General features: G+C 45.8%; 3 protein-coding genes across 3 annotated transcripts; 1 reads left to right on the top strand and 2 right to left on the bottom strand.

Annotated features, from left to right (window-relative positions):
* Positions 1-57,524: 57,524 nt before the first annotated feature.
* Positions 57,525-67,065, bottom strand: KLHL42 (kelch like family member 42). The gene is made up of 3 exons (XM_060253811.1): positions 66,233-67,065; positions 59,295-59,488; positions 57,525-58,003 (listed from the first exon to the last, which is right to left on the bottom strand). The coding sequence occupies exons 1-3, from the start codon at positions 67,063-67,065 to the stop codon at positions 57,558-57,560; spliced, it is 1,473 nt and encodes a 490-aa protein (XP_060109794.1). The 3' UTR covers positions 57,525-57,557.
* A 16,294-nt stretch (positions 67,066-83,359) lies between these two features.
* On the top strand, positions 83,360-94,888 carry MANSC4 (MANSC domain containing 4). Its single transcript, XM_060253677.1, has 4 exons — positions 83,360-83,621; positions 86,336-86,689; positions 89,905-90,039; positions 93,496-94,888. The coding sequence occupies exons 2-4, from the start codon at positions 86,461-86,463 to the stop codon at positions 94,191-94,193; spliced, it is 1,062 nt and encodes a 353-aa protein (XP_060109660.1). The 5' UTR covers positions 83,360-83,621; positions 86,336-86,460; the 3' UTR covers positions 94,194-94,888.
* MRPS35 (mitochondrial ribosomal protein S35) lies at positions 94,486-118,042 on the bottom strand. Its single transcript, XM_060253679.1, has 8 exons — positions 117,899-118,042; positions 115,639-115,697; positions 114,148-114,315; positions 111,346-111,406; positions 108,348-108,487; positions 105,304-105,413; positions 104,860-104,929; positions 94,486-95,779 (listed from the first exon to the last, which is right to left on the bottom strand). Exons 1-8 carry the CDS (start codon positions 118,026-118,028, stop codon positions 95,504-95,506), a joined length of 1,014 nt encoding a protein of 337 aa, XP_060109662.1. The 5' UTR covers positions 118,029-118,042; the 3' UTR covers positions 94,486-95,503.
* Positions 118,043-121,896: the final 3,854 nt, after the last annotated feature.

Genomic DNA, 121,896 nt, shown 5'->3' on the forward strand with positions numbered 1-121,896 from the left:
TGTTCGTCCAGACATTGACATCTGGCAATCGAGCATCATCTGGGGTCATCCCGGCTTGCTCCAGATTAATGCCGCGTTAATTTGATAGCGCAGAAAGTCTGGCCCTTTTTCACAGAAGTGGCACATGATCAGTTTTTTTCCTGTTTGGACAGCTTACGCATGATACTGCCCTTTGGAATGTTTACTGCCCCTCCCACCTTTTTTTTTTTTAAAGCCCCAGCAGACATGTGCATTGCCAGATCATCCAGGAATCTGAGGTGACGCTTCTGCTTCTCCAATCAACACAGGATTTGGGGGGGGGGGTGGAATGTTATCCCACTATTCAGAACAATGTGGAGGATTTCCAGATATCATTGTCACTGCCAATTTCCAAGAAAGTAGTTCATGGCAGTTCCCTGGTTTGAATCGGCAACGTTAATTCCGGAAACTTCCCCCCCCCCCGCCTCTGAAGCAACGTTTGATCCCCCCCTCCCCCCAGGAATCACCATCTGATCACGCATGCTCCAAGAAAAGAGCGTGATAGTATTGGATGTCTGATCACTCAACAACAGGATGAGTCGCATTCTTGGATGCTCGTCTGATCGGCCCTGCATCGAATCAATATTCAGCGGTTCAAATTTGAGCGCTACACACCCGCTTTTAATGTGACATGTGACCGCACCCCCAGTGAATTTAACATCTCTCAAACCCAATGAACCATGAACCAGGTCAGAAATCAAATGAATCACAAAACAAATAAAGCCTGTGGAGGACAGGGATCTCAGTGGGGTACAATGCCATAGAGTCCACCCTCCAAAGCCCTGAGCCATTCGTGGGAAGGGCGGGATATAAATCTCAAATAAATAAATAAATAAATAAATAAAGCATTCATTTTTTTCCAATGGAAATTATTTCTGAAGATGAGCTGTAATTCCAGGGGATTTCCAGGTCTCACCCAGGGGAATTAGTGTGTTTTTCTTAGTGGGCACCTGAATATCATTATAAAGTTATAACCATCCTTATATCAGTTTTTTTCTGAATTCTCATTTTTTTCTGAAAAGTCTATGGGTGTTTTTACATTCAGTTTGATCCAGAGTTTTAGAATCTTCAAATCGCCTGCCACCATTCCGCTTTAATTATTTTCCTTTTACATTGCTGGATTTGCTCTGCTCATTTTGCGTAGCCAAACTTCTATATTTCCTGCTGAAAGCGTTTCAATTCGAAGAGGGGGGTCTCTGATCAGAGGGCAGATGGAATACCAGTGCTTAGTTAAATGTATACGATTACTTAGAAATCGTGTCAACATTGCAAAAACAATACAAATTTAAATTACAAGACGAGGCAAGCAATGATATGTAAAAATTTCAAGTGCTGTCAGTTCTCATGCAAATTACTGCACCTTGTGGGTTTTGGAGGAGTCTTTTAAAACGCATGAAAACTTCTACAATACAAGTTTGAAACGCCTGTAGAGAAATGACCAGATCAAAACTAGTTTTGAGAAAAACGTTGCAGCAGCAGCACCAGAACTCATCTCACCGAAACAAATATAGATGCTTCAGGCAGCAACAATACAAAACAGCTGTGAGAACGTTAGGTAATGTAAAAGGTGAGTTTCCAATGTGGTGATAGAAAGTCACAAACCGTCAGTGTAAAAACACCCTATATCCCCTTTCATTGTGGGGAAAGGCATACCACTGCAACAAAAGACCTGCTTTTGAAAAGTGAAATCTGGAATTTTACGGAACCTGTGGTGCCTGTTGTTATAAAATAGGGCTGCCAACTCCAAGTTGTGGAAATATGTAGAGATCTTGGGTAGAGCCTGGGAAGGATGGTGTTTGGGGAGGGGAGGAACCTCAGCAAATTAGAATGCCACAGAGCCCTCCAAAGCAGCCATTTCCTCCAGACGAACTGACCTGTTTTCTATAGTTAGATGGGATTTTGAGAGATGTCCAGGCCACCTGGAGGGTGGCAACCCTATAATACATTATATAACTCTCATAGTATTCAGTTGTTGCTTTTTTGTTTTGTTTTGTTTTTGCCACTGAACTGTATTGTGCCCACGTGGAAAACTCCCAAAACTCAGTCCACATTTGGATTTAGTCCATGAGAAAAGTGGGAAAGACACATTTTACATATTGGTCTTTCCATACCAAAAAAAAAAAAAAAAACATCAAGAGAAACTTGTACTTTTAAAGTAAACAGCAAGCCCTGTTTCTGTGTAATCACTGGTTTAGGCCTGGTTGGTGGAGGGGTGGGGAGAGAGAGAAAATATGTGTTCCTGATGACTTTTGACAGTTCTGTCTCTCCATTTTCTTTTTATCCTAGCCTTACTCCAGTGAGCATGCCCCCCTCTGCCCCATTTTATCCTCCCAGCAACCCTACAAATAAGGGCCAAACTAGATCTTGCAGCATCCATGGGTCTGAGTGTTGCCAGCTCTCTTGCTATAGTTTCCAGTGATTTTTAAAGCTACCCATTGTCACTTCCTGATTGTACCCAGAAATGAGGAGATTTGTTTTATACCCTGCCCTTTACTCAGAGTCTCAGGGCAGTTTATAATCTCCTTCCCTTCCTCTCTCCACAACAGACACCTTGTGAGGTAGGTGGGGTTGAGAGAGCTTTGAGAGAACTGCTCTTCAGAGGAACAGTTCTGAGAGAACTGTGACTGACCCAAGATCACCCAGCAGCTGCACGTGGAGAAGTGGGAAATCAAACCTGGGTCTCCATATCAGAGTCTGCCACTCTTAGCCACTGCATCAAATTGGCTCTCAACTCCCACACAACCCTCCCCTATGTCTCTACCCCAACCCTTCCACTGGTTGCCAGACTCAGCATGGATGCCAATGCCATTGTGGAAAAGAATTCAGCTACGTATTTATAAATGCCATGGGAACAGGTCTTGTTTCCCCTGTCTACCATTTTAAGTGCTGAAATTAAGCACTTGAAAAGGCTCGTGGGGAGTGGGGGAGGAGAGAGACAAGACCACATGGTCCTGTGGTGCCATGATCCTGACCAGGATTGGGTCCTCGCAGCATTTTTAAATGGCTAGTTTGGTGTAGCGGTTAAATGTGCAGACTCTTATCTTAGAGAACCGTGTTCCCTACTCCTCCACTTGCAGCTGCTGGAATGGCCTTGGGTGAACCATAGCTCTCGCAGAGCTGTCCTTGAAAGGGCATCTTCTGTGTTGAGAGCTCAATCACCTCACAGAGTGTCTGTTGTGGGAGAGGAAGATAAAGAAGATTGTGAGCTGCTCTGAGACTCTGAGATTCAGAGTGGAGGGCGGGATATAATCCTTGACCCCTGCCAGTCCGGCTTTCTCCCGGGTCATGGGACGGAGACAGTGCTGGTCGCCTTAGTAGATGGCCTCCAGCGGCATCTGGATCAAGGTGGCGTGGCAGTGCTGATGTTGCTAGATCTGTTGGCCGCTTTTGACACGGTCAACCATCAGTTACTGACCCGCCGCCTCGCCAACATAGGGGTTAGGGGGTCGGCCCTACAATGGCTTTCCTCCTTCCTCAAGGGACAGGGACAAAGGGTGGCAGTTGGGGGTGAGCTGTCCCAGCGGTGCACACTGGATTGTGGGGTGCTGCAGGGAGCAGTTCTCTCCCCGATGTTATTTAACATCTACATGCACCCCCTTGCCCAGATTGCCCGGAGGTATGGGTTTGGGTGCCATCAATATGCAGATGACACCCAGCTCTATCTGCTAATGGATGGCCAGCCTGACTGTGTCCCAGGGAATCTGGACCTGGCATTGCAGGCTGTGGCAGGTTGGCTTAGGCTGAGTGGGTTAAAGTTGAACCCGATGAAGACAGAGGTCCTTTGCGTGGGTCACGGTGCTCTGGGAGGAGAAATTCCTCTCCCGGTTTTTGACTGTATGCCACTGAAAGCGGCGCACCAAGTCAGGAGCTTGGGAGTTCTACTGGAGCCTTCATTATCAATGGAGGCCCAGATAGCAGCCACTGCCAAGTCGGCATTTTTTCATCTGAAGCGGGCAAGGCAGTTGGCCCCCTTCCTAGAGCGTCGGGACCTAGCAACAGTGTTCCATGCAATGGTCACCTCAAGATTAGATTACTGTAATGCCCTCTACATGGGGCTGCCTCTGTGCCGAACCCGGAAGCTGCAGCTGGTGCAGAACGCGGCGGCTAGGCTGTTATTGGGGCTCTCGAAGTGGGAGCACATACAGCCGGGGCTGCGTGGGCTGCACTGGCTGCCAGTTGTATACCGGGTTCGTTACAAAGTGCTGGTTATCACCTTTAAAGCCCTATATGGTCGAGGACCTGCCTACCTGAAGGACCGTCTCTCCCCATATGAACCCCAGAGAGCACTGAGGTCCGTGGGGAAGAACCAACTGCCGAAGGAGGCAAAATTAAAGAACACTCGCATACGGCCCTTCTCCATTGCAGCTCCACACCTATGGAACCAGCTCCCGGAAGAAGTGCGGGCCCTGCGGAGCCTTGAACAGTTCCGCAGGGCCTGCAAGACCATCCTTTTTAGGATGGCCTTTACCTAACCGAACGACTGATGGATTCGCCTCAAGTGACTCCGCCATAATATTTACATCTAACAAAATAGCACCAGAAATGTTAATTTTAAAATTGGAATGTTTTTAGGTGAATGTGTTTTTAAAATTCGTTGTATAATTTATTGTATGGATTAAGATGTTGTTAGCCGCCCTGAGCCTGCTCCGGCGGGGAGGGCGGGATATAAATAAAATGTTACTATATTATTATTATTATTATATCATCATCTTTTTCTTCTCTTCCTCCTCCTCCAAGCTGGTGTCAGCATCCACAGGTTGGACCTGGGGACATATCATATGTAGTTTGGCCCTTAATTAGGCTGAGAGAGAATTCTAGGGTCACTCCCCGAGCTTTATGGCTGATGGGATTATTATTATTATTATACTATTATTTACAAAATACATGATGTGCATTTCAGGGTCTGGGATTAGAGCTACGTACTTTCCAACTCAATCTCATGCTCAGATATAACATTCAATTTTATTGGGGGGGGGATTTTTTTTGAGGTGAACACCACTGTGCAATGAAAGCTCTATAGCAAAGAGAGGTCCTTACAAATACCTATCCTCCCTTAAAGTCACTAGAAAGAAGATGCAAGCCAGTATCATTGCGCTCAGAGTCAGGATACAGCATACGAATGCAAGCAAGCGCCTGTCCATTCCTCTACCATGGTGTTATTGACGGCACGGCAGAAGGGAGCAGCCCAAATGCTTTGTTTCAGCTCCAGGACAAATAAAAATGGCATGAAATACATCAAGGAAACCAACAGCTCCCTCCTTTCTGCATTCTTGGATTATTACATGATGTGTAAGGGACGGGGACGGAACGGGAGTGGGTGGGATTCTTTACCAAGCTTAGTTGGTAATTGGTTTATGTCTTGAAGGCAAAGTGCTGATAAAACCATTTCCAAAGCTAACAAGAGATGCTATCCCAACCCGAGGAATGGATCCTATACACAAGCCTTACTCAGTTGTCTCTGGTACCCCGCAGCACTGAATTCCAGAGGGTGATTACATGCTATTTGGAGACTAATACCTGAAATGCTTAATACCTTTCTGTTTGAGCACATCTTCTCCAACCCTCTCAGACATCAAGTTACGTGAACAAATGTCGCCTTTTCTTTCAGAGTTCCAAACTGTGCAGAAAAGGTGGTTTTATTCTCCCCACAACATAATTTGTTCCACTTCTGGCAATGTCTTTGACTAAACAAAACTCACTTGTCTGATTCCTTGGGTTTTGTTTCTGCTAACTTTTTAAATTTATTTATAACTTGGCATTTTTTACAAAAATCTGCTGCCAAATCACACTTTTTCACCTTTAAACCATTGTGTTTCAGTGTTGTTATTAGCCGTTTCTCTCTTTTTATAATCCAGGTTTTAATTGTTTAACATTGTTTTTTTAGTCTGTTTTTTAGCCTGAGAATTGTTTTTTTTATGAGACTCATTTGAAACTGCTTGGCATTTTAATGCTGTTTTTTAATGTTTCATGTAGAATTTTTAAATCTATATATCTATTTCTCAAGTGTGCCCCCTATTTGCAGATATCTAAATCCACAGATTGAGGCCACATTTGCACCAAACAGATTTTTTTCCCCCTGCAAACTTGGATGACCCCCTACATTTACAAAAAAATCTGAAATCGACAAAAAAGGGGGGGGTATTAAAATCCCACCCACCCCCCAATCAAATAGCACTCTCTGAGCATGTGCAATGAACACTATTTACTACCTACCTTCTGCAATGTGAAGAACCCCTGGGGCTGCCACTGGGTCAGTGGAAGCAGATGTGAAGCAGCTGGGGGTGGGGTACTGAGCCCACAGGTAGCTGGAGAAGAGGCCAGGGGCATTCAGGACTTTTACAAATCATACAAGAATGGGGAAAGCATTGCAGAAAACATAGAAAATTGGTGTCCTCCAAACATAAAAAAGTTTGGTTATTGATGACAGCCCTTAAAAATAATTATTGAATTATGACTTGTTTTCCAGTGAAGAAGTTATATGCAAAATGAGTTAAAAATTCAACCTGGAACCCATTGAGATGAAGTAAAAGATTTTGAAGTCCAATAAAGGTTTCTGAGGACTGTTCATTGTCCTGTGGACTACTGTCACAAGCTGAAGATGACTGTTATCCATCTTTGAAATTGTGTTCTGAATGACATTATAATGTATGAAACTGAAGGTCATCGGAACTGCTGTTTTATTTATTTATTTATTTATTTATTCCGGGATTTATATCCCGCCCTTCCCACGAGTGGCTCAGGGCGGCTTACAACAGACAACAAAACAATAAAATCGGAATAAATTAGTTACATTTAAAATCAAGCATTTAAAAACCTAAAACCTTAAAATTAATATTAACTATAGAATTATCACAGAAATCTAAAAGCTACATTTATCCAGTCAGGGGTAGGCTAACCGGAAGAGGGTCGTCTTACAGGCCCTGCAGAACTGTTATAAACTACTATGAATTCACTTTTGTAATTGGTTGCGAAAAACTATTTGTTGTATATAATTGTGGGGGGGGGGGGTTGTATGAATGTGATGAAAGACAGTATTGTAATTAATAAGCATCTAGGCGTTATGTGATTAATAGAGGATAGACAGATACTGTATTATTTTTTTTATTATTTTAAAAATAATTTCAGCAGCCCTGACCTCACTCAATGCACAGCAGCCAAGAAGGTCAGAGCGCCTGCTCCGGCTGCAACGCCACTGAGGATGTTCTCCGCAGCTGAGAACGAAACGTCTGGAAGGAAAACTTTCTCCAGTAGAACACGGCACTTGAGCCCGAAAGATTCTACAAACCCTAATATTCTTTATTTATTTATTTATTTTCTTAAATTTCTATCCCGCCCTCTCCCCAAGCGGAGTCAGGGCGGCTAACAGGCATTTATATTTACAATTTAAAATCAATAAAATACAGTTACAATTAAAACCATTCCGTGGTGCTGTGCCACTTCAATATAGGCGGGTTCTTATTTTCTTATTTAATAGAAATCCCTCAAAGAGGAGTCTACCTCACGGCATTTTATTCGTTTCATGTTTGTTATTCCATGCTATGACTCTTATTTGGATTAATCATAGAATTAATTTAAGGTTATTGTTATCGTCATCGTTGTCAGGCACAAACTGCATTTTTGTGGTCCAGTTTGTGGTTCATGGCTGAGCCATAAACTGAACCATGGACCAATAGGCTGGTTCGCAGACCGAACCAGTTTGTATTGGTTTGTGAGCCATTTAAAATTAAACCCCTGCTTTCTGCTCCCTGTGGAAAGCAGCAAGGAGCAGAAAGCAGAGGTTTAAATGTTTCTGAGTCATTTCACCTTCAGCTTTCTACTCACCACAGCTTTTGGCAGTAAGCAAAAAGCAGGGAATAAAATGCTTCCTAGCCAGGTGTGCAAAAACATCTGAAATGTTTGAAAAAATACACAGGGGGTTTTAAAAAATAGAGAATGTTATCTCTTTCCTTACCTGTTTGGTTGAGCCTGGGAGCCACAGTGGGCCATTCAGCAGCTGCTCTGAGCCCTGTGGCAGCGGATGCTAGGAACTGCTCTGGGTCCTGCTGTAGCCAAAGTGGATTCTGGGAGCCATTTGGGACACTGCTGCAATGGTGAAGGGTGCTGGGAACCGCTCCAGACCCTGCCACAGGAGATGTTGGGAGCCACTTCAGACCCTGTGGCAGCAGGCACTGGGAACAAGGCAGGTGGTTGAGCTGGACTCACAAAGGGAGATGAGATTCCCCACCATGAGTTTCACTGTATCTTCTAATTCTCTTATCACTCAGAGCCTTCATTGTTCTCATGCTCTTCAGCAGCAATCCACACTCATAATACTTCAGATTCCTGACTCCTATTGCTAGGCAGACAACCTTTTCTTTTGGGGGCATTGGACTTTACGTGCATGTTTTAAATAAATACCCTGTGTTTTAGCAACACTTAGTGCTAAGTGTATAAACTGCTCTGAGGTTTACCCCATTGGAACCAGAAGCAACTTAATTCATAATTCAGACATCGGCTCAGCTCTGCTCCGCAAACCTATAGCTGCCCACGAGACGCCCACTAATTCCAATAGCTGTAACTTAACCTCAGAGTGGTTTCTAGATTTACTATACAAACATCGGTTTTAAGGAGGAATGTGCCTGCCTTGTCGAGGCAGCCTATCATTTTCAGAAATGAATTTTTTGGAAGATGCTCTGCAGAGATTGTTCTAAATTCTGGCAACCATGTTTAATGTGCACGCCTAATCAACTCTTTAGAGCATTAGAAGAGTGATTCAACCAGCATGTATTCACTGGTGGGGTGTTTTCTTTTAAAGGAAAAAAGTTCATCCCAATACATCTCTGTTAGTAAAAGAATGGTCCCTTTTTAAAATAGTTATGGTGTCTAATACTGAGCGGGCACTTAAGAGATTTCACAATAAGCAGCTTCAGTAAGGTTCAGACACAATGTTAAACTATGGTTTGTTTATCTGAAGCGCATAGGGTTGCCAATCCCAGGTTAGGACATACCTGGAGATTTGAGGGTGGAGCCTGGGAGTGTAGAGTTTCAGGAGAGTATAATGCCACACAGCCCACCTTCTAAAGCAGCCATTTTCTGCAGGAGAAGTGGAACAAATGTTTTAAATGAATGAATAAGCAATTGGCATAGCGTGGAGATCAGTTGTACCGTAATTCCAGCAGGTGTCCAGGCCCCCACCCAGGACCTGGGAACCCTATGATTAGTCTGGGGATATTCAATATTTAGATGGTGGCTCACAGCCTGATTTGCCTAGACGGAATGCTTTTTCTTGTAGCCTTCATTCAGTAGACATGGAGAGCAGCGCCGGTGAATAGTCCAGGATTATGTCTGAGTTTACACACCAAGCTATAGTTAGGACTAACTGTGATTAATAAACCTTTATATCGAAGCCAGATTCTGTGTTCATACTAGCAACAGGCAAACTGAAATATTCCATCACATGCTTTGAACCGGAAAGATAGCTGTAAAAGTCTGTCTTTCTGCTCAGATCCCAGTGCTTGGGGTTTGATCTTCAATAATTCTTTTCCAGCCGCACTCAGCACCTCTTTATGCCACAAAAGAGCTGGCCAAATTTATGCCCTTCATTCCCTCAAACTATCTGGTCAGCTTGTCTGCTTCCTGTGTGTTGCCTGGCTTCAGGAGCACCATAAATCGCACCCCAACAGGATTTCCAGTTCTGAAGCCACAAGAATGTGCACACTCGCTCTCGCGTTCTCTCATGGTATGGCTTGGCATCGCGCAAACCGCTGGTGTCATCTGGAAAGTTACAGGCTTGGAACAAATGGTCCCATCCCGCTTTGCAGTGATTTAGAGTTCCCAAAATAGACAGGATGCCGCAAGATTTCTATGCACGCCAGTGGAACCCCTTGTGCACTCTGGCTACAGACAGAGAAATGCAAAAGAGAGACTGCATTTCGGTTATTTTTTGGAGACAGGTGACCTCTCCAAGTTAAAGAAGCCAGGGCAATGAAGAGAAGGAAAGGGAGGAGAAGGCAGAGGAAGAGGAGGAGGGCAGGCACTTTCCAGATGTTTCTTCCGGTTTTCCACTGCAGGATGCTAATAGGAGCCAGCAACATTAAGGCCTTATGTCTTCACAGGCTTCCTCTCTCATCATGGCTCAGCTCTTATATACTTTCAGGACTCCTCCCTTCTCCTCTGCCCTGTAGCAAATACAGGCTTTCTGAATGGGCAACATCCTTGGCCAGATCTGTTTATTTTTGTCCTCTTCTTCTTCTTCCCCCAAGGAGCACATGGTTCTTCCCTCCCCCATTTTATCCTCTCAACAATCTTGCAAGGTAGGTCACACTGAGAAAGGGTGTCAATTAGCGACAGCCATGGCCACACGAGGATTTGGACCCAGGTCTTCCCTGTCTTAGTCCAATATTCTAAACCAGTGGTACTTGTTCCACACATTATTCCACACATTTGCAATCTCTATCAGCCAAAACAAGCCACGTGACTATTATATGCTCCGTGTGCCATCCCAAACACACACGATAGTATATAACTATTAAGATAACTTTTTCCATTACCACTGAGCATATAAGACTGTTGAGCCACACACTATACAATGTGTACATGGAGTGAAGGGAAGGACTTGCATGCTTTCAACTTCTCTAGAACTTTTCACTGGGCTGGATGTTTTTTTTTAAAAAAAATGTTTATGTTAAGGGTTCCTTATAGTTTCACTCTAGCTGTGCAGGAAAAGGGGTGTTTAGAACCTCCCTCCCAGCTTGCAAGGAATTTGTTTTATGAGCTATGATTCAACAGAGGCCTGCTCCATTGCACTCTCTCTTTCAGCACATGTGTTGACCCATCCCAGCCTGATTAGGGATGGCCCTAGTGATTCTGAGACCCTGAGCAAAAGTCCAGGATAGGGACCCAGAACCACTGCCAACCCTCACTGGGGCTCCCTCCCTACTGCTCCCCCTCACCAGGGCCCACCAAGGGGTGGCCCTCTGCAAGGCTGATGGAAGCTGTTGCCAGAAGCTGGCTGCCCAAGCCTTGTATGGAGTGGAAACCAGCAGCCCAGGTCCTGGATGGAGCAGTCACAAGTGGCTGTTGCTGTGGGGCTGCCAACCTACAGGTGGTGGCTGAAGATCTCCTGGGATTACAACTGACCTCCAGGCAACAGAGATCAGTTCCCCAAGAGAAAATGGCTGCTTCAAAAGGAGGATTCTATGACATTATGCCCCATTCAAGCCCCTTCCTTCCAAAAAACCCTGCCCTCCTCAGGTTTCATCCCCTGCCTCCAAATTTCCAGCGTTGCTGTGAGCAGGTGGTCTGGACGCTGGACAGGACAAATGCTTGTGACAGAAGCAAGGACATGCTCTTTTTTCCCTTTGCCCCCAGCATTGGGGAGGGTGGAGCTGTGGGGAAATCCACCCCCCTCCCCAGCATGAGGCCCAAGGCAGCTTCTCTTGTTGCCTATTGACTAAGCCTGCCCCAGAGCCTTTACAATCTGGATACAGTCATTATGGACAAGCTATACCTCATTTCAAAAATATAACTTAGTTCAGTCTTCGGCTCATAGTAGCACTGGGATTATTCCAATCTAGAAAGTCATTGCCCGCTTTCCTGGAACATGAGGGAACAGGATTCAGCAGAGCCACAGGTGACATGTCAAAGAACCACAGGTGCTCGTGAGCCACTGAGTGAGGGTCACAGCTCTAAATAAAGTTTCAGCCCAGCGGATCCTTTAAGACCAGCAAAGTTTTATTCAAGGTATAAGTGTTCATGTGGATGCACACTTCCTCAGATATATTGAAATGGAACTTGTCAGTCTATACATATAAGCAGAGGGTGGGCAGTAAATTAACATACAGCATAACAAAGATATTCATCGGATTCAGGAATAATCACCAGTTTGGTGAAGTGGTTAAGTGTGCAAGTTCTTATATGGGAGAACCGAGTTTGATTCCCCACTCCTCCACTTGCACCTGCTGGAATGGCCTTGGGTTAACCATAGCTCTTGCAGGAGTTGTCCTTGAAAGGGCAGCTGCTGTGAGAGCCCTCTCAGCCCCACCCACCTCACAGGGTGTCTGCTGTGAGGGGAGAAGATATAGGAGATTGTAAGTCACTCTGAGTCTCTGATTCAGAGAGAAGGGCAGGGTATAAATCTGCAGTCTTCCTGTTCTTCTTAGTTTATGTGGTTACCATTTAACATGATGAAGATGCTTTAACAGACGCAAAGATCAGACAAGAATAACAAGCTACATCTATAGGGTCACCATTTTGAGTCCAGCGGCACCTTTAAGACCAACAAAAGTTTATTTTTTGAAACAAATATTGTTTTATTTCTGTTTCTTATTTAAACATGCCACTGGACTCAAAATCTGCCCTGCTGCTTCGGACCAGCCTGGCTGCCCACCTGGGGATCTACGGTCACCATTTGTTTGGATTGGGGAGGGGCAGGACACAGAGAAGCAAATAAAAATGTCAAATTGGAGACTGATGTATCCTTCTTAATTGTGAAGTGCTAAGAATAATTAACTGAAACCTTGTTGTTACTACTCTAAACGGTACACCGCATGAGCTTGCAGCCCTTGCTGAAGCATCTTTAGAAGTCCCAGATCTGTTATTTGAATTGGCTTTTTGGAAAGCATGTCTACGTCGCAGACATCAATTGATTTACCAGTCTTTCCCTTTCTCCAAGCAGTCAGCCACTTTCTCTGGGCCCAGCATGTGCCAGAACAGACAAACGTGACATGAGAAATGGATACATTAAACTATTAAAGAGAGCCCAGAATTACCACCCACAGAGGATGCTGTCCACTGCATCTCTGTGTGAGTTGCTTCTTTAGCTTTGCTCCCTTTCTTAAGAAAGGGTGTCCTTCTGTGTGCCTGTATCAGATGAACGGGATCATTCAGTCGCTCCTGTGGCACAGATGCTTCAGAGTTACCCTCCCTCAGAGGAGGCTGGTTACTGCATCTGTGAATCATTATTACTATGGGCTTTTAGGAGGTGAGCAGACCCAAAGGGGCAGATCTCCTTTGGCAGCACTTCTCATCTGGAAACAGAAAACATTTTCCAGGGGTCAAAGTGAAGTGCGCTCTCCGTTTTAATTCAGAAACCTTGGATGCCCGGCTGCTTTCACGTAGGGCAGCTGTGCAGTGAAATTGATTAGTCTAGATTGCAAATCTGAATCAATTTCACTCCTAAAACACCCTGAAAAGAAGAGTCAGCAGTTGCCATTGTAAGGAGCTATTGGTTTTTCTTATTTCTGCCTGAGCTGAGCTGCCCTCCACCATCCTTTCTGTTGCTGTGGAGAAAGGGGGAGAGGAGGAAAGGGACATACATATGGGAAAGCTACAGGTTGCTGAGAGATGTTGGATCCTGTATCTAAGGTAGCTGGACATTATGGAAACCACAGCAAGGGGGTATCAAGGTCACTGAAGAGTACCTATATGGGGAAACACATTGTGTGCCGCTTTACTAGAAGGCATCAAGATGTCAGGAAACAGAGTCATTTCAGGGATACCTGCTGAAATCATGCTAGTATGTCAAGGGGGAGGGGGAGTTCTTGGAGGAATCGTGGCATAAAGCAAACCTCTTTTTAAAATGCAATTTGCAGTGATCTGAACCACAGGCTCCCCCTAGTCTCCAAAGCCCACACGTGCAGCCAAAAAATGAACCACCCCCACCACTCCACCCTCACCCCCCACCCCCGCAGCAGAGAAGGTGAAGTTTGGCTCAGACATGAAGCCACCAGAAGTTTTTCCATTCAGTGCATGGCCACAAAGACAGCCTTGGGCACCAGCGAGTAACCTCGCTGCATACAAACATTTCCAAACAGCAAGAAGAAGAGCAGATAATCAGAATTGTGTGAAAAGCAATTGCTAAAAAAAGGAGCCAGAGGATACCCCGTGTGTGTTTGTGTGAGTGCACGCATGTATGTCCATTTTACAGATAGTCATACAGGCTGGCTGTAATTAATAGTCTGGGCCAAATCCTCACAAGCCCTGATCCTTAACCCCAAATTTCATTAAGGATCTTTAAAAGGAAGTTGAGTGGCTGCCAGCTGGGGTTGTCTTTTAAGCTGACAAGTTCTGGTTGGTGTAGAATTCAGCAAGTCACTATGGTTATCTGGTCACATTCTTGATCTTTCAGCCCAGAATTGCAAACAGAGCCACTGATGTCTACTGGTTCTATTGTAGTATTTCATCCTGGCAACTTTGGTTTTTGGAATGGGTGATGCAAATATTGTTTTGCAATATATTTTCACCAAGTAATTTACTGTTATCTTTTTTGCACATTTGGGGTGTTCTTTTTTTTTTAATTGCTTTAAGCATAGCTCTTATTGCTATTTGCCATATCACGATGTCATAGGGATGCCAGTCTCCAGGTGGGAGCTGAGGATCCTCCAAATTACAGCTCATCTCCAGACTTCAGATATCAGTTTCCCTGGAGAAAATGGATGCTTTGGAGGGTGAAATGTATAACAATCTACCCCACTGAGATCTGTGTCTTCCCCAGGCTGCACTCCACAAATCTCAAAAAATTTCCCAACTCCTAGATGGCAACCCGGAGCCCCCCACCTCCTACTAGGGTTGCCAAGTCCAATTGAAGAAATACCTGGGGATTTTGAGGGTGCAGCCAGGAGACTTTGAGGGTGGAGCCAAGAGCAAGGATGTGACAAGCATGATTGAACGCCAAAGGAAGTTCTGGCCATATCATTTAAAGGGACCACACACCTTTTAAATGGAGAGCCAGTTTGGTGTAGTGGTTAAGTGTGCGGACTCTTATCTGGGAGAACCGGGTTTGATTCCCCACTCCTCCACTTGCACCTGCTAGCATGGCCTTGGGTCAGCCATAGCTCTGGCAGAGGTTGTCCTTGAAAGGGCAGCTGCTGTGAGAGTCCTCTCAGCCCCACCCACCTCACAGGGTGTCTGTTGTGGGGGAGGAAGGTAAAGGAGATTGTGAGCCGCTCTGAGACTCTTCGGAGTGGAGGGTGGGATATAACTCCAATATCTTCTTCTTCTTCTTAAATGCCTTCCCTCCATTGGAAATAATGAAGGAGAGAGGCACCTCCTTTGGGGGCTCATAGAATTGAACGGCCTGGTCCAATCTTTTTGAAACTTGGAGGGTGTTTTGAGGAGAGGCACTGCAAATTTGATGCCTCTACCTAAAAAAAACAACAGCCCCCCCCAAGCCCAGATACCCACCAATCAATTGTCCATTATACTCTGTGGGAATCGGTCTCTATGGGGAATAATGGAGCGCCCAGCAGACATTTCTCTCCCCCCGCTTTCTGGTGGCCCTGAAGGGGGGGGGCTTTCAAACCAGGAGATCCCCTGCCTCTACCTGGGGATTGGCCACCCTACCCCCTACTGGTGGCCAGGAGGAAGCTGGCAGCCCTACAACACAATCTCAAACCAGCATATTAGAGAAGAAGAAGACATTGGATTTATATCCCGCCCTCCACTCAAGAGTCTCAGAGCAGCTCACAATCTCCTTTATCTTCCTCCCCCACAACAGACACCCTGTGAGGTGGGTGGGGCTGAGAGGGTTCTCACAGCAGCTGCCCTTTCAAGGGCAACCTCTGCCAGAGCTATGGCTGACCCAAGGCTATTCCAGCAGCTGCAAGTGGAGGAGTGGGGAATCAAACCCGGTTCTCCCAGATAAGAGTCTGCACACTTAACCACTACACCAAACTGGCTCTCTAGATTAGGAGGACTTCATGCAAGAAATTTTTTTTGACTAGGTGGCCGAGAACACCGGCTAGACTCCTTCTAACCAAAAGTTGCTGTTCTTTGGTCAGGCCAGACAGTGAGGCAAGGGACTTGAATGACTTTCCCTTCACCCACCCACCTCCCACCAGTCGCTCTCCTCTGTAGCACCAAGGCCATGGGGGAAAAGTATCTGAAAGGATTTGGAAAGATTCTCATAAACATTGGCTGTTGAAGTTACGATTAAGTCATGTTTACCATTTAATTGTGCAGTAAATAAAGCTGCGGCTTTCACCTTCCAGTCATAGCACAGCCGAGTGTTAATTAGGCTTTAGGGCCGGGCAGCTTGCCAGCGGCTCTGCTGCATGGGAGGTGGAAAGGTACGATCTGGTTATCAGTTCTGTTGACATGTGCTGAGCGTAGCGGTTAGACAGCATAACCCAAATGCCGAGACCAAGCTCTAGTATTCCCTGTTATGAAAGGCCTGCTGTTTAAATTACTTGGCTTGCCCTCAGACTCACAGAGTCAGAAGATCAAGAGCAATTTCTTTTTTCTTTTTGCTCTTTCCATCAGGTTTTATAGGAACTTTCCCCCATTGGGAGAGCATAAAAGAGAGATAGCACAGCAAAGCTGCTAACTCTTTTACTACAAATATAACGCCGTGTGACCATCTTTTAACACGCACATGAGATTGCACCCTTGCTGTATTCTCCTTCAGTCTGTCTTCTTGGAATCATGTTAGTGTAAAAAATTTAATTTTAAGAAAGAATAACTACAGGGGGAAAGTTCACTATATAAGAAGCTTTCAAGATGTGAAAGTAAACAGTTTAAAAAAACAAAACACAATTCTTTGAAACCCTCATTGGATTGGGAAATGCACATTGTTGGTTTTTAGCATGGCAATAAACAGAGTGAAACACTAACCACACTTTGCACACAGGTGGACTGAATTCACATCAGATTAAAAGAGTAGCCTGTAGATCCATTAACAGTAGAAAAGACTGATGATTAAAAGAATGAAACAATTAAGGACCAAAGCAATCACCAGGAAGTTCATGGATCTCCCTTCATCTTTAAAACGTAAATTTCAGGCAAGTCTGGCCCTGATTTGGATCAAGGTCAGGCAGGAAGGAGGAAAGGGGGTTTAAAATTTTCAGGAACATTTCTGGTGACCGTTTTTTGCTAACCTAACCAAATGAAGTCAGCAACGAATAGTTCTATAACTATTTTTAGAATCAGTCAAGTTGCACCTTTAAGTCCAGCCAAGTTTTATTCAGAACCTAAGCTTTTGTGTGCTCTCTAAGCACACTTCATCAGACGAGGGGATCTGAATAAAACTTGGTTGGTCTTAAAGGTGCAGCTTGACTTCTGCTTTGTTCAGCTGCTTCAGACCAACACGGTTGCCCACTTGGATCTATTTTTAGGATCTTAATATGAGCTTTCATTTCAATTTTCAGAAGGAATAAACAAAACAAAAATTGTATCCCACAATTCTTTTTACTCCCCCACCCCGTCAGTTAACAGCTCTTCTTGGGGGAGATTCAAACCAGAGAAATTGGGAGGAAAGGGTTAAACAACCATCTCCCCCAGCACTGCTTCCTGGTCTGAATTACATGAGCCACCTCAAATGGGTGATCTGAAGTAAAAAGCAAAATGGGGATGGTTATCGCAGATCTCTCGTGTCCCACCCAGATTAGCCTTAAGCTATGAATGGTATTTTTTTCTCTCACATGTTTTCCCATAACGGGAGGATAGGGCTCAGCCACTGAATTGCAGGAAGCCAGGAAGGAAATATAAAAAGGTAGGCTTGTCAGTTAATAAGGGGGATCCACTTCAAGCTTCAGTCGCTGGATAATTATTGTAATTATTATGGACTATGGAATATTGCTTAAGAATCACAATTCTTCTCGCAACGGTTTTACGCAAAAGGTAAAGCTGTTAAAATTTCATGGATCATAAACGCTAGCAAACAAGGCCGTGAAAAGAACTGGATCCAGGCTTCATGGAGGGCTGCCTGGCTGCTTCCTTCTCTCGCTCGGATGGCCTCAGCAGTGGCAGCCGGAAGCTGACGTGAGAGGGTTTCCTCAGCAGGCCCTGTGTCTGGGCAGAATGGAGGGAGCCACAGGTGCACAGGGGCCCTGTGTATGTTTGGGGACCCTGCACAAGCCCTCCTTGACTATTTTTAGGATCAAGAGTATCTAATTAAACAAAGAGAGTCTCTAATTATTATACAAATGTACATCAACTGAGGGTAGAACCTGTGACTGCAGTCCTACCCATCACTCCACACACTGAATAGACATGGATTGTAACAACTGTCCAGGGCTCCAGTGAACTTAGTATCTGAGTACAGATTTGAACCAGAGTGTCCCCCACTCCTGCGTGCTTCTGGTTGCCCTCTCCCAGTGGCCCCAGCAAACATCTTTTCATTGTAGAGAGCTACTTTTAAAATTCAATAATTTTATACTCCATATCTGGACTCCAATTCCAAGAAGGGGAACTGCTTTGTGAGTGTGTGTGTGTTCACTTTCATTTAGTGGCAATGCAGCTGCTGGGGAACAAAAAAGGCAAAAAAAGAAGAGGCAGAAATGAAGACTGTATTCAGGGGAACTGCACTGCTCTTGTTTGTTTGTTTGTTTGTTTGTGTGGAATGGGAAAGTCTACTAGCTCTATCCCTGAAGTCTCCCTGCTCCACACCCAAAGTTCCCAGATATTTCCTGAGTTGCACCTGGCAACCCTATCTCTAGGTCTGAATTGGGGGTCTATTGCAGATCAAGTACAATAAGCAGGAGTTCAAACCACTTGAAAGGCATTCCCTAAGTGTTGCCCACCTCCTGGTGGTGGATGGAGATCTCCCGCTATTACAACTGATCCCCAGGTGACAGAGATCAGCTCACTTGAAGAAAATGGTCACTTTGGAAGGTAGCTCTATGGCATTATAGCCCATTGAAGTCCCTCCTCTCCATGAATCCCATCCTCCTCAGGCTCCACCCTCAACTTCTCCAGGGATTTCCTAACATGGAGCTGGCAACCCTTTATGCCCCTCATCCCCATTCTTCTAGTTTGCATAGCATCTGTTGATCACCTGGCATCTGTCTCTTAAGCAGTACTCGGCACTAGATTTGTACATGTACAAGCAGAGCCAGTGTCAGCATACACTGTGGGGCAGCAGACACTAGGGCCCAGGGTTTCTGGCAGGCCCCACTGCTGCAAAGCCCCCAAAACATATGGTGCCATGGAAGGAGAACCTGCAGGTGGTATGCAGCAATGGCGCTTCTGGCAGGCACAGTGTTGGTTTTCCTGTCTACTAACCCCACTCAGTTCCACTGGAGAATCAACTTGCCCTCAGTGGGAATGCTCATGAGAGAGCACGGGAAGGAAGGGAAGGGCTTTTTTTGAGCCACAGCAAACTGGACCCCCGCTCCGGCTGGCCTGGGCAGGGCTCCAGCTCAAAAAAAGGTCTCCCAGACCAGCAACACTCAACGGCTGGGCTTGCAGGGCTGAGCTGCACTGTGTCATGGCTTCTTGGGGCCCAGCTCACCGGCTGGAATTGCAGGACCAGGCTGCACTGCAGCACAGCTTCCTGAAGCTTCTGTTGGGCTTTCTTTGTAGGAAAAAAAAGCCCTGGAAGGAAGGACATACAAGCAGATAGGGATGTGGGTGAGCTGGAAGGAAGGCACGAGAAGGGTCCTGCTGGGGGTCAGAGCAGGAGGGGGCCCCTAGGCACTCTCTGCCCAGGGCTCCCTAAAACCTGGAACTGGCCCTGTGTACAAGAGACCTAAAGAATGAGTGCAGCAGCATGTTTCTGTGAGAGACTTTGCCCTATTCAACACATTCCTAGAAGAAGCTGATGTTGCCCAGCCCCAGCCTGCAGGTTTAACAGAGAGATACATGCAAGGCAGAGGCAGTCAGAATGAGAGTCTGAGGCGCAATGTGTAAATAAACTCAAGTTACTATTACAAGGGCTATTCTCTAAATGGTCTGGAAACTACAGTGATTTACACTAAGGTTAAAATCAGTCTTTAATTTGCTGAGGCAAGTCCTTACATGAAATGTTACAATCCCAGCTGCTAAATGAATGCCCCTCTTGATGTAGCCTGTCCTCTTCTAGCTTGGGGTTGGGGGAGGGAGGGGCTTTCTGAGGCCCGCACACCATTATGAAGTGGATTTCAAGTCATTTTTAATGGGTCTCCAGGACCTTGCTTTGAAGTGATGACTCACAAAGAGGATTTTGTTGAGCCAACTGCACCATAAAAATATTAAGTGTGGTTTCAAGCAGTAAAAGGTTTTATTATCCTGCTCACTTCCTGTCATGAAGCATTGCGTTAAATTGTACTTCGAAAGGTATTAATGGCCTATTTGGTGTGCCCCACACAATATTAATGGTTGTAAGAAATACTTAAAAAGTTATCAACAGCAGTATTTTTAAAATGTGTGATTTAAAAAAAAAACAACCCACCAATTTTTACTCAAAACATGAATCCAATGTTACTTTATGTTTTCTCTGCTCAGTACTTTCTCTGCTATATGCCCAGTGACCTCCAAGTATTGCTGCTGTTTTAGAATTAACAGTGACAAAGGGAAAGCACACCCAAAAGCCTCCTTAACTCTCACCCTTGGATTGTGGACACATCTCAAGAATTTTTAGCCTACAAATAGTATGGATTGGGTCCTATGACTCCCTTGTACTCAGCTGAATCCTATAAATCTTCCACTAAGTCTTCCTTCGAGGGAGAAAGATTTCCTCCAATGGAGATTGAGAAAGGTTAAGGAGAAAGGTCTTCTCTGTTGGAGAAAGGCTTGGTAGAGGGGAGTCACGGAATCCAACTTAGTGGAAACAATAAAACTGGTGAAAAAGGTGTGAAGGGTCCACTTTGACCATCAAAGGACTCTATGGTGGGCATCATGGGACCTCTGTGGACAAATGTTATGTGGGACAAAGGCTGTGGTAAAAAGGGAAATCAGGCAAGACTGAATGAAAAAGCTGGCTGGATCCAACACACACATTTTAGTTGCCATGACAAGAGTGTAGAAAACAGAGACCTATCCATTTATGAATGGTGTGGAAGGGGTGCATGCACAGATATTAGGGTTGCCAGCCCCCAGGTGGGAGTGGGAGATCCCTCAACTTTGTGGGCTCCTGCTTGCCACTGGCCAGCTGGTCAGCGGGGGGCGGGTGGGGGGGAAGCCTCAGCCCCACCCCAAACAGCCACCATCTGGTGTGAGGTCCCCAACATGATGACATTATGCAGAAGTTACACCAGGGCCATCACACATGGTGACATCACCCTGCCCCCTCTCCCGGAAAGCTCCTTCCCACCCACCCCCACTAGAAACCTAGGCTCTGGCAACCCTGTGACATTTGCTTCCTCTCTTGCAATACTAGAATATGAGTCAACACAGATTCAGGATATACAAAAGGAAATCTTCCTTCACATGGGATCTGGTGATGACCACGATCTTTAATGTCAGCACAACTTCCAGGTATACAGCAAGGATGATGGTGTTTCTGTTCCATTCAGTCAGTGGCAATCCATGCTGCAAGGGTTGTTTTTTTAAAGCAGCAGGAGCAGCTGACTTAGCATAAGCCCTCCTGCATTGATCCTGTCATCAGAGTAGTCCCATTCAGTGGCACTCATCTTTGCCATGCCATCTGCCAAGACTGCTCCCTAAAATTATTCTCAAAAAATTGCTTGGCTCTCATCTATATGCAATTTACACAAGCCAATGGATTGTTCAGTGCTGGAGTTCACGAACTCTCTTGCATTTGTGATGCCGTATTTTGCCTCTGATGTCTTTTAGGATTTCTGCTTTTTCAGAATCCTACTAAAAATACCATCTTTATAGCATTCCATTCCTGCAACCTGCTAGTTCCTTGGCTCTCCTGCTAGCCTTAAGAGGTTTAATCTTCACTATGCTGCAGGTCTGGTGGAAAGATGTCTGACTTCCAGCCAAAATGAAGACACACCAGTGCATAATAAATGCCTCAAGAAACGAGACTTTAAGGATCTTCCAGCTCCATTTATAGCCAGGTTTGGCCACCATTTGTTTAAAAAAAATGCTTGGTCAATTTTTAAAAAATCAATTTATAGACGCCAGTGGGAAAACATAGAAAGCCAGACTAAAGCTTCCACCATTTATTAAATAACCGTGACCACAAAGGCTCCAAGTTCATATTTTCCTACTCAGTGAGACAAGCTACAACCAGGAATAAACACTGAAATATGAAATGAGTGACACATGTGCCTTATAAAGCCAGCAATTATATCAAAATAATACAGTTAGACATTGTGGACATTAATTACTTCTTTTTAAAAAAAAAAAAAAAGTTATCTCAGTGTCATGTAGCCAAATAAGCATTAGGACTGCATATCTTCATATTTTAATAATGTGTGTTTGTTTTACCAGTTCTGTAAGAGCAAGCTTGCTGATTCATCTGCCATTTTTAGGTAGTTAACTACATTATTGTTTTATACTCAAGTGCAACATGCAAATGGTGATTCTACCTTGAGTGTCAAACTGGACGATGGTGTCAAGAAACATTCCAATTGCTCCCTGTTCTTTATAACATTTTTTTGTTTTCCTTCTCCACACCCTGTTATCTTATAATGGTAATATATCCCAAAATTTCACCATTATATTCCATAAATACTAACAGCTATAGCAAAACGTCTGAGATGTTATGGAATTTATTAAAGCAGAATGCAAAACAAAGTTTCTTCCATCTCCATGGGCAGCAGCCCATGTGCCTTTGAATAGCTGTCATGCTGCTTTCGAAGTGCCAGGAAAAATATGCATAAACATTCTTGGGAACTTCACTCCAGAATCCTGGAGCTACCTGTGCAAAGGCCTTGCACCTTGCTGAAGGACATCCTAACTCCCTGTGGTTGAGAAGCTCTGCTAGATGATGTCAATAAAACTATTGGAGACTGGATCTCATATGGAGAGAGACTCACAAGCAGGTGAGAAGGACAAATACTTCAGTTCTATTTTACAACACTGCAAAATCAGCCTTGGAAGATCTCCTTTGTTACAATACCTGTTGTTGTTACACTCAAATATATGTTCCTCTATAACATGGTAACCTACAACATTATTGTTAAATGCAGATTTTCAGGGTTTGCTACAACTTCTTTCAATTAAGCCCATAAATTATTTCTAATGTTATCCAAAGACTTGCTAGAAAAGATATAAATTCACCCTGTTTCTAAAACGTCATTGTTGGCCTTTCTGTGGAAGCCCTGTGAGGGAGGTCATTATTGACAGGAAACATGCTTTTGACATATATGATTTGTAAAGCAATTAGGCAATTACTGAGCTGGATCCTTCCAGCTTTTTTACTAATCTTCTCTAATTCCCCTTCTTAGTAGAGCCCTTGCCCCACATGAAAGTCCCATGATAACCAGCATAACCATTTTTGGTGGTCAGGTGAGGTCCAGACCTAGATTTTTGGCACCCTAGACAAGGCTAACTACTTGCACCCCCCCCCGCCCCCCACACTGACAAACTCACACACACACACACACAGGCCCATAGGATAGAATGGAGAGACTGGGCTGCCACTGCAGCACAATGCTAGAGAAGGATTTTTTTAACTTAAAACCCCTTCTCTGGGGTTGGGCCGCAGTTGTGGCCTGACTTCTCCTTTCTGTCCTATGGGTCCATAGGACAGAATAGAGAGATTGGGTTGCTGCTTCAGCCTGACTCCAGAGGAGGGATTGCCCCACTAGCCCATGCCTTTTGGAGACTCCGAGGCACAGGGTGAGGGGAGATCTTTTTCCTGCTTTTGCACCCCAGGGTTCAAAAGCAGGAAGAAAGCCCCACTGGCCTGTGCCTCTCAGAGACTTTGAGAGGCACAGGGAGTGGGGAGATTTTTTAACTTAAAACCCCTGACGTGCAAAAGCAGGAAGAAAGCCCCATCTCTAGCACCTCTTGGAAACTTTGAGAGGCATGCAGGGGTGGGGAGGCGCCGAATGATCCAATTCTGCACCCCTGGACTGTCAGCACCCTAGGCCTATGCAATGGCCTAATTCACCTTGTGGGTGGTCCAGCCCTGTTGGTGGTGAAATAGGACCCCTTTTTGCCAGCAGAAAAGCCAGTTGTTTCCAATCCATTCTATTCTTCTTCTTTTAGTTGGTTTTTGGTTCTGATGGACACTTTTGCAGTTCTAAGACAAGTTGAAATTGTGTTTCAGATCCTTTGCAGAGCCTCAACTCAATTTTCTGTGGCATCCTTTCAACTTCTTGGATTCTAGAGTTCAAAACACAGGAACTCCTTGGTTTCTAAAAGGGATTCCTCAGTAAGAATGATAACAACAGTGAATAAGTTTCCCAACTCATATACAATTAATTAATAAGGTTTTAGTAGCTGGAAAATTTTGGATACTCCAGAGTGCATTCTGAGTTTATATGGGGCTCAACAGGCCCCAAAAGCATGCCACATCAGTGGAGACTAAAGTGCAATCCAGAATGAGCCTAGAATCAAAGCAGTTCCATGTGAAATGGGTCTCAAAAGGCTGTGGAAAGTGTTCCTGGAGAGAAAGAACTTTAAAACTCCTCCTCTAAGAAATCTCTGCCATATCCCTTAAGACTGCTCTTCTATTCTCCACACTTACTTCCCTTTACTAACTCAGGGTCCTCACACATATAAAGCCTGAATGAGAGATGTAGTTATCTAGTCTAGAGACATTTCTCAGGAAATGACTGTTTTAAAAAGCCATTATAGCCAGTTTAGTTAAATAAAGCATCCATGCATGATGTTACTATTGATTATGTATCCCATCAGAGAATCCTTGTTAACTAGAAACTGGACTTTGCCTCATTTCTTGCTCTGTTTATTCAGGCACAGATTTTTCAGAGAGAAAGACAGCTGCCTTTTCATGAATGCTGTTAAGTACCAAGGAAGGAACTAGTAAGTTTATATCCACAGCTGACTTCTGATGGGAAAAAGATATTTGAGTTTCAGTAATTCTGTACTTTTACATTATAATTTCTCAGAGAATGACATTTTGGGCAGTTGTTTACGGAGTTTGTGGGAACACAGCAAAGATGAAGGAATATCCAACAACTTGTCAGTGAACGTGCTTCCCCTCTTTTACTTTTATAGATAAGAATCCAGGATCTGAATCTTGCTTTCTCAAAGAAACATTGCGTACTCTTGTGGAACAATGTCCATCAACTATGTCTTGGTCTTTTCTTGGGTGTTTGGACTTATTTTGGCTGTTGGATTTAGTGCTAATGTCTTGGCTCTGACTCTCTCCATCAAATATAGTTCCATTAAGAAAAACCCACTGGATGTTCTTCTGCTAAGTATGGCCATGGCTGATCTGCTTACCCTGATCCTCATGCCCTTTGTGCTGGCTTCAGTCATCCAGCGTACATGGTTTTGGGGAGATGCATTCTGCAAGTTTTTCCAGTTCTGTTCAGCTTTCTCTTTGGCTGCTAGCATCTACTCTTTGTGCGCCGTCTCCATTGCTAGAGCAAGAATAATCTTAAGACCTTACAGAACTCCAGAGACCACCACCACAATCTTCATGCTAATTGGAGTCTGGGTCCTGAGCCTCCTTGTTAGTTTGCCGCTGAGGGTTCACGCCACCATGGAAATGAGGTTTTCCAGTAATGTATCCTTCTGCCTACCTACAGTATACCAGCAACACTACCAAGTAGTCCTTAGTCAATTCATCCTGTACTACCTCATTCCAGTCTTGGTGATTGCATTCAATTATCTCCGACTTGTTCTTTTCCTTCATAAAAGTCCCATGATGTCTTGGGTGAGTTCTAGAAACACACGGAGAGCCTCTGTCATGATTTTTACTGCCACGGCTACTTTCTCTGCCTGCTGGCTTCCTGTATATATTTTAGAATTATGCATCTATTTAAAAATCTATTACCACAGCTATATTTGGGACACTTTCTATTTTGTCTGCAATATCCTTCAGTATCTTCAGCCATGTGTTAATCCTGTGCTGTATGTGTTATTATCAAAGCGATATAGAACCCAACAGATGAAGTGTTTCTGTTGCCAGAAAAATCAAGTGCAGCCTCAGGTCCACCATGTAGCTGAACCCAAGGAGTAAGTGCAGCAACATCATTTATGGGATTTTTTTTTATTATGCGTAACATTTCTGTTAATGTGCGATTACCTTCTGCAAAAACTTGTGAATTGCATTTTATAGCAATATGGTACCCTGTTATTGAATATCTGACTGAAAACAATGTTATTCCATGGCACACTATTTATAGACAAATGATGTTTTAAAAATCTATTTTTATAAGAAATGATTACTTATCTTGTAAATCTTATAACACCTGTTTATTTATCCTTCACTTTAAGTGCTGTAACAATGGTATTAATATTATTGTTGTTTCTGTACTACTCTTTTATTCCAAATAAATGGGGGGAGGGATTATATCTGTATGGAGGCACTAAGAGAAACTGAATGTGAATTTGGAAGACCCTGCTAAAGTGAAACATCTGCAAGAAGTTCAAGGAAAGTTGCCCTGCCCTATGGATAGAAAAAAAATCACATATGAGTGTACATCTGGATCCCACAGCTGATATGTATCTACAATACAACTATTTTTCCACGCACAGATCTCCTTATCTGGACCCAGGCAATTTTCCTCATATTTTGCACAGTTCAAGCAGTGCTCAAATACACATTTTTTTAAAAAAAAATTGCTGAATAAATGTAATCACATGTTTATTTTCATATATTTGCTTTTTCAAACATTCTTGTATTATATGCAATTCAGTCTGATTCCTGGTGAGTAAATAAAACCTTTGGGAAAGTAACAGTTCAATGCGCATATCCTTTCATCTATATGGAACTAAATTCGCTTATCTGTAGTATTAGCTCTCTTTCTTTCTCCATTGCTGAGTTGAATCCAGGTATGAATTTCCCTATAAAATCAATAATAATGATACATTGTTTTAAACTTTAAATAGTATTTTAGACTGCTCAAAATAGTTCATGTATTTTATTTAGAAAATGTATATGCCAGCTCTCCAGTGACAGGCTTAAGATGAATCACTAAGGGGAAAAATACTGAAATGATTAAAAAGCATTAAGAATTACCAATAATGAAACCAGCCATAAAGAGGCATTCAAACAGCCTAAAATAATAGTCATAAAACAGTTCTCAAGGCTAAAAACAGAAGATAACACAACTTTAAAAATTCGGATCCTTAGTTAAAGGCTTAAGTAAGAAGAAATGTTAAACCTGGTGCCTAAAGGACCACAGGCTGGGCCTCAGGTGGGCATCAAAGGGGAGAGCATTCATAAGAAAGAGCCTTGCAAAATATGCCACTATGGACACTGAAGATGAAGGAGACACTTAGTTCATTCATGGCTGAGGTGGCTTCCATGTTCACATGTTGATGAAAAGAGGGGCATTTAATAGGAATCCAAATAGCCGTAGTAGCTGAGACCTTCCAGCTGAGGCAGCTATTGTATACTACTCAGCTTATGAAAGCAACTCTTGGGCAGTACAGACAACTTGTCTAAGGGGAGGAGCCATAGTTCAGGTTTAGACCATCTTCTTTTCCCACAGAAGGTCCCTAGCATCTCTAGCTAAAAGAATCAGGCAACAATTATGTGAAAGACCACAGCTTGAGACTGTGGAAAGCTGCTGCCTGTCTGAGTAGACAATACTGACCTTGACGGACAAATGGCCTGACTCAGTAAAAGGAAGCTTGATGTGCTGAGTCTCTTAAAAGAGTTCTTGCAGCTGTGTTTCAGTTGCCGGAGAATATTTTTAACGGGGGAGAGGGCACTTGTGTTTGTACCTCATGTTTACTCTTTTAGCATAAACAGACAGTGTGGATTTGATTAAGCGGACTTTAAAAGAGAGACTGCACCACCAGGCAAGCCAAGCTTTTCAGAGTCCGTGGCTCTGCTCAGCCACCCCTGGGAGATTGCCTTCAAATCCTGTGCCATGGGATGTGAGGAGTCTGAAGGCACATTTTGAGCAAGCCAGCTTTCTGTAACTGCCTTGTGGCAGAAAGCAAGGCCGCGAGACATAACAAGCCCACCACGTGACCTCAAGGCTCTCATCAACTTCAGCACAGTCTTGTCAGCGTTCTCTCGTTTCACTGGCATATTTTGACTGGGGGAAGAGTGCAGCATTGATCACGGGGTTGTTGACATGGACCGACCTGCCTTGAAGTTAAACCACCCTGAAGATGGTGTAATGCAACGGGCCCCGTTCCAGAGATTTAATACTGTTAATGTAGACATCTTCACCTCTGGCATTACAGCTACGCATTAACCTTTGAAATGAAGCCCGCGCCTCCCCACAGAGTCCAGATTCTTGGGCACCAGCCATGTTGCCCTTGATATAGGCAAAGTTGCAAATCAGATCACACGTTTTGCAAATGGACTCGGACCAACAATCCTATCAATTCTGGAAAGCAGTTGTTAAAGATAAACCACTATTTATTGTGATTGTACAGATGGGAAGCAGCAACTCAAAGTACACAATTGTGCAAGGCGACTCGTTGACTCAGTAGTGAGAACTAGAAATAATTCTGATCTCTCTTATCAAGTCAACAATTTATATTCTGTCCCACAAAGATCCTACTGGGAAGCAAAATTACTCAAATGCACATTGCTAGAAAATTTTAAAATAGCACGTAAAAATCAGAACACATGCGCACACATATTTTCAGATTTAACAAACTGGTGAATCTTCTGGAAAACACTGATACAAATCTCATTAAATCTGATGAGGATTATATTTTAGGGCCAGGTTACCCACAGCATTAAGAAAAGCAGGTTCAAGGAGGACTATTTTGAAAGGAAAACCATCCAGCAAGAGAGTGGTTAAGCAACTCCCTCCTGAGTGCAATTTGGAGTTATATTTCTCCTCAAGGCAGCCCCGTAGCTGGCAACTTTTTGCTCAGGGGGCCCAAGTGGGGCCTACTATTATATGACTATGTGGAGCTGTCACACCATGCATATACTTACAAATAACCAATAAATGAATAATAAATACAAGTGGTTTATTGCATAAAATGTTTCAGGGTTGTTATTATTATTGTTACAAATAGAAGTGGTTTATTGCACAATAAGATTTCAGATTTGTTATAGTTTATTAAAGTGTAGATGACTGGGGAAGGCAATGGCAAACCACCCCGTAAAAAGTCTGCCATGAAAACATTGTGAAAGCGTCACCCCAGAGTCGGAAATGATTGGTGCTTGCACAGGAGACCTTTCATTTCCAGTCAACTCCAAAGTAAGGTCTGGACCACCATGTATCACAGGGTAGCCAAACTGTGGCTCGGGAGCCACATATGGCTCTTTCACACATATTGTGTGGCTCTCAAAGCCCACACTGCCCCATTGGCCAACTTGGAGAAGGCATTTCTCTCTTTAAAACACTTCACCAAGTCAACAAAGCTGGCAGCTTGGAGAATGCATTTAAAGTTGCTTTCTTTCCACCCTCCCTCCCCCAATGTATTTGCCTTCCTTCCTCCCTTCTCTCCCTCCCTCCATGCCGCTCTCAAATATCTGACATTTATGTCTTGTGGCTCTAAAACATATGACGTTTATTGCATGTGGCTCTTATGTTGGTCATCCCTGATATATCATATGCCCCCACATTCAAGGGATTCTCTTCTTCTAGGGAACGTGTGCTGGGTCCTTCTTCAAAGAGCAGTTCTTGTGCCTGTTGCTCAAAAACCAAGTGCCTTCAGGACAATCACACAGGCAGAAACAGAACGTCGCTATGCTCTGGCACCTTTAAGACTAACAAAGTATTTGTTTTGAATTTTGAAATAATCTTTAACATACACGAAACCAATATGTCAATACCTTGATACAGTTTACGAATGACAAATACAAAGGATAACAGAATCCAGAGAAACATGTGTTACAGAAAAGATATAAATAAGGAATCTCAGAGACTCAGAGTGCCTCACAATCTCCTGTATCTTACTCCACCACTGACAGTCAAAAGGAAAGGTCCCCTGTGCAAGCACCAGTCGTTTCCGACTCTGGGGTGACATTGCTTTCACGTTTTCACAGCAGACTTAAGAACATAAGAGAAGCCATGTTGGATCAGGCCAACGGCCCATCAAGTCCAACCCTCTGTGTCACACAGTGGCAAAAAATGTTATATACACACATACACTGTGGCTAATAGCCACTGATGGACCTGTGCTCCATATTTTTATCTAAACCCCTCTTGAAGGTGGCTATAGTTGTGGCCGCCACCACCTCCTGTGGCAGTGAATTCCACATGTTAATCACCCTTTGGGTGAAGAAGTACTTCCTTTTATCCGTTTTAACCTGTCTGCTCAGCAATTTCATCGAATGCCCACGAGTTCTTGTATTGTGAGAAAGGGAGAAAAGTACTTCTTTCTCTACTTTCTCCATTCCATGCATTATCTTGTAAACCTCTATCATGTCACCCCGCAGTCGACGTTTCTCCAAGCTAAAGAGCCCTAAGCGTTTCAACCTTTCTTCATAGGGAAGGTGTTCCAGCCCTTTAATCATTTTAGTCATTTTAATCATTTTAGTTTTAGTTTAGATGGCACTGTATTGTTCTGTGTCAATATGCAGACAGTTACCTACTGAATGGGTGACGTCACTTCCGGTGATGGCAGGGGTGTGGTCTAATATGCAGATGATTCCCTGCTGGACTTTTTCTACAAAAAAAGCCCTGCCAATAGCTGTGCATATTTCACATCCCCCCCTCTAAAAAAGAATTTCCCAACAATTATTCAGTTAGTGATATTACAAGTGTCAAGGAGTGAAGATGAAAAGAAAGAAAAGGAAATCTGGCAATATTTCGTCGTGCTTGCCACCTAGAAAATATGTAATATTGTGCAAGAGTGGCAGGAGGAATGTCTCAACAGTTAGTATTGCACACCATCCCATAGGGGTAGATATTTCACATTCCTAAAGAAGGAAGGAGAATTCCTCACTGCCAGTTATTCATTGAGTAGCACTCCAGATACTGAGAGAGAGTAGCAATCTCTCAGGGTGTAACTAAGCACAATCGTCAGTAGTTAATTGGTATTTTACACGCCCAGCATGAGAAATCTCACAACCATTTATGCTGAACCTAAGCCAGTAGTACTCACATGTTCCACAGTCCCCGAACCAAAAGCAGGATCCTTCAATGATTAATATTTTGCATAACCCAAGAGTTGTTTCTGTTTCTAATTGCTAGGAAGCAATAAATGGAAGACAGAAGAAAGGGGGGGGGGGGAAGTAAACATTTAATTATACATTTAAAAAAGAAAAGAGTGCTACTAATAATCCATGGTATATCCAATCATTAGTAAGTATTTCAGAAAAGCTCAAAGTGGAAAAAGAGAAACGTCCTACATGTCCTATTCCTCAGGAGAAAATATAGACCTTTTGCTAGCAATCAGTGTCATCTTCCAGGCAGGGACTGGCAATCTCCTGCTATTACAACTGATCTCCAGACAACAGAGTTCAATTCCCCTGGAGATAAAGGTTGCTTTGGAGGGTGGACTCTATGGCATTGTACCTGTTGAGGGCCCTCCTCTCCTCAAATCCCGCCACCTGCCCAAGCTCCACCCCCAAAATCTCCAGGTATCTCTCAACCCAGAGCTGGCAATTCTAATAGCAACACAGTAATTCAGCGATGAGGCTGGACAGTCTTCATGTGATTCATAAAGGAGACCCCCTTTTCCAAAGTTAGTGTAGCTACAACTCAACCCTCATCCCCAGATGTTGCTGCAGTGTCAACACAGGGATAGTGCCAGTAAAGCTAGTATCCTACAATCTCTTAACAGAGAGGGGAGGGAAACAGCAGAAAACCATAATGAATCACATCTGAGTTCCCCAGCTAAAGTCCTCAGGGTGTCCCCATGGGGATTTTGGTTCACTTACAGACAGCCATGGAATGCGTTCCAAGAAGGCGTTTCTAGCTGAATGTACTGTGGATGGACACAAATGTTGTCCTGCTTTTTGCACTGCACCTACTTAGCCTGTGCCCCCCCTCATGTGGGAGACATTCCTAGTTACTCTTGAGGGAGGGGCAGCTGTACGCAGAAGATGCATACTGAGAGGGGCAGGGGATCCTCCTCCTTTGCTTAACTATATAGAGTGGATTTTCCTAGAATCCTCAGGTGAAGGATCCAGATCAGTGTCCTTGTCCTGAACTAGAGTACCCGAAAAGGTCCTCAGCAGAATTAATTACAAAAAGATTAAAAATTAACAAATATATAGTATTTATTTCACAGGATTGGCCGTTACCATAGCCTCAATTACCACTGATCTGTAATGATGTCCAAAAGTGGCAAATACTGACCTCAACCAGGCACAATTTTGGCCCAATTGCCCTTCCTCATTGGTCAGACTAATAACAGTGTAGCACGGTTCCTGACATGATAATATAACATTCATGCATCATAAACTGATGAAAATGTTCTGATAATGATAGTTTCTGACCGAGGGGAAGAATATTGATCATAAACCTCTTTCTTAAGAATGCACAGCCATGGTCAGGTACACTCATTCCTGTGGAGATGACTCAGTTGTGTACCTTTCTCATTTGGTGAAAAAGTTCTGTAAATCTAGGGTTATGGTTCTGAGGAAAGCCATATTTATTCATTTACCACATTTATAGCCCACCTTTATTCCCCAAAGGGCTCAGAATCTTCTTCTTAGTATGCTGCTGCTATGTTTGTTCTTATCCTTGACTGTTTGTACAAGGCTCCTTTCCCTGTGCCCTTGGTGTTCCCATCACTGACCCTTAAGTGTGCCTATACCCTACAAGAGGCCAGAGAAATATAGCTTCATGCAGTTTTCCTGAGCTATGGGTGTCCTGGATGGGTGTTGCCTAGGAGACCTGCGACTAGCTGCAAGGATGGTCTTTTTAGCCAATGGGCAACAGGGGCTATCCTAAGCAGAATTGTGTGTGTGCAAAGTACTGTCAAGTCACAGCTGACTTATAGTGACTTCATAGGGTTTTCAAGACAGGAAACAGTCAGACGTGGTTTGCTACTGCCTTCCTCTGCATAGCATCCCTGGACGTCTTGGTGGTCTCCTATCCAAGTACTAACTACAGCTGAGCTGGCCCTGCATAGCTTTTGAGATCAGATGAGATCAGGCTAGCTTAAAAGCTAAAGGTAGTCCCCTGTGCAAGCACCAGTCATTTTCAACTCTGGAGTGACATTGTTTTCACAATGTTTTCATGACAGGGTTTTTACGGGGTGGTTTGCCATTGCCTTCCCCAGTCGTCTACACTTTCCCCCCAGCAAGCTGGGTACTCGTTTGACTGACCTCGGAAGGATGGAAGGCTGAGTCAACCTCCAGCTGGCTACCTGAACCCAGTTTCTGCTGGAATTGAACTTAGGTTGTGAGCAGAGGGCTCCGAATGCAATACTGCAACTTTACCACTCTGCGCCATGGGGCTCTCCAAATAAGCTTGGGCCCTCCAAATAAGGGCAGATAGAATTATACCTTTCTAAATCAAGCCTTAGATGGCCCAGGCTAGCCTGATTTTATCAGACCTTGGAAGCTAAGAAGGGATGGGATGGGAGACCACCAAAAAAATATCCAGGGTTGCAACACAGAGGCAGACAATGGCAAATCACCTCTGAACTTCTCTTGCCTTGAAAACCCCATGGGTTGCCCGTAAGACGGCTGCAACTTGACAGTACCTTCAACCACCAACTCTGCTTAGAATGGCTCTGTGTAGGTAGTAACAGAGAATGCCTGGAGAGTCCCCAGGCATCCATAGATTTTCAGTACTCTTGGCATTGTCATGAAATCCCATCCTTGGCTAAACAGTCCCATCAGATTTAAAAAGAAGAAGAAGAAGAGTTGTGACCTACCATCACCTCCAAATCTTTGGAAAGATGTTAAACCATCCAAGACTTGAGGTTTACTTCTGTTTCAGGTAATAGCTGTATGAGGAGTACTAGATTAGATGATGGATGGATGGATGGATGGATGGATGGATGGATGGATGGATGGATGGATGGATCGATGGATGGATCGATGGATGGATGGATGGATCGATGGATGGATGGATGGATGGATGGATGGATGGATGGATGGATGGATGGATGGATGGATGGATGGATGGATGGATCGACCGACCGACCGGCAGGCAGGCAGGCAGGCAGGCAGGCATGGTGTTTGAGCAACTATAACGTTAATGAGACTAGGAAGGGAACTAGCAGACTGCGTGAAGTGTGGCACAGTCAATGCAACAAATTTGGTAGCCTTCTTCAAGTCTTGTAGCAGCTTTTTAAAAAATTACTAAATGCATAGATTTCTCACTGTAGCCTGCTGGCATTGTACTTGTGGAAATAATAATATAATAATAACTTTTTATTTCTATCCCGCCCTCCCCGCCGAGGCAGGCTCAGGGCGGCTCACAACATAAAATACATTATACATCAAGTTATACTTATAAAATCATGGTTAAAACAAATTACAGATTATTAAATTTAACATTAACAATATGGTGCTATAAACATTATATTGATGCAGGGGACCGTTTGTTAGTTTTGACTGGGAGGAAATGGGTTCAAATGACCACTCAGGCATGAAGCTTCCTGGGTGATCACCAACTGACTTGACAAAGATTAATTTTTGTTTCTAAAGGTTCTTTGCCTTTCGTCAAACTTACACAGAAAGTTTCTGCTTACTTACTGTAGGTGTCAAGAGCCACCTTTTGGACATCCTTGGAACTGCCAACTTCATTTAAAAAAAAAAACACCCTCTTTTGACACATGCCAGTCCCTTGAGAGTTTGCCTTTATAAATATGGCTTCTATTAATTTGGCACTCACACAGTCGACTTTTAAAGAGCTGCCCCAGGGAATTCTGTTGCATACATACCTTGCAAGGGATACTGCAATGATTAATTACTGTTTATGCACATTTTGAACATGTAAAATGCTGTTTAAGTGCTGGTTATTAATTGCAAGCTGTGCCACACGCTCTGTCTTGTAGCACTCACACACAACAGTTTCCTTGCACAGTTAGATGGATTATAGGGCCCTTTCTCATTCTAGGTTTAAGCTAAACAAGCATTTATTATTCTGTAACTACTCCATCTAAAATCCTGCAGGTATAGAATTTTTAAAAAGAAGAAAATTCTACCTATCTGTTAATGTAATTGCTCCATTTTCCAAACAATATATTTATTAATTGCACTCCAATTAATAAATATTCTGTAACTACCCCATCTAAAATCCTGCAGGTATAGAATTTTTAAAAAGAAGAAAATTCTACCTATCTGTTAATGTAATTGCTCCATTTTCCAAACAATATATTTATTAATTGCACTCCAATTTTTTTTAAAAAAAACATATGTTCACCAAATCTTGTACAATCTTAAGAATGGCCATTTGTGACCTTTCAAACAATAATATCTGAATCAAGAAAGTCTATGAAAAGGAGGTAGAGGAGATGAGGAGGAGGAGGGACTGGGTTTATTCCCTACCCTCCACTCTGAGTCTCAGAGCAGCTTACAATCTCCTTCCCTTCCTTTCCCCACAACAGACCCCTTGTGAGGTAGGTGGGGCTGAGGGAGCTCTGTTGAGAACTGCTCTTGAGAGAACAGCTGACATAATTGTTTGAGACTTCGAATACTATGAGAATATGGGTTTGTGATTTCAATGGCTTTGTGCCATTTTAGTCAAATATATAACAGGCAAAGATAGAGACTACTGGGCATTTTCCCACAGAGCTTACCTCGGAGCGACGTCCCTCTTCACCGCGCAGCGTCTGCGCGGATTTCCCACCAACTGCTCTGCATAACCAGGAAGTGCCGGACCTTTTGCGTCGCAGATGTAAACCGCTAAAAACCAGTTTACGTTAGCGACGCAAAAGCCACAGCAAAAGGCCGCCAAAATCAGTTTTCACAAGAACCATCTTGCCCTATGGAAGTCAGTATTTCAATAAAGCCTTTTCACTGAGAGGCCTGATGTTGACAGCTGAACGGCTGGGGACTTCAGTGGTGGGAGATCTCCCACTATTATAACTATTATATACAGAGATCAGTTCCCCTGGAGAAAATGGCTGCTTTGGAATTTGGGTTCTATGGCATTATGCCCCCAAACCCACTCCCTCAGACTCCACTCCCAAATTCTCCAGGTATTTCCCAACCCAGAGCTGGCAGCCCTAGATAACAGAGAAAACCAGGATATAAATTGAAAAATAAGTGCACAATTGCTTAATTAAAATCTTTCTGAAAAAAATAAGCTCTGAACCTGGAGGTAGTGACAGGCAGTGGTAGTGCCAGGCACAGAAAGAGGGGACTGGTAATGCACAACCAGGGGCCACCACAAAGGGCTCCAACACCCTCCAAGGCAAGACCCAAGATGACTGTTATAATGTCTGGAAGGTTACCCTCATCAGACAGGCCATTCCATAAGGTGGGGGCCACAGCAGAAACTGCACATTTGAGGTTGCCCATTTGTAGGGCTGCAGCTGCAGAAGAACCTGCTCACATCAGTGAAGCTGTTGGGGCAAACCACAGGGGGAGAAGCAGTCCTATGAATCACCTGACTGTGCTGGTTCATCTAGGTGAGCAGCTTCATCTCCAAATCTGAGGCTTTGTGCCTACAAAACAGGTGCTTTGTCATCATGCTATGGCTAGTCCCCATAGTTCAGTGGAAAAGCAGCTGTTTTGCAAGCAGAAGACCCCAGATTTAATCCTGATAATCTCCAATGACAATGATTAAGTACAGGTGATGAGAAAGACCTTTACGTATGACGCGGGAGAGCTGTTGCCACTCAAAGGATGAGGGACAGATCTGGAGAGGCCAATGATGTCACTCAATAGAAGGAAGCTTCATGGGATGCCCAGACATTATATCAGAACACAGATTTTATTTATTGATTTGATTTGATTTATATCCCGCCCTCCCCTCCGGAGCTTTCCACAGACTATGGGAAATTGAATTACCGTATTTTTCGCACCATAAGACGCACTATTTCCTCCCAAAAAAGTGGGGGGAAAAGTGTGTGCGTCTTATGGAGCGAAGGTACCATACGTACCTTCTTCGGGGGGGGGGGGTGATCCGCTGCCTCCGTCCCGGCGCTTCCCGCCCCTGCCTGCCTGGCTCCAGCTCTGACGCTTACAGCAAGCGCCAGGATCGCTCCCTCCGCCCTCCGATCCCAGCGCTTGCTTTAAGCATCAGCGCTGAAGCCAGGCAGGCAAGCAGGGAGAAAGCATGCCGCCCCCTCCACAGCCAGCGCTTGCAAAGTGCTGGGTTTGCGGAGGGGGCGGGTGCTTCCTCTGTCCCTGTCTGTGTGGCATCAGCTTGTGCTGATAGCAAGGGCCGGGTTTGGAGGCAGCCAAGCCTCGGATCCCAGCCCTTGCTATCAGCAGAAGCTGAAGCCAGGCAAAGAGGAATAACGCCCCCCTCCGCAAACGCAGCGCTTGGCGAAGCGCTGGGTTTGCGGAGGGGGGGGGGCTTCCTCTGTCCCTGTCTGTGTGGCTTCAGCTTGTGCTGATAGCAAGGGCTGGGTTCGGAGGCAGCCAAGCCTCGGATCCCAGCCCTTGCTATCAGCAGAAGCTGAAGCCAGGCAAAGAGGAATAACACCCCCCCTCCGAAAACACAGCTCTTGGCGAAGCGCTGCGTTTGCGGAGGGGGGGGGTGCTTCCTCTGTCCCTGTCTGCGTGGCTTCAGCTTCTGCTGATAGCAAGGGCTGGGTTCGGAGGCAGCCAAGCCTCGGATCCCACCCCTTGCTATCAGCAGAAGCTGAAGCCAGGCAAAGAGGAAGCAACCCCCCTCCGCAAACGCAGCGCTTGGCGATGCCTGGGTTTGCGGAGGGGGGGGGGCTTCCTCTGTCCCTGTCTGAATGGCTTCAGCTTCTGCTGATAGCAAGGGCTGGGATCGGAGGCAGGATTGAGAGCGGGAAGGTGCCCAGATCTGGGTGCACAGCTTCAAAAAATTTTTTCCTGTTTTCCTCCTCTAAAAACTAGATGCGTCTTATGGTCCAGTGCGTCTAATGGTCCAAAAAATACGGTATTCAGGAGAGCATACAAAGATAACAGGGCTATACTATAATAGAATGGTTCAGAAAGATGCTTTTATTAAAGAGAAATAGACTATGGACTATAATACTCTGTATACTGGGGGTTCCCAGCCTCTTTGAGCCTGCAGGCACCTTTGGAATTCTGACACAGTATGGTGGGCACTGACACAAAATGGCTGCCATAAGAGGTGGAGCCAGCCATGAACTAAATGGCTGCTGCAGCTTGCCTTCATTCACACAATGCCTTGTGCTATGATGGCAGCTGCTGACAATGCAACATTGTTAGAGGTCTGTGCAGCCAACTGAATCTCCAGTGGCCAGTCAGAAGCCTTGCTGGGCAACAGCCTACCTGGCCCCAACTGCTTTCTAAAGACTCTTGGCAGGTGCCCAGAAAGGTGTCAGCACCCCAAGGGCACCACATTGGGAAGCCCGGTATATACTATGTACTGCCTGTTGCTGTAAGTATGCTCCTATTGTTTAACATGTCACTTCAGCTCTGTTTTGTCTGATGAAGGGAGCTCTGACGCTCGAAAGCTTATACACCCAAAAATTTTGTTGGTCTTTATGGCACTTCTGGACTCAGCTTGGCTATTCTACTGCAGACCAATGTAGCTATCATCTGCCTCAATAGTCCCAGCTAGTCTGATCTCATCTGATATTGGAAGCTAAGCAGGGTCAACCCTGGTCAGTATTTGGATGGGAGACCACTAAAGAATACCGGGGTCACTACGTAGAGGGAGGCAATGGCAAGTCACCCCTAAATGCCTCTTGCCTTGAAATCCCTATGGGGACGCCGTAAGTCAGCTGTGACTTGTCAACAAAGGGGAAAAAAGCTGCAAACTGTTCTAACCTCTTTCAAAGAGGGAACAGAGCAGGAGATGGTGGGAGAACTATAACGCCCACCCACACTCAAATGGGAAGTGGCATTCCTTCACCTACGTAGATCCCAAACCATAAATTGCTTCAAAGGTCGCACAACCACGACCTTGAGTTGAAGCCAGTGGGGAACCAAAGTGGCTTACATCCTTCTCTCCTCCAGTTTATCCTCACAACGACAACCCTGTGAGGTAGGTCAGGTGGAGAGAGTGACAGACCTATGGTTACCCAGTGAGTGTCCGTGGCAGAGTGACTAGGTCTCCCAGATTTGAGTCAGACAGTCTAGCCTGTTGGGATGTTGTACACACAACGTATGTAGTTAGGCCCTCAGCCTCACACAACACCTACCATACGATAACCTACTCTACAGTGTTGTTGTAAGGATCATTTAATGAACTTGTGTAAAGTCTTCAGACATTCCCAGCTATGGTAGAGAGCAGGGGTCCCCAAAGTGGTGTTCAGGGGCACTGTGGCACCCAACAACATCTTTCCTGGTGCCCACCGAGTGTTTTCAGAAACCAGGTGGGGCTTGTGCCCAGTAGGTCTTCTGATTGCCATGATATCTGCCTGGTTATAAAGATTAAAATAACATTTCAGCAACAGCTGCTGCTACAGTGTAGGTCTTATTCTGTCTCTCTGACTCTCCTTTCCCTCTTAGCCCCGGCTCTTGGGTTTCCCAGGTGGCCATTTTGTGGTCGCAGCCATCACGCTGCGTTAGAATTCAAAATGTGCCTGCAGGCTCGAAAAGGTCAGCAATCCCTGCTAGGAAGGCTTCTGCCTCCTCGAACGTTGGGAATGCCTTCTCATTATTCACTTCAGACCGGCATCTTCCTGTCTGGGGTTGCTCTAAGCTGCCACACATGATTTAAAGCTGCAGAAATATATTACATCATGCTAAATGCTGAAAATGTAGCAAAAAGGGGAGCCTTTCCATTTATTTTTGGACAGTCATGGACGTCTGTCAAGAGCTCATAGAAAAAGACCTTTGTTCCCCCTTCTTTCCTCCCCCCCCACCCCAACCAATCCATCCAGTTCCTTTTCTTAACGGGTTGATGTTCCTTTTGTAAGGCACCCATTCATCACGCTGCCTCCCAGGCCAGGCAAGAAACTTGATGAAACGTTGCTGAGTGAATGAAGAAGCTCTGTTGACCTGCATGGAAAAGTCTTACGTTAGGGGACACACATCCATCCATCTGAGTGGTAGACACACAAACGGTCCCAGAAGAGACCAGCTGTGGGCTTGAGTATGAGCGATTGCAAAGGATGTCTTCACTTGAGAAGCACAATGTGTGTTTTGCTTAAATCAATTTATAGTGCAAATGTTAAGCCCACGTGGGTCAGAATGGGCATTCCAGCCAGCTCTGCTCCGGTGCGTTAACATTGACCCCATACATGGCAGAGGCAGACCTAGAAAGCTGATCCAAGGACAGAAAGAGAACCCATGGAGAACTGCTAGAGGCACAACCCTGTGATCAGGGCCAGTGAAGCAGGGCTGAAATAAAAATATATTAAATAAGGTAAATTGAAGGCCATTAATTAGGCACAAGGGCAAGGAAGCAAAAGGGCAAAGAGATTTTAAAGTGCTTGCTAGGTGTCTCTGAAATAATCCTTCAAGATTGCGAAAGTAGGGAAAGAGAAGCATAACGCAGCAAAAGAGGAGGTTAATCTTTGACCCACTGCCTCACCGCAACTGCTGAAAAGAGGAGCTAGAAGCTTGCTGGAATAAACATTGAGTCATATACCTTGGAAAATCTTGGGATCAGGTCAAAGGGGCAAATGTGTTTTTTGTGAAGGATTTTGCTGCAAGAGTGTTAGCAACATCAATGCCATGTATGGAAAGACCCTCCCTGTCTCCTCCTTGTTCCTTTAGTAATATGACGCTTGTAATGACGTATAGGATGTGGGGTTGTCCTTTCCTGTAATTGGGCGGGTGTTTACTGAAAATGATTGTCTGTAACTATAAAACTGTAGACCTTCCTGCAATCGGGGCTCCCAGATGTGTTCAGACATGAGTCTGGTCTGGGGGCCGTGTACACGTTAAATAAACCTCTGTTTCTTCCTGATTTCGCCTGTGGCCTTGTTTCTGCCTGACCACCAGCAGCTAAGGTTGCTGCTACACCAGCTCTAGGATAATAGTGCCCTAAGTACAGACTGGCTTTGGCATAGGGTTGAAATAAGTGTTGTGCAACCATAATTGATGCAAATGGACTAATAATTTTAATGTGCATAGTTATTTTTTCTCCTTGAATCTGAGTGGCATTTGGAACGGTTCCTTTTGCTCTTTGGCATAGGGTTGCCAGTTCCCTCGCTCAGATGTTGCTGGTGTGATGGCATCACTTCCTGTGCAACATTGGTCATGTGGTCTGGGCCTTTCTCTTTCTCCTGGCCAGATCCAAGTTGGGGAACTCCTGGAGATTTGGGGATGGAGCCTGGGGAGGGCAGGGAGCTCAGTGGGGCATTGCCATGGAGTCCACCCTCCAAAAATCTATTTTCTCCAGGGGAACTGATCTCTGCAGTCTGGAGATGAGCTGTAATTCTAGGGGATCCCAGTACCGGCACCCTAGGTAAAACTTACTACATGCGCCCCCCCCCCCCCTTTCTATCCTATGAGTGCATAAGATAGAATGGAGTCCATTCTATCCTCTGGGCCCATAGGATAGAATGAAAGGATTGAGCCATCTCTGTGATGCAGTGCTAGAGAAGGGGGATTAAACTTTAAAAACCTTCTCTGGAGTTGTGTTGCAGAGGCAGACAACCCCTCCATTCTATACTCTGAGCTGAGAAGATAGAATGGAAAGGGGGAGATCCTTTCCTTGCTTTTGCACCCCAGGGGTACAAAAGAAGGAAGAAAGCCCCAGCTGCCCATGCTTCTCAGGAGACTGCCGAGAGGTGTGTGGGGAGAAGATTGTCTCCCTTCTTTTGCACCCCTGGGGTGCAAAAGCAGGGGAAAAGCCTCGGGAGACTCCCGAGAGGCATGGGGAACTCAGAGAGGCAACCACTGGACAGCTGCCTCATCAAGTCATGTGGGGGGCGCCCAATTCGGCACCCCCAGAAGGTCAATACCCTAGGCAAATGCCTGGTTCACCTAGTGGCAGGGATGGCCCTGGGGATCCCCAGGTCATACCTAGAGGCAGCCAACCCTACTTTGGCATCCCATGGTCAGTTTTGCAATGTTGCCAAATCCTGTGGCTTGTGCAAAATTGCAAAACTCAGCAGTGAAATAGGCTAAGAGATCTCCCACTGAGCACCTCTCAGGCTTTCCCAGCAATGTGTTAGAATTCCGCAGGGCCTGTAAAACAGAGCTCTTTGCCAGGCTTTCAGCTGAGGCAGTGGGCATCACTTGTTACCGGCCTCCCCCCCTCATTCCATCCCAGCGCTACAAGATCTGCTGGACCCGGACAATAGGCCACATCTGGGAGGCGGAATTCTGCCACCTTAGTCTTTGTCATCTTAGATTTTATATATATTTTTTAATTGGTATTTTATTGTTGACTGTTTTTATGATGTAACCTGCCCTGAGCCTGTTCTACAGGAAGGGCGGGCTAAAAATTGAATAAAATAAAATAAATAAACAAACATCTGTGGAAAGGATTGAGAACAAACTTCCTTCCCAGTGCTGTTTTGGTGTTATCTTCCTGCTTCAGTTTTGGGATCCCAGTGAAACTTTATAGGCTGTAGCGTCTTCATTCTTCTTCACTCCCAGGGGGTTGCATTTTCAATCTTTCCCCCTCTATCCAGATCTTCTCCTCCATCTCTTCTTTTAACCAGCTTTACCCTTAACAGTAGGGTTGCAACTTGCCAGCCTCTAAAGTGAGCCTGAAAACTCCAAGCGATTACTGAAGAAGCAGTCCTTCTAGAACATACACTACAAGAATTTCCAACATTAGACTAAGTTGGGTGGTGGTGGTGGTGTAGGAATAGTTTCAGAATTAGCAGCCCTATTTCCCCATGGAAGAGCACTTCCTTATCTAGGGCAGGCTGAGGAAGGGGGGCCTGTTCAGGATAGGGTTGCCAAGTCCAATTCAAGAAATATCTGGGGACTTTGGGGGTGGAGCCAGGAGACTTTGAGGGGTGGAGCCAGGAAACATTGGGGGCGGAGCCAGGAACAAGGGTGTGACAAGCATAATTGAACTCCAAGGGAGTTCTGGCCATCACATTTAAAGGGACAGCACACCTTTATAAGTGTCTTCCGTCCATAGGAAATAATGAAGGATAGGGGCACCTTCTTTTGGGGCTCATAGAATTGGACCCCTGGTCCAATCGTTTTGAAACTTGGGGGGTACTTTGGGGAGAGGCACTAGATACTATACTGAAAATCTGGTGCCTCTACCTCAAACAACAGCTCCCCCAGAGCCCCCAAAACCTACAGATCAATTCCCCATTATACCCTATGAGAATCGATCTCCACAGAGGAAATAATGAAGTGCTCAGCAGAACTCCCGCTGGGACCTGGGGATTGGCAAGCCCAGTTCAGGAAGATAAGCTAGTGGTGGTAACAGCAGTAAATTACCTACATCATGGACATTCTTGAAGATCTCTCAGTTTAAGAACAGGATTTGGAGCATTTTCTTTTGCAAAAAAATTTTTTCTGAGGCCCCAAACCTCTTGTCCCTCTCTTTTTCAGTCTCATTTCAGAACTAGTTCCTGACCCACCCTTTTCTTCTGCCTCAACTATTTCTCCGCAGAATCTTCCTAAGAGGTCTGACACATCCTGGTACCAACACGGTTTAGCATCTGAGATCTGACAAGATCAGGCTATACCATGCTGCCTTCCCTCTCATGCAATCTCAATCAGGACTGACAATCAACAAAAACTAGTCAAATGCAGTTCTAAATAAAACTGTCTTCAGCTGCGTGCTGAAGACTGAAAGGGAGGGGGCAGGAACAACTCCTTGGGGAGGTTGTGTCATAGTTGTAGGGTTACCACCAAAAAGGCCCTCTCTCATGTGCCCATCAGACAAGCTTCTTTGATTGATGGGACAATCAGGATGGCCTCTCCCTGCAATCTTAATTCCCAGGCAGCAAATCCTGGGAAGAAGAGAAGACAGTCCTTCAGACTGCCAGGTCCCAAATCAAGTAGGGCTTTTAAGGACAAAACCAACACCTTAAATTGGGGTTGGCAGCCAGTGTAATTGCTGTAATGTTGGTCTAATATGCTCCCAATAGGTATCCCTGATCGGCAGTCTAATTGCAGCATTCTGCACTTGCAGCTTCAGAACTCTGTTCAAGGGTAGACCAAGTAGAGCACATTGCAATAGTCCTCCAGTGTAGATGCAACCAAGGCATGGATCACTAGGGCTAGATCTTACTGACCCATGAATGGACTCCATGGATGCAACAATGGAAGCTGGGCAAAAACACTCTGGGCGTTTTTGCACTGACCTTCAAGTGGCACGACCACCCTCTTCACACCGGAGGATCTGCGCGGATTTCGCACAAGAAGCGCCGGAGCACCCAAAAGAGCCGGCGACTTCCGTCGCAAAAGCCGCTCAAACGTTTTCCTGCTTCTTGGCGGTTTCCGTTTGAGCGGGTTTCGCGACAGAAGTCGCCGGCTCTTTTGGGTGCTCCGGCGCTTCTTGTGCGAAATCCGCGCAGATCCTCCGGTGTGAAGAGGGTGGTCGCGCCACTTGAAGGTCAGTGCGAAAACGCCCTCTGAGTCATCACATCCATCTGGTTTTCAAAGGTGACTGCTGGGTCAAGCAGCACTCCCATGTTGCAAATCTTTTTCAAGTGAAATATAACTCCACCCGAGAGAACTGAGGCCCCCAGTCTGCCTTTCTGCTAACCCAGAAAAAACCTGTCGTTTCAGGATTAAGTTTTAGCTTGTTCACCCTCGTCTAGCTCATTACTGCCTCTTAGCACTGGTTCAGAACATGAACAGCATCCTAGGAATTAGGTGGAAAAGAAAAGAACACCTGGATATCATCCACATGTTGATGACACCACAGCCCATAGCTCCTGATGACCTCTCCCAGTGGCTTCATATAGATATTAAATAGCAATCAGTTCTCAACTTGTGAGCCATGAGCCCAATGTGAGCCAAAGTGTCAGGTATTCAAGTATTCCCGAGATTCCTTCCGGGAAAGAAAGAAGGCTCCCCATAACACAGGCTTATTAAGGCAATGCTAAAAGCATTTCCTAAGACTTCTAGACCAAATAAAAAAGAAACAGTGCCTGAGGTGTCTTGAGTCCCCAGCATCCTTTCCATTTTTTAGTTAGATTAGGAAATTGGTTTTGCATTCAGAACTAGATTGGGCTTTTAAAATATCTTACAGAAAAGAGAAGAGAAGGAAAGAAAACAGGTTTGTACAACATGATAGTATTTGTCAAAAACAATTTCCCATCATATAATGCAAAATATTTAAGACAGAGGATATTTCTTCTTGCATCCCCTTCATTGTAATTTGACATTATCAATCTGTCCCTGAGTACAGGGGTCTATGCAGGGGCAGTCACACACTGACAGGTAAGCAAGGGCAAGGACCCCAAACCTGCTCCCTCACTCCCCTCACTTGAAGATGGGGGCCATGACAGTTTCTCCTGCACCCAGGACCAACGCTGAGTCCAGGCACTGGGGGAAGGCATCTGTGCAAATAGCACTGAGGGGGTGTTCCCTGGCAGGGGGTGTTCCCAGGCTGAAAGACCTCAGGAAATTGCCCATCATATAATGCAAAATATTTAAGACAGATGTAATGTACTGGGAGACGAGACGTGGTGAAGACTCAGGCTTTATTTGCTAGTACATTACGGAACTGGGGAACACGCGGCCGGGTCCGCCAATATATACAAACACCCCGGAACAACCCCCCCGCTGGCCAGCCCAATCCTGGCCAGTTAAACTTCCCGCGCTTGACATTGATTGGCCGTGACTTTCCCCGCGCTGTGCCTGGTCGCCCGAGGACGCGCGGCGCGTGTGTAGAGTCCGATACTCTACACTCCTCCCCCCCTAGTTCAGACCACATAGTCCCGGAGGTATGCTGGTGCTCTCCGTTCCCGTGTCGATCTCCTCGGGGTCGCTCGCGGAGCTGGTTCTGGTTCTGGTGTGGGCGATGCTGCTCTTGGTTGTGGGACGCTGGGGTCTGCTTCTGGCCCCGGCTCTGATTCGGTGTCTCTGGGGGCATCATAAGTAGGTAGTTCCTGTATTGGCGGGGCCCCCTCCGGTGCTTCTGTTGCTAGCTGTTCCCTATTCCCTACCTCCTCCATTTCTTCGAGTAGGGTGCGGCGGCGCAGCTGATCTATGTGCCGTCTTAGTACCTGGCCCCCCTCGGTGGTCACCTCGTATGACCTGGAACCTGTCACCCTAAGGACTCTCCCCGCGACCCAATCGGGGCCGCTTGCGAAGTTCTTCGCGTATACAGGGTCACCCGGAAAGAACCCCCGCACTGCCTCCCGGACCTCTGGGGACCCGCGGACCTCGGGGGCCCGGTCTGGGTGCAGCCTGTCTAGACGGGTTGTCAGTTTCCTCCCCATGAGCAGTTCCGCGGGGCTGGATCCCGTTATAGGGTTTGGGGTGATCCTGTTGTGGAACAGGAAGGCTGAGAGGCGGTGGTCCCAATCCCCATGTACTATTCTCCCCAGTGCTTCCTTGGTGGTCCGCACCATCCGCTCCGCCTGGCCGTTGGTTGCCGGATGGAATGGTGCGGACCTTATGTGTCGTATGAGGTACCTCTCCGTGAACTCCCGGAATTCCCGGGAGGTGAAGGCCGTTCCGTTATCCGTCACCAGGGTGTCTGGGATCCCGTGCGTGCATAGGACCTTCCTGAGTGCTCGGACGGCTGCCGCCGTGGAGGTTGAGGCTACCGGAATCACCTCTAACCATTTTGTGTAGGCATCCACAAGTATAAAAAAGATCTGGCCCTGATACGGGCCGGCAAAATCTAAGTGGAGGCGGGACCATGGCCGCCTGTTAGACTCCCATCTGTGGACCGGGGCTGACGGGGGATCGGGCCGGGATTTTTGGCAGGGCTGGCACCTCCTCACCCACCCCTCAATTTCCTCATCCATGCCCGGCCACCACACATAACTACGGGCCAGGGCTTTCATCCTCACGATGCCCGGGTGGGTCTCGTGGAGGTCTTCCAGTACCTGTTTGCGCAAGGGGGGGGGAACCACCACCCGGCTGCCCCAAAGCACGCACCCCTTGTGTGTCGATAGCTCGTCCTTCCTGGACGCGAACGGTCTGAACACTTCTTCCACTTTGCCTGCCGGCCACCCCCTCCCCACCCAGTCCCTGACCCGTGCCAGGATGCGGTCCCTCCCTGTCGCCCGGGCTACCTCTGCCGCGTGCAGTGGGCGCTCAGGGAGAGATTCAATGAGCATTACCCCGTGTGCGGGGGCGGGATCGGGTTCTGTTATGGGGAGCGGCAGGCGGCTGAGGGCATCGGCGTGTCCCATGGCTTTGCCCGGGCGGTGTACCAGTTCATACGTGTAGGAGTTCAGGAACTGGTTCCACCTCAGGACCCTCTGGGATAGGATTTGGGGGGTCTGACGGTCTGAAGCTAGGAGGCCCAGGAGCGGCTTGTGGTCGGTGGCGATGGTGAAACGCCTACTGTAGAGGTAGTCGTTGAACTTGTGCACCCCCGCCACGATCGCCAGGGCCTCCTTATCGATTTGAGCGTAGTTCCGCTCCGCTGGGGATAGGGTCCGTGAATAGTATGCTACTGGCACTTCCCTCCCGTCCGGGAGTTGGTGCCCCAAGACCGCTCCCACCCCGTAGGGGGAGGCGTCGCAAGCCAGGATCAGTGGCAGGGTTTCATCATAGTGGTGCAAAACCGTGTTCGAGACCAATAGGTCCTTGACTGCCTGGAACGCCGCGGCTTGGCGCTTCCCCCAGACCCACGGGGCTTGTTTATCAAGCAAACGGTGTAACGGTTCCGCCACGGCGGCCTTGTGGGGCAGGAACGAGTGATAAAAATTCAGCAAACCCAAAAAACTTTGTAGCTCCGCTTTGCTTTTGGGAGCGGGGGCCTGCACAATGGCCCTAGTCTTGTCCTTAGTCGGGTGAATTCCAGCCGCGTCCACGGCGAATCCCAGGAACTCCACCCGCGGAACCCCCAACAGACATTTTTCCTTCTTCACTTTCAACCCCGCCGCTTGGAACCTCCGGAGGACCTCTCGCAGGCGGCCTTTGAACTCTTCTTCGTTCGGGGCGGCGATTAAAACATCATCGAAGAAGGGTTGCACTCCGGGAATTCCTTTAAGGAGAGAGTCCATTATGCTTTGGAAAATTCCCGGAGCCACGCTCACCCCGAACTGCAATCGTTTAACTCTAAACGCCCCCCTGTGGGTCACGATCGTCTGCGCCTCTGCTGTCTTAGCGTCGACTGGCAGTTGCTGGTATGCCTGTGCTAAGTCCAGCTTGCCAAAAACCCGTGCCCCTGCGAGTGTCGATAGTACATGGCTGACTACGGGGACTGGATACGGGTTATCCTGGAGCGCTTTGTTGATCGTGCACTTGTAGTCAGCGCAGATCCTTACGTCCCCGTTCGGTTTCACTGGCGTTACAATGGGGGTCTCCCAAGCCGCATAAGTTACAGGCTCCAAGATGCCCTGGGCCGTGAGGCGATCCAGTTCTGCCTCAATTTTCGGCTTTAGGGCAAACGGGACGCGCCTCGCTTTGAGCCGTATGGGCCGGACCATGGGGTCAATCGGTAGGGTGATGGGCGGCCCCTTGTAGCTCCCCAGGGACCCATCGAAAACCTCGGGGAACTCCTGGCAGACCCCTTCGAAGTTGCTGGCCTGCACGTGCTCCACCCCTACCAGCTTGATCCCCAGTGGTTGGAACCAAGCTAACCCCAGAAGGGTGGTCAGTTGGCGCTTGACCACCAGTATGTCTAGGGGCCCCTTAAAGCTTCCCCTCTCCACCTGCACCTGGGCCCACCCCACGACGTGAACCGGGTTTTTCTGGAAGTCCCTCAGTACGAAATCCGCTGGCCTCGTTTGGAGGCGGCGGCGGGGGCATAGTCTCGTAAGGGTCTCCTCTGAAATTATGGAGATCGAGGAACCCGAGTCTACTTCCATGACGCAGGGGGCGCCCTCGATCCGGACAGACATTTTGACCTTGTCCGGGGCTGCGAGGGGCAAGTTCAGTACCTGCAAGCTGGTGGATGCCGTCGTGTGGGTGTCCATGGAATCGTGGTGCGCTGACGGTGGTCGACGGCTGCTCTTGGCCCGGCAAGCCCGGGCGATGTGGCCCATCTTCCCACAGCTTCTGCAGTCCAGGTTTCGGTACGGGCAGTCCCTCCTTTCGTGGGGGTCGCCGCAGCTGGCGCACTTGGAGCTGGGGTTGGTGGGGGCCCTCTCCGTCGCTCGTTGTCTCGCGGGGACCCGAGTTTCTGTCCTCTGTGGCCGTCGGAGCTGGAACGCTTCTTCCTCTGCTCGGTCCTCTGGTCCCATTTCTTCTTGGTGTACTGCCTCTCCCCGCGGCTGGCCATACGCCTTGGTGGCCCTCTCGAACGCCGTCGCCTCGTTGAAGGCTTGTTGTAGGGTGAGCTCCTCCTTTGCGAAGAGCTTCTGCTGCAGTCGCTCGTCTCGGAGGCCCCAGACGAAACGGTCCCTCAGGGCTTCGTCCCTCTTGTCGAAACTGCAGTTCCCGGCGATCTGCCGAAGGGCCGCCAGGTAGACCGCCGCTGTCTCCCCCGACTTCTGGTCCCTCTTGTGGAAGAGGAATCGGCGGGCGACGATGGACGGTTGGGGCGAAAAGTGGCCCGTGAGGAGTCTCACGACCTCCCCGTAGGTCCTCTCAGTCAGCTTCGCCGGAGCGGAGAGACCCCGTGCGATCTCGAAGGTTTCTTCTCCACAGACGCTCAGCAGGACGTCTCTCTTCCTGTCGTCATCTTCGATCAGGTTCGCACGCAGGTAGCATTCGACCCTTTCTGTGTAGGTCTCCCATCTCTCGGGGTGCTCCGGGTTGAACTCCGCAAGGTGGCCCGTCGTTACACTTGGGTTCGCCATGGCGGCGGCGGGCTGTGCGATCCTGCGGTCTCCGCCTTCCTCGTCTCTGGCCAGGTCTGGTTCCCCTCGGGCGGCCGGACCTAGCTCGATCCCACCTTCGTCGCCAGTGTAATGTACTGGGAGACGAGACGTGGTGAAGACTCAGGCTTTATTTGCTAGTACATTACGGAACTGGGGAACACGCGGCCGGGTCCGCCAATATATACAAACACCCCGGAACAACCCCCCCGCTGGCCAGCCCAATCCTGGCCAGTTAAACTTCCCGCGCTTGACATTGATTGGCCGTGACTTTCCCCGCGCTGTGCCTGGTCGCCCGAGGACGCGCGGCGCGTGTGTAGAGTCCGATACTCTACAACAGAGGATATTTCTTCTTGCATCCCCTTCATTGTAATTTTTGACTCAAGGCATCCCCATTATCTCCTGACCCCTCACAGTGCTATTATATGTTGCAATGATTTATGGGTATTCAGGTCTGTTAGGACCATGCCACATCTGATTCAGAGAGAAGGTACCTAGAGTTCAGAATTTTATCTTCTGAGGTAGCCATTCAGATGCTTCTGGAAGCTTCCAAGCAAGGCCTGAAGTAAGGGAGTGCTGTTGCCCTGTTGTTTGCCTCCACTGTCTGCTAATCAGAGCTACTGGGTCTCTGTACACTGAGATCCTCTTTTAGTTACCCTTTCTGAAAGCCACTGATTTCACCAGTCCACCAGGAAATGATGTATTTGAGATAGAGGACTTATTTTGTTTAATAAAGAAAAGAAACTGTACACATTCATTGACATTTGGTTATTATTCATTAATATATTCCAGGACTGGAGCTGGAGATTAAAAATAGGTTCTGAGGCTCCCTCAGGAAGTTCTAGGTATGGGATCAAAAAGCACTGATTTAAAAAGTTAAATGGGCACTTACATTAGTTGTCCCTAATGACTCTCAACACTAGCCATATACATTTGTCAATACATGCCTTTATGAACCTGGCTTTATTACTGGGATCAGAGCCTAACTAGTCAATACACTGGGCATTCTGTTTCAGGGGCTTCCCACCTGGTTTTTTCACGCTCTTACCAGTGACATCAGGGCACAATTCAGATTAAGTCTGAAAGCATATGTTTTCCTTTCAGTGTCACTTTCACAGTCTAAAATGAACTCATTTGTAACAAGGGCTGGATCTGACATAAATCTCACTTTGTCAGGCTGGACCACACATGCTATAAAATATAATACCAGGTACGGGAGATATAAACTTTATAAAGAACACAGGAAAACCCAATTAATCACATTATTTTTTACTCAAAATACAAACATGCTTAAAAACGTTGTTTAGTCGCACAGTCGAGTCTGACTGTTTGCGACCCCATGGACAAAATCACACCAGGCCCTTCTGTCTTCCACCATCCTCCAAAGTCTACTCAAATTCATGTTTGTTATATCAGTAATGCTGTCCAGCCATCTCATCTTTTGCCGCCTCCTTCTTCTTTTGCCTTCTGTCTTTCCTAGCATCAGGATCTTCTCATTTGGTGGCCAAAGTATTTGAGCTTCAGCTTCAGCATCTGACCTTCCAGGGAACAGTCTGGATTGATTTCCCTTAGGACTGACTGATTTGATCTTGCAGTCTAAGGGACTCTCGAGATTCTTCTCCAGCACCACATCTCAAAAACATCTATTCTTCTGCACTCGGCCTTCCTTATGGTCCAACTCTCACAGCCATACTTACTACTGGGAATACCATTGCTTTGACTATACGGACTTTTTGTTGACTATACGGACTTTTTAGTATACTGCTTAAAAACATAAGCACTAGTAAACTCCAAGTCAGTGTGTCCTTACCATGTTTGCCCACTCACCCCCACAACAAGGAGGTTACAATGAAGGACGGAAGAACCACACACGCTACTTGGGAATGCCTTGGAGGAATGGCAGGGTAAAAACATTCTAGACAGGTAAGATTCAGAAAAGTTTGAGAACTAATCAAAACAAAACCCAGACATATTGTGAATGTGTGTTGTGGACTGAAAGCAACTGATCTACCAGGGAACCCTCAGAAGCCTTATTAAATGGATTTAATCATATGCAAAACTAGATTCTCCCCCCGACCCCGCAGGAATACTATAAAGTAGGGGTGATGCTCCTTTTCCACTCACACAAAGCGCCTCTCACCCTCTACAACTACTCTTATTCCAGATATAGCAATATAGTCCTCTGTACCTTATTAAAGGCTCTCCTTCTCCAAAACCTCATGCTCAAATATCGCTGCCAGGCAAATGCATGGTGAGAAATCCATGTCCTCCACTTCCCTCCACTGGCACCCTCCAAGTTCTTATATCACCTTAATTTGACAACGTCAACCATGATCTGTCTATCCTAGGGCAACTGCTGGTGAAGACCTACAGTAAGATAAGCTGTGTTGGTCTAAAAATCCCTTTAACTAAGGGACAAAAACACCCATTTGTGACAGAGACCGCCCAGAGCCAGAAGTGAAGCATTATGACTCAGGTGGGATAGGAACCCAGGGTATCCCACTGTGACATTCCAATGACTCTCATATTGGTGCTGCCATAATGAGCAAGTCAACACATAAGGATGTGTTCCTTCCTCCTCTTTCTCTTCATCTTGCGAATCCAGCTTGCCAGACTTGCCCTGAGGTTGCTATCCTCTCAAGCTGGCAGTGTAGCCACCCAGCTAGCAAGGCCTCCTGGGCTGAGTTGTAACTGCAATGTCACAAAAGTCTTAGGTTGAGGTGTCAAGCTCATTTGTTACAAAGGCCAGATCTGACATAAATGTCACTTTGTCGGGCTGGGCCATGGATACCATAAAATGTAATACCAGGTAGCGGAGATATAAACTTTATAAAGGACACAGGCAAATCCAATTAATTATATAATCTTTTTACTCAAAATACAAACATGGATAAAACATTAACACTGGCAAGTTCTAAGTTGGTGCATCCTCTCTGTGTTTGTCTGTTTATCCCCACAACAAGGAGATCACAATGGTGGATGGCAGAACCATGCATTCCACTCCTGAGTGAGTGCCTTGGAGGAATGGCAGGGTGAAAACCCAGACAAATTGTGAGTGTGTGTTGCGGATGGCAAGCAATTGATTTACTGGAGAACCCACGAAAGCCCCAATAAATTGATTTAAGTATATGCAAGAGCAGTGCTTTTTTCCCCAAGGGACATTATAAAAGGTGAGATAACAACCCGAGTCCACTCAGACAGAATATCTACCACCCACTACAACCTCTCTGGACACCACACTTGCCGCCCTTCTTGTCTCCTTTAAAATCCACAGAACAACGTTCCCTCTAAGCTGCAGTGTTGTGAGCAAAAATTCTACTTTGTGAGATACTGGCATTAAAGTTGTGAGCTACTGCATAAATTAGTCTGCTCTGGGATCATCCTTCCTGAGTTAAGACAAAAATGCGTGAGCCAGAGGCTAAAAAACTGTGAGCTAGCTCACACTAACTTGGCTTAGAGGGAACACTGGTCATGACCACCTCGTGCCTCTGGTCCTTTATCTCAGTCCCAGACATCCACAGACAGGATAGCCCAACCCCCTTAAAGAATCAGCTCACTCACCAGAGCTATTGGGGAGCTCAAACACTGCACCCCTCACTCGCTTTCATTCCTATCCTAGAATATGTGTGTAGACTTAAGACATTAAATTATGCATGTATACTTGTTTCTCTTTAGGCATGAAGCCCACGGGCTTAATCAAAACAAAGAACTTTTCTTTATAAGAACAAAACAGAGGAATATATAGTCTAAGAAACAATGTTTCACTTCCATTGAAATTTTGAATAGAGGGTCCATACCTACAACTGGGATACTTTAGGTAGAAATTTACCGTTTTCAGCCTATTTCAAGCAGCTGTTCTATACACTTCCCCTCAGTCAGAAAAACCCTTTTACCTCATTCCTTAAGCTGTCAGCTTCTTTCTGCCGCTAACCCTTGTCATTTTCCATCCCTTGTTTTTTCAGTCCCCTTATCTCAACATTCTGTCTGCTCTCATTAGTTGCTCTTGGAGAGAGGTGGAACACAACCTATCCATCACAGGGGGTATCTTACATTTCCATATATATTACTTATGTTTTGTTTATATAGCACTTTTATGAGACGAATCATCTTCCCTGCTAGTAAATAAGGTAGTTTTTCAGCAGCACCCCCATATGCCCAGCCTCAGCAGTCGAGCACAGCTACAAAACCTTGCTTTGTTTCTTCCCTTCTCCCATCCTACCTCTGAGGGTCTCAAAGAGGCACACTAGAATCCCCTCCACTGCTCCATCCCCACCAACACCAAGCTTGTGAACTGGGCCAGGCTGAGTGACCCAGATGACAGGTTTTGGCTCAGCAAAAAAACTTTTTAACCCCCCCCTCCCCTTTTTTGGCTGGACAGTGGGTCATTTACAGCCATAAAGCTGAATAAGAGAGATACATATTACATTTGAAGATACCCATCATAAAGTTGGTGTTGTATGTTCATGTGTATTTATGGTAGGTTGTCAATATGGTGGATTTGCTGATGTAATTTTGTACTTTTGTATAGTTTTGATGAAATATACTTATTTAGAAATTGCTGTAATTTGGACAATACACATTTCATTTATATTGGTTTACTAGTGTCTTTAATTCAGTTCTTCTTTTTCACTGTGGTCCCTATTTTTATTTGTTTTGTGAATGTCCACCCATCAGAGAAGCAAAGCATCTTCTCATGGCCAAACCAGGCTGGGAGAAAAATGCTGCAGACGCTGGAATGAGATGCGGGGTGGAACAGGGTTTAGTTTCCCTGACCAGCGCATTGCTGTTTGCTATAGTTCTCCCATCACCATCACTTTATCTTTATGTGAACTGAGGAGGTTGTTACTTTTTCCTCTGGCGGTGGAATGTACTATCAAGTCCCAGCCAACTTATGGCAACCCCCATAGGATTTTCAAGGCAAGAGATGTTCAGAGGTGGCTTGCCATTGCTTCTGTCATGCCCCTGGATATTCCTTGATGGTCTCCCATTCAAATATTAACCAGGGCAAACACTGCTTAGCTTCCAAGATCTGAAGAGATAGAGCTAGCCTGGGCCATCCAAGCCAGGGTGTTTCCCCCCTCCAGTGTGGCTAGTAGCAATGGGGAACAATTTGTACGCCTCAGGATTGGGGATGACACTGCTCAGTGCAATTACAGGCCTTTAGAAGTCTTAGATCTTGAGTCAGCAGTTTTCCCCACATCGACAAAAGATTACTTGATTCTAATTTAATTGGCTTTATAGTTTATTTTGGGGACAAGTTTATAGTTTGTTGATTACCCTACATGGTTCTCTGATACTGGAATAATAGCCTGGCTGAGAAAGTTGGGCTGAAGCGGCTACCACACACTGAGGAGATAGTGGTCTCATACATAAATGTGTAGCATTGCTCCAGTATCTTGCTAGATTTTGGTAACAGACGGCACGATCCATCGGTTCTGCCATCATTGATTTCATTCTGTAACATTACAAAGTAAACTTCTTTAACAACTCCCCCATACATTAATCAGAAATTGCAGGATTATGGAGCTGATTTTTAAAAACTGGCCTTGGAATCAGCTATTTGAACCATGTAACATATGGCCAAGTTTGGCATTGGAAGATATGGCACCTGCCCAGAAACACTTACAGGTTTGCTTGGGACTGCAACTACCAACTATAGTGACTTTAGGAATGATATTCCAACATGCACAAGTACATGCCAACAGATGAACATGTTTATTCAGTGAGAGGATACTGAAAATATACTATCACCTGAGAAGAAGTATCCAAACTGGTCAAAATCAAGAATGACATGAAAATCCATGCAACAAAAAATATGTTGCAAAATAGTGAAATGTAGTATCCCACCAAGGCACCCAAAAAGGAACACTAATGACCAGCAGTTTTCCCCACATCGACAAAAGATTACTTGATTCTAATTTAATTGGCTTTATAGTTTATTTTGGGGACAAGGCAAAGAGTGTCATTCATAAGCATTCCCCTGAGAGGAAGTCAACACCCCCATATGCCCCTTTTGCTCTAAAACATTGGAGCAGAACACATTTGGAGCAGAACAAGACTGGTGCTGTCTTGGGGGAAAATAGTTTGAGTACTCCCTTGAGGCAAGAAGCAAGAGTTCTGTGAACAAGACATAAGGACCAAGCTCTGTTTTTTCAGAAGAGCGCACTGGCTGGGCTGGCAGGACTCTTTCCTTAAATTCTGAGGGAAATTTTAAGTGCAAAAGTATCCAAAGAAGGACCACCAAAGAGTACCCTGGACACCTATTCCCTTGCTGAAGCGCTGGGAACTGTCTAAAGCAGTTTCCTCCAAGCTGTACACATGAACAGCCACTCATTAACACAGAAGCCCCACTCAGCAGCAATCTGCCCATTGCTAGATTACAGCAGTTATATCCTGCTCAGTAGGAGAAAAAATTAGAGGGAACATTGGTAGAGTTATTTTAGAACAAGACGTGCTCAGCATTGCTTTATCAAAGTCAGTCTTGGAGACTCAAACTGGTAGTGACACTCCAGTGTCTCAGATAAGGCAGAATCCTTCCTGCTAATGACCTCCCTACAGCCTCTCCTGCCCTCCCCCATGTCTTTTCCCTAGCAGACTTCCCTTCTGCTACTAGAACTCAGTGGACAAGAAAAGTGCCCACAGCGATGGAAGCCATAGGAGGAGGGGGGCTTTCTACTCATTGCCAACACAGAGAGAGCTTCTTAGAATTAAGAAACAAGCATCATTAGCAGGATTCTCTTTAAATCAACAGGGCAAATGTTACTGGAGACACTTTTCCCTGTTGGTTTAAAGAGAATTCTGCTAATGATGCTTGTTCAACTTAACTTTGAGGGGTTCTCTACAACAATTGTGTGTCTTCTATCTTCTTTTGGGCATGCAACTCCCAATTATTGCATCAGAAGGTCTGTCTGATCTCCTGGTGAAATTGAACCAAAAAAGCAATATTATAATAAGGGCAGGAAAGAGTATACCCAACCCCCAAGAAAATTTCAACAAATTTCATCAACAACTCAGGTGACTGGCTGTTTTTGTATGCTCTGATAACTTCTTGTCCATCTCGGACAAAACTAGATCCTCTGACAACAGCTCCATAGCTTTCTCTTCTCAATGCATCCTCTAATCTGTAGCAAAAATAATGCACCTCTCATGCTGTTCAGACTGTTCACTGCCCCCTCCTCAAATTCTTTTCCCTGGTTTCCTGCTAATGCCCGCACAAGCCCGTACCTTCAATTGGTCTCCCTCAGATCCCCTACCCCAATTATGCTTCTGCTTGCCCCAGCTTCCTCCCTCCCACTCTCAACCATCCTAAAATCTCCTGCTCTCTTAAACAACTCTATCCTCTCTTCTTGTACCTGTGTCTAGAAGCCCTCATCTGAGTGGCACCTCTCCTCCTTCTTCTATCAACATAAAAAGAGGCTCATAGGTGATACCTTTGGCCCTCAGCTAAGTGAAGCAAACCTTGAGGACCTACAACTTACTGGAACCTCTCTTAGCCAAAAAGAAAACATTCTCCAAGCAGAAAACTCTTAGCAATCTTATTGGCAGGGGTTGCCCAAAAAACTACCGTTTCTGTGGAGAAGTTTCCATCCTCTGCAATGAAAATACAAGCTGAGGTAATGTCCAGGGCATAATTTACTCAGATTCTAACCTTTTAATTGTATGTATCTTAAGATAAGTGATGTATCGAGAAGGTTTATGAAGTTAATCATTTTAAATTAGTGTTTTTATGTGTTTTACTCTGCTTCTGAATGGCCTGTGGGCCATAATAAAAACCAAGTACCTGCAGCTTCATTTGCACATATTCATCCCCTCCTGTAGTCTTTCATATTGGCACAACTACTACTAAGTTCTTCAAGGCAAAGCTCCATCTTTTTCTCTCATTTAACATTACTATGAAAGCCCTATGAAGTGTGGTGGGACTATACTGCTGAAGTATTATAAATTTTTAAAAGCCTAATAACCTTCAAACTGTGTTCTCTTTGGATATGATGTCACATAAATTAAGAAATCTCTTATCCAATAGCAAATCAAATTTACTGTGCTTACATTCAACTAAGATTTGGCAAGTACATAGAACAGACCAATATATTTTGTCCAAAGGCTGGGAAGTGCTTAAGTGATTCCCAGTTGTCTGAAAATATATTATACTTCAAGAAGACTCGGTGCTCCAAGCTTGTAGAGAGAGTGAGATCTCGGCTGAGGATATAGATCCCATCGTTGTGCAGAGCACAAGTCAAATTAAGACCAGATTTTGATGTGTTCTCTTTGAGGTAGAGCCATTCTCTGGTGGCTGTGTTATAAGACTGCACTGTCAACATGTCCTCATTCTGGCTGGGTTTTTGATTAGATCCCAGTTCGTGGATACAGCCCCCAACTATGTAGATGGTTTCCTCAACAGATAGCATTTGCTGCTTGCGGATGTGGATGTCACACATCTCAAAGTTCGTCCAGCTGTCTGAGGTAGGGCAGTACTGCAAGATGTTTAAGTTTCGGTCTGGAACAGAGGAGAATTTAATGAAAAAAAACACCCAATTTCTTTGTATACTGGAAGTATTAAGAACATAAGAGAAACCATGTTGGATCAGGCCAATGGCCCATCCAGTCCAACACTGTGTCACACAGTGGCCCAAACCCAGATGCCATCAGGAGCTCCACCAGTGGGGCCAGAACTCTAGAAACCCTCCCATTGTTCCCCCCACCCCGCCCAAGCACCAAGAATACACAGTTTTATTGGTATAGTATAGTATATATGGACAACATATTTGCACAGAGATTCCAAGGGATCAAAATGCATCACATACATTGTCTTGTAATATTTAAACTGCATGCACAATTGAGCAGCGGATGCCCGCTGGACACTGTTACATGTCATCATGGAAATGTCATTTCTATAGGATGGGAAAGCATACTTTCTCAGATCAATTGAGATGACTCTGCACTCTCTTGCTTTTTGTATGGTTTGTATTTTCTATGATGAGCTGGATTGTTTATATAGTGTATTTTAATAGATGTGTACATTATTTCTACCCACTGCATGCATGATTTGGGTACTGCAGTGATCTTTCTTCAAAATAGGTTAGCTCCAACCAGCTTTTCTGCTGGTGAAAATTTCTGCTGACAAAAAGAAGAACCAGGCCCTTTGACCAACAAATTAATGTACTTCATATATACCCCACTTCTCTCCCCAAGGCAGACTTAAAGCAGCTTACATCATTTTTTCTTGCCTCCATTTTATCCTTACAATAGAGAGAGGTAGGTTAGGCTAAGAGTATGTGACTAACCCAAGGTCACCCAGCAAGTTTCCATGGCAGACTGGGGATCTGAACTCGGAACTCCCAAATACTAGTCCAATTCTCCAGTCACTACACAACACTGGCACTGCTATGCAGGGAATCATGAGACCTGCATACAACAAAACCCATGTGGAATGAGGGCTATACTAAGAAGGTGAATTGGGCAACTGAGTGAAAAAGCTGGTTGACTCCTGTAGCTTCAATGAGTCAGTTTAAGATGCATTATCTTTTAGTATCTTAAATTAGAATCAATACCACAAATTCTCCAGAAGCTTTAAAAGCTTGCTCTCCCTTTTATGATGCTTTAAGTGGGCCTAACAAAAGAGAAATACATTACTGATTTTTTTTAATGGACCAATATAGACACCTACAACTTTTGCATTTGTTTGTTAGTTTCCCCTTTTTTTTTCCATCTTCCCTCCTCCAGCTTTCTAATGAACTCCACCATTGCAAATATGAGACTCGACAACACATGCAACAGTGGAACCTCACCTCTTGTAGTGTAGCCTCCCATGACGTATATCTTGCCTTTGCATTCACAGGCTGAGAATTCAGCAAGGGGGTTGGGCAAAGATGCCACAAAGTTCCACCAGTCATGCTCAGGGTTGTAACACTCCACGTTAGAGAGGGACTGCCCACCAATGGCATACAGCTTTCCTCCAACAGCCAAAAGCTTAAAGTTTGACCTACAAATAAAGATTTGGAGAATTAAAGTCAAAGGCAGATGATCGCCATCATGATGCTTCACTCTACCTAGAAACATCACAAATCACATAATAAAGGCTTCACTTCATAATTTCCTCCAGCAAGAATAAATCTTGAGAGAAGTTTAGGGGTTCACTCACATGATAAATCTAATGCAGTGTTCCCTAATACAGTGCCTGTGGGCACAATGGCACCCACCAACACCTTTCCTGGTGCTCACCAAGTGTTCTTAGAAAGCGGGCAAGGCTAGGTGGGGCGGTTACCCAGCAGGGCTTCTGACTGGCTTGGTAAAATAAAATAATATTATTTCAGTGGCACTTGCTATCACAGTGTTGGTTATATTCTCTTACTCCTCTTCTCAGTGTATTTTACAAACCAACCCCCTTTTCTCCTTCACTTGGGCTTCCTCCACGTGTGAGGCTCTGCCTCCTCTGGCAGCCATTTTGTGAGGGGTTCTGCCTCTTGTGGCAGCCATTCTGGGGCTGAGCCCACCACCCCCATCAGAATTCCAAAGCTGCTCACAGGCTCAAAAAGGCTGGGGAGCCCATAAATAAAATTCTACTGCCTGCTCTCCCCTTGACAAGGCACAAAACTAATTAGCTGTTTCTTCTTTCAGTGGTCAGAGATAGCTCTACAAATTCTGAACAGTGATTCTGTTTGTAAATGGTAAACTTGGTTTGCAGGACAAACACAAACCATTATACGGCAGAACCTGATGGCGCAGGTGATGCGGCACATTAGACCAAAGCTCCTTCAAGCCACAACAAACCAAGTAAACTGATGTTTCGTGCACATTTCCTTGGGAGTAAATCCTACTGATTCCACTGGGTTTGCTTCCCACAAAAGTGCACAATGGAATATGCCCTGTAGGGTTTCTTTTTTAGGGTTGCCAGCCTCGGGGTGGAACCTAGGGATCCCCTGGAAAGACAGCTCATCTCCAGACTAAAGAGCTCAGTTCCACTGGAGAAAATGGCTGTTTGGGAGGGTTGGATTTATGGCATTGTATCCCACTGAGTTCCCTGTCCTCTCTATGTTTCACCCCCAAATCTCCAGGTGTTTCCCTAACTGGAAGCTAGCAATCCTTCTCCCTCTTCCCCCATTGGCAGCAAGGGGGGACCTCCAAAGTCTACATCCATGGGCATAAAGTAACTTAGGACTTTGGAGCACTCAGGCTTGTAAATTCTGGTTTCTTGATCGCCTATAGCAAGTAAGAACCCCCTTGAAGCAACCTCACATGGAAGTTTCAAAAGAGCCAGCCTTTCAAGCTACAAATTCTTTCAAACTGCAAATCGCTAAAACACATATCAACAGTCTTATGGCCAACCAATCTGAATAGAAGTCATTTGGTTTTATCTTACAGAACTCAGTTACATCACAAGCAAATAATGTGAGATCATCTTTCAAGTTAGCACTCACTTGACAAGGATTTTCAACATTTTATTTGAGCCTACCTGAGATTTGATCATCCATTTTATTGGCTGTTGATCATTTTATAGGCTTTTTTGGTCTAACATGCAACTCTAGTGATCTCAGCTGTGCTCTGATTTTACTGGTCTTCTGCTGTTGCTACTGTCAGAGTGGTAACAAGACAACTGAGGCACTCACCTCGGGCACACAAAGCTGGTGGGCGCATATCATGACTAACATAAATGCTGTTGATGATGTTGTTGTTATTTACATATTTACTTATCAAAATAACTAATATGAAAATTTAGGGGGCACAATTTTGTATTTTTGCTTTGGGTGCCAAATTGGCTAGTTATGGCTCTGGTTATTTTACTCTTATGTTAGTTTTGATTATTCTATATTACATTGCTTGTGGGCTAATCATTTATGTCCGTGATCAGGTGGGTGTATTAGCTGTTGGCTGCATGATTATTTATTCTTTTCCCCTTTCATGGTTTCTGAGATTGCTGCTGGATGCCTTGAGCATTTGTTCCTGGAAAGGTGACAAAGAGTCAGGAACAAATAAAAACAAGAATGGTCCTGATCAGTTTAACACCAAATATGGGAGAAGGGCCCTGCTTTAATCCTTTTGATTACATACTCATGGAAATACGTAATCAAAAGGAAACTGGCTAGTTTATAAACACCTTTCTTACTAACTCTGGTGCTCTCTATTTATAGCATAGAGGTTATGAGTACAAGACTGCATCCCACCAGATTTCACCACTGAATGAAGACCTTGTGAGCGAATGACTTCTGGGTTCAAACCTCTCATAATCCATGAACTCAAACTCATGAAGACACCCAGCAGATGGTACTAAGACCAACCTGAGAAGTATGCACAGAATTATGATCAACCTTTTTATTAAAAAAAAAACTTCTCATATTTTTGTACTTTTCAAAGTGTGGGGGGTGGGGAGGGTGCACCTGGAAGTCATGGCAACCTCTGATGACTGACCCCTACTGGGGGCATGGAGGATATTCAGGGAGGTGGCTGAATTGACTAGTTATGGCTCTGGTTATTTTACTCTTATGGTAGTTTTGATTATTCTGTATTACATTGCTTGTGAGCTAATCATTGTAGCTCACAACTTTAATGCCAGTAGCTCACAAGACTCCACAGGGAATATCGATTGGCTAGGTATGTGAGGCAGGCAATGCCTGAGTTCAAGTCACACCAATTTCATACCAGTATTCTCTCAGCCCTTATTTGCAACATTGGACTAGAATTGGGTTACTTTCAGACTACCCACTCCTTTATATTATTTTCTTAGTTTTGTTTAAGTAGTAAGTACTACCCATAAAAAAACAAACAAACGAGAAATAAATTGCAAGTTACTACGTCATAAATGTGCAAAGGCTTACAAAAGAGCAAGTTACATAAAAGAACCTACAAAAAACCTCCCCAAAAGGCCCATTTTCATGTTACTTCAGTGGTTGACATGCTAATTCCCTCACACTCCACTGAAAGAACATCAGAAGCCCAAATTCACATCAGGGCCTCCCTTCCCAATACCTGAGCAACGCAGCCTCAAAAATACCCAAGTCCCTAGCCCATCATTCATACAGCAACATATAAAAGAAATCACACAGCAGGGGTTCCATCCCTTGAAAGCCTTGAAGCAACATGTGTGAGCTACTCTGAACATTCAAGAAGCACTATACAAACAAGGCTTTGAGTGTTCAATAATAATAATGATGAGCTTCCAACAGCTTTAGGTGTCTCTATATTTTAAAATTCTCGCTAACTCAGCACTGGATGACAGGGCCAATGCTGCCCCTCCATCCTCTCTGTGCATGTTTTCAGGCATCATCAATGCTGACCTGCACCATGAGAAGTCACTAGACGTGAGTTTGGAGCACCCAAGCACTTATCCTACAATGCATGTTTTCATAAACACACAACACTTCTTTGCTAGAAGGAAATCTGTTCTTCTGATGACAAGGCAACTCTGAAAAGCAAAATGCATATTTGAAAGAGACAAACTATTGTTCTGAGTCTGACTTTGTTGTCATGTACAATTAGGTCACATAATTACACGTACAATTGTCACATACAATTAGATCCAATAATATTTTCTAGCTGGAAGCATCTAGGCTAGCCCAGCCACAACAGATGTGCAGACAGCAGTGATGACTTCACACTCTTCATTTGCAAGCAGGTATACCTGTCTTAAACAACTGCTTTGGAAAAAAAGGCACTGATGTGTTTGAGCACAATGCGAAGTGGAAAGGGAAGCATACAGCCACTAGAGACATTTCCACAAGATGCGCACTTGCCACAGCATACATTAGTACACGCACTAGCGGCCATGCAAACGAAGAGAGTTCCCATTTTTTTAAGGGGGGGAATTAATACGCATTGCAACTTTCATTTTCTTGCTGCTTTGCTGTGAACTCATCTGTTTTATCAACCAAAATCTGTTGCACTCCAATATAAATTTTGTAAACATCAGACTGAAAAGCCCTACCCAAGTCTTACCAGCAATCTCAGGCTACACTCATCCCTGCCATGGATTTCAGAGGGCTTAAGACTGGAGTTACTCTACAGAGGGTTAACTCATCAATTACTCTTGATCCCTCCACACACTAAACGTGAGAATGGCCTCCATTGAGGAGCACTGTTACTCTTTTTACTCTTTAGATCTGTGTTATCAAATCAGCCTTTGATAGTACAGTCATCAGGAAGTGACCATGTATATGTGGATCTGCCACTATGTTTTCTCTACATCAGAATGCAATGAAAAGAGGCTCTGCTCCACAGTCTTGCAAATAAGCTGACAGTGACAAGCCCTCGAGTTTAGGGTGCTTTTGCAATCCTGCCTGCCCACGCACCCTCTTAAGTCACCAGAGGGCCAAAAAAACCCTCCCCCAACCCCAGGCTCATTTCTAACTTGCCCAGACTTTCTTGTCTGGTTACCTGGAAGCTCCGCAGCATGGCCAAGCATGGGGATTGTGTTGAGTTGAAAGACTAGCTGACTCGTGCAGAATGACCCACAGGTGATGGTGGCAGGGCTTTCTTTTGAGCAGGAATGCACAGGAACGCAGTCCCGGCAGGCTTGGTGTCAGGGGGTGTAGCCTAATATGCAAATGAGATCCTGCTGGGCTTTTTCTACATAAAAAGCCCTGGATGGTGGTCTTTAATTAACAGTATTTAAAAATCGGATTTTCTTTTCAAACAGCAAGCCATAAAAGCTACAAGTTCAGGTTCTAAACTCTGGAAGCTCCTTTGGAGCAAGGAGAAAGTGCATTACTCAAAGCTGCAACAACAAACACAACTATTTATTTACTCATTCACTTATAACCTGCCTTTCTGCACAACGGGGGGACCCAAAGCAGCTGGCATCATTCTCCTCTCCTCCATTTCATCCTTACAATAACAACCCTGGGAGGTAGGTGAAGTTAGGTGCATGTGACTGACCCAGGGCCACCCAGCCAGCTTCCAGGGCAGAATGAGGATCTGAACTTGGAGTCTCCCAAACGCTGGTGCAACCATCACAGCATACCGGCATGCAAAAAACAAGATGGTAATCATCTGCATGTTTATGCATCAAGAAATAAGTTTTGGAACATGAACGGTATCATTCCAACTTTTAAAAAATATTTATGAATTGCCTTTGCTGCAGTAGCTTGAGCACACAGACCCAAAGATCACGCCACTCCAATGCGCTCTGTACTCTCACACCTTCCTTCTCAGGTGCTGTGGTTTTACCTTCAGGGCAACAGGCAGCAATGCAACACAGGAAAGAAAAGTGTCAGCCAACAATGGATGGCCACAACACCTCCCTACCGAACCACCTGGGGCCTCCCACATTTTGCATCAAAGTCAACCCGTTTTAAGAAGAGCCCCGCTGGATGGGATGAAGGATCCATCAGGCCCACTGTTTTGTTTTCAACAGTGGCCAGAAAAGTGCCTGAGATGAAGGAAGTGCCAGCATGAAGGAAAGGGTCTCCCAAAGGAGGTCTGAAAGAAAACTCTGCAGCTAGCAGAGATCAAATCTCAGATTTTGCTGCTCTTTGGACCGGTGGCTGTCTCTCTTGTCTCACCAAATCAGAAAGGTGCTATCCACTTTGCATCTTGCTGTCCCAGAGACTAAAGAAGTAGACACATGATTTGCTTCTGGAACAAGGCATCACCATCACGTGGTTCCCTCTTCCACTTTGTTTATGCTTCTGAGAGAACACCAAAAATGGACTTTGTAGTAGAAACATGGTCACCCATAAATGGCACGTTTTTGGCAAGCATAAACCCTTTTCTTAGGAAGTGTGAACCAGGGAAGCAAGAAATTGCATGAAAGTTATTGAGAAACCCAGTCTGTAGTACAGACAACTCTCATGGGATCTCAGTGACAATAAACCAATGAGAGAAACAAAACAAAAATAGCATGACTGAATGGAAGCCATCCGCCAACATCTTTGGTTCTAAGGACAGACATATTATAGCTCAACAGGACAGCATCATAACTCGTTCTTCCAGCTCCCATTAAAAGTTGCAGGTTCACTTGGCCTGTTGCCCTCATTAAGCCTCCAGAAAAGTTGACTCCTTGTACCTTTAAAGGGGCATCTAGTTATTCAAAACAGAGAAGACGGTGTAACTAATTTTACTGAAATATTGGAAGCCCTTGGAAGTTTGTTTTAGGACCAGGTGCCCTATCAGTAGACACACTCTTGAGAACATAAGAAAAGCCATGTTGGATCAAGCCAATGACCCAGTCAGTCCAACACTCTGTGACACACAGAGGCCAAACCCCAGGTGTCATCAAGAGGTCCACCAGTGGGGCTAGAACTCCAAATGCCTTCCCACTGTGACCCTCCCCCCCAAGCACCAAGAATACAGAACATCACTGCCCCAGACACTGTGTTCCACCTACACCTTGTGGCTAATAGCCACTGATGGACCTCTGTTCTACATGTCCATCCAGTCCCCTCTTGAAGCTTTCTATGCTTGTAAGCATCCATCACTTCCTGCGGCAGTGAGTTATCTGTTCTAAGCCTAGTGCTCATCAATTTCATTGAGTGCCCAGTCTTGTATAGTGCGAAAGAGAGATAAATACCTTTCTCTACCTTCCCTGTTTTCGTAAACCTGTCATGTCACCCCTCAATCACCATTTCTCTAAGCTAAGGAGCCCGGACCTCTTTAACCTTTCTTCATAGGGAAGGTGTTCTTAATCACTGCAGTGGCCCTTTTCTGCACCTTTTCCAATTATATATCTATAGAGAGAGAGAGAGAGAGGTGCAGTGACCAGAACTGCACAGACCACTGGAAGGCCTTTTTGTACCTCTTCTGGTTCATGGAAGCCACCTGACTCCACTCGTTCAGGCAAGGGTTGTAACAGTGGGCAGCCGAGATCTCCTGGCTGGTGATGCGGTAGCCCCCGACGATGAACAGGTAGTTGTCCAGCACTGCCGAGCCGTAGCCCCGGACGTTCACCAGGTGGGCAGGCAGGTCGCTGGGCAGCAGCAGCCAGCGCCGAGCCCCCTCGTCGTACCTGAGCATGGCGCAGGGCAAGTCCTGCAGGGCCGAAGGGCCTCCGGCGAAGCTGCCCAAGGCCACCAGGGCGGCGGTGCCCCTCATGCGCCGCTCCTTCAGCTGGAGGCGCAGGGCGGCGGGCAGGAGGAGGTGCGGGCGGGCCTCGGGCCTGCGGAGCACCTGGTGGAAGCGGCCGCCCATGAAGTGGAGGCAGGCCTCCTCCAGCTCCTGCAGGCCGTAGATGTGGGCCAGGCGGCGGAGCTCCAGGCAGTTGTCGAGGCGCACCTGGGAGCGCAGGCGGCGCAGCAGCGGCGTGACCTGCAGGTAGGAGGCGGCCTCGACCAGCTCGTCCAGCAGGGGGGGCTCGCCGCCCTCCAGGCGCGCCGTGTCGATGAAGGCCAGCACCAGCTCCAGGCCCTGCGCGCTCAGCCCGCCGCGCAGCTGCTGCACCGCCGGCTCGGCCGCCTCCCGCATGCCCGAGCGGTAGAGGGCGCCGAAGTAGTCGCTCTGCTCCAGCAGCTTCCGTTTGCACACCGCGAAGCTCCGCTCGCCCAGCCGGATCTGCACCACTTCTTCTTCTTCTTCTTCAGCCTTCTCGGCCTCCGGCTCGCCCGCAGCCGAGCCCCGCTCCGCCCGGGACATGGCCCCGCACCCGCCCGCCTTTGCAGGCGCCGCTGCTGCCGGCCCCAGGAGCCGATCTTCCTCCGCGGCTGCTTCCTCCTTCCTTTCTCCACCCACAGCCCGGCGGACAGGGAGAGAGGCGGAGCCTGCCTGCGCTTTGGAGCCTCTCCAAGGCGCCAAAAAGCCCTAAAAAGGCAAAGGCGAAAGGCCCCGGGGATCCTCTTTTTTAAATATTTGCAAGCTGTTCTCCTAGCTCTGCTGCCGGGAGGGCTGGTTCTAAAACGGAGCGGGAGCCTGCCTCCTCGCACACAACCCGTTGCTGTATAAGGCTAGCAGCCACCCAGCCACCCAAAGGCGCTTGAAAGCGTCATGGTTTTTTTTTCTGCCAGAAGGTCTTTAAAAAACAACAACAACACCCTGTTTTCTAAGTCAGGATTTAGCTGTAAACAAGCGGGAGGAAGAGCGTGCTCTTGAGCATGTGCAGAGTGCCTGTCTTGCAACCGTGCGGACTGAGCGGACCTCAGACGAAATGACACTTGCCTGACTGGCGCTTGCAAACCAGCGTTTCCACTGGACTGGGCTGTGTTCACATAATCAACTGCGGAGCGTCACGTGTGTTGAGTAGTCAGCGAATGAGAAATCCGGGAATAGCACATGTGAAGTCATAGTCAGGTACCAGTTTGGGTTAACATAGTACCAAGCAGGCCAACATCGGGATCCTCAAAGGGCCAACATATATGTGTGATTTCAGTACAAATTGATTTTAAAAAAAAAATGAAAAGCATCTATGGGCCTCTGAAATGTCCAGCATTAGAGTGAAAAGGAGCCAGTGTGGAGGGATGCCTGCTGATTTTTTACTTCAAATCAGAACAAACATGTTTTCTTATCCATGGGGAAAGCATCCCAAGCTGTCCCAGAGATGGGGAAGGAGTGGAGGAGGGAGGGGAAGATGTGCTTTGGAATGGGAAAGGTTGGAGTGGGAAGAGGAATCCCTTCCCATCCACCAGCCCCCTACTGAAGATTACAGGTTGCAATCACACATACTAAGCAATGCACTTTCCAACTGGATTGTACTGTGTGAATTGGCAAAATCCAGCTGGAAAGTGCATGATTATTTAGTGTGTGATTATGGTCTGGGGTGGTGGTGGCGGGGAGTGCATTGGGTTGGTAGTTTGCGGCTGACAAATACATGACCAGAGGCTTTTCTTTCACATAGCCACAGGGACAAAGTAAATGAAATGCCAGTGGTCAGCTGAGCCTAGTCAAACAGGCCTCGGGCCAGAGCAGAACTGGGGTGTCCTGCCATTGGATACTGGCAAAATCTGGTGGTCATGGATGGAACATCCGCTCTGGCCGGAGGGGGGGGGGCGCCTCTGGAACCTGCGAAGGAGAAGCAGGAGTGTGGGTAGCCTGGAGCGCTTTTCTCCCCCAGTGGTCAGCCTTGCCCGCAGAATGAATGGCTGGCATGAATGGAGTGGGTGGGGTGACACGCACCTTTTTGAATGAATCCCCCCCCCTTTTTTTAAAAAGAAACCAAACTCCCTGTAAGTAGACAACTAGCAGCCCAGGGTTGCACTGGAGCCTTTATTCCTGCTAAGCAACATTCTAAGCTGTGCACAAAAATGCTACTTCGCTACTTCGTGAGCTACTGGCATGAAAGTTGTGAGCTACTATACAAATTAGTTTGCTCTGGGGCCATTTTTCCTGAGCTAAGACAAAAATGTATGAGCCGGAGGTTTAACAACTGTAAGCTAGCTCACACTTAGCTTGGAGGGAACACTGCTGCTAAGTCAAATGTTCTGATTGCAGACAGGTTCATCTTCACTCTGGAGGCCAAGCTCAGGCTTCTTCACCTGGGATCTCTCTGGCCCGGCCAAAGAGCCTCCCCCCCCGCCCCTGGTAAGACAAGCCCTCTTTTCATGTTCAATGCCAGGAACTGCCCCCCCCCCCCCCCAGCTACTAAGGGAGGAAAACGAATTATAATATAGTGGGTTCAACGTAAGAAAGAGGCAAGGTGGTAGTGATCTTAGCTCTTTATTTCAGTACAGGATAGTATAGGACTGCACTCTGGAGAACGGAGCCAACTATGTACAACTCAGGGTTCCCACGCAAGCACATTATTGGATCATTCAAACCAGCAGGGGGCCCGTGATTGGAGCAACTTGGGCTCATTGATCCCCTCTAGCTGCAGCCCACAGCCTGCACTCGGCCAACTTGGGACAGCAGCCAAAGACCACCCCCAATGGTGGGCCTCTTTCAAGCTGCAAAGAGAGATTCAGTTCAGACTTGTCAGTTTACAGCTCTGAATCCAAGGAGGCTCAAGCGTAAGTATACAGCTCTGTCTCCCTGGGGCACTGTGATGCTGCTGCCATTGTGACCTCAGACTGTGATTTAAAGCACATCCGCAAGTATCAAATAGGTGGAAACGCAGTTCATTTATATCGTAGTAACGAATCGTTCAATTATTTATTATTATTTATTTATTACTTTAAATTTCTATCCCGCCCTCTCCGCAAGCGGACTCAGGGAGGCTAACAACATACATTTTTACAATTTAACCAATAAAAACTACAATTTAAAATTATTTAAAACACTTAAACATTTAAAACATTCCATTGCATTTTTGGTGCTGTATCACTATAATATAATTTAACGTAGATATAAATGTAAATGGCGATCATGGTACTCTGTAACGGTGTAGAGTGGCAGCTCTCTCCCAAATTAGGTTAGTTCTCAAAGGCCTGTCGAAACAGTTCGGTCTTACAGGCCCTGTGGAAAGTAGAAAGATCCCGCAGGGCCCTTATGGCCTCTGGGAGAGTATTCCACAATTCTGGCGCTGCCACCGAGAAGGCCCTAGCTCGCGTCTGCTGCAACCTAGCCTCCCTTGGTCCAGGAACGGACAACAGATTTTTTGTCCCTGAACGCAGTGCTCTCCGGGATACGTGTGGGGAAAGGCGGTCCCGCAGATAGACAGGCCCATGACCATAGAGGGCTTTAAAGGTCAATACCAACACCTTGAAACGGACTCGGAACACAATAGGTAGCCAGTGCAGCTCTCTCAGCACTGGCCGAATGTGCTCCCACCAGGGGAGCCCCATTAGCAGCTGCGCTGCAGCGTTCTCCACTAGCTGTAGTTTCCGGGTCAGTGCCAAGGGTAGCCCCATGTAGAAAGCATTGCAGTGATCTATTCTTGAGGTGAACGTAGCATGGATCACCAGTGCTAAGTCGTTGCGCTCCAGGAAGAGGGCCAACTGCTGCACCCGCCGAAGATGAAAAAAGGCGGATCTAGTAGTGGCTGCTACCTGGGCCTCCATTGTAAGAGAGGACTCCAGGAGCACACCCAAGCTCTTGACCTTGGGGGCCGGGATTAGTGACACCCCATCAAGAGCCAGCAGAGGGATCTCCCCCACTGGACCACCGCGACTCAGATAGAGAACCTCCGTCTTCGTCGGATTCAACTTCAACCGACTCAACCTGAGCCAAGATGCTACGGCTTGAAGAGCCAGGTCTAAATTTTCCGGGGTACAGTCGGAGTGACCACCTATCAATAGACAGAGCTGGGTGTCATCTGCATATTGGTGACATCCCAGCCCATACCTCCTGACAATCTGGGCAAGGGGGTGCATATAGATGTTAAATAACATTGGGGACAGAACCGCACTCTGTGGCACACCACATATAAGTGGGTGCCTTCGGGATGATTCTTCCCCTATCACCACCCTTTGTCCCCGATCTTGAAGGAAAGGGGCCAACCACTGTAAGGCAGACCCCTGAATCCCCGTGTTGGCATGTACAGTCATATCCATTATATCCTGTATAACAACGTATCACACAACAAAGAATCATCCAACATGCACATCATTTCAGTTTCTCATTTCCAGTAGAGTTTACAATGTTCCTGAAAGATAAACAGTCCAAATTGTCTTCAATAACAATAGAATATTGCTGCCAAAGGAAATAAATCCCTATAGTATTTCTAGGTTCTGAAAAACGCAGTCCACAATCTATAGGGACATTATCTTCTTTGTTGAAATGAATTACGTGGTTCTCTGGTATGCTCCCACATTTCAAAATCCATCAAGTTCTTCAGAAAATCTTCCACCATCATATTGAAGACTGCCAATGTATCTACAGGAAAACAATCACATAAGGACCACTCTCTTTATCAACAGTTAAATGTACATACAGTATCCAAATCCACAATGCCCCATTAAACTTACCACATTTGCAATGGCAAAAATGAGGAGGGTTTTTCTTTAGAAGGTTCCAATCCCAGCTTTCATAAACAGGCACAGCTGATGTGATGTTCCTGTGGCTCAACTTCGAAGAAGCAAGTGCCAAAGAGAGTTACAGCTAGATAGGCAGACATTAAGCATCTTTCTGTTTCCTCTTCTGTCACTGAACCCTTTGATGTGCAGATCCACGACATCATTGTGATGATAACGTTGACACAGGAGTGGGGTGTGCAGGGCTTTAGCCGCCACCACCTCCTGTGGCAGTGAATTCCACATGTTAATCACCCTTAGGGTGGCCATAATGTCTGAAGGCCAGACAGGGACACCTTTGGAGGGGGGAAGGTAGGGGTGTGCGCGCGCAAAGCGTTCGCGCCGCCGGAAACAGGAAGTGATGTCACTTCCGGTGACGGCACTTCCGGTGATGTCATGCCACCGCCGGAAACAGGAAGTGACATCACTTCCGGTGACATCATTTTCCCCGTGCCACCTGCCGGAAACAGGAAGTGACATCACTTTCTGTGACATCATTTCCCCAAAATGACATCATTTCCCCAAAATGCCACTGCCAGAAACAGGAAGTGACTTCACAGAACTTCCTGTGATGTCCCCAAAAATCCCCCAAATATCACCGCCGGAAACACCAAGATTATTTATAGAGAGGGAAAGGGGGAAATAAAGTTAAATAAAACTCTTTTTTTACTTTTTTCAAAGTGAGAAGACTAGAGAGAACGGGTTCCATGCTGAGAAGCCAGTCAGATTCCAGTGAGATTCCAGTGAGACTGTGCTGCATAATGCAGCCTATTTATTTTGTCCTGTTTGCTCTGTTGGCTCTATCTGCGCCACCTTCATCACTTTCGGGGTGTGGATCCCCCAGTGGGGTGGTCTCCCGACTCCCTCCGCCGGCTGTTTCTGATAGCCCTGCGCCCCCCTCTTTCATTTGATATGTGTCCCGTGCGGGCGCCACCCTCCCGCCGGGAGATGCCGTAAAATGAGCCCCCTTGAGGCTTATGGCGGCAGGGCTCGGGGGAAGCGAGCTAGACTGTTGTTCTTTTGAAGGGTTATAGAGTGTTTCAAGCCCGTCCCTGTGGCATCGGTCCCATCGTTGTGGGACCCAGGGGGCCGGCGCAGCGGCACACTGAAGCAGCCTGTCACTAATAACACAGGTCGAGATGCAGGACAGGAACCCGGAAGTGACCGACAGGCTGCTTCAGCGTGCCGCTGCGCCGGCCCCCTGGGCCCCACAACGATGGGACCGATGCCACAGGGATGGGCTCGAAACACTCTATAACCCCTCAAAAGAACAGCAGTCTAGCTCGCTTCCCCCGAGCCCTGCCGCCATAAGCCTCAAGGGGGCTCATTTTGCGGCATCTCCCGGCGGGAGGGTGGCACCCGCACGGGACACATATCAAATGAAAGAGGGGGCGCAGGGCTATCAGAAACAGCCGGCGGAGGAAGTCAGGAGACCACCCCACTGGGGGATCCACACCCCAAAAGTGATGAAGGTGGCGCAGATAGAGCCAACAGAGCAAACAGGACAAAATAAAAAGGCTGCATTATGCAGCACAGTTGAGAAAGTGCCTTATCCCATATACTGATGAAGTAAATACAGGATCTAAGAACAAAATTGCACCAGAAGACACAAACACAAAGCTCCCTTATACTGAATCAGTGCTTGGGTCCACCAAAGTCAGTATTGTCTAGTCCAGTCACAAACACAAAGCTCCCTTACACTGAATCAGTGCTTGGGTCCACCAAAATCAGCATTGTCTAGTCCAGTCACAAACACAAAGCTCCCTTACACTGAATCAGTGCTTGGGTCCACCAAAGTCAGTATTGTCTACTCCAGTCACAAACACAAAACTCCCTTACACTGAATCAGTGCTTGGGTCCACCAAAGTCAGTATTGTCTACTCCAGTCACAAACACAAAGCTCCCTTACACTGAATCAGTGCTTGGGTCCACCAAAGTCAGTATTCTCTACTCCAGGGGTGGCCAGAGGGAGGGAAGGAAGGAAGGAAGGAAGGAAGGAAGGAAGGGAGGAGGGAGGGAGGAAGGAAGGAGGGAGGGAAGGAAGGGAGGAGGGAGGGAAGGAAGGAGGGAGGGAGGGAAGGAAGGAGGGAAGGGAGGGAAGGAAGAAAGGAAGGGAGGAGGGAGGGAAGGAAGGAGGGAAGGGAGGAGGGAGGGAAGGAAGAAAGGAGGGAAGGGAGGGAAGGAAGAAAGGAAGGAGGGAGGAAGGAGGGAGGGAGGGAAGGAAGAAAGGAAGGAAGGGAGGAGGGAGGGAAGGAAGAAAGGAGGGAGGAAGGAGGGAGGGAAGGGAGGAGGGAGGGAAGGAGGGAGGGAAGGAAGGAGGGAAGGGAGGGAGGGAAGGGAGGAGGGAGGGAAGGAAGGGAGGAGGGAGGGAAGGAAGGAAGGGAGGAGGGAGGGAGGAAGGAGGGAAGGAAGGAAGAAAGGCCGGCCGCCCCCTCCCGCCAGCCCCCCCCCCCGCTTTCGGCCCCCCCTGCTTACCTTGTTCCAGGGTGGGTGGCGGCCTCTCCTCCGGGCGGCTGGTGCTGCTGGCGGGGCTGGCGGCGGCTGCGGAGGCCGGGGAGGTGGCGGAGAGGCCGGCGCTGGTCTCTGGAGGGCCTCCAGGGACCAGCGCCGGCCTCTCCGCGGCCTCCGCTGGCCTCTGGAGGGCCTCCAGGGACCAGCGGCGGCCTCTACGCGGGCCTCTGGAGGCCCTCCAGGGACCCGCGGAGGCCTCTCCGCGGCCTCCCCGGCCGCCGCCGGGCCCCGCGCGCGGGTGGGGAAGGCGGCAAGTGAGGGAGCCAGTGTCCCTGCGCGTGTGCACACCGCCGTGCGCATGCGCAGGGGCTCTGGCTCCCTCACTCCCCGCCTTCCCCGCCCGCACGCGCGGCCCGCCGGCTCCCCGCTGGCTATACCGGGACTTCTAATGGTCCCGGTATAGCCAGCCCGGGAGCCAGGAATTGGGGGCCAGAACCGGGAAAGTCCCGGGAGACCGGGACGGTCTGGCCACCCTACAAGTACTTCCTTTTATCTGTTTTAACGTGACTACTCAGCAATTTCATTGAATGCCCATGAGTTCTTGTATTGTGAGAAAGGGAGAAAAGGGCTTCTTTCTCTACTTTCTCCATCCCATGCATAATCTCGTAAACCTCTATCATGTCACCCCGCAGTCAACGTTTCTCCAAGCTAAAGAGCTCCAAGCGTTTTAACCTTTCTTCATAGGGAAAGTGTTCCAACCCTTTAATCATTCGAGTTGCCCTTTTCTGCACTTTTTCCAATGATATAATATCCTTTTTGAGGTGCGGTGACCAGAATTGTACACAGTATTCTAAATGAGACCACACCATCGATTTATAGAGGGGCTGATTTGTTTTCAGTTCCCTTCCTAATAATTCCTAGCATGGCGTTGGCCTTTTTTATTGCAATCACACACTGTCTTGACATTTTCAGTGAGTTATCTACCACGATCCCAAGATCTCTCTCTCTTGGTCGGTCTCTGCCAGTTCACAACCCATCAACTTGTATTTGTAGCTGGGATTCTTGGCCCCAATGTGCATTACTTTGCACTTGGCCACACTGAACCTCATCTGCCACGTTGATGCTCACTCACCCAGCCTCAACAGATCCCTTTGGAGTGCCTCACAATCCTCTCTGGTTCTCACCACCCTGAACAATTTAGTGTCATCTGCAAACTTGGCCACTTCACTGCTTACTCCCAACTCCAGATCATTAATGAACAATTTAAAGAGCATGGGACCCAGCACTGAGCCCTGCGACACCCCACTGCTTACCGTCCTCCATTGTGAAGACTTTCCATTTATAGTCACTCTCTGCTTCCTATTAATTAGCCAGTTTTTGATCCACAAGAGGACCTGTCCTTTTACTCCATGACTCTCGAGGTTACTAAGGAACCTTTGATGAGGAACTTTATCAAAAGCTTTCTGGAAGTCAAGGTAAACAACATCCATTGGGTCCCCTTTGTCCACATGTTTGTTCACCCCCTCGAAGAACTGTAACGGGTTAGTGAGGCAAGATCTTCCTTTACAGAACCCATGCTGAGTATTCCTCAATAACTTGTGTTCATCAATGTGCCTACTCACATTGCCTCAGGGAGCAGTCCTCTCCCCGATGTTATTTAACATCTATATGCGCCCCCTTGCCCAGATTGCCAGGAGGTTTGGGCTGGGCTGCCACCAATATGCAGATGACACCCAGCTCTATCTGCTGATGGACGGCCAGCCCGCCTCTCCCCCGGAAGGCCTGGATCGGGCGTTACAGGCTACCGCAACGTGGCTTAGACTGAGTGGGCTGAAGCTGAATCCGGCAAAGACAGAGGTTCTCTGTGTGGGTTGCGGCGCTCCAGGGGGGGAAATATCCCTCCCGACCTTCGATGGTGTGCAGCTAAAGGCGGCGCGGCAGGTGAAGAGTCTGGGTGTTTTACTGGAGCCTTCATTATCAATGGAGGCCCAGATAACAGCCACTGCCAAGTCAGCATTCTTCCATCTGAGGCGGGCAAAGCAGTTGGCCCCTTTCCTGGAGCGTCGGGACCTAGCAACGGTGATCCATGCGACGGTCACCTCACGATTGGACTACTGTAATGCCCTCTACATGGGGCTGCCTCTGTGCCGGACCCGGAAGTTACAGCTAGTGCAGAACGCGGCGGCCAGGCTGTTGCTCGGTCTCCCAAGATGGGAACATGTACGGCCGGGGCTACGCGAACTGCACTGGTTACCGATTGTATACCGGGTCCAGTACAAAGTGCTGGTTATCACCTTTAAAGCCCTATATGGCCGAGGACCAGCCTACCTGAAGAACCGTCTCTCCCCGTATGAACCCCAGAGAGCACTGAGGTCAGTAGGAAAGAACAGACTGACTACCCCTGGGCCAAGACAAATCAAACTACAGAACACTCGCTCTCGGGCCTTTTCGGCCGCAGCCCCACATCTCTGGAACCAACTCCCAGAGGAGGTGCGGGCCCTGCGGAACCTTGATCAGTTCCGCAGGGCCTGCAAGACCACCCTTTTTAAATTAGCTTATGAATAACTGAATTATACCGACAACGAAGAAAATCCGCCATCAGCATCAACTAGAAGAGCGTCAAGGATAGCGTTATAATATGTTTTAGTTAATTGTTTTAATCAGGTTTTTAAGGTTAATTAATGTTTAATTTAATGTTTCTAATGTAACTGTTTTATTGTTGGTGCACCATTGGTCACCGTATTGTTAGCCGCCCTGAGCCTGCTTCGGCAGGGGAGGGCGGGGTACAAATAAAATTTATTATTATTATTATTATTATTACTCATTCTGTCCTTGATAATGGTTTCTACCAACTTTCCTGGTATTGAAGTCAGACTGACTGGCCTGTAATTTCCCAGAACCCTTTTTAAAGATGGGGGTGACATTTGCTACCTTCCAGTCCTCAGGAACAGAGGCAGATTTCAATGAAAGATTACATATTTTTGTCAGGAAATCCACAAGTTCAACTTTGAATTCTTTCGGAACTCTTGGATGTATGCCATCCGGACCTGGTGACTTATTAGTTTTTAATTTGTCAGTCAGTTGTAGGACCTCCTCTCTTGTCACCTCAATTTGACTTAGGTCTTTCAACACCCCTTCCAAAATTAGTGGTTCTGGAGCAGGTTCTGGAGCGGGTTCTGGAGCGAGACTTGGCAGTTTCCAGGACAACTCTGTAGTTCATCATGAACCACCTGCTTGATCACTGTTCCCATTTTCAGGGTGAAAAAGAAAGATGAGCAGTAGACTAACTTGTATGAACTTTTCAATAAGTAAGAGAAGTAAGAACTTCTCAAGAAATAAAAAACAATAAATAAAAACTCAAAAAACACTGTCCAGTATTCTGGGTTCAAACACCAGTTTGCTCACAAATCCCATTTTAAAGGGGGCCAGGGAAGCTGTAAAACATATTCCCAATATTCTCCAAAAGTGCTGAAATAGCTTAAAGAAATTTGTATACATTTTTGATAACAATTCTTCATGGGAAGTCCCAAATCACCAGTTCAAAACACCTTCACCTGTTTTTAAGTAGGAAGGGCTGAAGGGGAATAGATGGAAACAGTGTTGTGATATTTAAAGGCCCTTAAGCATTGAAATTTGCTAACTGACATTTACTTGGTTAAAAAGCAGGATATCATTCAGCTGCAATGGTATGGCTGGAGTATAATATAGACAGAGTTGTCAAACTCATTTGTTACGAGGGCTGGATCTGACATAAATGTTACTTTGTTGGGCTAGACCATGTGTGCCATGGTCAGGTACTAGAGATATAAACTGTATAAAAGATGCAGGCAAACCCAATTAATCATATTATTTTTGACTCAAAATACAAACATGTTTAAAACAATAACATGCTTACAGTATTTCCTTCATCTCCCTGATGCCCACCCTCCCACTTCCACTGCCTGTTATGCATTATGCAGGGACATAATACACAGTTTCAGTCATCTGGCAATAAATTGCTTGCGGGATGAATAAGAGCCCAAGGGCCAGTTCTGGCTTGCCGGCCATAAGTTTGACATCCCCGTGAGCAATGCTCCCTCTAACCTGTGGAGTCTTGTGAGTTAAAAATTCTACTTCGTAAGTGAGCAATTTGGGTACTGCATAATTTAGCTTGCTCCGGGGCCATCCTTCCTGAGCTATGACAAAAATGCATGAGCTGAAGGCTGAAAGACTGTGAGCTACAGGGAACACTGCCTGTGAGAGTGTTGAGTGGGAGACCCTGTTCAAGATCTCCTCTCACCTGAAGTGACCCAAGGCTAGTTACTCTGCCTTGGAATCTAAACTACCTCACAGAATCGTTGTGAGGCTGAAATTAAGAAGGATCAAATGTGCTGCCTTGTGCTTCTTGGGGGAAATGGTAGGGTAAGAAATAGTATGCCTAGGGAGGCAATATTGAAATCCACCAGAGAGAGGGCCTTCTTGATTGCTGCCCCCTATTGGTGGAACCAGTTGCTAGAGAAAGTTAGGGCCTTGCGGGACCTCACCCAGTTCTGCAAGGCCTGCAAGACAACACTATTCCGGCTCGCCTTTAATTGATTCTGGAGTACCGATATAGTAGGAAGGAATGATACCTAATAAATGCTGAACGCCATCGGAAATGAAATGACATCAAATGATATTAGCACCTAACTGCTTTAATGTTTTAATTCCTAATTTAAATTGATGTAGTTAATGTGCTGAATTAATGTGTTGAAATCTTATTGTGATTTGTAATGCAGGGAGGAGTTCGGAACCGCTATTAAGTTCCGGTTCCGAGAGTGGTCGGGGCGGACGGCTTCTTTATCACCGCTCAGTGAGACTGTATATTTTATCTTGTTATTTTATTTATCCTTTCATTTAACTTCATCAATTTGCTCTTAGTCTGATAAAGAAACCTCAAGGAGTTTGTGTTAGTGCCAAGTAGCTTTTTAAGCTGTCGCCTTGATGCTTTGGTGTTGATAGTTACTATCTTGTCTAAACAGCTGCTATCTGTTATCCACTCCCTCAAGAGTGAAAAACTAGAGTGATTTATGGTACCAAGGATGGGAGCACTTAAAAGGAGGAGAGAAAGAGAGGATGAAGGAGAGGTGACAGAAAGAGGAGGGGATGATTTACAACTCCCTGCAAATAAACAGACAAAAATTTGTGACTTTTTTGAAAAAAGAAAACACAGTTATTTATAACGTGCCAGTCGCAAATTATTTTGCTCCCCTGGCTGAATGTCATGAGGATTTGGGGTCTGAGTAGGCTTCCCAATCCCCAGGTCCCAGAGGGGGATTCCCTGGTTTTACAGGCTTCCCCCCTCCCCCAGCCAGCTGGCCGGCGGGGGAAGCCCCGCCCCCAGAGCCATCATGCACCTCCATGAACGATTCCCATAGGGAATTATGGGGAATTGATCCGCGGGTATCGGGGGCTCTGGGGGGGCTGTTTTTCGAGATAGAGGCACCAAATTTTCCGTATAGCATCTAGTGCCTCTCTCCAAAATACCTCCCAAGTTTCAAAAAGATTGGACCAGGGGGTCCAATTCTATGAGCCCCAAAAGAAGGTGCCGCTATCCTTCATTATTTCCTATGGAAGGAAGGCATTTAAAAATTTGTGCAGTCCCTTTAAATGTGATGGCCAGAACTCCCTTGAAGTTCAATTATGCTTGTCACACCCTTGCTCTCGGCTCCGCCCCAATGTCTCCTGGCTCCACCCCCAAAGACTCCTGGCTCCACCCCCAAAGTCCCCAGATATTTCTTAAATTGGACTTGGCAACCCTAGGTCTGAGTCTGAAATGCCTGACGCAGTTTATTGTGATTTTATTGGTTGTGAACCGCCCTGAGCCTGCTTCGGCCGGGAGGGCGGGATATAAGTCTAATAAACCATAAACCATATGCTGGGTGCCTGACAGCTCTATTTCACTTGTGGTGGTCTAAGTGATTACAAGGCCTAGGTTCAACCCTCTACTCTGCCATGGAAGTTCACTAGGTGACTTCCCCCACACACACACACCTAAACTACCTCACAGGGTTGTTGGGAAGATAAAAGGGAAGAGAGAGAACAATGAAATAACTGGATAAATTAAAGTAAGTGGTTTTTCAGACTGTTAACAGTACCATCCTAAATAGCCGTAGAGCATCGCAACTGTAAGAATGCCATCACCCTAGAAATGGGAGCCACAAAGTTGTTTTTTATTTGCAACAAAGTATTTGACCTACCTCTATCTTATTCTGTATTTGTTTCTAGGTATGAATGTTCCAGAGATTCTCAAGTGCCTGTTCTCAGGTATTTCCGAGAGGCTGACGTCAAGCTGGGCTGGCTGCTTTTCCCAGATGATCTTCTCCACGGATCAAGGAGCCCTGCAGTCAGCAGGGAGCAGAAAAGAAGTGTGTGTTCTCAGATGGCGGTCTGACACCCAATCCCTTCGCCGCAACAGGCAATAGGCTCCAGCCCGGAATGTCTTTGTGCCTGCCTGCCTCAGGCAAAGAGGACTCCCTCACAAGTCTCAAGCCGGGGTCAGGCACGGAGAAAACCTCCTCTGTACCGACTCATTCCTTTGGAGTCATGTGTTTGAGAAGGCTTTTTGTTCTGCAAAGGACAGAATGGTGCTTTATTGCCCATGATGGATCGCACTGCACTTCCAGCGGTAGGCTATTGTGTTGCCAAAGGGGGTTGGAGTTTATGGCCTGATTGTAATCAAAAGAGAGTAAGAATTGCTCGCAGGCCATCTAGGCAAACATTTTGTTTCCAACTGCAGCAAAAAGGGGAAAAAAAAGTAACCATTCATGCACATAACATGAAGACAAAGGCCCCCTCTCAGACACTGGGGATTAGGGCATTTAAAAAACCCTCTAGAACAGAGGGTCCCCACCATGGTGCTCATGAATGCCATGGTGCCCACCAACACCTTTCCTGGTGTTGGGAGTAACTGGTATAGTTAAGCCAGTAAAAAGGTAAAGGTGCAAGAGCCCCATGGCCCAGAGTGGTAAAAGCTGCAGTACTGCAGTCTGAGCCCTCTGCTCATGACCTGAGTTCAATCCTGGCGGAAGCAGGGTTCAGGTAGCCGGCTCAAGGTTGGCTCAGCCTTCCATCCTTACGAGGTTAGCAAAATGAGTACCCAGCTTGCTGGGGGGAAAGTGTAGGTGACTGGGGAAGGCAATGGCAAACCACCCCATAAAAAGTCTGCCATGAAAACGTCATGATGCGACGTCACCCCAGAGTCGGAAATGACTGGTGCTTGCACAGGAGGCTACCTTTACCTTTTTACTGGCTTAACTATACCAGTTACTCCCAACACCAGGAAAGGTGGGCACCATGGCATTCATGAGCACCATGGTGGGGACCCCCTGTTCTAGAGGTTTTTTTAAATGCCCTGATCCCCAGTGTCTGAGATGCAAGCACCAAGTCGCTACCAACCTATGGCGTGATGTCACATCATGACTTTTTCATGGTAGACTTTTTACGGGGTGGTTTGCCATTGCCTTCCCCAGTCTCAATTTAGCAAAGTGCACTTAGGCTACGCACAGCAGAAGCTCTTTGTTCTCCGTATGCTGGCTGAGTTACAAAGTTACACAGAGCCACTTGTCAGTTTCAGGACTAATAATAGTTCTTTTATTTAGGAACTACATCCTGGATAATAAAGCTCAGATAATCTAATGGAGGGGTCCAAATGCTGAGAGGCATCCTGCCTCCATCATGCTAAAGCAGAGAGTAACGTACTCCTTGTTTGTGTGCACACATGTGTGTGTAAGAAAGAGAGAGGAAGCAAGGAAGGAAGGAAGGAAATTTCCTTGTGTTATCAGTGTACACATCAAAGGAATAGAGGCAGGGTAGTCACCCCAGAGTCGGAGATGACTGGTGCTTGCACAGGGGACTACCTTTTTAGTAAGCAGGGAAGAAGCCCACAGTCTGCCTGTCTGTCTAACTCTCTGGTAACCCACCCCTCAGCCATCTGAGTCTAAGAGACAGCATCAGGTCTTCTTCTTCCAACACCTGGCACCCACCAAGTGCTTTTAGAAAGTAGGTGGGGCTTTAATTCAATATCCCAGATGCTTTGTTTAATTATTTAGCTTTGGAGTATCCAAGAGTTATCAAACTACTAGGAGAAAGCCTAAAAGTCAGTAATTTCTCTGAACGGGTCCTTTTCCATTTTGACTAAGAGATTTATTTATTTTATTTTATTTCTAGCCTGCCCTTCCCTGCACAGCACAGTTCAGGGCAGGTCACAATAGTAAATATACAAATAAGAAAACAAAATAGTCTCCATACTATTAAAACCAATACAGCAGCATCAAAGACAGTTAATAAGCAGCCCCAGAGAACTTTCAGCATGTATGTCTGTAGATGGAGGCTGCTATTGGGCAGGTGGCAGAGACCAATGAATAGACAGCACTGCATAGAAGATGCTGAAGTGGGGTGGGTTGCAATGGAGTTGAATCTATTAGTACCAAAGGCACAGGTGTCACAGGAGGGGGAAAGAAACTTTAACCAATAATCAGTCCTGAATATCCAGATGTGGGCTTCAGGGGTAATTAAGCCTGTTTCAAGAAACAAGGCTGCACTAAGAATACAGTGGGGAACTGTAGCTATGGCTCTCAAAAATTGTCTGCGTAATTTCAAAAGATCTGAAGTTATCATGTGCACACTGTACAAGCCATGTAATAACTGCACAGTAAGCCTGGCCCCAAAAACTCAAATAACTGAGGGGATATATTGACCTCTTCTGGTATTAAAAAAATCTTATCCAGAGTACACATGTGGGCAGGGGAGTGACCTTTGAGGGACAGCCAAAGAGTGGGGTGGGGTGGGAGAAATCTAAGGGAATCTGTATGCTTTTGTATTATCTTCAGACAGGAAGCAAAACAAGGGGAAAATTGGCACAATAGCACTGTCAGAAAACCTGGAGAAACAGCAACCAGAAAGCAAACTGAGCACTGAAGGGAGGAAAATCAATGCAGAACAACAAAGAAAACTCAATGGGCATGTATGGTGAAGGCGAGGGGAAATAGCCATGTATAATAGGCCTTAAAACTCTAGAACCACACTGACATGCATTTGCAAATATGCCGATTATGCATATTTGTTGAAGAGGTAAACACTCTGCTAAGTAGGAAATAATGTTATGTATACAAATTTGTAAATATTAGAGAGAATCATTAGCTTGCATTAGACCTATCAGAGAAAGATGTGAAAATATTGATGATTTTGATGCAGATTGCAAAAGATCATCATTTTCTGGAATAACATCAAGATCGACAAGTACTGCACTATATATGGAATACTTAATATTTGTGAAGTATTACTATAGTTTTCTTGTCACTGCATGTTATCACCATTTTAGGCTCTTTTTTTTGCTGTAAATTATGTATAAATAAATGCAGTTTATGCACCCCACTCTTTGGCTGCCCCTCAAAGGTCACTCCCCTGCCCACATGTGTACTCTGGATAAGATTTTTTTAATACCAGAAGACGTAATCAGCATCTCAGACCTCTCTGGCTGTTTGGGAGGACAAGGGTTAACAGCTGGGCACTGGATTTCAAGGGAGAGAATTCTGTCCTTATTCCTGTCTGTAGGCAGACTGTGACGGAGGAGCTTTCACTATTCACTACGGATCTTGCTAACAATGAACAGTCTACCTGCTGCTCTGCCATACATGCTTTTATAAATCTGCCCCTAAAATTAAAGCAAGTCCCAAATTTGATAATATAAAATAATCCAGGAATGTATTAATAACTCTTTTTAGGGGGGCTGAAATGTTGCAGAATAATTTTAGCCATCCTACCTGTCTTTTTGCTATCAGAATCTACCTTTTTGCTCGACCCTGCTGCAGAACAAGGAACAGCCAACTCCACAGACTTCAGGTAAGCAACCTGATACACTGCTTACTTCTGGAGGGTTTTACAAAAGCCATGTTTGTGTGTTTTTTCTTCTTTTTATCCTTTCCATCCCTTCCTTCATCTCTCCCTGTATAGCACAGCAAAACGAGGCTAAAAAGATCAAATTCTAAGCAAATATTGAACTTTGGGGCATTTAGAAATGCCTCAGGCAGAGGATTAATATTGGTTGTAGCTGGTTTTGTTTTGTTTTCAGTTTGAGAATGAAAGGGCTAGAGAGAAGCAGTGTGCCAACCAATGCTTTGTTGCTGACTAGAAAGTTGACTGAGGTAGGTATGAAACACAGAAAGAGCCAATGCTGGGAGGCAACGACTTAGTTAATTATCTGCATCCTGATAATGTTCTCTTGCCACAAAAGAATTAAAAACTGGAATTGAATGCTAATCTTTAAGCTATAAGCTCTATGAGTTTTGAATGACTTTGTGCATGTCTTTAGGACCTTTTAGAATCTTACCAGGTTCTCCAATTGCAATAGAAATAATAGCTGATACAAAAAGGCACATTATAGGTTCAAAAAGAAGTCAGTAAAAGAGAAATTTTCTACTCCTTTTAAGGAGTGAGAATTGTCTGCACTGTGTGTCCTTTAAGTAGCCACTCCAAATTTGCCCAGTTACCAGGATCAGTCTTTTCACACACACACACTCTAAAAAATAAAATACAAACGTATCTGTTCATTTGATTTTGTGTTAGATTACAGAGGCTTTCAATGTACACTACAATTTAATAACAACCACCACCACCACCTTGCTCTTTGGGCTGTTAGAGAAAGAAAAGGGATCTCTAAGGTCCAACATTAGCCTCTATAGAAAGGCATGCAGCTTGTCTTCTTAGGGAGGTCCTGCACATTCCCTATAGTTCTATTATGCCTTTTTTCTGTTATAAATTGCTGCTGCTTGAGTTTGCAATTTCCATGGGAAGGACTTATCAACTCTTCCCTCCTGCTGTTTTTTTACTGCCAACTGCGAATTTGTCCCCCTCCCCCCTTCAATGGGGCTAAAACCATTGTGGAGGTTGCAACCCACAGCAGGAAAAGTTTGGAGCAGAGATAAAAAAGCATGACTCCCCTGGAAACCATACTCTCGGTGGCTACAAGTCTGTAAAAGGTTTTTAAAGGCTTTTAAAAATGATCACGGTTCTGAGAGCGTCGCAACTGATTTACAATAGTTGCAAGAAAAGGAAAATTGGCTAACAGCAGAATTATTTCAAGTGCAGTAAACAGCTCCATCTTCTCCTAAAAACCCATCAGTCATGCTAGAAACATTTCAGTGCTGGTTCTCTGGCTGAGCCACCGGGCCAACTGCTTTTTCTTCCTTCACATTTCTTCCTCAACGCATCTTTTCTGGTCCTTGTCCCAGCTACCAGCAAGTTTCTTGCCCTGACCCTTTGCTACCATTGGCTGTCCACTCACTGATCACCCACCCCATTCATTCTCACTGACTACTTCACAGCTTCTTCTGTTGCAGGGTCATATCTTGGTTGCTTTTGAGTACATTAAAGGCACTGCTAAGCATTGTTCCCTCTAAGCTGAGTTCATGTGAGCTAGCTCACAGTTTTTTAGCCTTCAGCCTCCATTTTTATCTTAGCTCAGGAAGGATGGCCCCAGAGCAAACTAATTTATGCAGTAGCCAAATTGTTCGCTCACAGCTTTAATGCTAGTAGCTCACGAAGTAGAATTTTTGCTCATAAGATTCTGCAGCTTTGAGGGAACATCGCTGCTAAGTGATAGTAACAATGATGCTGATGTCTAGCTTAGCCTCTCTTCTGCATTTTGAACGATCATGAATGACATATGAAGCTGCCTTCTACTGAATCAGACCCTCAGTTCTTCAAAGCCAGTCTTGTCTACTCAGACTGGCAGTGGCTCTCCAGGATCTCAAGCTGAGATTTTTCACACCTACTTGCCTGGACCCTTTTTAGTTGGCGATGCTGGGGATTGAACCTGGGACCTTCTGCTTACCAAGCAGATGCTCTGCCACTGAGCCACTGTCCCTCCCCTCCCTTGACTTTGCAAAACCTCAGAGGAGAGGTCAGCTTTCTGTGTGAAAACTCCTTGGGGCTACAATCCTGCACATGTGCTTAAACTCACAGCCAAGCCTCACTGACTTCAGTGAAATAAGCTCAGTCCTCTACATAGCTGCATTGATGTAAGTCCTATTGAATTTCTTGGGCGAGTATGATTAGGAGAGCTGTCTTAAATTCACACAACTGCCAGTGGAATCCTAAACAGAAGGCTGCAGCTCTGTTTAGGATTGTACTGTAGGTGTTGCCAAAGGAACGTCATATAGCAGTGCTCAGTTAATAAAACAATTTAAATAATTTTGTTCTACAAGGTTCAGAGTAAATTAGAGAGCAAATTATTTTAATACAATAGTAACAAAGTATCTTTTAGAAGGTTTGCTACTACTCAGGGGTGGCCAATGGTAACGCTCCTGATGTTTTTTTGCCTACAACTCCCATCAGCCCCAGCCATCATGGCCAATGGCTGGGGCTGATGGGAGTTGTAGGCAAAAAGCATCTGGAGAGCTACCGTTGGCCACCCCTGTTCTAGATCATTCTAATTCCATGAAACCTGACCAACTCAAAATCAACTGCGTATGGAAGGCGGGAAGAGAGAATTTCACAGTCAGTCTTCCACAAATTACCATCCAAGGCTTTAGAAAATTGCTTTGTCTTTCCAGCAGATATAGACTGAAGGCTGATGGACACCATCTGTGAGAAGACTCTTTAGCCCAGCGATCGTGACACATCTTGGCTGGTTCTTTCTGGTGGACTATGCTTCTGTTTTGGAGCAGAGACTTCCACTGAGATGATTCTGCTGATGGCCATGACAGATGTTTTCCTGCTTCTGGGCTGGGTGTGGCGATCAGACAGCCTCTGCTCCCCCACCATTTTTTACAAGAACTGCTGGATCCGACAGTTTCCAGGCCTCACCCTTGATCTGGAGCCCTCACAGATGAGAGGGGCCCACGTCCTGAAGATATACTCCGCAGCCTCAGCTCAGCAGTGCAGTCAGACATGCTGCCTTCTCAAGAATGGTGAGGGGTGAATCCGTATTAAAAATTATATATCTTCTTTATATATATATATATATATATATATATATATATATATATACACACACACACACACACACACAAAGAAGATGTTGGATTTATATCCTGCCCTATAGTCTGAATTTCAGAGTCTCAGAGTGGTTACAATCTCCTTTACTTTTCCCCCACCACAACAGACACTAGGCTTGCCAGTCCCCAGGTCCCAGTGGGGGTTCTCCTGCTTTTCCAGGCTCCTTCTCAACTCCAGTCAGCTGGCTGCTGGGGGGAAGCCCCGCCCCCACAGCCACCATGTGCCTTCTCGCTTCAGGAAGCTTAAGACGCCACTTGGAAAGGCTTCCTTTTTGGATGGTGTACCAGTGTCTTTAAATATGTAGGACCCAGGCTGAATGGGGGTGGGGTGAGCAGGCAGAACAAGTGGCTGTGAAAGCAGCCCAGACCCTCTGTTTGTTGCACAATCTTTTCAGAGGTTGTTTGTATAGGGAAGGTAAATTTGAACCTTTGGTTTCCCTGTGTTCTTGTGTTTGGTTCTTTGGTTTCTCGGTGTTCTTGTGAATGATTTGGAAGTTCAGCAACTTGTGAGTAAATTGCCCCAGTGCGACCTCACAAGTGTGGGATTGCAAACTGTTTTATTTTTGCTGCGCTCTCTGTGTGTGTGCAAGTCATCTTTTTCTGTTTGAAAACCTCCAAACAGCCCATTTGAAAGCCCCTGTTTGAAAACCTCCAAAGGAGAGTCCCCCCACCTCTTGAGGAAGCCTGTTCCACCGTCTCTCTCTGTGTGTGTCTGTGTGTGTGTGTGAGAGAGAGAGACAGAGAGAGAGATAACTTGCAGCTGCTTGGGTAGGGTTGCCAAGTCCAATTTAAGAAATATCTGGGGACTTTGGAGGTGGAGCCAGGAGACTTTGGGGGTGGTGCCAGGAGATATTAGGGGTGGAGTCAAGATCAAGGCTGTGACAAGCATAATTGAACTCCAAAGGGAGTTCTGGCCATCACATTTAAAGGGACAGCATACCTTTTCAATGCCCTCGTTCCATAGGAAATAATGAAGGATATGGGCACCTTCTTTTGGGGCTCATAGAATTGGACCCCCTGGTCCAATCTTTTTGAAACTTGGGGGGTATTTTGGGGAGAGGCACTAGATGCTATACTGAAAATTTGGTGCCTCTACCTCAAAAAACAGCCCCCCTCAGAGCCCCAGTTACCCGTGGATCAATTCTCTATTATTTTCTATGGGAATAAATCTCCCTAAGGAATAAGAGTTCCCAGCAGACATTTCCCTCCCCTCCCCCTGCTTTCTGACGACCCTGAAGCGGGGGGAGGGCCTCCAAACCAGGGGATCCCCTGCCCCCACCTGGGAATTGGCAACCCTAGTTTTGAAGCAAATAATATTTGCATGCCTGAGTTTTCAAAGCATGCTGAAGCATTAACTGAAGGGATGGGGCGGGGAACGTGTTTTTAAAGTCACAGAGGCTATTGCTGTGTGCTCGATATATGTTTATACCACTCCTTCCCTTCAAATGTAGGCCCGGAAATGTGGACATATTTTGGCAGAAAAGAAACAAAACTATTATATTCCTATCACCTTTAAAATAAAAATGGCCATGTTTCATAGATCTGAGACAATTCAGATTCAGTGAGAACTGTACTCTAAGGCAGCTTCATATGTCCCCGCTTCTCTTCGCCTCTCCTCTTGCATCGGGGCCAAGAGGTAGGTGGAGCCTGCAACCCCCCCTCCAGATCCAGGCTTTACCAGTGCCTCCCGTCCTCCTCCTCCGCTGCCTCCTCCCGCCTGGCCGCTCGGTGGTGAGCTTCCAAGTGTGTGTGTGGGGGGGACGAGGCTCCGCGCTGCTGCCGCCGCCGGTTGGGATTGGTGGGCCTTGGCCGGCGGCCTCTTCCTTCGCTGGGGCCTGGTGGGACGGAGGGAGAGGAGACCTGCCGCCGCTCTCCTCAGGCAGCCTGTAGCTCAAGCTGCGCCGGCGGCAGCTGTGCCGGCGGCGCTGGTGTTGCGGCGGCGGGCAGCTGCGCCTGTGCCTGGGCCAGCGGCGCTGGTGTTGTGGCGGCGGCAGCTGCACCTGTGCCTGGGCCGGCGGCGCTGGTGTTGCTGCGGCGGGCGGCAGCTGCGCCTGTGCCTGGGCCGGCGGTGCTGGTGTTGCTGCAGCGGCGGGGCACCAAAATTCGCGCCGTTTCCCCCTCCCGCTATCGGATTTTTTGAGAGCGGAGGAGGAAGCAGCAAATTCGGGGGCCCCCCGCCAGGGCGGGGGGGTTGGGAAGCCTATGCTTGGGTGAGGAAATGAAGACTATTCAGGGGAACTGCACTGGTGTATTTTTATTTATTTATTTTAGGGAAAGTCTCCTGGCTCCACCCCCAAAGTCCCCAGATATTATCTGAATTAGACTTGGCATCCCTAACAGACACCCTGTGAGGTGGGTGGTGCTGAGAGAGCTCTTACAGCAGCATGCTCTTTCAAGGACAACTCCTATGAGAGCTATGGCTGACCCAAGACCATTCCAGCAGCTGCAAGTGGAGGAGTGGGGAATCAAACTCGGTTCTCCCAGATAAGAGGTCTGTCTGCACACTTAACCACTACACCAAACTGGCTCTCAGCTTAACTGAGAACATTGGGTTGGATCTAGGCTAAATTTCCTATTAGAAGAATGAAAATCTCCTGGCTCTTCCCTCCCACTGCTGCCCATTGATCCCTATGAAATGCTGCTTCTGGGGGACAGAGGACCCTGAGGAACGATGACACAAAAAGGATCTGCAGTGGGAATAGGGAATTGATAAGAAGTTGCCAACTTAGTCTGGATTCAACTCAGTTTAAGATTTATATACATATATATGCATGTTAAGGTTGCCAGGTCTGTAGTGGAAAATACCTGGAGATTTTGGGGTGGGGTTTGGGGAGGGGCCTCAGCGTGGTATAAATGCCAGAATCCTCCCTTCAAAGCATCCATTTTCTCCAGGGAAGCTGATCTCTGCCAGTTGTAAAAGCAGGAGGTCACCAGTCCTCACCTGGAGGCTGGCAACTCTATCATAATCTTATATTGTCAATAGGTGAAAGGTAGAGCTGCAGGGATTAAACCCCCTTTATATACCCTGCATGGCCCTTGTCAGAATTAGGCTGTTTGGTTACTTTTTAAAACCACAGGGGAGAGCTAACCACAGATCTCCTAAAATCTTTTCTTCTTCTCTTATTCAGTTTCCTGTAATTTGGCAGTTTTCTACTCTAAAACCAATAATCAGAGCCTTTCCTGCCTCCACGCTTATTGTCCAGCACTGGAGAGCTGTATACTGAAGCCAGGGACCAGTGTTGTATTATACAACATTACACCAGGTAAGGCACCAAGGGGGTGAATTATATGTTGTTGCATGCATGTGAGAGTGTTAAAGGCCTACAGCACTATGTTTTTTGTAAAACGGAAAGCAGTTTGGGGAGGGGAAGATTTAGAGCAAAGAGGCACTGGGGGCTTAGGTTGTTTTTAACATGATTTTCATGTACTTTATACCTGTTACCTTTGTGATGTACTGAGAACCGAGACGGTTTGAAGGCAACATGGTTTATTCAGTAGCACATTACAAGAGAGAGAACACGCGGGCCTGGTCCCGCTTATATACATTACCTGGAACTGCCCCCTGGACTGACCAGACCAATCCTGGCCAGTCAAACTTCCCGCCGTAGATCTTGATGGGCGGGGCGTCTGGCGAGCCACATCCAGGGACCCGTAGGTCGCCATTAGCAGCGATCGCCATGCGGTACAACAGCTTATGGTCAAGACATAACACTCTTAATATTATTTTGTTCTTTTATATTGTTAACAATACTGGGGCCTGAGATGCTCAGGAGAAAGGCAGGTATATCCATTTTAAAATTTCTTAGTCTTTCCCTGTCCTTGACTGCTCTGCTTAGAATCAGTGTTTTAACATCCTCCTGTGACAAGTTCAGGTGAAAATACATATACATGAATAAACAGGGCACCACACCGGATTTTTATTTGCAACCTCCAACAGCCTTCTTTGATTAACTTAAAACCACAAGCAAATAAATTGCTTTGGTATGCCTGAATCATAGGGCTAAGAAAGCTATGAAGTCATGTTGTACAATGCTTTCCCCTCTTCTTCACTGGTTAAACAAATGTACAAAATCCTCAGCCTTCATTCCTATAAGCCCTGCTGCAGCATTAAATCTATTGGCAGGAGGAGAAATTGTGGGTGGATGGTTGCTGGCAAGATCCAGCTTGGAGGGTTGCCTCTGTCCCATGCAGGCTAAGGGCCCAAGCCAGAGAGCTTTTGGCTCTTAGCCCTAGGGCCCTCACCCCAAGCAGATACAGGGAGAAGATCTGCTCTGTATTTGGAAGCCTTTCATGTTCCTTTACCCTGTGTTTTTTTTGGGAGGGGGGGCAGGTACTGTATTTTTGTGTTGCAAGCCCTTTAGGGCCCTGTTTGGGAGAAAGATAGGATATGGTGAATGGATGAATGTTCAATCTTGTCCGACTTCTAAAAGACAATTCCTTAGTATGAAATCTAAGGACTATTAGATCACATGGCATACTTGAATATGTGATAAGCTTTTTAAAAAACCAAAATTGGTGGGGGTGACAGACAGGTCAATGTCCTGCCCACTTCCTGGCAGCTGCCAATCCCCTTCAAACTTGGTTGAGAATGTTCACTGAACAGCCAGCCAGAGCCCTCTAAACTTAGATGGAGCAGATGGGAGAAGGTAGTTGGAGCAAACAGCCATTAGGAGGTTTAGCTGTCTGTGAGGCAAAATAAGGAATTCTCAAAGTTTGTCTTCAGAGGAGGCAGGCTGCTAAAATATGTTGTTCAGGAGATGTTCAACTGTAATACCAAATCTCCTGGCCTCACCTGGAGGTTGGCAGATCTAGCAATAGAATTGGAAGAAGGGACATGAAGTGAGAAAGGGTCGTTTTAAGAGAATGGTGCCACCTGCCGTAGTTTTGGGCTGTCCCACCTTAAAGAGAACATGGCTTAAGCTTAACTTTTGAAAGTCTCACCCAGGGGTGTCGAACTCATTTGTTATGAGGGCCAGATCTGACATAAATGAGACCTTGTCGGGGCAGGCCATGTGCGTACCTATTTAAGATTAGGTAGCAGAGATATAAACTTTTTAAAGGACGCAAATACGACGAAAGTTTTTTTAAAAAAACTTAAAACATGCTTAAAACTTCACACTTGTGGGTTGTAAAGGTGCTTTCTTTGTATTTCTCCTACGGGATCCAGGGAACCGCTCTGACCCTTTCCCTCCCTCTCCAGGCGACCAGGAGGGGGAGGAGCCTCAACCCATGGAGAAAATCAAGATTTTGCTCTGTAGCTCCTGATTGAGCAAGCCTTGTAAAGCAAGCTGAGATGCAGAAGGAAGCGAGAGGGAGGAAGCAGAGAAGAGCCAGTTGCTCGGGGGCCTGATTCGGCCCCCGCGTTGCATGTTTGACACCCCTGGTCTCACCTGTCTTAATCACCAGCACTGCATGAAACAAATGGCAAGACAAGCTGAATATGAAGAATCATTCTTTGAACTTGTTGAGGCTACTTGGGAGGCTGAATAGAGCAGGGGTGGCCAACGGTAGCTCTCCAGATGTTTTTTGCCTACAACTCCCTTCAGCCCCAGCCATTGGCCATGCTGGCTGGGGCTGATGGGAGTTGTAGGCAAAAAACATCTGGAGAGCTACCATTAGCCACCTCTAAAGTAGAGGAATATTTTTCCTGGCACACTAGCTTGAGACTTGATAGCTCTCTGAGGAAACATCTATACTTGCATTCTGGAATCAGTTTAGAAAGTATCCCATGTACTCCATCTGAGAGGTGTATGAGTGTCTTTCTCCAATGGTTGCAAACTTTTATAAGCCTACAAGTTCCACCTGAAATAGCAAGCAGTGAAATCCTTGTGCTCATCTCCTGCAGCATAAGAGAAAAATATGTAAGAGCTGCGGGTCATCCTATAGCACTCTCCCACAAATAAGGCAGAGCAAAACCCCTTTTCTGCCTACCTGCAGTGCTCCCATGAGGGATCTCTGCCATCTTGCAGGGATGTTATTTGAATTTCTTCTGCATCAGCACAAAAAAGACCATATCTGGAGCAAGCAGGGATTTCCGCATCCATGTTCCATGAAGATAAACACGCTTGCTTCCTTTGCAAATATCTCTAAGTCACTGTGGGGTTCAGGGTCAGACAAGGGCTATATTTTCTGAGGCATCCTGAGATGCAGTCTCCTCCCTCACATAGGGTCTTATTACTGAATTAGAGTGGCAGCAGAATTATTTTCACATCCTTTGTGCATATTTTAAACCATTTAGCTTTCAACCCCTGGGGGCATTTTTACCATTTATTGCGATCTGCTGCAGTTCAGTGGGCAGGGACCTGAGAAAGCCATAGCTCAGTTGCGGTGCCTAACCGATCCTTTCTCTTGAGGAAACAGCTCCTCTCCATGGGGTTTTAGAGAAAGCCACTTGTTTGGACCAGTTGTGGGGCTTGGAGGAGAATATTTACTTTAGGCAGTTCCCATTTTTCATTTTAATAGGCTCTTAACTGTGACCGTTATTTTATGGCATGTTGATTTCAATCAATCCTTGGCAAGGAACCTAACAAATTTAGAAATAAATCCAGAAGATGACAAGGGTGTGATACCACACATTCTGTAGGAAGACTGCCTCATCTAATAGAGAACTGACACATTTAGGGATGTGCCAAGCTGAATATGGGTACAGCCCTGGGGGGGAGGGGAGGGGAGGGCAGGATAAAAACATTTATTTTTTTGTTTGGTTTCTGTTTTGACAGGAATTGATCCTGATCTTCTTGTATTTGAGAAGCTGTCTTTTAAAGAGCCAAATACCAGATCTTTTAATAAATGGGAGAGGCAAAGCAGTGCAAGAGCTGCAGACTCAGAAAAATGCCAGGATGCATCGATGAGTTCCCAGTGCGTTCCAACCACGGCCTCTTCTTCTACAATGGTCCAAGACCCCGTAGTCAGCAGCCGCAGCCATACTCTTGAACAAAACAACTTGGTCCACAAGACTGCATCCACCCCACATTCTGGATCTACAACTGCACTGCCTAAAAAGCAGTTCACTGAAGTGACAGATGTTATTTCAGAAACAAAGGGTTCAACAGCTAATTCAGACAATGCATCTGTGCTTCTTGCTCCTACACTCACAACCATTAAAATGTTATCCCATATGCCCAGCCCAGCCCATCTGAATAGCAGCAAACAACACTTGAATGAAACCAAAGGCTACAGCGGAAGGAATCACACTTCTGATAACGAAGGCCAGCGACCAGCCTGGGAAGGAGTGGAAAGGAGTACTTGGTTGCTTCCCATAGTGCTTTGCTCGTCTCTGGTTTTGATTTGCTGTTGCATTGTCCTCCTTGCAGCGGGATGCTGCCGAAAGAGAAGGGGTCACTACAAACCCAGGCGCAGAGGAGTGTCAGGACCCAAACAGTTCATAAGATACACGATGGTTAATGACAGCCTTTAAGGGGAAATATTTCAAATGCAAGGTAGAGGTGAACAGCTTGTATTCCTGATGGGTGGATGGAATGGAGCTGTTTTTATTTTAAAAAATTAAAACAATTTTAGTCTGTTTTGAACTGTTTGTTTCAGAATACTTTGTCATGAAATAAGAGACCCTCTAGTTTTCTAATTGTGTTTTCAGTTTGCAAGTTTAAAAACCTCTTTTTCTAATAAGACTGCCCTTGTCTATTAGCATGTATTATGCAAAATTAGATGAAGACACAGTAATGGCTCTGCCAGATCAAAGTCAATGTGAATTATGATTAACAGCCATTTCAAGTATTTATTTAGCATTCGGGGGGCACTGAAAATCCTGTTTTTTCAGTTTCTTCAACAGTACCCTGCAAGAAAAACCAGCAGAATTATTTCATATATAGGGTTAGGGTCTGCTGACAGATTTGCCTCAGGGTGCGGTGTGAGTTCACAGCTGAGGCAAAGTCTGAACCAGGGATTTTCAAGGCCTCAGCCACTTTATCACACCACATGATCCACAAAAATATATAGCAACAAAAATCTCAACTAGTTATGCGTAGCATTCAGTGCAGGTTGTATTATCTAAGTTGTTCAATTTTTTGGCAGTCCAAGAACAGTTTGCTCTCTTCCATTTCTTCCCTGTTTCACCAAATTTTCTATAGCTCACTCCCACTGAAGAACTCTGCCACCACCTTTTCTTAATTTCTTGGCAGACAAAATTCCCTCCCCTCTTCTCAAGAGCTGTATCCCCATGTGATTTGACTGAAGTGGTACTATAACGAAGGCTTTGTCTAGGCTACAGTTTGGTTCACTTCCTCACCCAGCCAGTGGCAGCTACTTTATGTGGCATGAGACAAGAAAATCCTCAAACCAAGTTGTACTAAACATTACACGGGGGAAGACGCTGAGGCGAACGTGAGATCTGCCATTACAGCAGCAGCCCCCCACCCCCCGCAATCTTTCGCTTTATGCAAAAGTACTCATGTTTCCACAATTGTGGACTAGGAACATGCTAGTTCAAAGGAACGCTGAAGTGAGGCTTCAGTGAAAGCTACTCATTCATGAAAAAAACCCCAGAATGTTTGTAAAGTGAAAGGAATCCTAAAGATGCCTAGAACACAACATTAGGTTACTAGGCCTTCCTTAGACAATGTATCTTTTATATACAGGGAATGTGTGTTGCCAGAATAGTAAGGTTACAGGTGTAAGAAACTGATCACAGAAAGGTCAAAGGTCACAGAAGTTTACATCAGAGACCCATGCGAATTTTATGATGTATATATAAACAGAAAAGTCCTTCCGCTATGAGGCATTCATGTTTAGTAATCGTTTGACAGACTCCTTATACTCTGAAAGATTCTTCTCTGTTTCTCCTTCATTTTTCAGCACAACCATTGATTTTTTGTAGTCGTGAACGATCTCTGAGGCAAGTAGTGCCTCTCTGCTGGTTTCCTCATTTGTTTCAGCTGCTCGGATTCGAAGCAGTGTGTCCAAAGCATTCTTTTCAGAGGCACTGTTCTCCCACATATATTCTTCCATATCAGCTCGAGTCTTTTCTTTTTCCCATGGTTCAGTTTTCTGGAAAAAAACCAGCAGTGTTAGAGAAAAGGCTAAATGAATAGTTAAAGAAAGGTTAACAGTCCCACTGCATCACCATCTCAGGGATCTAGGAGAGTCATGTCCAAACCAGAAGTGGCTTCTGGGATTCTTCAAGAGCTTATGCAGAGATAGTAACAGTTGGCAAGCTTCCCCAAATGACAGTGTGCAAACACAATTGTACTTCCATGGTAATGCTGAGCCAAAGATCTACGTTACAAAGTATATACCGAGTGAGTAAGGCCTGTTCTGTTCTCTTTAAGAAGCAAGCCTGTGCCCAAAATCCTTCGCACACACAAAGGAGCCACTTTTACTTTCATATGAAAAAAGGTTAAAAGCCAGTGAGCTAGGGAACCTAGGAGTTGATACACCATTCCCAACACATGCAGGTTAACAGAACACCAAGACAATGAATTCGTAACAACACTGTTGAAGAAATCTGTTATTGCTGAGAAATGTAAACAACATACTTCTATGGAAGGTTTCCTGCAGAAAAAAAACAGCACTGGAGAATTAAATTTTAATTTAATTTTTCGATTTATTTTAATTTAATTTTTTGATTTTCGAGCCCTATCCCGCAAGTGGGCTCTGGACGGCTTACAACATTACAAACCTTACAGAAACATTAAACAAACCACATCCAGACTAGGAAAGGAAAAGAAAGGTCCCCTGTGCAAGCACCAGTCGTTTCCGACTCTGGGGTGACGTTGCTTTCACAACGTTTTGACGGCAGACCTTTTTACGGGGTGGTTTGCCATTGCCTTCCCCAGTCATTACACTTTCCCCCCCAGCAAGCTGGGTACTAATTTTACCGACCTCGGAAGGATGGAAGTCTGAGTCGACCTCGAGCCGGCTACGTGAACCAGCTTCCACTGGAATCGAACTCAGGTTGTGAGCAGAGGGCTCCGACTGCAGTACTGCAGCTTTACCACTCTGCGCCACAGGGCTAGACAATATCATCCAGACTAGACAATATCATAATTACAAAATCTGTAAAATTACAGAATCACAGAATTAGCAAAATAGTGTCCAACATAACTTAAGCACCTAGATGGTAAGGTGCTAATAAATCAAATTCAATAGTGAGATTTCCACAGTCATAAAAGTATAATTTATAGCTCTCTCATTGGAATATCTCCACAGGTTGACAGCTCTACCTGAAATTACATTATTTAGTCAAACACCCAACCCAATCACCAATAAAATAACTGTAGCAGGCCCTGCAGTAGAACAAAACAATGTTGATTAAACTCAATGAATGTTGCCCTCTCTTTCTCAAATGAATCTTATGTCCAAAAAGCCATCCTAAACATGCCTTAACAGTACCTCTAAAACACACTCAGGCTGGGACTTGGGTGAGTCTTCATGTTGGGAAGAAGTTTCATGATCTGGCTGGGGTGGGGGAACTAAGATCCTCAAGACCCTGTTTCTGAACCTGAGGCATAATGGTATTAAGTGGACACCTTGGGGACACACACACAAGGTGTATACAGGCATATTGTGTCTAAACTAGTTATATTTTTACTGAATGCTCCTGAGTCTAGGACAGGGTCCTCAAACTTTTTGAGCCTGTGGGTACGGATGTGCATTCGGTTCGGCCGAACCGTATTTACAGCCGAATCAGTGCTGATTCGGCTGCAAACGGAATAGGCTGCAGCCGATTTCCATAGGCGCCCATTATACGGCAGCCGAATAGGCTCGCCGTGTACTTACGAATAGCTATTCGTAAGTACACGGCTGTCAATTCAAAAGGCGGCAAATTAGCTTCTGCAGCTTCAAAGGAGCTGCTTTGGCGCCTTTAGTGGCCTCTTCCCGCCTCTCCCTTAACCTCCCTGGGATCAGGGAGGGGGGGAGGGGGAAGAGGAGCCCCAGCAGCCAATCCAAAGCATGCATTTGCAAAATGCATTGCAAATGCATGCTTTGAAGGGCTTTTTAAGGAGTCTTCCCTTCCTGGCTGACTCCTCCATTGCTGCTTTGTGTGAGAGATTGTGCAAAGGGCTGGCAGCAGTGGCTGGCCCTTAGCTTAAGCTGCCAGCTGCCTGCAGCTCTCTCACTCAGACTTCCCTGGACTAGAGAAGACAAGGTAAGACACTCTTGGGGTTCTTGTTTTTATTTATTGTTGGTAAAAGGACCTTTTTTAAAGATTTAGAGTCCCTTTACTTATCCAGATTTGGGTGGTGGTGGTGGTGGGGTAGCTTATTTGGGGGTTTCTGCTTGGGGAGGGGGCCTGGGGTGGGGGGGTTTGCCAATTTGCCCATATCTTAATTTAGTGAGAGGACTTTTAAAAGTGCAGTGTCCTTTTACTTCTCCTGATTTGGGTGGCTTGGATTTCTTGGGGTTAGGGTGAAGGGGTTTTTTTGGGGGGAGGGGGTGGCAAAGTTCCTGTATTGTTAAAAGTTAATTTTTTACTGTTTTAAAAGTATTCAGTGTTTGATTTGTTGCAGCCTGTGTTGAGCTGCTGCTGTTACTCTTTTCTTTGGGTTCTTGGGGGGGGGTGCTGTTTGGCCTAATTTCCATTGTTTAAAAGGCCACTTTTATCCCCCTTTTCTTGTTGGTGAAAAGGCCACTTTTTTAACACTTGGCCTTTTGTGATTCTGCTGGTTTTGTTTTGGTTTTTTAAATTGCCTCTGGTTGGTGTGGGGGTTGGTGAGGGTGTGTGTGGGCTGGGTCACTTTCTTGTTTTTATAGAGTAGGTTGTGTGTTCTGTGGCAGGGAAGCTGGCACCTGGGTGAGAGACCCAGAACAAGCAGGTTTGTTGTGGTTGGCCAGGTCTCCCCGTGTTGTTTGGGGCAGGGCTGGAGAGCTGGCATCTGGGGTTTGCTGCAGCCAGGTCTGCAGAGCAGACCTTGAGCAGATTGTGTTTTGTGTGACGTTGCAACTGGGTTTTATATTGCTTCCAGGCCTGCCCTGCAGGGTTCATAGAGTAGATAGAGGGATGTAGTGCATTTGGGTCCTATAGAGATTCTCTGATGTGGTTAGGTTTGGCTTTGGGTGCCCCAGGAATTGGACCCCCTGGTCCAATTTTTTTTGGCCTTGTGGGTTTTGTGTGGGACAGTGCCCTGAAGCTGCACAGCAGTTTGGGGGGCTCTCCTCAAAACCCCCTGCTCCCCAGAGCCACTTTTCCCACGACAATTACAGTGAGGAAGTGGCTAATTGGGCTTTCCCCATCATTGTTAGCAATGGGCCTTTTGGGGAGCCCAAAGACAGGGACCCCCTGGCCCAATCATTTTGGGACTTGGGGGGGTTGGAGGGGAGAGTCCCTTGCAGGTCCCCTGCAAATTTGGGGGCTCTCCCTCAAACCCCCTGCCCCCCAGTAGCCTCTAATTATGCCCTATGTTGCCATTGATTTCAATGGCCCATAGGGTATAATGATGGAATAGGGGCACCCTCTTTGGGTGCCCCTGGAATGGGATCCCCTGGCCCAATCTTTTTGGGACTTGGGGGGCTTGGAGGGGAGAGTCCCCTGCAGGTCCCCTGCAAATTTGGGGGCTCTATCTCAAACCCCCTCCCCTCCATGCGGCTTCAAATATACCCTATTTGCCATTGATTTCAATGGCCCATAGGGTATAATAGGGCCGTATATTCGGTAATAGCCGTGCATCTACCATATATGCGGCTATTCCGAATGCGGTATTCAGGAGTATACGGGGAATCCGAATTTTTCTCCCCCGTATACTTCCGAATCCGTGTCAATCTGAATTTTTTTTTTTTTTGCACATCCCTACCTGTGGGCATCACTGGAATTTTGAGTGTGAAGGGTGTAGCCCCAAAATGGTTGCCAGAAAACAGCTGCCACAAGAGGTGGAGCCAGCCACAAAATGGCTGCCACCAGGGGTCATTTAATAGAAAAAGAGGTGCTGGAGCTCATTAGTGCAACTCATTTGCATATGCCACACACCCCTGTCATCACCGGAAGGTGTACTAAATTATCAGTTCAGCATCTACCTTAAAAAGCTTCTTGAATTATAATTGTCATAATAAAACCTCACTCCCATCATACTTTTTAAACCACTTTCTCCTATGTGGCCACAGGGGCATGATGAAGATTTCCATCTGTCTGCTTTATATGTTTTGGTTATTTTCCCATTTTCTGTGGGAGGAAAATATTATAAAGTTTGTCAAATCTTAAGAGTTCAGAAAAATTCTCACAGGGGGTTTGAACAATGGCGCTCAGAAGCAAGCAGGCCTTCAATTCAGCAGGAGCTCCTGAACCTTTCTGAGGGTTCCCCCTCCCCTACCTACCTTGTCCATTGAATAGAAGGTGCAGCTGCATAACAATCCCTGGATTAGGAGAGCAGGCAGCCAGCCAGCCACCAGGAGCTTTGCCACACACCCAGCAGCCCTCATTAACCGCTGGAGAAGCCTGCGCCACCCTTTCTCCACTTATGCGATTTTGGGCAGCAGGTGGCTTGCTGGCCTTTTGACTGTTTGGGGGGGGGGGCGGCCAAGGTGAGCCCCAGGTGAGCAAGGCCTAATGCGTTATGCTAACGAGCTCCACCCCCTATTTTTCTACAAAATGACCCCTGGAAGCAAGTATATTTTTTGGAGAGGGGGTGGTAGGAAAGAAAGTACAATACAATTTAGAGGCTCCAGAGCATCGCTGCTGTGAGCCTGGCTGTCACAGCTTACACGGTAAAGTCACACAGACTTGTGCAGTGGTGGAAACTGCTGCCAAACCAACATTTAGAAAAATCTGTATAGTCAATCAAATCTCCAAAGCCAATTGCAAACCTTGCTACCAAAAGCCCCACTGCCTACCCACTTCCTAAAATTTATGCTGGGCATCAGGAAAAGAGGCCTCCACTGGCACCACCCTGGTGACACATGGTCTAGGGAGCTGTGCTCTCACAATTAAACAAGAATTAAGCATGCCCACGTTCTCATTTGTTATTAAAGCCAAACAACAGAACAATCCCCCCAAAACACCCCCCTAAATAGTGAACTGAGGGTGCGTTCACACTACACTGAATAATGCATTTTGCAATTAGATTTCTGCCAAAAATCCAGTTGCAAAATGCATTATTTAGTGTAGTGGGAATGCGCTCTAAGTCCCTGCATGATTGCCAGTTACCAGTTAAGAGCTGAAACACCGCTAAGAAGTCATTGCTCCCTCTGTGCACTATTCACCTGTACTTATATACACAGACAATCTTGTTATCCACCTATCCGTATGCTATTTTACAGGATGAACATGTATCTAACCATTATCAGAATGTCTCTGCTCTTCTGCACACACCCTTCTCTCATGAAAACCATGTTAACTTCTGCAAACTGAAAAGATGTATGCCTTGCCACTGGGTGGCAGCAAGGCTTCATGTTTTCAGACTTCAGCACACTGAGAACCTCAATGCTAGAGCCTGAAAACCAACACCTACACCCCTCCCCCCCAACGGAAGAATATACACAAATCAGAAGTCACGCTAACACTTCGGTGAATTCCCCACTGCTACCTAGTTTGGTTCGCAGCAACAGGACTGAGTGCACTTAAACACGGGTCTAGGGCTTAGGCCCCAGCTATGGGGTTTACTTACTAATTCAACCTAGTTTATCTCAAGATTATAGCGAGGTTAAAATAGGGGCGACCCCATCTATATCCCTCTGGGCTCCTTGGAGAAAGGCCAAATGACAAAAAGAATAACAAACCGCTGATTCAGTTAAAAAAAAAATCAGTGTTACTTTATTTGGCTGTCACATTAGCATCTGCGGCCTTTTCCATTAAAAAAAAAAAAGAATTATGGGTAGATCTGTTGCCAAAGTAGGTAAGGGAATCTGTGAGTAATATAAGATAAGGATGAGAGAATACGATTGACCCAGCTTCTATGGGAGAATGGGGATTGGAACATTGGCTATTTCAGATCTTCATCTGCCAGCCAGTCTAGCCACTATACTATGCTGGTGCTATAAACAGAATGGCACTCTCACGACGATTATACAGTAAAAAAAAAAAATTGGTAGCCATGTTAGTCTGTCTGGAGCAGTTGAAAAGAACAAGAACCTGGTAGCACCTTCAAGACTAACAAAATTTGTAGCAGGGGAGGAGCTTTCAGGCGTCACTGCTCACTTCTTCAGATACAACTAGAATGCCATTCCACTCACCTATCTGTATACTCCTCCATGCAAAAACAGAAAAAAAGCTCCACATAGGAAAACCAGGCGTGTCAGAAGGAAGAGTTTGAGCCTATCTTTCTTACTGAAACACAATCATTTCATGTGCAGGGAGGGTTGATTTGGATGGAGAGGATGATGATGATATTGGATGTATATCCCGCCCTCTACTCCTAAGAGTCTCAGAGCGGCTCACAATCTCCTTTACCTTCCTCCCCCACAACAGACACCCTGTGAGGTGGGTGGGGCTGGAGAGGGCTCTCACAGCAGCTGCCCTTTCAAGGACAACCTCTGCCAGAGCTATGGCTGACCCAAGGCCATGTTAGCAGGTGCAAGTGGAGGAGTAGGGACTCAAACCTGGTTCTCCCAGATAAGAGTCTGCACACTTAACCTCTACACCAAACTGGCTCTTGACACTTGAGAACCACAGCCCAAGGCCCAGTTGACAACCACAGTGATCATTAGTCCTCCTGACCCATCCCAATCCCATCCCACTGAGCTTAATGGATGAGTCAAGAGACGAACGTGGCCCCTCTGCCCTTACCCAACATCATTTGCTGCATCACACCAACTCCTAACCCTATTCTGTTACCAACATGAGAATTTTGGCACCATCATCAAAGAGTGATTTCCTCCCTTTCATTTAAATCACACCAAGATTAAGAATACATAACTTGTTTCGAGCCGCCAGTAATGTATCAAACTAAGCTTTTGCCTGAGGGATCACCCCGATCATGGAAAAAAAAATCCAGTGTGTCATGGCAAGTCATGAATTTTTCATTGAAATCAAAGACAATTACAACAGAGGAGGTGATTAAGTATTCATGTGGAAGTTGAAAGGTAATAAAAGGGCACGAGACTTGTGTGTATTCAATACACACCGAGCACTCGCAAGCAATATCGTATGGCCAAGTCTTCCATCACGGAGTAATGCTAGAGCCAAGGACAGACGCACTCATCTGGAATTCATGGGCCCAAAAGCCCAGCTTCCAGAACACTCAGAATCAATGTCTCAAGGAAACTGCTGCACCAGCAATGTAGAAATGCTCTTAGCGTGAATGTGCAAAGCATGGAAGCATGCCACCTGCCTCTCCATGCACACATGCCAAGAAGAACAGGAACGTCATTTCAGCAAGGTCACTCATTGGTGGTGAGGAGTCTTTCGTAGCAGAGACCCCTGTTTTGCACTATGGTAACCACCTGGTGCTTGGATCAGGACATGGAAATCCTCTGTCAGTTACACTGCACTACCTTGGAGACACCAGGTTTCTCGAAGCCAGTGCAACCAAACCCTTGGTATGGTCTGTGCTAGCAGACAAGAGCTTCTGATGACTCCAATATTGGCAATTCTCTTGACATAGGAGGGAGAAAAAGAAATCAAGATGACGAGGTGCAAAGTAATGGGATGTGATTGACTGGAGTGCTGGACTTGGGCCAGAAGGCTCTGGGCCAAAAGTTTCAAAACCCTCCCCGGGTTGCTAGGAAATTGAGCCCAGGTTCATCAGCTATCTTAGCCTAACACATATTGCAGGATTGTAACAGATAAAACAGTTCCCTGGTATGCCTTCTCAAAGGAAGGACAGGATACAAATATGGGAAATAAAAGAATACAAGACTTGATAACGGTGCCTGAGAAATTGCATTCAAGGCTGAGGAAAAGCTCAAGTTACTGGATACTATCTGCACTAACCAATGTTTATATTGGACTTTGTTTTGTATTCATTGGCGTCAGTCTGATGCTAACAGCGCTGGACTGTAGACAAAGAGGTCCTTCCTCCCCCACTTTTCCTATATTGCCTTTCCATTTATTTTTACATGCTCTTGCCAGTCTTGTACTCCAGGCCCTCATAATGTAGATTTACCTCTCTAAGCTTTATTGATGCCAGGAAAGCTGATAAAGAATCTCCAGGAACAGCTATGAAAAAGAAAGCCCGTTCTTTAAAACCACCATGTAACATGTTACACTGAAGGTCAGTGAACAGAGAGCGAGTGTGTTGTGCAATTTTAGCTTTCATATGGTGCTTTTGAGGGTTCTGAATACTCAGCACTGATAAGACACCCTTCCCCCAATACTGAAGACAGGAGGTTGCAACAAGAGGTATTAGCTTCCCTAGGAGCACCCAGTGGGTTTGGAGAGTGACAAAATTTGAACTGGAGATATTGAGCTGGAGATTAGTCACTATACTACACTATCAGGCCTGTCACCTGCCACAGCTATGTCTGTGTACCATGCAGAGAGAAGCACAAATAAGTCCCATGTTAATGGGCACTATTTGTTCTCACCCAGCTGGAAGCCTTAATGCTTCCCATTCATGGCTGTGGAAGTTCAGCAGTTCCACCATCTCCATGGTAAGCAGTGAGAGATCTATACTAGCAAGTGAACTTTCCAAAACAGCTCTGAGGTATGATGGAGTCATGCCAAGCTTTCCGCTCACAATGTCTGGGAAAGATGAAGAGCATTTCAGTAGCCATCTCGCATCATTAGTGCTCATCAGTTACAGACTGCAGAGGCTGCAGCCAGTGTGCACCCCACCAGAAAGAACTCCCCCTCCCACTGACTCACAGCTGACTTATGGCAACCCAGTGGGGTTTTAAAGGCAAGAGATGTTCCCAGGTGGTTTGCCATTGCCTGCCTCTGCATAGCAACCCTGGACTTCCCTGGCCCTGCTTAGCTTCTGATGAGACTGGGCTAGCCTGGGCTATCTAGGTTCGGGCAGAAAGAACATGGCGGAAACTGTTGCTTGTAAGCCACCTTCATGATCATTTGTTTCAAAGACAAAGTACAAATCTTCAAAATAAATAATGAATCCAGCTATGCAAAACAGTAGCCTTGACCCAGTCAGTACAGGTGTTCAGTGGATTTCCTCCCCTCCTTAAATGTAAGCTATGACTTCGGAGTGATGCCTAAGCACAACTTTATCCAGCCTTGCTTTCAGTTCTCATGCATTGATTCTTACCCATGATTCGTGGAACAGCACTGTCAGAAGGTATGCTCCGTGGTCATAGTTTTGCCTTCTTAAGGGGCACCTGAGAGGCAAGAAAAACACAGTCAAGGTGGTATTCTTTCCAGTATTTTATCAGGGTTTTTAAAAAGTCAGTAGTCAAATTCACATTAGACTGAATAAGTTGAAGAAGCATTGCCCTTTAGGGTCCTTCACAATCCCCCGTCTCCATTTTTGAGCCTAGTAGGGTCAACATCGCCTACTTGCATTCCTTGTCCAGACAGTGGGGGAACAAAGACCAATTAAGGTTTGCCAGGTCACAGCCACTGTCTGCAACACTGCCCAATGGTCTTTAAATCCTATCAGCTGCTTAGTGGGACAGAAATGGATACTGGAAAAGGTCTTGACTTGCTTACGTATGTAGGGCCCACATTAGATCATTTTCTCATGTTACGATACCTGTCTGTTGTAATGGTCAGGGTATCTGTGCCCTTGCAGTATCTCTCCCCTACAAGTTTAATGAACTTCTTTTTTGCATGGTCATCCAAGTTGAGACTTGAAAGCTTTACCTGGGAAAGAAAAAAAGAAGGGTGGACCTCAAAGTGTAAAACTTGTATTCAGTGCTTAATCAGTCTCACAGCAAGTTCAGCACCTTGTACAGAAGTTACGACCGTTTCTTCCAGAGAAGACCAAAGAATGATTGTGTGGAAGTGCACGTAGCTGTTCACACAGCTGGATTTTGTGATGTGAGGAAAGAAAGAAGAGTATTCCTCAGACGCAGAAGCCAGGAAGACTGCAGTTTTTGACGACACCATGTGCAATGGCAGGAGACAATGGGTGGGCTAAATGGAACAACTGAGCATACAAGGGTGAGTGAGCAAAAGTTCAGCTGATGTCTAGAGAGCTCTGCGCACAAGAACATTTAGCACTCCCTCCACAATGTATTTGGTACATCTTCAAAGCCATAAAGTCTCAAAACTTTTCTTTTTTTAAAATCAAAGTTGAAACTCTCAGAATTGGAATTCTGTGCTGTTGCAGAGCATGAGACTGGGCATTGTCCGGCAGCCCCCTCAAAATGAGCAGGATAATAAACAAAAAAGGGAATCACAGTTAATGAGACAAGCAACAAAAGAAACAACTACTGTGATATGCTGACTAACAATGTTTAATAAAACCATTTAAAACCTCCATATCTTTTTATACTTCATATTATAACAGAGGTCCAATTCTCACATTCCCATATTACAAAAAAAATTCCTATGAGCACCCGGATGTAGGCTCATTTTGTCAATGGACTTCCTCAGGAGTAATCCTTCCTATGTTTCTTCCAGGGTTACCAGCCTCTAGTACCAACCCAATGTTAAAGTACTTCTGCAACATCTTCTTTCTCATTCATTCAATGACACTTAAGCAATGGGAGGAGCTGGGAACAATGCCGCTACAATGCCACTACAGAATCTTAATGAGGAAAGCAACACTATTTATATAATGGAGAAAAAGATGAACAGGGAAAGATTTTGGAAGAAATTTATCTTATTTTATTTATTTAATAGAATTTCTAGCCCACCCTTCCTTGCCCAACAGGGCAAAACGTAAAAAGATTTAACAAAATTAATAGAAACCAAGAGTTAGGCAGAAATCCTAAGCAGCAAATAAACAAACTAAATTGATTTTGTGACCCAAAACAGATTTGGAGCTGCAGATTGCAGAAACTGTCTTGAAGCAAGGGGTTAACAGCAAGAAACATTCAAGGCTCAAAGAAGTGTCTATGGGCAATCGGATTCTGCTATACTGCAATAAGATCTTAGAAAGCGGTTAAGTTCTGGACAGTATCACTTCAAAATGTAGGGGTGTGTGGCTTTATTTGTTGTTTAGTAATTCTGTAATGGACTTAGTTGCACACCATGGATCTCCTCTGGTCAATGCCTTAATCCTAGTACTCACCGAGGTGGTAAGTCAGTATCTGAGACTCTGGACTCTACCACTTTGAGAGGCCACATGATTGACTGCTCCTTTTCAGGGGGGAAAAAATCCCTTCACCTAGAAAAGGAGTGTGCTAGGGAGAAATCTAGGCTGGAAGGCTTCTTCCCCCCAAAATTTAGATTTATTGGCAGAAGGAATTATTTTTGTACTGAAAAAACATTCCATCATGCAAACCTGCTGTTTACCACCTTAGTGAGAATGAGACCAGAGTTCCCAGCCAACAGCAGCCTTGATGCCATCTGCTTTTCACCTTCAAAGCTCTCTCTGTCCCACTCCTCCCAGCAGATTAGGTTGTCAGGGAATTAAAAGGATGCTGCCACAGGACAGGATTATCAATCAAATCTCATCTGATCATCAGTGCTAGGAGAGGCCAGATGGCTGGCTATTTCATTTTTTAATAATCAACACCCAGGACACCTCACAACATGCAGCCTTTACAGATGACCATCCTGAAAAGAGAGGAATGAGCTGTTGTATCTACAGAAGGGAATAATGTTTCTAGGATTGACCATTTGAGATGCAAGATATTATCTCAACCTGGACATGAAGATGAATGTGATCCATTTCCCTCTGTTATTTTAAGGATTACTGAGAATGCAAAGTGCCTTGAATGCTAAAAATGCATTTTATAAATGCTAAAAATAAATGCTACTTGCGGCCATTCTTAGTTTGCTCCAAGCTTCTCTCATTCTTTACCCTATCACCTCCATTTTTCTCCCCAAAGTCAACTCTATATTGGAAAGGCCCAGGGATCTTTTTTTCGCTTATGCTGAAAGTTGTAAAAGACACTGACAGAACTGCACTAAGTTAAGTTATTCCACAAAAGTTAAAACAATTATAAACCACCCAAAAACTCATTAAACCCAAAATAATAGAGTGGAATCCTTGTAATCACAGACTAAATTTTTGTTCCATGTTCCCTACCAAAACTTCTGCCCTGTTTGAACAGGCACCCTGCAAGTGTGAACGCCGGAAGCCAGTTCCACTCAATTTTACTTCAGTGCATGTGATACCACTCAAAGCATAGAACTTTAAATGCTACTTGAAATGTACTTATTTAAAATAAGTTATATCACTTCTCAGGTATAAAGGTACTCAAAGTGGTTGCTGCTTACGCTAAAAATTACTGGATGCTTATTAGGCTGCTCTTACTACAGAACTGGTTGCCTTTTCAGAATTAGAGACTGGATTTGTACCCTGCCCTTCACTTAGAGTCTCAGAGAGGTTTGCCTCTCCTTTCCCTCTCCCTCCCCATAACAGACACCCTGTGAGGTAGGTGGGGATGAGAGAGCTCTGAGAGAACTGTGACTGACCCAAGGTCACTCAGCTGGCTTCACATGGAGGAGTGGGGAATCAAACCCAGCTCTCCTAGATAAGAGTCTGTGCACTTAAGTCACTATACCAAACTGGCTCTCTTTTTTGTACTGGCAAATGTTTTCTATGACCTTTTAGAAGCAACAAGTTCCACAATCAACCTCTAAGAACCCAATGTTGGGATGGGGAGGGGACAGTTTACTTACTCTTAAAGTCACCACTCTTGCTTTAGGGTTACGAACAGATGGGCCTGCTGAAATGTAGTCTGTTGTTTCAATTTCTATGGGAAAATGCTGCCTACATTTCTCATCGTTGTCCAGGGCAGCTGGCCACTCCGTGCAGAAGTCTGAAGAGTCAACATTTCATTTCATAACACATTATCCACTGTTAAGCCAGCCAACAGAACTGTGTTTAATAATACCAGTTTCACTCCTTTTCCATGAAATAAAGGCAAAAATTACCTTTAAAAGTGCTGATTGTAAGAGGCACAAAACCAGACTGAAAAAGTACATAGCAAATGAATGAACAAATCCTTATAGCTCACCCCATATGCCTTTACCATTCCCTCTAAGGATCCCGATCAGGGACAGTGCTGGGGGTTTTGCCACCCCAGGCCGCCCGCACAGATGCGCCCTCCATGGGGGGGGGGGGGCTGAGTGAGGCTGCAAGCAGCAGTGCAGTTGCTGCCCCGCCACCAGCACTGGCAAGGGTGAGGCTCCCGGTCTCCACATATGTGCCGTTGCTGCTTTGCCTCTTGCGTCTGTGACGCGGAGGCAGAACAACGGCAAGCAGTGGCAGTGCGTACATGGAGACTGGGAGCCTCACTGCTGCTTCTGAGCGGACTATTGCCATCCGCTCAGAAGCAAGGGAGGGCCCAAACCGGCACCCTCAGAAGCAAGGGAGGGCCCAAACCGGCACCCTGGTGCCCTTTATCCAGCTCTGTGCTCCCGGCAGCCGCCTACAGCTGCCTAATGGTAGCGCTGGCTCTGCTCCCGTTGGCCATAGAACATGAAGTCTCTTCCACATCTTTTACCTGTATCCCAGAATGGTTTCAATGATAGCTTATCAGGGCAACACAAACAAGGCACAGTTACCCAAATCCTACACCAAGCCAGGGCATGTAGGAAATCTCCATGTGATTCACTGGAGAGGGGGGGTTGTTAGAATCCTGAAAGCTAGTTTTGTACATTCTTCTTTTAACTGTCCTTTGTAGATCTGGGGCATGAACACTGCTCAAAGAGCGATTCACATTTCTTATGATAGGGTGGCACATTTCTGACTGGAGGCTTGAAAACCTCTGAAGAATTGGTTAACCAGATTGGAATGGGTAAAGGAGGAGATGCTTACCGAAACTTTGCCAGCTTCTCAAGCCCTTTTTATGACTATATTTATTATATTTACATTTATATCCCACCTTCCTGCCCACAGAAGGGTCACCAAGGTGGCTAACAAATTAAAACATAAATAGTAAAACCATTTAACATTCCAACACATTACTAAAGCAGAACTAAATGACATAAAAAGACATAAAAACTACTAAGAAATCAGACAGGAATGAGGCAACATCCAGCACAATAAAAAGTCTTCAACTGCTGGCAGAAGAGGGCAAAAGCAGGGGACAGACAAATCTCCTTGGGAAGTGACTTCTGGAGATCTGGTACCCAACCAATGTTCTCTCTAAGCTGCAGAGTCTTGTGAGCAAAAATTCTACTTTGTGAACTATTGGCATGAAAGTTGTGAGCTGCTGCATAAATTATTGCGCTTTGGGGGTCATCCTTCCTGAGCTAAGACAAAAATGTGTGAGCTGGAGGCTAAAAATATGTGAGCTAGCTCACGCTAACTCAGCTTAGAGGGAACACTGTACCTAGCTGCACTTGTTCCAGTGGGCCAGATCCCGATAGACCTCTGACCACCTGGAAAAGCTTTAGCTGACCACACTGTGTGCGGATACAACAATGGCAGAAAAGTGTTGTTTCTTTGCTGCCCTCACTGCTATGGAATGAGCTTTTGCCCGTGCCTTATCAGATTTACCCCAAGTCTTCCTCCACTGTTGCTCTAGCTGTCTTCTTTACATTTTTATCATCCACAACCCTTTGGCAACCAAGGAGCTACCTGGGCTCTAGAGATAAGGTATAGGGAGAGACCATGTTAACCCACCCAGGTCCTTTCCTAATTCTAGAGGTCAACCAGGGCATCAACAGGGGAACCTATCAAAAGGAAATCCCCTAGAGTCATCAGAAAGCATCAGGCTCGGGGGTTGGACCATTTTAAAATACTCCCCCAACCCAACCAAACAGCAGTCTGTCTATGACAAAGGAATGGTCATCAATTCCTCCACAATTAGATCACGTTTCCTCCTGTCCTGAACAAAATAGCAGAGCAAGAGTGTGACCAGCATAATGCGCAGGACCAGGTATTACCTGAGATAGGCCCAGGGTTGACATGGAGGCCATGGAATCCTGAGCCATCCTGACAAGTCCGCTTCAGTATGAAGCTTGAAGTCTCCCAGGGCAACTAGTACAGGAGTCCTCAACACCAACCCCAAGACCACCTCTGTCAGCTCAGGGAGTCTGTTACGCTGCAGGGTGATATCTATACTCACAAGTACATGAGCAAAATCACAATCCTATCTCTCAATCTTAACATTAGGTACACAGCTGCAAAACTGGTAGTGTCCTGAATATGGGCATGATTTCCATACTACCTCCACATAAAGCTGCAGTGGCACAATCATGTGCTTCTGAATGTGGACATAGCAGAGGCAATTCCCAGACGGGTACCACAAACAAAATACACATAACTGCATCATTCACAAACAGTACTGGATTGAAACACAGAGATGTTGACTCCCACGCATGAAGTCAGGCCCACATTACATTTCCTTATTTGCTTTCACAATTCATGAGCCCACCTGTTCTCACAGGCTACTGGGACCCAGATTAAAAATAATATCACAGGTTTAAAACAATGAATGACTGAAATAGGCACCAGAAATCTTACAAAAGTTCTGATATAGATACTTCTTAACCTGTCCCCATTAGGCTTTTAATAGCTGCTAAATTATTAACTCCTTATAAATTCTTTTGATTCACTGAGCACCTTTAACAGAAATAAAAACTGCAGCTTCACCTGTCAATTTCAGGTTTTTCTTTACATGCACTTCTTTATTTTACACCAAAACCGGACACAAAATATGAGACTCACCTTTAAGAGCAGCACAGTGTTTCCTGATGGCAATTGGTGTTAGATGCAAGAAATTGGGGATCTGAAAGAATTATGTATAGACATTATATATAGGAATCTGAATAATGACAGAGAACAGAATTTAGGATAGTTCTATGCTGCTGTATCACTGCAGGTTAAAACACAAACATCAGTTTTAAAAAGATGGCTACCCAATAAACAGAGACAAAATTAACATGTATTTAAAAACTGCAGCAATATTTAGTCAGCCACTCTTAATGCTATTAAATGTCCAGGCAAACGAATATCACTTAAATGCCATCAATTTAAATGCCAGTTTAGTAGTCATGAGGACAGGAGTTTCACATGCAAGGTGCACTAGTGAAAAGATTCAACCACTTAATACTTGAAGGTGGATGTCTCAGAGCAGGCTTTTTGTAGGTTTTAAGAACTGGGCAGATTTTTATGAATGATTCAAGAACTGCTGTCATTCAGAACCTAAATCTCAGATCATTTACGGCTTTATAGATCAACACCAGAGCTATGAATTGTGCCTTGAAACAAACACAGCCAATTACATTTTTAAGTACTAGGAAAGTATTTTTCCTCCTGTCTGTAGAAGTTCACAGCCTTGCAGTAATGCTCATAAGCAGCCCTATTTAACACAGCAGCTGATGCTGGGTGATACTAAACAATTAATAATTGTGATTTGAAAGAAACTGCAGCTGAAGCTAGTTACCGTTGTTTTGTGCCATACACACTTGGATGTCCACCACTGGCTCTAGGTCTAATAAAAAGCCATACAGAACAGACTGAATTCCCATTCAACTACATCACCAACTAATAGCACTTTGGTATCACCTGGACTGAGCTTTGGCTTATTAGTCACCATAAGAGACTTGACTGCACTTAACACAAACACATTCTGCACATTATACACTCATTCAGAACATCTGTGGTCTCAACTAGATCTGATGAAAAGGAGAAACAGAACTGAAAAGACAATCAGCTTAATTCAGGAATGTGTGAAGTTAAAAGCCAACACTCTTGGGAATATCTTGTCTCAAAACAGGTTGCATGCAACTAGCTAGCAGCTGCCAAAATCATTCTGATTTACAGAAGGCTTCTTTAAGTGTGACCTCATGGCATCTCACTCTGAATTCCTAGAAACCCTCTTCCAGTGGTTTCATATAGATGCTAAATAGCATAGAGCAGGGATGCCCAGCACAGTATGCCTGTTAGTGCCATGCTTCCCACCGACACCTTTTTTGGTGCCTACAAAGTGTTTCAAAAAGTGATGGGGATCAACTGGGGCTTGTGCCCAGCAAGGCTTCCGATTGGCTGTGCAGATTTTAAAAATGTTGCTTTGGCAGCAGCTACCACAAGAAGTACAAGAATCCTCACTGCTAGAGCAGCCATTTGTCAGAGTACCAAAAGTGCTCGCAAGCTCAAAATGTTTGGGGACCCTTGGCGTAGTAGATAGTATAAATGGAAGAGAAAAGGGGAGCAGTCTCTCAGAGCAATCTTCTGAAACTAATCTGTCAGATAGAAGGGGAATCCACAAAATTGCAGAGTCACTAATTCCCATTCCAGATAGTCTAGCCAGGGGTCTCCAACCCCGGTCCATGGACCGGAACCGGTCCATGGCCTCTTAGCAACCGGGCCGTGGAGTGAGGCAGAGCAGCCCTGCCAAACTTTTTGCCAAAGGAGGCAAAGCAGCCTCACCACCCCTTTCACCCGCCTGAAATCTGGGCGGACTAAAGAGGCAGCGCAGCTCAGCTCCGAAGCACCACCTCTTTCATCTGCCCAGGCCCCGAGTGGGTGGAAGGAGCATCATGGCAGCAACCTTCACTTACCATTTAAAGACCCCCACGGGGGGCAGGGACGGGGGGGGGCTGCCTGGGGCAGCAAAAAACCAAGCATACCCCACCACTGGTCTGTGGAAAAACTGTCTTCCACAAAACCAGTCCCTGGTGCCCAAAAGGTTGAGAACCACTGGTCTAGACTAAGGCTACCATTGCTGATTGTATCAAATGACACTGAAAAGTTCAGAAGAATCAATAATCACATTGATGCACCTCTCTCCAAGCACACAAGGTCCACCAGTGCAGCAAAGGCAGTTTCAGTACCAAATCCAGGTTGGAACCTCGACTGAGAAGATATTCAAGTTCATCCAGGAATGTATCAGGTTGAGGGGCCAACACACTTGGAAGTATCTTGCCACAGAAGGGGTTATTAGCTAGCTGGCAGTTGCCAAACCACCCTGGTTCAGCGAAGACTTTCTTAACTTGTGTTCTCATGACATCCTAGGACTGCCCACTCCTTCAATATTAATTTATCCTTCGGGTTGAATAACTCACCCGGTCTTCCCAACACTGACAAAGGTCACTGAAACTGGTGGTAGACAACTTGTTCCCTAACACCTTTTCCATGTTTTCAGGCCACACCAATGGAAATTCATCCTAGCATAGACTATTACACTGGTCCCTGAATTTGCACAGAAAATAATGCAGGATCCAAATCACAATGAGCACAAGTGGTTTTCTCAGCAAATTGCAAGGAAAGCATCCTGAGGAGTCAGATGGCGAAGATTGCTTTGATCTAGTTTTTCTCTTTGCAACTACTCTTTTGTTACCACCAGACACCCAGAAAGCAGGGAGTCAACAAAGTTCTAACCAGCAGGAATTTTAATTTTGAACTGAGCTGAATATATTTTATATATAACAGCTGCTTTGGGAACCTATAAATATCAATGTGGTGTAGAAAATTGAATACCACACATCTGCAACAATGTCATTTTAAGAAACCAATATTTAGTCTTACCTTTATAAGTTCCAAGTTGCCTTCTTTCACAGGAGGTACTCCTCTTTTCACTGGGTAGCCCATCCGAATGGGGAGGGGCACTGAAGAAGGTTTAAAAGCAGCTGTGGCTGGGTAAACGCTGGTCCAGTCCTGATCAACCTCCATCTTCTCAGTCCTGGGAGGTCCAGGCTAACAAAAGTTGCAGAGGAAGAAATCAAGGCTTGATGGTGGATCTATATATTCAATACGCTGAGGGATACTACTCATAAAACTCAGTCTGCTGGAGAAGGTAACCCACCAGCTTCAATAGCTAGATGGACTTTCAGGAACTTCAAACATAAACCCACCCATAAGAATTCCGACCAATGCAATGCTCTAGTGGAAGCAGGTCTTGGAATTCGATGGGTTCAAATTCCTGCAGTATGGCCTTGGGCCAACTACTGTCTCTCACCCTCCCCTCAAAATTACATACATCACTCTTCTTTTCATTTTATTCCAATAATAAAATAAGCCTTTTTATTCAAATTATCCAAAGACTACCTTTGTGCTCTTGACATGTCATAGGTAACTAAAGTACTGCAGTGCTACACATTCCTAGCACTGAACATCAAAGCAAGAGCCATACCCTGCCTGGTGCCAACTTGTTGAACCCTTTGCATTGATTTACTTGGTTTCAGCACATGTTGACATGCTGGTGACAGAAAGTGCTGTCAAGTTGCAGCCAGCTTATGGTGACTTCACAAGTTTTTCAAGGCAAGAGATGAAAAGAAGTGATTTGCTGTTGCCTGCATTTGTGCAGCAACCCTGGAATTCCATGGTGGTCTCCCGTCCAACCCTGCTGAGCTTCTGAAATCTGAAAAGATCTGGCTAGTCTCGACCATCAGGCCAGGGCAGTTTTGATATGCTACCCTGACACTGCCATCACACCACTGGCTATGGACAGAGTTATAGGATGGCCGGGTACTTCAGGCTCAGGCAAATTGCTGTTGTATATCTAGCTGTAATCCAACTAGAGACACAACTATGCTACAAATTTAAACAGTTTAAAATCAGTTTACAGTTACTAAGACGTTTTTGTGAATGAAGGAGTATATGCTGATGCACAATGAACGCTAAGAACTGTAGTGCTGTAAGGGTATCAAGAATTTTTGTTTAGGGTTTTCTAGCTCTTTCAGAGGTATAATTTGTAGGATTCCCTGCCCGAGAACAGTAACAGTTAAACATGCTCAAAACCGATTTCTCTTCAGTATAGATATGTAAAGTAAAACATACACAGTAAGAATAGATATATACTGAAGATTCAGGTGGGTAGCCACGTTGATCTGAACAAAGTTTGAATCCAGTGGCAACTTTAAGACCAACGAAGTTTAATTCTGGGTATAAGCATGTATACAAATACATCTCAAGAAGTGTGCACGCACACAAAAGCTTGTACCCAGAATTAAACTTGCTGGTCTTAAAGGCGCCACTAGACTCAGACTTTGTATATGCCACACCTCTTTAACTTCTCACCTCTCTCTTTTGTCTTCCGTTTAGTCTTCCATTTGGTCTTCCCCTCTGTACTGATGTACCTGTAATGTAAAAACATTTTAAAATATTAGAATACAGAAAAAAAATAGTACTAGATAAAGCAGGTGCAACACTCCCTATCTAGTTGATTTCTGGTGTCATCCATGTTAGCAGGCACAGCTATGCAGGAGTGGTACTCTGAGGGATGGGGTAGTGACAGTCTTAACTAGGCATACCTTATGGATCACCTTATGGATGCACACCAGGATCAAAACCACCAAAGGTGGGCTCAACTTGGCTCAATCCATCTTCAAGTGTTTCAGAGTATGTGCAAAACATTTGCCCCTCCAGTCTCCACAACATATGATGCAGCAGAGAATCCAGGGCAGATGGCATGGCTTCCAGGGATGGTTAAACACTGGCACCTCAATTTTTAAATATTTAGATCATTTTAGATATTTACAGAAATCACAGAGTCTGATGAACAGGCTGCTGTGAACCTTAAGACTAGCAATAAACATTTCTTTAAATATACCAGAAACAGGAAAACAGAGAGAGAAGCAATTGAGACTTTGATGACTAAGATAAAAAGACAACTTAAGGAAGAGGAGAGATGTCAGAGACAGCTCAACGAAATCCCTGAAGCTGTTTTCTCTATGAAAAATGTGGGGCAGAATGCTACAGTGGACCTCTTGCTTTCGGAATGGTGCCTGAAAAAAATGAGTCAAAGGCAATGAGAGAAGAAACTGTAGGATCAATTGAAAATTGCCAATTATCTGAATATGGATGGCAATATACCCAAGAGACAAAAATGTGTAACCGCTGAACATAACTTGTTGCTAAAAATATCTTCATTACCCACTAGAAAGTCACAAATATAGCACCAATTTTAAAGAGAGGAGTGTGTGTCCTGAGAATATCCAGGAAATTAGCCTAATGGCCAGTTAACCTAACAGCTGTTCTAGACAAATTAGTAGAAACACTTGTTAAAATATCACAAAACCTACATTTCTGCTCCCATTGCATGGTCCGATTCATATATAGCTCAAATGTTTACAGTTATTTGGCTACTGGTCACAAGAGAAGGCTTAGCTAAGGACACATTAAATATGTAACTCTCACCCCCAAAGACTGAAGTGTTGCATGCACCCCATTCTACCATCTCCGTCTGCTGCAGACTGGAATGAGATAGAAACACTCCTGGAGTGGTCACACATCCATAGTTTTGCAAGACTGCAAGGATGCCTAAGGAGCTTGGGGGCACACCTACTCTCCTGGGCATTCCCTAAACTATGGAAAACTGAAATGTTCAGGAAACCTTTTTAAATAAAGGTAACAGGGCTGTACTATGACAGCACAGTTCAGGAAGGTGCATTAATAAAGGGAAAGGGACTGCAGACACCCACTCTGGATGGAAGAATGCTCCCACTATATAATTCCTGCATCGTTTAACTTGCCATGTCTAAATGCTGGTGCTTCATTTGGATTCACTGTTTGGTTAGCCTTACCTCTCAGTGAGAATGGTGGGCTTCAAAATAAAATAAACCAAACAGGGCCTGCCTTGCACAGCATCAGAGCCTGCTCTACACTAAGCAGAAAGCCGGTTACCATAAACCAAGGGTGGCCAAACTTGCTTAACGTAAGAGCCACATAGAATGAACATCAGACGTTTGAAAGCCACAAGAGGGAGGGAAACAGATGGTGGTGGGAGGGAGAGATGGAAAAGAGCAACTTTAAATGCATTCTCCAAGCTGCCAGGTTTGCATAATTTAAAGAGATAAATGCTCTTTCTAAGTCAGCTGATGGGGCGGTGGGCGCTTCGAGAGCCACACCGCATGTGTGAAAGAGCCACATGTGTCCTGAGCCGCAGTTTGGCCACCCCTGCCATAAACTGAAGGCTGCAAAAATGTACTCGGATGGCTGCCTCCATTTCGAAAAACCGCAGGTTCTAGTAGGTGATACCTCCTATGGCCCTTGCTATCCTGAGTCCTCTCCCCAGCAGACAAAGGGCGACAAGGCACGCCGCTCCCACCTAGACCCATGGAATGGGGGTCCCCGTGGCCCCACCACCATGCACGTGCAGTCTGCAACTTGCGAAGCTGGGCCTTGTGTGTACTCGGCGGTAGCCCCCCCCCTCCAAGCCAGCCCCGCGGTACCGACTCGCGAGCAAGCAGGCACCCGCCACCAAAGCACGCTGATTCCCGGGAGACGGAGGGGGGGGGGGGCACGCGGCCTATCAGGACGCAGGGCCCAGGCAGCCTACCTGGGAGACCCCCCGCGCCGCCCCTCAGCGCGACCGCGTAGCCCGCAGCGCCGCCAGCGCGTAACCAGGGCGGGAGCCTGCGGGGCAGCCGCGGGGCCAGAGACCTGCTGGTCCAGGCGGCCGCCGCCATTTTCCGGCGTGGAGGGAGGCGGCGCGAGCTGCGGAGCTCCGCCCGGCCGGATGAGACGTGAGCAGGGTCGGCTGAGGCGGCGTTTAGACGAGTCGGAGGCCTGGCTTCGCCCGGGGCTTGTGAGAAAGGCGCCCGAGCCGCTTCAGCTTTGGGGAGACTATTGAGGGGGGCCACGGGGCGCCCCCTCCGCCACTGACGAGATGCCTAACTACCCCTTGCACGTGGGCCGCCTAGAGATGTTAAATTTCCGGGAATTTTGAAGCTCAGGAAGAAACCCGGGTTTTTTTAACGGTTTTTTCGGGAAGAAACGGAATTTTTTTGGAAATTTTTTTTAAAAATGCTACATTAGCATTTTTTCTTGTCTTTTCCGGATTGAAAGTCATTCTGTTGTTACTTGAGGAACATAAAATATGACTATGGACAATTTTTACATGGCATGAAATTATCACAGCTAGCATATTACAAATATAGTGCAACAACAACAACATAGACCTTTATTGGCATTAATGCAAATATAGTGTATCCAAACAATTATTACAAACAGAATTTACTTTTTAAAATATTTCTTTGTAATTGTAACAAGTGGAGCAACAGTCTCCTGAACTGTTTACTAGTTTATGTGGAACAGATTAAAAAACCTCCACAAAACAATTTTTAAAAATCCAGAAGTAACAATTATTCATATTTCCTCTCCACAGTATTAAATAATAATAAAAAAACCCATTCATCCTGTTAAAATAAAACGTTCCATAATCAATTTCTTTTTTTAATTTTTCCAATTTTTTGGGGGGGGGGAAGGCTTACAGAAAAAAAACGGGAAAAACCTGTTTCCCCCCCCCCGAATTTTTCCGTTTTTTTCCCGAGCCTTCACATCTCTAGGTCCACCCCCAAGTACCACGAAAGACGGCTCTTGTCATCCCCCCTCCACCGCATAATGGCAGCCGGCTACATTTATTTATTTATAGGACAGAGTTTGAGTCCAGTAGGACCTTTAAGACCTACAAAATTTAATTCCGCATATAAAGCCATGTCTCCCCCGCCTAACTAAAAACCTGGGTTCAAATATGTGGTTTGGCCTGGTGTCTAAAAGAGAAAAGTAGGGGCCCAATGAGCCTCAAGGAGAAATGGGTAACAGAGCAGCAGAAAATGCTGTCTTTAGTTGCAGTGGCAACGAATTACAGTGCCCTAAGAATGCTATCCAGGGAGTGAACCTTATTGAATTAACCCCAGAATATGAGTACACCTTCTTAATCTTGTTTTCTGAAGCAGGTGAAACATGCCAGCATCAAATAGTGGGTGTTGCAGGAATACCAATACAAGTTTTAAGGACTGTGTGTTCTAGAGCAGCAAGGACTGACAATCATGGATCATACCAAAGAGATGCTAAGATTTAGGTATGCAGGGGTATTCCGCATTATAAACTGGAAAGGAACTTTAATCCTTTATTTAAAGAGAATAGCAAAAGGTTTTCTGCTGATGCTCTGAGGTTCTTTATTTGGGTTGCCAACTGCCTGAGTGGGAAATGCCCTGTCCCCTTTAGTAGAGATTTAATTGGGTGTTACTTGATAAGTGATGTATGTCATGAAAAACTACAGCTTCCCATTTCCACGCAGGAAGCCACAAATGAAGGCTTCGGAAGGGTGTTTAGCCAAGCCTGTATGGAAATTGAGGAGGAACTGCAACTCATGTATGACTGTTACACAAAAAAGGAGAGGGGGCCAGTACATACTGTATCAAATGCACTTGATTCCCAGTGTAGATAGGGACAGCGTGTTGTATGAACAGGACTGCAGTAGTTCCAGCTATCACATGATCATTTGCCTAAGGTTTGGTATTCTGCTGAACAAAATAGATATTCTACGTTTTGGGGCTTAAATGTTTTTCTCTTGACTTCTCATCCTGACCTGCCAGGCTCAACCTTAGCTGACTGAAAAGTATCAAATTTCACTGCTTGTCTCAGCATGGCCTACTCTGATACGTTCATCTCGGTTGGTGGCAGTTGTGTGTCTGTGGTAAAGTCAAGGTAGGCCTTCAGTAAGTTATTCAGCAAACATTAATATGAGTAGCAGACTTCAGTGATTTGAAACAACAATATCCAGGTGGAGGTTACTTTTAATATTACAATTACAGCTGCAGTGTTTGGTTCCGGTTTCTACTTTAAAAAATCAATTGTTTTAAAAGGTGTGCCTGATTAATCATATTTTTTAAAAAAATAGTTGCTATAAGTTGTAGAGTTAGATCCAGCCAAGTTTTCAGGCAGTGAGAAAGAAAGGAGTTGTCCCTTCAGACCACTACAAGAAAAGCTCTGCTCAGAATCATGGGACTTGCATAGATAAAAGCCACATGGGATGGGGGAGTTGTATAGAGGGGTGTGAGGTGAGATTGAAAAAGCTGGCTGACTCTAGTCCTGAGCTTAACCATGCAATGTAGACACCATCCTAGAAGAAATATTCTTTCTCTCTCCAAAACAGAAGGGAATGGCTCTCTGAAGAGAGAACATACTTCAACATCACACTGTGGGATCACAAATAAAAGCTGATGCTATCTTGGAGGCATATTGTGTATGTCTATGAGAGAGAAGGGAGGTTTTGCCTTCCATCTTTGTACTGCATGATGATGGTATTCGTGTCACTAGGATATGGGAGGGCCACTCCAGGAACTTCCAAGTCCACCGCAAAGAAACCTGAGATTTTCCTGTTTGCTCTAGTCCTCAGCTCTTCCTCACTAGGCATACACAAAGCACCAGTTAAAATTAATACCAGGGCAGCATGCTGCTGATATCAGCACAGCACTGCTCTAATAAATCATTGTAATAGGCTCTCTCAGAAGAGAGAACATTTCTTTAAAAGTTCCAACTCAAAGGTGTTGAGAGCATCGCAACTGCGCTTGAGTCCAAAGCAACATGTAGCATTCATGAATTGGCATCCTGTTAATACAGGATGCATTGAGGCACCTCCACACAGAACACAGCGAGACAAGGAACAAGGCAACGCAGCACACTCCAGCATCGGGAGGACTGTGGATGTCCTGCAGGAAAGTTTTAACTGCCATTTCTCTGAGAGCTTTACTGATTGGGTGGCAGATTGAGCCCTTCCTGCAGATACCCTTTTGAAAGGCAAAAGGAGATGTGGCCAGTGTGGTGTAGGTTAAGAGCATCAGACTCTAATTTGGAGAACTGGGTTTGCTTCCCCACTCCCCTTCCACATGAAGCCTGCTGAGTGATCTTGGGCCAGTCACAGTTCTCTCAGAACTCTCTCAGCCCCACTTACTTCACAAGTTGCCTGTTGTGAGGAGTGAAAGGGAAAGGTGGTTGTAAGCTGCTTTGAGACTCCTGTGGTGTGTATAAAACCCAAGTCCTCTTCTTCACTCCGAGCATATCACCCAGACACCTCTGTAACACACAAGAATCCCAGGGCCTCCATCCCTCTCTTCCTCCTCCAAGGTAGGGCTTCAGGTTCCAGAGAGCCATTTTTATAAGCCACAATAAGGACAGTAACAAGCAACTGCACATTCATAGAAGGCATTTCTGCCCCCTCCCCATTCACTACTTCCCTTCACTAAGGAAAGCCACTCATGAAAAACAGGATCAAGAGGGTTTACATCTCACCAAAGGGGAAGCTAGCAATAAGGCAAAGCTCATTTTTTTAGCCAGCAACAATCAGCAAAACAGAAGTCAGGACTAGAGCCCACACCTCAAACACCCTCACCCAGGGGACTTCAACGTGGTGCCACAACTTTCCTGTGGTGTGTCAAATGCTCCTAGAAAGTGGGCATAACCAGGTGGGCTTTTTTGTGTTTTTGATGTTTGTGGAATAATGTTGACGGTACCTTTAATGTGCAAATAGCAGCGTTATATTCTAAAAACACA

The sequence above is a fragment of the Heteronotia binoei genome, chromosome 14 (assembly GCF_032191835.1).
Source record: "Heteronotia binoei isolate CCM8104 ecotype False Entrance Well chromosome 14, APGP_CSIRO_Hbin_v1, whole genome shotgun sequence".
Lineage (NCBI taxonomy): Eukaryota > Metazoa > Chordata > Lepidosauria > Squamata > Gekkonidae > Heteronotia > Heteronotia binoei.

What these genes read in the sequence shown, in the direction of transcription:
- KLHL42 (XM_060253811.1), bottom strand. Translation starts at nt 67,065, where the DNA reads ATGTCCCGGGCGGAGCGGGGCTCGGCTGCGGGCGAGCCGGAGGCCGAG. An exon ending in GCTTCCATGAACCAGAAGAG is followed by an intron (nt 59,489 to 66,232) that starts GTACAAAAAGGC and finishes CTTTATTTGTAG; the next exon opens with GTCAAACTTTAAGCTTTTGG. An exon ending in GGGAGGCTACACTACAAGAG is followed by an intron (nt 58,004 to 59,294) that starts GTGAGGTTCCAC and finishes CCTCTGTTCCAG; the next exon opens with ACCGAAACTTAAACATCTTG.
- MANSC4 (XM_060253677.1), top strand. Translation starts at nt 86,461, where the DNA reads ATGATTCTGCTGATGGCCATGACAGATGTTTTCCTGCTTCTGGGCTGG. An exon ending in ATGCTGCCTTCTCAAGAATG is followed by an intron (nt 86,690 to 89,904) that starts GTGAGGGGTGAA and finishes TCTCTTATTCAG; the next exon opens with TTTCCTGTAATTTGGCAGTT. An exon ending in ATTATACAACATTACACCAG is followed by an intron (nt 90,040 to 93,495) that starts GTAAGGCACCAA and finishes CTGTTTTGACAG; the next exon opens with GAATTGATCCTGATCTTCTT.
- MRPS35 (XM_060253679.1), bottom strand. Translation starts at nt 118,028, where the DNA reads ATGGCGGCGGCCGCCTGGACCAGCAGGTCTCTGGCCCCGCGGCTGCCC. An exon ending in CTGACCATTACAACAGACAG is followed by an intron (nt 104,930 to 105,303) that starts GTATCGTAACAT and finishes CTTGCCTCTCAG; the next exon opens with GTGCCCCTTAAGAAGGCAAA. An exon ending in TGCTGTTCCACGAATCATGG is followed by an intron (nt 95,780 to 104,859) that starts GTAAGAATCAAT and finishes GTTTTTTTCCAG; the next exon opens with AAAACTGAACCATGGGAAAA.